This window comes from Natrix helvetica (genome assembly GCF_964273705.1).
Source record: "Natrix helvetica genome assembly, chromosome: 2".
Lineage (NCBI taxonomy): Eukaryota > Metazoa > Chordata > Lepidosauria > Squamata > Natricidae > Natrix > Natrix helvetica.
In genome coordinates, this window is record NC_138552.1 from 190,709,509 (window position 1) to 190,853,687 (window position 144,179).

At 39.4% G+C, this 144,179-nt stretch overlaps 1 protein-coding gene across 1 annotated transcript; it reads left to right on the plus strand.

Moving 5' to 3' along the window:
- Positions 1-35,508: 35,508 nt before the first annotated feature.
- RFX6 (regulatory factor X6) lies at positions 35,509-78,552 on the plus strand (the record flags this gene model as incomplete). Its single annotated transcript, XM_081945953.1, has 18 exons — positions 35,509-35,549; positions 37,431-37,554; positions 40,079-40,140; positions 45,253-45,330; positions 48,711-48,738; positions 54,134-54,241; positions 56,263-56,340; positions 56,434-56,547; positions 59,271-59,320; positions 60,857-61,016; positions 62,184-62,328; positions 65,366-65,460; positions 69,860-69,977; positions 71,902-72,024; positions 73,075-73,284; positions 73,416-73,928; positions 76,432-76,644; positions 78,340-78,552. The coding sequence occupies 18 exons, from the start codon at positions 35,509-35,511 to the stop codon at positions 78,513-78,515; spliced, it is 2,436 nt and encodes an 811-aa protein (XP_081802079.1). The 3' UTR covers positions 78,516-78,552.
- Between the last annotated feature and the right edge of the window lie 65,627 nt (positions 78,553-144,179).

Below are 144,179 nucleotides of genomic sequence, written 5' to 3' on the forward strand. Positions count from 1 at the left end.
TATCATTCCAGAACACAGAACTTCACTTTCACCTCCTTGCACATCTATGCAAATATACCAAACACGACAGCTTTCATGACACTGTGAAGTGTTACTTTTCTATATATTGTTTAAAATTGTGTGTCCCCCCTCTTGGTTTTAATATTTTGTAAGCCACTCAGAGTACGCAAGCTGTATTAATGGTACCAGTAGGTAAGTAAATGGTAGATGATAGATGGAAGGTAGATAGATAGGTAGATGAGGAGAGAGGGAGGGAGGGAAGGAGAGGGAGAGGGAGAGAGAGGGAGAGGGAGATTTTACATGGCCCTCCTTGGTGTGGCTGCAACAGATAAATCTACTACAAATGCAACAGATAAATTCTGCTCCAGGCTAACTTCACCCAAACAGACTTTCAAAGTCTCTGTTATGAGTAGGCACTAGATTAGTCCTTCACCTTTCCTTTACCTTTCCAAGGTAAAAATTTATGTAGCCTAAAACTCCTTAAAGCAGCAGTGTCTTTTCTCTGTTTTCGTAGCTACCTTTCACATCTGTATCTGCAGCAGGATTCTGAGAAAAGGACTTAAGGAATTGCAAAGGGTGGTGGGTCTGCCTGCCATGAACACCTTCCCTTCATATCTGAAATGGAGCCAGTAGGCAATGTAGCTTCTCTATCTGTACAAGCTTGAGGAATGACCCCAAGATGCTTTTTCAAGAGGCAATTGGAGTTTCTTGTTTTTCTTTGAAGATGTTTCACTTCTCATCCAAGAAGCTTCTTCAACAATAAAGCTCTAAAGCTGAGGTGAAGAAACTTCTTGGATGAGAAGTGAAACAACTTCAAAGAAAAACAAGAAAGTCTAGTTGCCTCTTGAAAAAGGACTTTTGGAACACCCATGACCTGGGTGACTGAGAATCTCCATAGACATTTAGCTTGAGGATAGACTTTGCTGTACTTAAATGTCAGTTTAAGATTTTCAGTAATTTGTCTGTTTTGACAAAATGCCAAGTCACCTGCAAAGAGCTCCGCTGTAAGTATTTTGAGGTGGTATAATTTTTTTCACAACAATTTGAATAGATGTCAGTTTTGTCCCATCTAAGATGTTGTGCCCCAAGTGTTATTCAAACATTCCAGAAGGAGGACCATATTAGTTTCTGATAGCTAAAAATCAGAAAAAGTCTGATTAGTCTTTTCAGATTAATATTTACATTTGAAAAAGGCATACTTTTTTGGGACCAACATCTGCCATTTAAGAACAATTGTTCGTATGACGAGATGCTACAAGACTGCTTCTGTTTTAGCCTACTCATGCCGAAAACTATAAGTATTTCCTTAAATGCTAAAATCCTCTGGCACGTAGCCAAAGTTCTCTTCAGGCTCCAGATACTTGGGGAATCCTTCATTAGAAAGATGAAAAATCTTTGTATTCTTTCCAACCCAAAGGAATATTGAAAAGAAATTGTATGAAGGGACTTAGACTCTGTCTTCTCCCTTAGCAGGATTCATCTTTGGAAAGTAAACAGAACTGAATCAGTTGGTGTATGTGGGGTGAAAATACAGACACACAGAGACCAACACATACATACAAAAGCATCACATCTGCACCAGGGGTGGGTTCTGGCAGTCACTCGTTAGCACGCCACATGCTGGATGCGTGCTGTGCATGCATGCACAGTGCAATACAAATTGTTCTGTGCAGCTCTGGGGTGTGGCAGGCCTGGGTCACTGCCCATTCCAGCGACTCAGGCCACCAAACCACTACCGGTCCGAATCAGTAGGAACCCACCATTGATCTGCATGTATCTTACTTATTGACCCATACAAACATAGAGACAACATGTATCCAGATTATTATTCATTATTTATTATATGACACATTCACATCACATTTTGATAAAAACAAGAGATAGGAATAAGAGATAATAATGCAAAATATGAAATCTAAAATCTTATAAAAGTATGTCTAGATTATAGATATAATTTTGTTTCATTTTCCCAGAAAGGAAATCAGCAAAGTTTCTATTATAGGTTCTATTTTGGCACTGTGGTATTAGATAGAGAGATAGCAATAGCATTTAGACTTATATAGCACTTCACAGTGCTTTACAGCCCTCTCTAAGCAGTTTACAGAGTCAGCATATTGAGGACAATCTGGGCCCTCATTTTACTAACCTCAGAAGGATGGAAGCTGGTCAGAATCAAAGGAATTGAACTCCTGGCAATGTGAAACAGATTACTTTATTACACAGAAAAAGAAGGGTCTCTTATGGCCACTGTGAAGAGTTCTCCATCCTTTTTCTGGTCTGGTTTACCTTATTATTCCTTGCATTCCATATGGACTGCCTCTCATTTCATCATCTTCCTTCTCTCTGCAGTCAGCATCCATTTTGAATCGAAAAAATCTTTTTTTGCATTTTGCTGTACCTGAATTAATCCCTTTAGCTTATCCTTGATGTAAAACAGTGCACCTATTTTGGATTGTACATTGGGCCGTAACGAGTTAAGATGCCTGTTATATTTAATTCAAATGCATTTATTTTCACCTCACCAGAAAAGAGCTTAAGGGCTGTAAACAGAGTGGGAAAGCTAGCAAATAGGGGTCAAGGTTTTCAAAGATACAGTGAAGAGGAATTAGTCCAAGGGCAAAATTATTTGGGAAATGTCACCAAGTATGCCAACATAAATTTGATAACCAGTCTCTATTTGGCTTATTTAAAAAAACTGGTAAAGAACTGGAGTGTTTTTCTAAGCCTCTACTGCAGGTTAAGGGGCAGCAACTAGTGGATTTCTCTGCGGACAAGAATATAATCTGTTAGTCATTCTCTGTAAAATAGATGAGGGTTGCAGGAGGAAGATAATTTTGACAGGTTAACAGATTAACAGAGCTGGAAGGGATCTTGCACTGTAAGTCATCTAGTCCAACCCTTCACCCAAGCAGGAGACCCCACTTTCTGACAGATGGTAGTCCAGTCTCTTCTTGAAAGCTTCCAGGAATGAAGCTCCCACAACTTCCGAAGGCAACTTCTGTTCCATTGGTTGATTGTTCTCACTGTCAGAAAATGTCTCTTTATTTCTAGGTTGAATCTCTCCTTGGTCAGTTTCCATCCATTATTCCTTGTCTGGCCTTCAGGTGCTTTGGAAAATAGGTTGAGCCTCTCTGTGGCAGCCCCTCAAACATCTATCTGTAATGGTTGCAGCATCCTGGGGTCAGGTAGTCGCCATTTGTGACCTTTGCAGGGAGCCTCTGATAAGCAGAGTCTACATCATTTATGACAAATGGCAGTCCAGTCTCTTTTTGAAAGCCAGTGATTAAGTTCCTACAACTTCCGAAGGCAAGCCATTGGTTGATTGTTCTCACTGTCAGAAAATTTCTTACAGGTTGTTGTTTTCCTACAGAAAATAACAACGAAACACACAGTTGGGGGAATGCCAACAAATACCCCACTTGCAGGAAACCTCCCTAACATTCTAGCCCTAATGCCTGCAGAAACAGTCAGATCTTCAATCTTAAGAGGGGCAGAGTCCATTCTTTCTGCTGAGTGAGTCCCTGCTTAACTCCCTCAAAGTCTTGTTTTTGACAGCAGCTCAGTAACTGAATATATCAAATTTCACTCAACTGTCTTTATATGAGTTTCTGAGATTTCATATATTTCTTCGATGTTGGCTGATGTTATTCTTTGGAGTTTTGGAAGTAGTTCATTGACAAGTGCTTCCTTCAAGGACGTGCATCAATTAGCACATGCTTGAAATAGATTTTAGAACCTTCAGAATCTGTGTGATTGCTTGGGATGATTTTCGACTCTATTCTTAGTAGCTGGGAGGATCTGGAAATCCTTTCATGGTTTCTGGCTACATACCAAGTTGTTTTAAATAGAATTACATGGATTACATTATATAAGAAAGCATTGAGGGCTTTCACATTAGGAATGGAAGTTTACAAAATAAACATGACATAATTGGTGCAAGATTTGATATTATTAATGGAAACACAAGATACTGATTATTAATCTTTTGTTTTTAGAATTGTTCATGTATGTATGTATGTATGTATGTATGTATGTATGTATGTATGTATGTATGCATGCATGTATTATATGAAACATTTTATCAAATAATTAAGAGATATATGTGTATTTCCAGGGCTGGGATTGAAATTTTTTTAGCAACCAGTTCTCTGCCTGATTGTTGGGTGGGTGTGGACATGGTGGACTTCCGGAACCTCTAGTAGGCCGTTTTTTGCCCTCTCCAGGCTCCAGAGGCTTTCTCTGAGCCTCAAGGAGGGCAAAAACAGCCACTCCCGGACTCTGGAGGCACTCCAGAGGCTGGAAACAGTCCCATTTGTCAGGGCAACCTCCATCAGTAACCAAGAAAGAAGCCACTCAACTCCATTTTTCAGAATTAAGAGTACTTTTACTGGTTATGAGTAGATAGCAGCTAGGCAAAGCAAGATCTGAGGCAAAAGCATGCGTAATCATAGATATCAATATGTGACCCAACTCTCTCCCCCTGGTAACCCCATCCCACAGTCCAATCCGCACACCCCACCGGTGTCATGTGGGTTGCATCTTCAAAAGGCATCATCAGGTTGGTATGCCGGACAGTTGGCTTTGGCGGCAAATCCACTATCTGCCACATGTGCAGTAGATGGTGAGAAAAACACTCCCTTCTTCATTCACTCCTGCACTGAAAACTTCCCCTTCCAAATACCATATCACCGCCCTCCCCGTTTCAATGGCAGCCGAAGCAAGCAGCAAAGCAGAGGCTGACACCATTTCTGAGACTGGGGGGGGGGGCATATTTTACCCTCCCAGAGCCTCTGTGTGTGCCCTTCATTTACCTGGCATCCAAAACATGGAGACTCCTGGGAGGGGCGGAGCAGGATGGGAGAGTCCAGTCAGTCCTTTCAACTACCGGTTCATGCTGATTTTACATCTGCTTCATCCAAACCATTCCGAACCGGCTGAATTCCACCCCTCTGTATTTCTGTCTGTCCATGTCTCATAAAGTATTACTTGACGTAAGATTGTTTCCCATGTTCTTAAGATAGCACTCTTAAGTCTTCTTCTCTTTCTTCTCCTTAGCATACATTTTCCCATGTCTATGGAGATTCTTAGTCATCCAGGTCATGGTTTTTCCAAAGGTACTTTTCCAAGAGGCAACTGGATTTACTGTGTTTTTTCCTGAAGATGTTTTGCTTTTCATCCAAGAAGCTTCTTCAGTTCTCTTCAGAACTGAAGAAGATCCAGTTCTTCAGAATCAAAGAAGCTTCTTGAATGAGAAGCAAAACGTTTTCAAGGAAAAATAAAGTAAACTTTATTCATTACTTTGTTTTTTTTTAAAAATGTTTTTAAAGAGTTGATTCAACCAGCTAAGGCACATGAAAGAGCATGTGAATTTTCCTCTACATTATATATTTTTTCTTTGTTTATAATTCTGTCATAAACTGTAATTCCAATGTTCCTTTCAAAATCTTGTGTAATACTATTTCCAGCTTACTTTTTTGATAACTCTTATATTTGTAGAACACAGTGATCTGATTCCAGTTTTATTATGGTTATGATGAGAATTGAAGATCAATACAGATGATATCCAGTATTTACTGGTTTAAATTCCTCACTATCTAGAGCATTCATCTGTTAAAGTCTACTCCTATAACCATTTTTTGTGTGTGAGTAAATTAAGCCTTGCAGGATGCAACATGAGTCAGTCACCAGGACCAGAAGTTTATTCTTTCAAACTTTGAGATTTGTGCTGAAGCCCATCCCCAGGGAACTTTTCTCTTTCCAGACATTTACTGGAAAGAGAGAGTTTCCCTGAGGATGGGCTCCAGCACGAATCTGAAAGTTTGGAAGACTAAACCTCTGGTCTTAGTGACTGATTCAGATTGGATCCTGAAATATTATCCTGGGAAACAAATATTTGTCTTCATTTGCAAGACATTTTTTAAACCTAAAAATGGAAGGAACGCCAAAAGTATAATGTATCAAAATTCTTGTATTCCAGTATGCTAGTTGTGGGCCCCCAGCAGCCAGAACCAGCAGAGCTGGCAGCAGATTCGGACAGTGAGGAGGTTGGGGAGGAACATTGGCCAGTCCTGGAGTCTGTGGAAAACTCTGATGAAGGCATTGTGTTGGAGGAAGACAGGGAACCAGAGCCGTATGCCAGTTATCAGCTGCCTTCAGAGTCAGACATCAGTGAGGCAGACAAACAGCTGGAGCCTGTTCCCAGTGTACACATGTGCAGAGTTGCCAGATGAAGGGAACAGCTAAAGAACAGGGGTTGACTTGGGAGTAAGACTACAGCTGGACGATGACTGGCCTTACCAGAGGAAATAAAAGAGGAGTGGAGTTTGGATGATTAGTTCGCTTAATTGGTTCATGACTCTCCAAGACTCCTTGCCAAGTTTTGCAGATATCAGCCTGTCAGCTCTCCAAGCCACATAAAGTCTGTGACTGTAAATCTTCCCTTGAAAGACTTTGCTGGATGTGAATGAGCAGAATTCACAGTAAATTACTAAAAGGTTTTTTTTGTCAGGACAAGGAGTTGCTTCATGCTTTTGAGAAGCCTAGGTCAGAACAATGCTTTGAATAAAAGCATGTTATCCTTCAGATGTTGTTGAATCAATTCCTAGCAATCTCTGAAAGCATGGCAGTAGTAAAGAATGCTAAGAACTGTTGTTCAGCAATATCTGGAAGTTCTCACAAGTTGCTCACTGCTGAAAAGTACCATGAATCACCATACCATGATTTTATTATTATTATTATTATTATTATTATTATTATTATTATTATTATTATTATTATTATTATTCTGTGATGGCTGCACAATCAATGACAAAATCAGATTTGCTGCTGAATAACTTGTAAAACAGAAATGTATGTTTGTGTTTGTGGGTGCTGCTTTATTTTCTAGATTTTAAATATGTTGCATTACTGTCAGCCCTTTGAAAGGACCAGATCAGGAAACAGACTCCAGAAGCTCAGCTAAAACTTTACTGTTGTAAACTACAATAACATGATCCTGAAAGCCTAACTTATGTGACTTACGCAGTATAAGCCTCTTATATGAAGTCAGTTTTTGCTTCTTTCTTATGCTTTCTGTGTTTTCTGTGTTCAGTGCATGTTTTTGTTTCCATAACCATTTCTGCATATTTTCTTCAAGGTCAACTCTGTAACTTTCCATAATTACCAATCTAATGAGTGCAATGTGTTTAAAATCTAAAAAATAAAACGAAATAATTGATTTATTAAATCAATACATTTATCAATCTTGAATAATATATTCCAGATTTATAAATAGAAATCAATTTATATAAATAAATTGATCAACCTGCAAGTATTTGAAAAATGGGGGGGGGACCCATGTGATGTGCTATATTCCAGTTGTTGATTGAGGAAATGCTGATAAATCGTGGACATACTTGTCAAATTAATTGATAACTTAGCCATGCAGTTTTGATAAACAAATTAGGCAAAGTTGGTTTTGGCAGCATGTTGGCTAGATGGTGCAACAGTTGGCTTGAAAATCCGAAGGGGGTTTCAAAGGTGCTTTTTCCAAAAGGCAATTGGACTTCTGTATTTTTTTCTTTGAAAATATTTCCCTTCTTATCCAAGAAGCTTCTTCAGAACTAAAACTTCTTGCATGAGAAGTGAAACATTTTCAAAGGAAAAAAAAAACCAAGAAAGTCCAGTAGCCTTTTGGAAAAAAAGCACCTTTGAGACAACCATGACTTGGATGATTAAGAACTTCAATAGACCTGAAGGGTGTTCAGAAAAAGCTCATTTTAATTAAAATGAGCTAATTTTTGGATCAACATCTATCAGTATTCTTGTTAAAGATGTGGGTAATGAATGGAAAGAACACTTACAAGTTTCTATATCACAAAATGAAACCAGGTGGAAAAAAGTTTGGAACACAGAAAAGGTTTTATCCAATTTATCAAATAATTTTCCAGATTCGAAACATGGATTGAAAATAACAGAGAACTCTTTATAATGGGAAGAGAAATCAAGCAAGCAAATGCAGGATGGATGATATTCTAGGTTGCCAGTAGTAGTTGAGAGAAACATATTGGAAGAGTAGTAGGTCATAATGTGAATGTGATTGGCACACAGTGTGGCTGCAGCATAAAGAAACATAAAGGTAAGCTGCATCAAGAGAAGTATAATTTTCCAATTGAGAAAGTAAAAAAAATCCATTTATTCTGTGTTGTCCAGACTCCATGTTGAATTCTTTGTCCAGTTTGCAGCTTATGTAATATACCATGTTTCCCTGAAAATAAGACAGGGTCTTATCCCCCCCCCCCCAAAAAAATAAGCACTTGGCCTTGTTTTCGGGGAGGTCTTAATATTTTTGAGGTGCAGGAGGTAGCGGGCATGGTCACCTCATTTCTGCTGCTGCATTGCAATATTTTCGTGGAGGACTTATTTTCGGGGGAGAGCTTATTTTTTTTTTTTTTTTTATAATAAAATTTTATTGGTTTTTCAAGATTTATAGGGAAAAGGGTAAATGGACAGGTATACAAATTTTGGCAGTTGCAAAGTGTGTGAGGCCCCCCTCCCTCCATACCCATAGTATACATTTAATATAATGCATTAGTATATAATTGATTACAGTCAGCATATTAGTTCTATTATTAAATTCAATCAAATTAAACATTACAGTATAAAATCCAAATATAATTCCATTTTCACTTTCGGTCAGTTTATAATAATATGATTTTCTTGTTTATTTTTGTGATCTGAGTCTTCTTGCTATTGCCCCATCTCCCTCCACTGGCAGAGCTCTGGCCCCTCCCGTGTCCTGCGTGTCCGTTGTGGTATCTGGTGGTTTCTCTAGGAATGTTTTATTTTTTTCCATAAAGGCCTGCGCCTCTATGGGTGAATTAATTCTAATTCTTGTCTCCTCCCAGAATATCAGCATACCTTCAGGCATCAACCATCTAAACCACACCCCTTTCTGGTATAATTTATTCGCTAATTGCGAATAATTTTTTCTTTTTTCTCTAATCTTCTTAGGGATCTGCTTCAGAATGGTTATCTCCATATCATGATATATCAATGCTTGCCCCCTTTGTACACCCAGGGGGAGAGCTTATTTTAGCGCATGCGCTCAAAAGCCCTATTGGGCTTATTTTTCCAGGGAGGTCTTATTTTTGGGGAAACAGGGTAGTGTGTTATTTCAAATGTATTGGGTTTTCATAGAAACTGATCACCTTCATACTGAGCCCTCCCAATGTAAAGTGAGAAAAAAATATCTAATTGAGACAGCAGCACGGATATATAATGCCTACACGCAAAGAAAAAATATTATATGTAAATTTGTTAACCACTTTTGAAAATCATGTCCTTTCTCAGAAAATTATAGTTTAAAAAACCTTTATTGGTATAAAATTCTCACTTTCTTAAATTTAAGTTGATTAACAAAAGCCAGTTAAATCAAAAACCACTTCAACTATCTAATACAGGGGTGTCAAACTCACAGCATCACTTGTCATCATGTGACATATTGTGACTTTTTTTCCCTTTTGCTAAAACAGGGGTGGGCGTGGCCAGTGCCTGATGCATCCGGCCTGCGGGCTGTGAGTTTTACACCCCTGATCTAGTATATTGTCAGGCACCAGGATATCCAAGCAGTTCAAATGTGTATGAAGATTTATTGTAAGCTGAAGCTCTCTAGAAGAACAGTCATGGAAAATTAGCAGGAATTAAGACTGGAAGGAATTCAAGGCGGGCTGGACTTAGATCTCTATTGGGCATGAAGGGAATCATGACTGATGATGTGTTTGACCCCTCAGCCTAGTCATCTCCTACATACAGACAATGATGACAAAACCTTTTAAGTTGCAAGCATGAAGAATAGAAATGAAAGACGTTTTAAGGAGCAAGTGAAAAGTCAGATGTAAAATTTTTGGAAGGAATTCTGTAGAGCTGGATGGGGTAGAGCTGAAAAGTCTCTGCTAACTCTATTGACCTTTCTGGCAGGCCACTGAAAAAATCTTGGAAGAGTACCTCAAAGCAAAGCAGGTTCATACTGGTTATTGATGGATCTGCACATTGCTAACATCCATTCTATATCTTCTGGCATAGATACACGGATACATGGATACAATAGACAAGAAGCATTGTAGCAAAACCACTGGAGATTTAAAAAACTGATTCACTTCCAGAGATTGAAGTCCTTATTTTGCAGCATGAGTAGGTTTCTTAGACCAAATTAGATTTGTATTTTCATTATATTCTAGTTTAGCCAGCATATTAAATTTCTCTTTAATTGAAATAAATTAAAGTACTTGAACTGGCCATCTTAGGTTCTGTGCATTTTTGCTGCCAAACATCCTTTTGCAATTGAGCTGGAAAAAAACATTTAATGGAAAAAGGACCATTTTCTACTTGTTTTCAAAGACTAAGGTGCCTGTTGCAGTTAGAAAGTCAATGAGCTGATTTTTAATTCAAGGAAAGGAGTCTCATTGAATTCATGCTGCATCATGAAGCTTTGCCATCTGTTAGGTTGATTGCATTATGGCTTTTGCCTTTTCACAATCCTGTATGTTTACATCGAATCCTAATGCTCTTACTGGGAATCTAATTTTGGATTCTAGACTTGAGAGAAAATAGCAAGAAAGGCCAGCCTGAGAATCTAGGCAATGTTCTAACTCAAGCATAGGCCATCTCAGACTTGGACATAATTGCCAAGAAGATGGAAATCTTTGTAATGGCTGTGAGATTGGTTCACTAAGAATTGTGTGGCACATTAATTGCACCTCATGCTTCAAAATCATGCTTTCCCAAAGGCCAAAACAGAGAACCTAAGGATAAAGACACAGATAGACAACTGTTTTTAGTGCTATCCACTTCAAGTAGTGGAAATCTAAACCTCTGCAGATTTTAAAGTACACGTAGTCCTCAACGTATGACCATAATTGAGCCAAAATATTCCATTGCTAAGTGAGATATATCCATCTTTTTGGCATCTAGAATCTGTATGTACTATTTTTATTTATATGTATTTTTAAAATAAGATGTAGATGGTAGCATCTTTATTGTTCATGCAATCTAAAAGATGCTTTTTCAACCTTCCCAAAACTTTGTAAAAGGAGTCATTTTTACAACAAACATAATAAAGAATATTGTTTGTTTTTAAAAGAGTAAGCATGTTTCTTCAGCTCTAGTTGATAGGGAAAACAATGTCTTGGGTTAATCAGTTCACAATGTTCTTGCATGTCACGCTGAGCACTTTTATGGCAGAAATCTTACAAGCTGCATTTCTTTGAACATCTTAAAAATTCATCCTAAAAAACACGAGCTGGACAAATTTGGGACTACTTTGTAAAAACTAAGTTCCAACACGAGATTGTTCCCATTCAGTTCAGTTGTTATCTTTTATAACTATTTCACCAGGAGAAGTTTATTTAGGGTAACCAAATATTAGATGAATGGGGTTTTTGATCTTTTAAAAAAATATAGTAAATGATATTTTCCCCCCTTGTTTCTGTAACAAATAAAATGTGTTCTACTCCTCATTCTGAAATATATAGAGCTGTAGCATTATTTCCATCTGTTCAACTGTTTAAAACATACACATATTTCTATTGCAAAGAATGATGGAACACAATCCTTTTTTAAAAAATGACTTGTTTAATATCAGAAGAGGGTTTTCTTTTTTCTTTTTTTTTAAAGATACCAAAGTATCTTTATAACGTACCTGAATTTTTAACATTAGTAGGTTGTTAAGAAAAATCAGTTGTCCAATGCAAGTATACCGCCTTACATAGTCTGTTGAATAGGAAAACACAGCAAAAGCTTTTCTGCTGTTTGCAAAACACTTTCCAGACTGGACAGATGGTGTTTTAGAAGGTTTTATGGAGTTCATATGAAATGCACAGACTAGGTGAAGCTGGTTCTTGCTAAGAAACTTGCACAACAAATCTAAGAGTACAGACGAAATGAGAAAAGGAAGGTTTGCCAATGATTCACTCCTTATACAGACAACACGTTACGTTTTTGCACACAAACACACATAAACAAATTGAGCTTTGATTGCTACCAACCCACATCTTACAAATTGCCAGAAACTATCGGAGATAGAATATTCCACACTGTTCCAAAGGTACTTTTTTCAAAAGGCAACTGAGCTTGTCTGGGTTTTTTTTTCTTTGAAAATGTTCCACTTCTTATCCATTCTGAAAAACTGGCAAAACATTTCCAAAGGGAAAAAAAAAAAACCAAGAAAGCTCAGTTGCCTTTTTGGAAAAAGAAACATCTTTGGGACAACCATGATCTGAACAATTGAGAATCTCCACAGATAATATTCTACAGTGCATTGCTGTATGGTTTACAGATTGTAGCGGCATTGAAGTAGCTCTAAGCAGTCTCCTAATCTGTATTTAAAACAGAATAACAAAGTTGGAAGGGACCTTCTAGGTCATCTAGTCCAACCCTCACCCCACCCTACACCATTTCTGACAGTCCAGTCTCTTCTTGAAAGCTTCCAGTGATGAAACTCCCACAACTTCCAAAGGCAACTTCTGTTCCATTGATTGATTGTTCTCACTGTCAGAAAATTTCTCCTTATTTCTAGGTTGAATCTCTCCTTGATCAGTTTCCATCCATTATTCCTTGTTTTACCTCCAAGGGTGCCTTGGAAAATAGGTTGACCCCCCTCGTCACTGTGGCAGCCCCTCAAATATTGGAACATCTATTCATAATGGTTGCAGCATCCTGAGGTCAGGTGGCCACCATTTGTGACCTACACAGGGAGCTTCTGACAAGCAGAGTCAATGGAGAAAGCCGGTTTTGCTTATTGCATGTATGATGTATTTCATAACTGCAGTGATTCCCTTAACACCCGTGGATAAAGTCATAAAATTGGGTGCAATTCGACAAGCGCCTTGCTCAGCAGTATAAATTCTAGTCCCATTTGTGGTAATGAATTGAGGACTAAATGCAAGTTATCATTGAGGCTTTGCTTTGAAAAGTGTTTCTCTGTCTTTGGCAGAGGAATGGGGTGCTTTTTGTTGTTGTGGGGGGATACAAGCAATAAGAGAGGAGGAGAAGGAATGAGAAGATGAAGTGGAGAGAACATTGATATTGATTGGGTGGTATAAGCAGGGACTTTTCTATCTCTATTCTCCCCCCCCACACACACACATTTTTTTAATGGGAGAAGTGGAATAAGCTTCTCTGAGCTTGCAATAGTTTTTACATGCATTTCCAACTGCACAAAGAGTTGGAAATGGCCTCTTGCTCAATGCCAGAAGTTAAAACTTCCCAGACAAATGGGTGTCTAGTTTTCACTTGAGGTCACCATCTCTGTAAGTAATTGTCAACTGATGTTAACTGTTAGAAAGTGCTTCCTAACATTCAGCTAGAATTTCTTTCCCGGAACATAAGTTCAATGCAATATTATGTATCCTGAATGCCAGAGAGGATAGGACTTAATTAGAATAGAATAGAACAGAATAAAATAGAATAGAATAGAAGTTAGAAGGGACCTTGGAGGTCTTCTAGTTCTGCTCAAGCAGGAGAACCTATACTATTTCAGATAAGTTGCTGTCCAGCCTCTTCTTAAAAACCTCCAGTGATGCGATGCCCATGATTTCTGAAGCTATTCCACTGGTTAATTGTCCTCACTGTTAGGAAGCTTCTCCTTAATTCCAGGCTTCTCTCTTTGATTACTTTCCAATCATTGTTTCTCGCCCTGCCCTCTGGTGCCTTGGAGAATAAATTAACCCCCTCTTCTTTGTGGCACCTGGGCTTTTCTCAGGACTCTCAGGTGCAGTTGGGCTTCTCCCTCTCTTAATTTCTTCAATCTCTCTCTCCTTTTCATTTCTCGAGTCTTTTTCCTTTTTCTATGACTTACCGGATCTTTCCCTCTCCATCTCTCCTCCTACGGGTGTATCTTAGTTTAATAGCAACTGCTCTCCCTGCAATGTAACCATGCTACAAAAATAACGTTATTTTTGTAATCTTAGGAATGCTATCATATCCTCCCTCCCCACCCTCAAAGCTATATATATCTGGCATCTTTAGTCTCTCTTCATAGTGTTTAATTTCCAGTCTACTGATCATTGTACTTGCCCTTTTCTGAACCTGTTCCAGTTTCTCTGAATCCTTCTTGAAGTGCGATGCTCAGCATTGGGTACAGTCCCTAAGGTAAGGGATAAATCATTTCTCACCAAAATAGAATAAAATTGAATTATTACATAAGGAAAGGGAAGGCGACTCTTACTCTTTTTTTTGCAAGTTACAAATATTTTATAAGTAATGTCCAACACATACAAATATACACATTAATATAATCAGGTACCAAGACTGAAGAGCTCTAATAAAATAAAATAACCATTTTTTAAAAATTAAGATGAAAGGGATGGATGTCCTTTTTTTTATAGTAATCTTTATTGGTTTTACATTTTCTTTTTAATAAGACATACAAATACAGCTTTAAACATACAACCCTCGCCCCGGGGGGACAGTCGTTCACAGCCCAACATTCATTTCTTCCTCATTGTTTAGTTTCTAACCAGCATCTTCTTGTTACAAAGTTCAGGGATCTATTACAATACCCACGTTCACTTTTAGTTCCCATTGTTAACAGCTGCTATTTAACTTTTCCAGTTTTAAGTCCCTGCTGTTCTCTTTGTCGCCCACATATACCATAAGTTCCAGCTAAGATAATGTTCCGTTTCTCCTTTGTCCCTCAGCCAACCCGTCATTCTGTCCATTTCTGCACATTCATAAATCTTTTTAATTATAACATCTTCCGATGGTAAGGTAGTAGATTTCCAAAATTGCGCATAGGTTATTCTTGCGGCCACAATTATATGTAGGCTCAAATGCCATATAGATTTACTCGTGTTTTCTGGTTTTATGCTTAGTAAAAAAGTCTCGGGTTTCCATTCCATACTTGCCCTGGCAACGTCTCTTAGCCAATTTTGAATCTTTCTCCAGTATTTTGTGGTCTCAATACAGGACCACCAAATGTGGTAGAATGTGCCATCCCTTCTTCCACATTTCCAGCACAGTGGGGATAACCCAGGAAACATTTTGGCTAACCTCATTGGGGGAAAGTGCCATCTATAAGCCATCTTATATATATTTTCTTTAAACGCTGTAGATATCACGAGTTTAATAGTCTTACTCCATAGATCCCACCATTTACCCATTTCAATCTCATTGCCAAAATTTCTCACTTTTGATGTAGACGCTGCCAACTCATATCCACTTTCAGACAAAACTGTTCTGAGATCATTTTCACATCTTCCGTGTTTTCGATTTTTAATTCCAAGTGAAGAACATTGCATATGCGTTAATTTGCGTTATATTAATTTCATCCCCTTCTCTAACCACTCCTTCTCAGCTGGGGTTCTGTGAAAGGTTGCTAGGGGTTCCACAAGAGATAGCAATTGAAAAACATTGTTTAATTTTTTTTTGACACACTGTATAATACTAGCACTTGCAATGATAATAATTTTATGTTCTGCAACTCAGCTGCTGGCCTGCTGCTTTGCTATTGTAAACATTAACATGGATTATATATACTAAAAGTGGATTGCACTTGCATTGTGCTCCAATTTTTGTGATTTTATGTAGTGATTCCCTGAGACTCGAAAGGGTAAAATGACTGAGGAAGGCTATTCTAACCAAAGATCATCTTGAATTTTACTTCTCTCTTAGCTCTCCCAGCAATGTTTTGTTGTAGAAAATCAGAAAAGTGTTGTCTTTAGCTCTTCACCCAAGGAATTAATAAATATGTTCATGAGAACAGGCCCAGGGGAAAAAAGTGTATCACTGTATCAATTTGATCAGGATTATTGACAAAAAGTGTTTAAGAATGAGCCCAATACGTATACACTTAATTGTTATGCTAATCAGTCCACACTTAACTAACCTATTAATCAGAATGTCACAGAATACTTTATTAAATGTTTTGATGAAATCCCACAATTTACAGGGAAGTGAACCACTAATTTTAATTTTGATTAAATTAGTTAAAATTTGTCTGGCAAGATGTGTTCTTGAGAAATCTATCTTTGCTTCTGGCAATTACTACATTGTTTTAAAGCAATAATCAATGACGTTGCTGCTCCCGTAGTACTTTTTACAATGTGATAATGAACTGCATACTTACTACATCTAAAACAACAGCCAAATAACTATTATAACACAATGGTAAAACATGCTGGGATTATCAGTAGTTATGCCACAGGAAGTCTATAATTGATTGGAAATAATAGATAAAATAAAATGGTATTTGAGCCACTTATTTATTTATGTAAGAAAATTTATATGGCCACCCAATTCACTTTCAGTGACTATGGGTGGCTTACAAAGATTTTTAAAAATCTCATATAAAAAACAATAAAAAGCAACACAATCCTCCCCACACACACACACCTCCAGTGACCACAATCAGTCAAATAAGGCACTTGGGCTCTATTACACTCTGGGTTCCTCAGGCCCATTGGCAAAACCAGGCCTTCAGGGTGTTAAATAAGAGTGTTAAAGTGGGGGCCACTTTTATTTCTGAAGGGATAATATTCCACAGGAGGGAGCTACTATGGAGAAGTCCCTTCTTCTTGGTTCCACTAAATGTACCTCCTCAGGAGAAGGTCCCCACAACATTACTTGCCTCCCCACTCTGGTAGGTTGGGTAAATGTGACCAGGAGAAGATGGACCCTCAAATAACCTGACACTTGTAACTCTAATACCACCAATTGATCAATAGCCAGTAATTTGATCAACATTTCCCATGTAAACAGTCATGATTGGTGAACCTCCTTATTCCTTTTCACAGATTGCTTTGTCTTCTGCTTTTTTGTCTACTTTGCTATTGTATCACCCCATTACTTTCTTCACTCCATCCATGTTTTGCAAGCTGTTTGTGGCAAGACTTAATTGCAGCAAACACAATTAACTGTAAATGAAGCCACAACTTCTTTCATCAAGGGCACAAAATCAAGGCAAGCTGTTTCCTTAGTAGGTAGTTCATAGAAGCATTTTAAAAAAAAATCAGTCTGTAGCAGTAGACAGCTCCCTTATGCCGACAGGAAAGAAATTGATCTCATTTTGGATAAGATTTTTTTTTTTAGTAACATAACATTACTTTGTCATGCTAATTATATTTCTAAAAACACTTTCATTTCAGTTCTGTTTTTCAGTATTTCAGATGAATGTCACTTCCCCAGCATACACCAAAGTGGGCATGAGTCATACTTGGAAGGCCTGGCCAAGGCAAGATTTTTTTTAAAAAATAAAGGAACATAGGAAGTAACGGCTTGAATTTATCATCTATGTTAGCAACTGGATCCTAGATCAAGCTTCCTTACAAATCAATCCTGGTCACAATCCTGCCAACTATTGTTGACATGGATTTTATTTTTCTTTAAATAATTGTTACCTTAGCACTTATATGCATAAATAACATAATTTACTTTTTTTCTTGTCCTCCTCCATTTTCCGGGGGGCGGGGGGGGGGGCGGGAGGCAATATTCAAGTGGCCAAAAGGTGAGTTTGAGGAAGGGTGATTCAAAGACTGGTTGCTTTAAACATATATTTTAAAAACAAAGACCAAAATCCACCCATGGGTTCCATCCTGGTGATTGATAACTTAATGTTTCAGAGGCACTGATTGTGGTTTGAGCAAGATGGTCATTCCTTTTTTCCCCCTGAGCTCTCTAAACCTGCAGGAGGCTGCTGTTTCGGAGTCTCCTTGTGAGGAGCAATTGTCTGGAGCCCTTATGGATGATCTCAACTCTTCTCCTTGTCCAGAGAGGAATTATGAAGAGCCAATCTACTCACGGTGTCTTTACTCCATCACAGTCATTAGCTCTGCTTCAGTTCACCATTTCTTCCCTAAAAGTGGTCTCTGCTAAGCTCAAAATCTTCTGATGATAATATAATGAACTGCATAATCCAACATTTCAATAATCTGATATTTGATCCCCTGCCAGCTAGGTCAATGTGTTTATTCTGAAAGGGCAGATATTTTTTAAAGATTTTTATGTCCTGCCTTTATTATTTTTATATATAATTCAAGGCAGTGAACATACCTCCTTCCCCCTCCTATTTTCCCCTCAACAACAATCCTGTGAGGTGAGGTGAGCTAAGAGACAATAACTGGTCCAAAGTCACCAAGCCAGCTTTCCTGGTTTCTAGCTTGATGCCTTAATCACTAGGCCAACTGGCTCTCAATTGATATAAATTCATTACCTCAATATTTGATATTAATGTTGGCTAATCATTTAAAGAATTTTCAATCTTAAGAGAGTCAAAAAATAGCATTTGGTCTCCTCTCATAATATTTTTTTTATTATTTCTCCCTCCCCTTAAAATTAAAGTTCAAGTCACATATCATAGTTGTCATCATAGTTCAAGTTACATATTGTTACATAAATGTACATATCACATAGTATTTGATATACCATCAGTGATGTGAATGACAATTTCAGGATGTTAACTATTAATGAAGATATAAATCAGAAATAAACTATTTGTGTTTCTTTCCCTGAGAAGTAAATATATCTGTATTTTTACAATTAAATGTAATGTAATTTAAGAAACTAAGGATATTTCTGTCTTTTAATAAAAGTAAATTAGGATGCAAGCACATCTGATTTTTATTGCATTGTCTAGAATTCCTTATAGCCAGTAAATATAATTCTTATTTGGATTACATAGGAAGTATTTTGAGTGGTAGAAGGTGTTAGATATCCACACAAGCTGCTGTGGTTTCCACTCCAGTCCTCCATTTAGGCGGGAGCCTAGGTTTAACCTGATTGGTTGAGAGGTCTGACAGCTCCCTATAAAAGACCTAACAGTTGCTGGATTGTACATACTTGTCTGTGAATAAAGAGCTGTTGTTGCCTTGAACCTGAGTCTGTTCTCTCATTGCCCTGATCTAACAGAAGGGACAAAAACATAAACTTATATAGCATTTATATAAGTATATCATTATAGACTTTGTGGACCCTGCAAAACCAAGTAGATTTCACAGAAATGTACATAAAGATCCCCCCCCCTTGGACAAGCGGCTTGTAAAAATTCTGCTCTCGCCCCCAGGGGAAGGAGGAGGGGGGAGAGCCAACTAATGATGCCTCACCCCAGTAAAAGTGTTTTTCATGGGACTTAGTTCCAGAACTTATTGATGACCTGAGAACTTTTTGAACTTTTAAAATTTTTCTTATGCCTCTGAGCCCAAAGCTGGCAGGGCAAGATGGCACACTTCCGTTGTCTTCATGAACTGTGAAACCTGACTCCACTTTTAAAATTCAGGCTTCCGGTCTTTGTCTCCGTGTCACCCAGAGGAATCTCATGTGGATTGTTATTTCCTGAACTCTTTGGAGAAAAAACTTTCATCTATTGCTAGAGTGACTAAAGAAACTCCCACCTGTTTGGATCCTCTGCCTTCTGGACTCATCTGCCTGCTCTACTTCTCCAGCTGCCCAGTTTCTACACTGACTGATCTTTTTGTTTTATAAACCATGTCTCCAAAAAGACCACCCCCGGGAAAACCTGGCTTTGCTACTTCTGCACCGACATCTGCAACATCCAGTCCTGCCACACAGTCAAAGATTACAGAACTGATGCAACCTAAGAGTACAGAGATGGATTTGCAACAAATGCTCCAGCAACTCATACAGGGCCAGGAAGAAATTAAGAAACAATTAAAAGAAATGAAGGAAGAAATTAAAGAGAACCAAGCCCAAATTTATAAGAACTCACAGAGACTGGACCTTGTGGAGGGTGGGGTGGCGGAGGCGAGAGGGGGGGTAGAGGCTTTACAGAAGGGAAACAAAGAACTTGATATCCAACAAATGAAAACAGAGTTTGAGAGAATGTCCTTTTATCTTAGATTTCAAAATGTAATAGAAGCAGATGGGGAAAATATAAGGGACATTATGACTAATATTCTAGCTGAATACATACACAAAGACAAACAGCAGATGGAATGGGAGATAGATTTGGTTTATAGAGTGAATTCAGCATATGCCAGAACACACAATGTACCCAGGGAGGTTCATATTAAATTCCTTAGGAAAAGCACAAGAGATGAAATTCTGGGTGTTCAAAGGGGGCAAACACTGACATATCATGACAGGGAGATAACCATTCTGAAGCAGATCCCCCAAAAAATTAGGGAGAAAAGGAAAAACTATTCGCAATTGGCGAATAAACTATACCAGAAGGGGGTGTGGTTTAGATGGTTGATGCCTGAAGGTATGCTGATATTCTGGGAGGAGACAAGAATCAGAATCAACACACCCATAGAGGCACAGGCCTTTATGGAAAAAAATAAAGCGAACCTAGAAAAAACAGAAGACACCACAATGGTCACACAGGACACGGGAGGGGCCGGAGCTCTGCCAGCGGGGGGTGAAGGGGCAACACTAAGAAAGCTCAGATCACAAAAATGAATAAGAAAACCACAATGTTATAAGCAGACCGAAAGTACTAATGAAATTATATCTAGACTATATATCATAACTATATAAACTGATTGAAAACTATTTTTTCTAGAATTAATATGCTGATTTTTTATGATTATGTATTAATGTTTTATATTTAGATGTATCCTATGAGTTTGGAGGGAGGGGGCGTCTGCCACACTTGCAACTGCCAAAATTTGTAACCATTCCACTTACCCTTTTCCTTATAAATGTTTTAAAAAACCAATAAAACTTTTTGGAAAAAAAGAAAAGAAATGTACATAAAGATATCACTTCCACATATAAATGCCTTTGTTGGTAAAACCTTAACGTTTATTTTGATTTACTGTAGAGACTTAAGATTAAAAGTTTCCTTTTAATTTTTTTTTTCTTTCAGGGAGAAAAATCATGCCAGTTATGACAAATGAAGACATACTTTATTAAACATTGCCATCTGCTGGCGGTATTTTCCTTCAAAAAGGAAGTCATACGTTCAATAATCTCACAAGATATGGTGGAGGAGATGGTCCTGAAGATACACCAAACTATGTAGAATTTTAAAGATCAGAAATAGCACTTTTCAAAAGTTTAAGTGAATAGTCCACCATGCCAGAGCCTGGAGCACTGTTGTCTGAATATTTATAATGGCAAGCACCTGTCAACAGTCAAGTTGCTGCATTCTGGATTAAGTGAATTCTCTGGGTAATCTCCAAAAAAGAGCATCATGTAGAACACACTGCCTTGATCCAAATGAGTAGTGACACCCATCTATCTACGATCCATCAGGACCTCCAAATTATGAATCTGTTTCCTTCAAAAGATATAACTGGGATTACAAGAAACCACAATGAACGAAGGGTAACTCCAACTTGCTAAGAGTCATAGAACATACATTCATAGGCTTGAAAGGAAATTTAGAGGTCATCATATTCAAGATAGGAGATCTTAATGCTTATACCATCCCAGTCAAATTGTTGTCCAGTCTATTCTTGAAAACCTCCAGCTATGGAGTACCCACAACTCCAGGAGGCAAGTTATCCCATTGATTAATTGCTGTCACTGTGAGGAAATTTCTCCTTTGTTCTTAGGTTAGATGTCTCTTTAACAAGCTTCCACCATTACATCTTGTCTTTAATCTCTGGTCCTTTGGAGAATAAGTTCTCAATAAGGTTGCCCTCCTCTCTCTGACTGCCCCTCAAATACTGGAAGATAGCTACCATGTCTTTCTTAATCCTTCTCTTCAATAGGTTAGACATACCTATTGGTAGCTCAGCACAGGATATTTCATCAGATCCCCACAGTTTCCAAACACTACCTAAAGAGCTTAGTTGTACTTCTCATTTTTATTTTTATTTCTTAGATTTTTTTTGTGGCTACATGTGGCTACAAATTCTGTACACAATTAGGTATCATTAGCATATGGAAGCCCAAACCCTCAGATGTCCTTTTTCCTTTTACTGTACATATTAAAGAACAGGGAAGAAAGGACTGATTCCTGCACAACCCCACAAAGGAGGAGTTGCTTTGCTGGTCCCTCCACTCACTGCTGGGATTAACTACTAAGGAAGGAGTGGGACTTTAGCAAAATAGCATCTCTAACTCCAGCTATCACAAGTGGTCCAAAAATAAATAAATTGAAAGCCACTGAGAAGTCCAAAAGAACTAGGATGAGCATGCTTAGGTCATTCAGATTATTTACATTTACATCCACATTATTTATATTATTTTCTTCCTTCCTACCTACCTACTACCTTTTCTCCAATGAATGCAACAGATGGGAAGCTGTCAGGCATGACTGTCATACAAAAAGTATATCAGTAAAAAACATATGTCCCCAATCCCCCACTTGGTGCTGCTTTTCTAGTACAGGTGGAAGGATTAAAAAAGCAGGGATTCTTGGGTTTTGCGGGACGGGGGTTGACCTCCAAAGAGTTCCATAACCACAGCAAGGATATCTTCAAATAGATTCTAAATGATATATTCCTGCAAATGTTCATGTAATAGAGTTGTTTAATATTCACATACGGATTAATAAAAGCTTTGCCCAGCCTGCCAGTTGGGCAAAATCTTTGTGGACATCAGATTTTATCATTGGTGGTGTAAAAATGGGAACAAGAGTTCAAGCAGGGAAATCCACCAATAAAAAGCTATGCTAAACAAAGCCTGGGAAGAAGAATCGACCATTATCATGGTCAAAGTGGAAGAAGTTAAAATCCAGAAAGCGATTTCTTCAGTTGGCCAAGCAGATGTAGGGTGAAATGCAGAGAACTCTGAAATCCACAAAACTCAAACTTCTATTCTTGTGTTTTTTTAATGTGATAGCCACCAGTTATGACCAGGGAAAACCAACCCTACCCTTCTCCACCACCCCACCCCCAATTCAGGCATCTTGTGACTTGAGAAGGAGTTTGTTGTCAATCATAATTATGGCTTCATTGATTGGTTATTCTAATAGAGGGAACCTCTCTTCCAAAGGCCACAAACGGAGCCTCGCTGAGCGATGTTGAGCTGGCCATGCCCCTTGGCCATGCCCCCCCCAAGGTCAAACACACCCTGATGTGGCCCTCAATGAAATCAAGTTTGATGGCAGGGGTGCCATCATACTAGACAAGTCTGAAAATCTAGCAAGAGAATGAACAGGGCAACAAATCCCTATGTGCATTCATAAAACAATCAGGATCCATCAGGCACTAGGCTTGGACCATATTAACTAGTCCTCCACCTCTCCAGATATTTCAAGGAGGCGCCAGGCTAAAACTGACTGAAGAGTGGCCCATTCCTTATACTGGAACTAGAAAAGACTAAAAAAAAGTTCTTTTCACAGGCTAGTTGAGGAAGAAAGGTAGCTGCAGAATGGCTTGAATAGTATACTAATAATATCCTTAACAACCCCAGAAGCTGCAGCAAACACCCAGAATTGGCAGATAATGGGATAGAATATCAGGGAGTGATAGGGGGTTCCTATGGAGTCCAGCCATACCACCTCACTATCTTCCAGTGCTAAGCTGATCACAGAGCATCTCAGCAGATAGAGGGAGGAGGGGTTGACTTCCTGTCCTCTCTTAGACAAATCTATAATACCTGCCAGATCAATATTTTCAACTAAACAAGAAAGCAAATAGAACCATTTCATCTCTCACAAACCAATTACTGTCATTTAATTGGCAGAGAATTCAAGGAAATTTAAAGGATGGATTTCATAATATCATTAACTTATATAATTCACTGTCACAACATAGGCAGTGGCAGTAGCTTTAATAAGAAGTAGTTATAATTCAGCATCTTTTAATACAGGGACTAGTCGTATTTGTGGAATTCAAGTTAGAAATTGCTAATTGCTAATTTGATAATGTAAGCTGGCAATTTATGACACATCAACGAAATTGTATGGATTTTGGAGAAAATTTTATAAATGTAATTAAGATGATATATTATAAACAAACAACTAAAGTAATTATAAATGGGGACTACAGAGAAAATTTCAATATAAAGAAAGAAACAAGACAAGATGTCCACCATTGCCCTTACTATTTATATTGACTTTTGAAGTGTTGATTTGGAATATTAGACAAGATCCAGAAATTAAAGGAATGGAGATAAGAGAGAAAAGATATAAATTACAAAGATTTGCAGATGATTTGGTATTTATTGTGGGAGAACCATTGGAGACAATCCCTAAATGATTAAAAAAGATAGAGGAGTTTGGAGAGGTAGCAAATTGAAAATAAATAGAGACAAAAGTAAAGTTATAGTCAAAAACCTTACACAAAAACAAAAAGAACAATTACCAGAAAAAGTGGACTTGCAAATGGTTAAGGAAGTTAAATATTTGGGAATATACCTAACAGCAAAATGTTCAACAATAAAAGAAGACAATCACATAAAATTATTCAAGCAAATAAAATTAGATTTGAAAAATGGAAAAATCTCCAACTATCAATGTTGGGGAGGATTGTAACTGTAAAAAGGAATATCCTACCAAAACTGCTTTTCCTGTTCCAAACAGCACTTATAAAAATTGAAAATAAATTCTTTGATGACTTGAGTAAACTGATCTTGAAATTTATCTAGCAACGAAAAAAAGTGAGCATTAAATTGAAATGCTACAAGAATCTAAAGAGAATGGAGGATTTGGATTACCAGATTGGCTTCTATATTACCAAGCATCTGTGATAAGATGGCTAAAAGAATGGATAACCTTCAAGCATAAGAGACTCTTACTGTATATTTAGTACATGATTTACAACTGGGATGGTACACCTTCTTATAATATCAGAAGAATAAAATTCACAGATACTTTCAAAATTATTATATAGGAAACTCACTATTATCTGTATGGGAAAAAATAAAACCCAAGATTTATTCAAAAATCCCAGAACGGCTCTCAACCAGAAGTGGGATCCTGCCGGTTTAATAACTGGTTCAGTAATTGCATGCTTTGTGAATGTCCTCTGTGCACAGTAACAGTTTTAACAAAATTTACCTTCCATGTGACTTCTGGGGAGTAACACAGCTATGGTGCAGCAATCCGCTCTGCTGCACGAATCAACTGAGAGTATATAGGTAAGTAAAGCACAAGAGTGGGTGGGCAGGGCAACCTGATTTTCGGAGCGAACCGGTTTGCTCCCCAGCTGATCGTCATAGTTACAGGTTCGCCTGTACCACTCCAAACCAGCTGAATTCCACCCCTGCTCTCAACAATGAAAGCCTTTACATACCCAAATCTGGTGAAGTTTCAAGAAATTATGACATAGAAACATATTTTGAACACTGAAGGGAAATTGAAATCTGAGCAAGAGCTTGAAAACCAGGGCATTATATTATTATGGTGGCCTCAATTGCAAAAACAAACTATATACGATGCAGTCCTTCTACGACTGCGAGGGTCCCCTCTCTCGCAGGCATGCCCCCCTGCCCTGGCTAGGGCCCACCTCGATGAAGGGTTTATTAACCCAGAGAGGTGGAGGAAGCGGGGGATTAGGGGTTTCTTAGTAAAATGTTTTTTAAAGGTTTTAAGGGTTCCAGGGTGGGGGGGAGGGTTACTCAGCCTAGGGGTGTGGATATAGCCAGGCCAACAGGTGGGGTCAGGAGGGAAGGGAGCGGAGTGGGGGAGGTGGGGGAAAACAGCATTCCTACAAGGGGCGCTGCAATAGCGACGGTCGTAGGAAGGGGCAGGCGCGAGGACATTAGAAGAACATGTAGTCGGTTGGGAGACCGTGGCTGCTGGACACGCCCGGTCACGTGCACCAACCCCCGCAGTCTAGGTGGACAGGATCGGCAGAGCCTGGGCCTTAGGCTGATGCTGTGTAACGCGAGGTCAGTGGTTAACAAGGCCCCCCTCATCAGTGACTTGATCACAGAGGGGGAGCCGGACCTCGCAGGAATAACGGAAACCTGGTTGGGCCCGGGGAAATGTGCCCTCCAGGTTACCATGTATTCCACCAGCCACGGGCCCAGGGTAGGGGTGGTGGGGTAGCGATAATTATTCGGGAAGATTTGGCACCGAGAGAATTCACTGTGTCGCAGATATCTGGGTGTGAGTCTCTGGGCGTGAGATGGGGCCCAGGGAGACAGTTGGGCCTGTTGATAGTATACTTGGCTCCCCGCCATACATCAACGGCCCTGCCCGGACTCCTCGAGCGGATCGCTGAGATGGCGGTTGAAACCCCCAAGCTATTAGTGATGGGGGATTTCAATCTGCCGTCGATGGGAGAAGCATCCGAGGTAGCTCGGGAATTCATGGCTTCCATGACAGCCATGGATCTGACTCAAGTAATTCGGGACCCCACACACGAGAGAGGCCACACAATGGACCTTGTGTTTGTCTCCGACCAGTGGACGAGTGATCTGGGAATAGGGGATTTAGCCATCACGCCCCTGTCATGGTCAGATCACTCACTTCTCCAGCTGGACTTCCCTGGTGCTACCCCCTGCCGCGGGGAGGCGGAGCCAGATTGTCCTAGATGGTTCCGCCCCAGGCGTCTGATGGAACCAGATAGGTTCCAGGTGGAGCTTGGGCTACCTCCTGCAGACCTGTCCCGCTCCCGGGCAGAGGACCTGGTAGCTGCATGGAATAATGCGGCTGCCGGAGCCTTAGACCGGGTTGCGCCTTTGCGGCCTCTCCGATGGCAACGATCGACCCGGGCTCCCTGGTTTAACGGGGAGCTAAGGGCGATGAAACGCCATAGGAGACGCCTAGAGAGCAAGTGGAGATCCTCCCGCTCCGAATCTGACCGAACACAGGTAAGAGCCTACTTAAGGACCTACCTTGTGGCAATAAGAGTGGCCAAACGCCGATATTGTGCCACCCTTATTGCATCCGCAGAGAACCGCCCTGCCGCCCTGTTTTGGGTGACCCGCTCCCTTCTGTCACAGGGGCAGCGGGATCCCCCATTGCAGGGCAGGGCAGAGGAATTCGGGGAATACCTGCAGGATAAAATCGATCAGATCCGGAGGGAATGGACCCCCTTCAGTGCTCCAGGGGGGGCGCGTCCGAGGCGAGTCTTGAGAGACCATGCTGGGAGGAGTTTGACCCTGTTGTCACCGAAGATTTGGACAGGTTGCGCGGGCGACTGTGAGCCACCACATGTTTACTGGACCCGTGTCCCTCCTGGCTTGTACTGGCTTCCTGGGAGGGTTCACGAGGCTGGCTACTGGGACTGGTGAACGCTTCGTTGAGTGAGGGCCTTTTACCAGCCACCTTGAAAGAGGCGGTGGTGAGGCCCCTGCTCAAGAAGCCTTCTCTGGACCCAAAGGATCTAGCAAATTATCGTCCTGTCTCCAACCTTCCTTTCTTAGTGAAGGTTGTTGAGAGTGTGGTGGCTCAGCAGTTCCCGCATCACCTGGAGGAATCTGATTATCTAGACCACGCCAGTCCGGCTTCCGACCCGGCCACAGCACGGAGACGGCCTTGGTCGCGTTGGTGGATGATCTCTGGAGGGCAAAGGATAGGGGTTGCTCCTCTATCCTTGTCCTATTAGACCTCTTGGAGGCTTTCGATACCATCGACCATGGTATCCTATTGCGCCGTCTGGAGGGGTTGGGGGTAGGAGGCACCATGTTGCGGTGGTTCCGCTCCTACCTCTCTGGCCGGACGCAATGCGTGTTGGCAGGGGAGCAGAGGTCGACCCCGAGGCCCCTTACTTGTGGGGTCCCACAGGGGTCGGTCCTCTCGCCTCTCCTGTTCAACACATATATGAAGCAGCTGGGCGAGATCATCCGTGGTTTTGGGGTGGGATACCATCTGTACGCTGACGACACGCAGCTGTACATTTCCACCCCAAACCACCCCAACGAGGCCGTCGAAGTGATGTCCCGGTGTCTGGAAGCCGTGCGGGTCTGGATGGGGGACAACAGGCTCAAGCTCAACCCCTCCAAGACAGAGTGCCTGTGGCTCCCAGCTTCCCGGTTCAACCAGTACACCCCATCTCTGGCCATCGGGGACGAACAATTAGCCCCGGTGGAACGGGCGCGCAATTTGGGCGTCCTCCTAGATGCCCGGCTGGCTATGGATGACCATGTGGCAGCTGTGGCGAGGGGGGCGTTCCACCAGGTTCGCCTGGTGCGCCAATTGCGACCCCTTTTGGACCGGGATGCCCTGCGCACAGTCACTCACGCGCTGGTGATGTCCCGCCTGGACTACTGCAATGCTCTCTACATGGGGCTCCCCTTGAGGTGCGCCCGGAGATTGCAGTTGGTCCAGAATGCAGCCGCGCGGGTAATTATGGGGAGAACGAGGTTCTCCCATACAACACCTCTCCTGCGCGAGCTGCACTGGCTTCCTGTGGCCTACCGGGTGCGCTTCAAGGTGTTAGTCACCATCTTTAAAGCGCTCCATGGCACAGGGCCTAGTTACCTGCGGGATTGCGTCCTGCCCCACACATCCCTGCGACCTATTCTCTCGCACAGAGAGGGACTTCTCCGGGTGCCGTCCTCCAGAGAGTGTCAGAGGGCGGCGCCCAGGAGTAGGGCCTTCTCTGTGATGGGCCCTACCCTTTGGAATGACCTCCCCCCAGACATTAGGACAACGACTGACCTCCGCTCCTTCCGCACGAAACTTAAGACCCACCTGTTCCGACTAGCCAGCCTGGCTTAAATTTAGAGCTTCTCCACCTCTTGGGCATTTTTAATTGTTAATTTTAATTTTTAAATTTTAACTGTCATTGGGGTTTTAATTGTCTTAAAGTACTGTAATTTATTTATTTATTTTCCACCTCCTCCATATTATATTGTTGTGACCGTTGCTATTGTACGTCGCCCCGAGTCCCTGGGGGGAGAGGGGGCGACTAAGAAGTCAAAATAAATAAATAAATAAATAAATAAATAAATAAATAAATAAATAAATAAATAAATAAATAAATAAATACATGAAAAATCATGGCTTTTATAAAGAACAAACATACTTTGATTAGATATTGTTAAACTGATGAAAAATTAATTAAGAAAATATATAATTTTTTACTAAACTGGAAAATGGAGGATGAACAGGTAAAAGATACAATGACACAGTGGGTAAAAAAACTTTGGTTATAACATAGAATTAGAGAAATGGCAAAACTTATGAGAAAGAAACTATAAATTGACAATAGCAACTTCTTATAAAGAAAATCTACCACTTACCACCAAACGTCTCCGTGGTCATGTGGCTGGCATGACTAAAACCTAAGTTGCACAAAACACTGTTACCTTCCCACCAAAGGTGGCACCTATTTTTCTGCTTGCACTTTTACATGCTTTCGAACTGCTAGGTTGGCAGAAGCTGGGACAAGTAACGGGAGCTCACTCCATTACTAGGGATTCGAACCACCAACTGCCAACCTTTCAGATTGACAAGCTCAGCATCTTAGCCACTAAGCCTCCGTGTCCCTACGATATTTATTAAGCACTAACAAAATATAAACAATAAAAAATCAATAAAATCCTAAAAAGTTAGAAATTGCTACTAATTGTGGTTAGGAATATACTCTCTGAGTTTGACTTGGAATCATTGAGTTTTGGCTCCTTATAGTTGGGCTCTGCTTTAATGCTGTGATTTCTGGGAAAAACAATCACTAAAAAAGGCAAAAATAAAGGCAGTTTCTGGGAGTTTTTTCCTTTTTTCTCACCATACTGGAATAGAAGGAGGGATAGGGCTAAAGCCTACAGCTAAAACAAAGATTACATTTCTTTACTTTCCCATCATACAAATTCTTATCGTTTTTCTTTTCTTTCCATCAAACTATTTCTTCTGCACCTGTATCGTGTTCTTCTTCCTTCAGCCACTTCTGATTGGATGAAATCTCCCAGTTTTCTCACTGTCCTTTCAAATAGCCTGCCTTCTTCTTGGATTCCTGATTCCCCATCAGATAAGGGCAGTTAGATTAGAAACAGGTTGCATCCATCCAGAAGATTATGTCATTTGGGATGGGATTGCTATGAGCGAAATGGGGAGATAAAAGATTCTGAAAGCAGGTGCATCTCAGAAGACCCCAGAGGATGTACCAGGTAATCATCAGGTGTTTTTTCATTCTCCCATTTCTCAAGAGTATTTTAACAAATGCATCCATTAGCACTGTGAAAATCAAAGTTAGACCTGAGCGGTTGGTCAGGTCTGAGGGATTGGGAATTGGTTAATTGTATCGTTTATTGGAATAAACCCCATTAATCAATAATGTAAACATTCCATTTACATCCTCTAGAGAGGAAGTATCTGGGTGCTAAGCCAGAGCTTTTTTTTTCTATACCTGCCTGTATCCAATTCCACTACAACTAGTGAAAAAATGGTAGAGGTTGAATTTAACATAATTTGAATGGCTTGTGGATATCTATTCAAAAGGGAACAACACTGGGATCTGTGTGCATATATGTATACAGGCACATGTATAATAGAAGAATAGAATTGGCCAAGTGTGATTGGACACACAAGGAATTTGACTTTGGTGCATATGCTATCCGTGTACATAAGGAAAAATGAAATAGAATGCATTCATCAAGAATCATAAGATACAACACTTAGTGATAGTCATAGGTTACTAATAAGCAATCAAATCATACTAGGAAACAGATAAAACAATATAAATTTTAAAGATACAAGCAACATGGTTATAGTCATAAGTGGGAAGAGATAGGTACTAGGAAGGAAGAGAAGAATAATAGAAATGCAATCTTAGTAGGTAATACGACAGTGTTGTGGGAATTAGTTGTTTAGCAGAATGATGGCAAAAATACCAAAAGGCAATTTTCCATTGATTTTATATGCCAGGGGAGATGTACCTGTTACATTCTTGTAGAACAACATTGTCTATCAATGAGTTTTTATAGTATGGAATAAATTATGAAGTTGAGCAGACACGAGTGTACTGTAAAATGTTACTTGAAATAAAGCAGTGCTTTCTGCATTGCCAGCCAAGTGAAGATAATAATCCTGATTGCAAAGATAATGGTAGACCGAAATGATACAGTCCAAGACAAGACTATAAAATATGGCCATTTCTTCCCCTTCTCCCACCGCAGGGGTAAAAAAAAAGAGGATATTTGGCTGGCAGCAGGTCAGAAAATGTCAGTAATAAAGACTGTTCCAAAAATCTCTTCTGTATGATCTAGGTCAGAGGTGCTTCAGCAAACACAGCTCGAAGACATGACTGGATGATGTCATGTTCAACCCACTCAGCCTGCCAAGAGGACAGCCTGAACTGCCTTTCTTGCTGCAGCAGTGGGATTTTTCCATCCAATCCTGAAACACATCATAATATGGATGGAGCCAGCAAAGCTACTATGGACCACCTGGAGCTGGTGTGGGCACTCATTCCCCTTTTCCTGGTCCCTCATTGCAGAGACCCCTTTCTTTTGCCAGTAGGAGGGTGAGGGCTTCCCACTGTGCCCCCCCCCAAAAAAACCATTTCTCTTCTTTCACTTCTCAATTCATGGGTAGAAGGAGAAGCAGGGAGAGATGGAGGGGAAGTAGTTTTTTGTTTGGTGCCAGCTGTCCTAAAGAGACACATTTTTCCTATGCTGTGATAGCTGAAGCCCTGCTTTCCCCACTTCCCTTCTCATGGGGCCGCTTTGCCTGTCGAGGTGTGCCTCCTCCACCCCATACATCTTCTTCCTGTGGCTTTAGCATTGTAGCACCTAAACTGGGCAGGTATTCTTGACATGTACCTGGTGGTCTTACTTATGAAGGGAACATTTTTAGCTGCCTCTCCTCAGTAAATGGATATGTGGTGGTGCAGTTAGAGTGCAGTACTGCAGGCTACTTCTGCTGATCAATGGCTGCCAGAAGTTTGGCAGGTCGAATCTCACCAGCCTCAAGGTTGACTCAGCTGTCCATCCTTGTGAAGTGGGTAAAATGAAGACCCAGATTGTTGGGGGCAATAGGCTGACTCTGTAAACCGCTTAGAGAGGGCTATAAAAGCACTGTGAAGTGGTATATAAGTCTAAGTGCTATTGCTATTGCTCTTCCCTTCCTCTCCTTTGCCCCAAGTCAAGAGCACAAGGAGAGAGAAGGGTTCCTCCGATACAGTTCACTGATCCTGTTGGAAATGAGAAAGGTCAGAAGACCTGCTTCCTTTTCTTCTGTGCCCACCTCCTTTTGTCTGCCATCCAGAAGAGAGAAACGAGGGGTTTCTTTCTTCTCTCTGTCCCTACTCCTGTCATGGGTGGCAAGCAGCATGGCAAGAAGAACCATGGAAGAGAATGGACAGGGCTATAAAAGCAATAAAGAATCGACCCCTTGGGGCCCATTTTCCCAATGCAAGGAGTGATCATTTCCTAGCATACAAAATCTGACAATAAAGATCTATTGCTGCCAGTTATGACACATAAAGCAGTATTCACCATCTCATCCCACTTTTTCCCTCCCCCCCTCTTGTATGCACAGTCGGCTTTGTTCCTGTAGCAGACTGGGGTTGAAAGCAGGGACCAGCACTTGTTTTAAGCCCACCACATATTTTTCTTCCCTCTCTGGCCTTTGAAGGCAAGCGGCTCAAAAGAAGCCTCGGACACACCTTCGCCTTGAGAGCCATCCACCACATTCGTCAGGCGGGTTCAGCGTGCTGCTGAGATTCTGCACGTGTTCAGAAGCACTCTTGTCATTGTTTTTCCTGCCTTCTACGGTTCCTGTTAAAGTCCCAAGGGAAATTGAAAGACCACCTCCAGAGAGCGGTCCATGGATGAGGGAGGCTGCGGGGGGTGGGGGGAGAATTGGGGTCGGAGTTTACTCTAGCAAACTTGAGGCGGGGCAGTCCGGGCTGAGCTCTTGACAAACGGTGGGCAGGGCTTGTTGCTGTGCCCGGCCCGGCTGCCCCAGTGATTGTGTCGCAGTGATCTAGCCACCGTCTTCCTCTTCCTCCTCCTCCTCGTCATCAACGACTGGAGCCCGAGCGCGTTTTAAAAACCGCCCGTCTCCATCCGTCGAGTCAACTCTCCGGCCCGGCCTCAGCCACCTGTCCGTCCGTCATCGCGCATCTTTACCCCGGACCTTTCTTTGCGCTTCCTTCTGCTTGGCTCCCGAGCGATCCTCCCCATCACCCGATCCCAACTCTTGGGTAACGCCCCCCTTCCCTGCGCCCCGGGCCCTTTCCCCGACCCTCCATGGACAGGGAAGGCTCCGAGTCCTGAAGAGGCGATGGCCAAGTACCCGGCCAGGGTCGACGGCGCCTTTGCGCACAGCCAACCCTTGGAGGACTCCTATGGCGAGCTGCTCTCCAGAGGGTTGCTTCAGGTCTCGCCCTCCGGAGAACCGCTGTGCGAGGTCGATTCGCTGCGCGGCAGACTGCAACGCCCCGACGGGGAGCTGGGCTTCCGCGAGGGGATCAAGGCAGGTGAGGGCGACTTTCGAACAGGCTCGGAGCTGGGCGGAGAAGCAACCGGGCGCCCCGATTGCCTTCAACGAGGTTAAGGTCTGCGCCACTTTCGGTCTGAGGGGAACCTGCTTCGCCTGGCTAGAGCTAGAGAGGTCTGGGTTCAGCCGCGTCTTCTGTGGCCACTTTCTCTTTCCCTTCCCTGATTCCTGTAAATAGGGTAGAAAAGCACCTTGCTGCCCTTGGGGAAATTCCATCTACTCTGGGCCTCCCCCGCCCCCTTGTTGAATCGAAGTCCTTTTCACTCATCTTCGTGGGGGCAGAACATCCTATGATGCAAGTGCAGTCTTGCTTCCAAGGTATTGGGGAACCAAAATTTTATCCACCAGGATGCTGCCTTTGGACAGTATAAAAATAAAAAGTGACACTTGAACAATTAAAGTGATTTAAGTCTGCCTTGCTCATTGGCCAGGGGAGGAAAAGAACATCATAGGGACAAAGTGGGAAAAGGATACTTCCAGGGCATGTTGCTGCTATGGGCAGATGCAAGATGGGAAAGGCTTGTTATGAATTATCAGTCAAATCTTGAAGGAGGATGCCAGGTTGAGCCGTGGACAGTCATGGGGAGGGGGAGGGGCTCCAGCATAAACACATTGTTGGCTTTCCCTGTCACTTATTTATTGGAAAAGTCACCTGGGAACAATTTTGGCCCAAAGAGACACAAGGGGGACCTATATGGTATTAGTGAAAACACACATTTGCACTGTGTCAGTCTTTGAGATGAAGAGGGGTTGGGTAAAGTTCCTCAAACAAAAAAAAAGTTTGTTTTTGAGGACAACAGATTCAAAGATGGAAATGTCATTATTTTCTAGATATACTGTATGTTTATGGAATGTTTGAAGCGAAAGTTTCCCCTTCAGTTATTTAAAATTCTTCATGTTATACAAAATGAGCTTTATCACTTTGCTTCTCATCTCTGATCATAAGAAGCAAGGACTTATTTCCATATCTCTATCTATCTATCTCTATCTATCTATCTCTATCTCTATCTATCTATCTATCTATCTATCTATCTATCTCTATCTCCATCTATCGTCTATCATCTATCATCTATCATCTATCATCTATCAATCATCTATCATCTATCATCTATCATCTATCATCTATCATCTATCATCTATCATCTATCTATCTATCTATCTATCTATCTATCTATCTATCACTCTATCACTCTATCACTCTATCACTCTATCATCTATTTATCTATCATCTGTCTATCTATCTCTCTGTTTATCTATCAGTCTATCTATGTATCTATGTATCCATCCATCCATCCATCCATCCATCCATCCATCCATCTATCTACCTACCTACCTACCTACCTACCCATCCATCTATCTATCTTCCTTCTGTGTGTCCATATGTCTTTCCATATATCTCCATATATACTCCAAGTGTGGAAATATCCAAAGTCTCTTTGATCTTGCAGAGGGCTTTTCTATTTATCTAACTGTTGATTTACCTACCTGCAGATATATGGTGCAATGTTTTATGATGCTGGAGTTTGTAATTTTCCAAGTGACACAGAATTTTTCATTCATCTAAATATCTAAAGGCTCAAAGCCATCAGGCAACAAACTGTTGGGTTTGGGTTTTGGCGTATAGAATTCTGTTGATGAGGGAGCAACATGGCATTTTACAATGGGTTCATATAGTCAAAATGTTAGTGTTCCTTGAAAGGACTTCCACTGCTTATACATGCCATTTTTGTTTACTTTCCTTCTCAATCTCTTACACTGCATTGGCCAAAGAGTCCTATATTGAATCAGATTTGCTCAGTAAAAATTTTTTGTTAGTGTAATATCAATAGCATTTTCCTGATTTTTATTTTTGGATGAGAAAAACAGACTTAAAAATACCCCCAAGTTATCAGACATATGGAACCTGAAAATTATGAGATTATCATTGTACAGTAGGCAAATGGAAAAAATAATAATTTCCTACCTCCTTCATTTCCATTTGCATCATCATAGAAATTTATAAATAAATTAAACATTTTCAGTGATTAATCTCTCAGCTGTTGTCCCAGATATATCATCCAATACTCAATGATTCATTTAAATATATTTAATTTTATCTACATAGCATTATTTAATGTAATCTACAAGATAGAGAGGTAGATAAACACATACATTCTCTTTTGTTTTGGCACACAGAAATTCATTTCAGGAGTGAACCTATTTCTTCAGAAGATGAGGATGGAGAGACTCAAGAAAGCAAGATAAAATCTCTGAGCAAATATTTGCCTCCAAAGAAAACAATCACTCAGATTATGAAGGACAAAAAGAAGCAGACACAACTCACATTGCAATGGTAGGCTAAACAACCAACGAAGCTTTAACGTATGGGAAATTATTTTCTACTATACAGTGTGTGCTAGTTAGCTTTTTCTGTATTGTCATGGGAAAAAAGAAATCTTGTCATCTGGTAGAAGTTACAATGATCTCAAAACGAGGTTGTATGTCACACAATGTCACACAATGTCATTTGCCCCCATTTCAGACTACTGTATAGTAACCATCCATTTTTAACATTGTACCTTGGCTGAGTTCAAAAAAGGCTAAACAGAATCAGGTTTAGCTGGTTGGCATTTGTATGGAAGGCTGCCACAAAACCCTAGGGCAGTAGACTTGGGAAGTAGGAAAAATATTCCAAAAAGCAATGATAAGCCTCTTTCATCGTAGGGCTGGGGGAAATTACCTTGTGACAGCCATCAGGATTGCCTTTTTTTTCTGCCAGTGAACACGTGTGACTAAAGTTTAAGATTGGAATGGGAGATATCCAGATTCAAGTCATCATTCAGCCCTGTAGCTCACTTGGTGATTCCAGGTCTGTCCTCCTATCACTATTGTCATACTGGGAAGGGGGCTCCCAGTTTACTGTTCCTTGGGCTTACAGAACAAAGGCAGGATATAAATGTACCATAATAACAATGGTAATCTCTGATAATAAAGTACTTAACAAGGGTATATATTTAGGAAATATACACAAGCATTCTGTAAAAGTTGAGCTAATAGATATCATATGTCATAGTAAACTAAGTCTAAACCAATCTGAGACCAATTCTCATCTTTCTACCTGCCTCTTTCTAGTTGCAGGAATTAGCAGTTAAGATGTTGACTCATAAATTCTTAGCACTTATCAAAGCCAATTGGAAAAATTAATTGTCAGCCACAGCTGAATGCTAATGTGGTTGTTCTGATGCTAATATATCTATTTAGCTACATGACTGCAGCTTTAATTCATCTGAAACTCATGTTTATATTTTTAGTAAAGGAACTAATAAAAAATACTACGTGGAGTAACCACTTTATGTTCAACAAAATAATTGTTTTTATAGATGTAGTGAAATTCCAGTCTAGTTTTTTCTCCGAGTCTGAACTTTATATTCAACCCAAAACAATATCCTGTGGATTTATTACATCATTTCCTTACTTGTATGTCTGCCATCCTGGGCATAGAAAGTGACAATTTCAAAGAAACATTTCTATATGTATGTGTAATATTACTGATCCCAATCAAAGTAAAGGATGGATTTTTTCACACAAAATGACCAAGCAACAGCTTTTCTTAATTTCAATTAATTATATACATTAGGAAGTCAACATTACCATTTGCAATGGGACCCATGAAGAATTTTATAGGACCACATCTTCAGTTACTGGAGAGTAATTTTATGTTTTTTTAATGGTTTTAATTGTGATATGGTTCACTGCCCAAACAATTAGAATAAGATACCGTGTTTCCCTGAAAATAAGACAGGGTCTTATTTTCTTTTGACCCCGCAAATAAGCACTTGGCCTTATTTTGGGGGAGATATTATTTTTGAGGTGCAGGAGGTGGTGAGCATGGTCACCTCATGGCTGCTGCTATGTTGCAATATTTTCAGGGAGAACTTATTTTTAGGGGAGGGCTTATTTTAGCTCATGTGCTCAAAAGCCCGATTGGGCTTATTATCCAGGGAGGTTTTATTTTCAGGGAAACAGGTTAGATAGCTATAGAAATTGAAAGAAGGAAAGAAGGAATGGAATGGAATGGATGAATGAATGAATGAATAGGTACTGGGGAAAATGGAAGTATTTTATACTTTGAAGGCAAAAGTTTTAAAAATATTATAAGCTTGGTAGCAGTGAAAAAATATGACAAAGCTGTTGGAGTCATTTTTAAAATCCTTGGCTTCTTTTTCATCTACAGGTTAGAAGAAAATTACATTGTCTGTGAAGGAGTTTGTTTGCCTCGATGCATCCTTTATACTCATTACCTGGACTTCTGTAGGAAGGAGAAACTTGAGCCTGCTTGTGCTGCAACATTTGGAAAGGTAATTAACCCATTTGATCTTCTTGCCTTATTAAATCTTATATTAGAAGAAATGTTCCACTATATTCCCTTGATCTTTGTATATAATCAAAAGCTCCGACTTGTTCTGCAAAAACAGGGTTGAGAAAACCTGCAATTGATGCATCTTAAGAGTAGTTTAAATCCTGCTGCTGGGGAGATGTTTGTGGCTCTTTTTATTTTCTAATACGGAAGCAAGAGCTTTGCAGGTCGCCTTAGGGCAGTGTTTCTCAAACTTAGCAACTTGAAGATGTGTGGACTTCAACTTGCAGAATTCTCCAGGCACACCTTCAAGTCACTAAGCTTGAGATACACTGCTTTAAAGAGTGTAGGATATTGGAAAGAAAATCATTAGCTTGGCAAAGTTGAAAGTAATGCAACTTTTGTGAAAAAAGAGTGCTGATCGTACATATTCTCCTCCCCACATCTACTCTACTTAAAAGCTGAAATCATTTAATCAACATGAGAGGTGGCCTTTCCAAATCAAATCCAAATTACTAGGAGCTGGTGAAACTAAATACCAAGACAGCTTCAGAGATCAGTCTTTTTAAAACACCCACAATCGCTTCCAATTGCTTTAAAAAACCGAAACACATTAGTTTAATGAAATTTGGGGTTCACATCGCCCTATGATATTAAATGACTCAGAACCAAGAGAACAGTTGGCTGTAAACATTTTTAGCTTTGGAAATAGCAGGATTATCTTTTTTTCTATTCGCTGCCTGTCTCCTTATTTGCCTTAGAGTTGATTGCTGGGTTATGATATCTGTTGACGCAGAGACTATTGTTTCATCTTCAAATGCTCACTGTGCAAGTAAATTTCAAAGCCAGGCTTTAGACTGCATCAGGTTAGATAAACCAAGGGGCCAAGGTGGGAGGCTTGATTGCGATCACATTTCCATTTAATGTCAGAGTTGCTTCTCTCAATTAGCTATTATATTGATAGGGACAGTTCCACCCACAGCTTTTGGGAAAGTTACTAATTGAAATGCAATTGTTTTATAGATGTATGGAGATTTGAAAGTATGTATTAAGATGTATGAAGGGATTGCCTTCTGATATTGAGGTTGCTCCATCACTCAGGCTTTTAAGAAGAGACTGGACAACCACTTATCTGGAATGTTATAGGGCAGGGGTGTCAAACTCATGTCATCATGGTGTCATCATGTGATGTATCTCAACTTTTCCCCCCTTTACTAAACTGGGCGTGGGCATGGCCAGCTTGTGACGCATCCAGGTCACGGGCTGCGAGTTTGACAGCCCTGATATAGGGTCTCCTGCTTGTGCAGAGGGTTGGATTAGAAGACTTTCAAAGTCCCTTCCAACTCTGTTATTTTGGTAGTTTCATCAATGATACTGAAAGGGCTACAAGCCTCACTTGTATTGATTGGGCAAACTTATTTGACCTCTTGTTCTTTGTGTAATAGAAAAAAAATGACAGCATTTTTAGAACTGAGCGGTACATTTTTAGATGTGCAGTGTGCAGGTTTTGCATTCGAATGACATAACAGTGAGAATTGCTACCTAGTTCATCTACAGAAAAAAAAATCCCTGAAATCTCACTGAAAATCTCTGTGATAACAATATCACTTGTTTCATGTAGACTAATAATCATTCTTTTTCCAGTTTTATCAAAGGGCATTTCCAAATCAAACTGTATTCCAAATTGCATTCCAAGATTCTTTGGGTGGAGCTACAGAGCATGTATATGAAGCTGTAATGTAGATGTGTTCTCTTATTAAATTTTTCATCAATTGAATTCTGATCCACAAGACTGGTCGCTATCCTTCGCCTCTACAATAGCATTGCAGAATGAAAGAAGTATAATTCAAAAAGCTATTTCTATCTATCCATCTGTCCACCTACCCTTTGGTACAAAAAGAAACATATCTCTAAAGGGATATATCTTGAATTCCTATATTAAACAAGTTTCTAAGCATCATTCTATTTTCATTCTTTTATTCCATCATTTATTTCTATTCAACATCCCAGTCTTCCAATAGTAGTTTACGACAGGATAATTCAATGTGAATACATTTTAATAAAGCCAAATTCCAATAAAACTGAGTTTTAAAATAATTTTGTGGGAAATTAAAAATTGTATCAGAAGGAATATATATATTTTTTTAGGAAGGGAATTTCAAAGAAGATATTTCTGTTTAATACGATGTACCTTTGATAAGCTTTTATGGTAACATGTCCTATTAATTTTATAGAGCAAATGGAATAGCACCTCCTTGGAATAGTATAACTGGTTGGATTATACTATTCCAAGGAGATGATATTCTATTTGCTCAGTAATATTGGGTGTCTTATACCTTTGATGGGAGCATGATCATATTTTGTTGCAATTTCCACTTTCTAAGTTTAATACTCTTTTGCCACTGATCATTGAAATGAATTTACATAATTAATTACTTATAGAAGGGCCAATTAGAACAGATATTGTAAGAAAACAAAAATAAATTTACTAATTTCAATTATTTAATATTTGACATTTTTTTTAGACAATTCGCCAGAAATTTCCTCTCCTCACCACCAGGCGGCTGGGTACAAGAGGCCATTCAAAGTAAGTTCTTAGGAGCTACACTTTTAAAATGCATGCTTATCTAAACAAAGCCATATATTCTAGATAGAGGTAGATGGAATCCAAATATATTATTAGCTAAAAACACTTCTTAGAGTAACCAATCCCAAGCTGACAATGGTCCATGTTTCATGAATTTCAATTCCCAGAATTCTCCAAGAAACGCAAACATCATGCTAACTAGTGGATTATAGGGATTGAAGGTCCACACATCTGAAAGACATATAAAGGGTATAGCATGATGTAGCAATTTCCATGTTTCTTGTCAAGTTGATTACTGAAAACCATAATTTCCCTTTTCCCACATGTTCCAGATCCTTATACTCTCTGAAAACCTTTTATAGAGAGTTGGGAGGTATATTTGGGTTACCATGGAACCCAAAGTGAAGGAAATATCACCCCAAATGGCATAGTACTGTAGAAAAGTTCTCATTATATGTTTGTTTGTTTATTGTGCACCTTCCAATCAGTGTTGACTTTAGCAACAGCTTGGATAACTCTTTGCAATTTCCTTGGCACGATTTCAGAAGAGATTTGCCATTGCTTCCTAGGGCAGAGAGACAGAGAGTGTGACTGGCTCAAGGTCACCCAGCTGGCTTTTTGCCTAAGGCACAATGAGAACTCAGAATCTCTCCATTTCTAGCCTAGTGCCTTAACCACTATACAAACTAGCTGAATATTTTTATTTAAAATATTGCCAATGTAGTTTTCCCTAACCCTATCCCTTTTTCCTATGAGAATAAAACAGGATGTGGAAAGAAGTTCATTTGCCAGCAAATGGGTAGTGAAAAAAATGAAAAGAGACAGACAGAGAGAGAGAGGGAGGGAGGGAGGGAGGGAGGGAGGGAGAGAAAACCTAGAACTATGCCACCCATGATCTGACCTAAGCATAGCACACAAAATTGTCTGCTACAATGTCCTACCTGTCAACGACTCCTTCAGCTTCAACGCTTCAAGAGCAATAATACATGGGCAAACAATAGGTACAAACTCAAAGTAAACTGCTCCAAACTCGATTGCAGAAAATATGACTTCAGCAACAGGGTGGTCAATGCCTGGAATGCACTACATGACTCTGGTGTTACATCCTCAGACCCCTAAAACTTTAACCTTAAACTGTATAACATGGACCTCACTCCATTCCTAAGAGGTCTGTAAGGAGGCGTGCATAAGTGCACCAGTGTGCCTACCGTCCCTGTCCTACTGTTCCCATCTATTTGTACTCATTTCGTATGTATATATGTATACCTGCTTATACTTATATGTTTATATGTCACATTCATACTTATACTTGTTTTCTCATACATGCTTGACAAACCAAATAAAATAAATAAATAAATAAATAAAATAGGAGAGAGAGAGAGCACTTCAGGGATAGTGTATGAATACTTTCCTGGGAAGGAAGGAATGTGTAATTTTCGCTCTGGTTCTTACCTCCCTATTATGCTCGATTATCCATCATTTCTTTATTGAATATTAGTGATTGCAATTGTAATAAGGCAATTTCATCATTTAAGAAACCAGCACTTTAGATACTGAGTGAGTGCAAGAATCTTAGCCTCTCACTATCTCGAACAAAAGGTTTGGAAAGACTAGTTGGATTAGGCCAAGCAGTGTACATACACTTTGGCTGATAGGGATTGGAGTCAAACAATACCCGCAGGAACTGAAGGTGCTCATTTCCTACCCACAGTAGAAGCCTTATAATGATAGAGGAATTTATTACATTGGTAGTGTGTTTAATGATTGCTAACTTGGAGGAATTCTCTTTTGAGCCAAAGGAAGAAGATGTGAGACTTGTGTTAAAACAGAATGAATGCCTGGCATTTCCTGTTTCTTTGAGAAGACAGGGCATTTCCCTGTTTTTTTCATTTGTATTCTGTAGCTGGCTATCTTTTGTGTACCAGGGACAGCCAATTCCCCCCCACCCCAAATTATCTTGGTTTTCTTTTTTGTTCAATTGTGTCTGATTCTCAGAGACTGCCTTGATTAGTCCCTGCAGTTTTCTGGGCAAGGTTTTTCAAAAGTAGCTTGCCATTGCATGCTTCCTGGAGTTGAGAGAGATTGACTGGCCCAAGGTCAACCAGATGACTTTATACCTAAAGTGAGACTAAAATTTATGGTTTTCCAGTTTCTAGCCTGATGCCCTAACCACCACACTAAACTGGCTTACATATTTACTCTTGGGGCAGCTAAAAGTTAGTTACCAATCTGATAGCACTTTTAACAATTTGTGTTAATTTTATTTGCTACATTTCATAACATTAATATTTAAAGTAACACACAAAATAATCATATCATAGTCTCCTGCTTTCTTGCCTTCTGCTTTAACTAGTACTGTACTACTACTAACTACTGTAAAAAAACTGGCTGTCATCTAACCTATAATTGTTACAAATTATTGTCAGGTGTTTTCTGGAGTTTCAGAGGAAATTCCTACGTAGAGATGACAGGTGACATTCAGTAGAGTGTGCCACTGCTATTAAATCCATTGCCTTTAGTTGCTACCGTAGTTCTTACTATCATAGCAGCAAACAAGGTGTGGTATGAGCAGAAAAATAAGGAACTTGGACAAGAGAAGAGTGAAGAAGAAAATAAAGAATTATAATGAATAGAGCAGTGATGCAAAAGCATTATAGATCAGCAGTAGAGAACAGCACACGGTGTTTTAGTCAAGTGTACCATTAAAATGGAACTGAAATGAAGGAAAAAGAGGAGTCAGCAAGGATCATATACAATGATTATGCCAATCCAGGGATAGTTGGATGCATATAAACGTAGTGGGAATTAATGAGCAAAATAAATTCAGCCTAGATTTAGTCTGAGTGTGGGCTAACTTCAGCAGTATTGCAGGGTCTTCCTTTGAAGGTAATATGTGTATGGGTCACAGAATACAAGTAGTTCTTGACTTACGACCATAATTGAACCCAAAATTTATGTTGCTAAGTGAAAATTTTGTTAAGTAAGTTTTGCCCATTTTACGATTTTTCTTTGTTAAGTGAATCACCACAGTTGTTAAATTAGCAACAAAGTTGTTAAGTGAATCTGGCCTTTCCGTTGACTTTGCTTGCCAGAAGGTTGCAAAAGGAGATCAAATGACCCAGGGATAGATTGTGCCCATCATAAGTATGAACCGGTTTTCAGGCATCAAGCATTGCAGCATAGGGATAAGTGTGAAAAAATGATAATAAGTCACTTTTTTCAAAATGTTGTAATTTTGAATGGTCACTAAACAAACTGTAGACCCCTTGGGACTGTGAGCTCCTGTTGCAGTTTAATTTTTTTTTGGGGGGGGTAGACTTTGATCAATGTTAAATCTTAACTTCCTTCCACCTTTTCTGAAAGGCATTATCTTATTTATTAAAAGTGATTTAGTGGGTTAATAAAACTGATATGGCAGCTGGCCTTGCGATAACGAGTTATTGCAAGTCCCTGAGCAGCTTAATCATATCATTGCCTTATCAGCTATCATTTGTGTTGGCATATGCTCTAGTCAGATTTGCTTGCAGCACAGGGACAGATGTTCGTGCACATGGAAAAGGAGGGTGAGAAAAATCAGCCTGGCTGGTTTCTTCCTGGAAGTTTTAATGAGAAAGCTAACAATGACCATCACTGCTCTTATTTCTTTCCAAGCTAATACCAATTAAACAGACCCAGCCTACCCTTTTCTGCCTCTAGCTCTGTTGCTTTTTCCAAACTCATCGTAAATCTGTTGCTGTATGCATGTGCATACATCTGTGTGTCTTTGATGTGATACTTGACATCTCTGCAGAATGCCATTGGCATGAAATGTGTGTGTGTGTGCGTGTGTATGTGTGTGTGTGTGTATTCATAGATACACACACACACACAAGCCAAGTACCACTCACTCATCAAGAAATCCCCAGAACTATAAAACCTACAACTTGAAATTTGTCACGTATGTTCCTCTTAGCTTCTAGGTGCTCGCTAAGAAAGGATTTTTTGAAATGACCATCAGATCATTAGTATTTTTTATACAGTAATTAACATACTAAGGAGTAAGACATTCTACTCCTCCTCCCCACCTGAAAAGAACTCTGTTCTGACTGTCAAGTTTCCTCACAGTCCGTTACCACAGTTCAAACTGGCAGACATTCCACTCCTTCACTCAGGAGCGGGTCTGGTGCTCCTTTCAGTACTAAACATCGGTACGTCACCAAAATGTCTACGCCTTCCCCCTATGGAACTGCTTCCAAACTCAAGGATTGTGGGAGCGATATTTCCTTATGTGTTTCAATCACCGACCACCACTGAGCTAATGGATTGTGAACTGAATATCTCCTGCAAAGCCCAATTACAGTTTCGTCACGAGGCACGGGTATCCAGCTAGTATATACATATAACTCACATGTATAATGTTAATGGGTAAAGACCTCTAACAAATTTCTTGGAGATTTGGTCAGTTATTTCTCCTTATTTTCAATGCACTAATTTGGGTCTGTTTTTTGAGTTAGTCTAATCTTTGGAAATTTTCGCATTGTGCAGGGAGCAGGAAAGAAACTCATAAGGAAATTGTTCATAAAAAATGTATACTGGCATGTATTGTGTGTGCTTGACTTACAACAGTTACAACAGACTTACTACAAGGTAGTACTTGACTTACAACAGTTCATTTAGTGATTGGTCAAAGTTTTGACGACCCTGAAAAAATGAATTATGACCATTTTTCACACTTACAATCATTGGAGCATCTCCATGGTCATATGATCAAAATTCAGATGCTTGGCAACTAGTTCATATTTATGATGGGCGAAGTCTATCCCTGGATCATTTGATTTCCTTTTGTGACCTTCTGACAAGCAAAGTCAACAGAGGGGCCAGATTCACTTAACAACTGTGGCAAAAAAGGAAATAAATTGGGGCAAAATTCGCTCAACAACTTTTAGCTTAAAAGAAATTTTGGGCTGAATTATGGTTGTAAATTGAGGACTATCTGTGTGTGTGTTTGAGGAAACAGAGCGAGACACACACAAATATAAACTCAGATAATAAAATGAAATAAAATGGCACCGTCCATCAGGCACATGATTTATGTATCTTTGTACCCTTTGCTCCCCCCCCCCGCCCCTACAGATATCACTATTATGGAATTGGCATCAAAGAAAGCAGCGCATATTATCATTCTGTGTATTCTGGCAAAGGTTTAACGAGGTATGTTTTTTTTAAAAAAAAGTTCTCAAAAATAAAATCAATAAAATGCTAGATGATGAACCAAGATGAATCAGTTACACCTTAATGTTTATCATTTGAATTTTCATCACATGAGCTGCCTGTTACTTGGTGATGTCTAAATGGTTCTGCTTTTTTGAAGTAGCATATGATTACATATAAAATGTTTTATGCAAAACAGCATACAGTATTGTAGGCAAGAAACTAGCACGTGAAGCAATTTCAAAAAATTGAATTGCTCATTTGGTCTGTGAACAAACCATTTGTATGCAGATTCTCAAATCTTTGTAAGATTGGGTTGTAGCAATGTTTTGCTTATTAAAGGGCTGATTCTTACCAGTGTGCACATTTTGTATAAAGAAAAATAGACATTTCCATACATCTTCTGCCTGATGAAAATGCCTTTACTTCTCATCACTTTTCCAACCAAATATCCTTGGGAAAAAAGCAGACCCTTGATATGTATGTATATTTTAAAAAATAAATATCATATCAATGCTTTGTTGTATGTACTGTAGTAAAACCATAACAAATTACAATTATGAAAGAGAAGACATAATTATTTCCTAGGATTGAATTAAATTGATTCTGCCACAAGTCTGCTAAAGCTGTAAGATTTTTTTGTCTAATAGTTCTAATTATGCCAACTTGCAAACAAAATAGATTTTATTAAAGGTTCAAAAATGAAAAAAAAAACCCTCATTGTCTAAAATTACCTATTTCTTTTTTCCTAAAGAATTGCATTAAAATTTTTAAAACAAAGGTAAAAACAAATACAAACTCATAAAGAATTAGGAGCCAGCAAGAGCCAAAAGTGCAGGAAAGAAATGAAAAAAAAGTATGAAAAAAGAAAAGATAAAAATTGAGAAGAAAGCAAAAGATACAATGAAGTGGCTTCCAATCTTCTTTACAATTGTTATAAGTGCAATTATAAATTGAGCTCTTTCTCTAAAGTCACACATGACTCTCTATAATCTATTCTATCCTGTCTAATCATCAAAACCATAAGTCATATTTTCCTCTTTCAAGCAAAATGTCCATAAAGGTTTTCAGTCAGCATGACCATTCTTGTTGATCAAATTTCCAACATAGATTTGAAGTGCCTTTATAGATTCTAGATTAACTAGAAAAAGTAACTATTCGTATAGATATTTGCAGAGATACTGCCTATCTAGCAGTTCAAAAGCATGCAAATGCAAGTAGATTAATTGGTACCACTTCAAGTGGGAAGATAATAGCATTCCGTGTGCTTTTAGCACATATGGTAGCTTTGTTGGCCACATGACCACAGAAATTGCCTTTGGCCAATGTTGGCTCCATCGGCCAAGAAATGGAGATAAGAACCACGCCCTGGAGATTGGGAGGAGCTGATGTCACAATGACACGATGTGCGATCTTGGAGCTCCATGGTCCTTTTTGCCGCTGGATGGTCCTTTTGGACCTAAACCATCCCGAAGAGATGATGACAGGGAAGAGTACATCCTGCTGATCTCAGGGACACTGCAAAGTCTCCTTTTGCCGGCGACAGAAGCGCCACCATTGAAGCTGCTGAAGTTGGGACAGCTCCAGAATGGGAGGAAAATGGAAAGAGAAAGTGTGTCCATCTGGTGAGGAAACCTTATTATTATAAAAGAGACTACCCCCAAAAAAATTAAAGTTAAATTAAATTTGAAAACAGAAGAGAAGAGGTGAAATTAAGCTGCATTAGACAGTATTTTCTTTTACGGATGGAACTTTTGCAAATGTTTCCTATTCTTTAAATTGAATGGATTAGGTTTCATTTGACCATTTGACTTTGCATTTCAAGGTTCCTCAGCTTCTTTACAGAGAGTGATAGTGGAAAGAGCATGGGTTGTTTATACAGGTGCTCTTCGGGAGCTTTATTGGAAGCTGGAGTGGAGTGAAAACAAAGCCTTGTCTTGAAAGATTATAAATGAACTTGCTTTAAATTTAATAAAAACTTTTGAATGCCAGAGTGGCAGTGTTTACAAGTTGGAAGAATGGCGCAACATGAAAAAGAAACCTTAACGTTGCAAAAGATTATGTTTGAAATTCAAAAATTATTAGAAGTAACAGAGAAAATTGAGAAGAGATTGGAGAACATAGATCGTAGAACAGTAAAATTTGATGGAAAAATTGAAGATGTTCATCAAATGAAGAAAGTGAAGGTCAGAGTTCTAAAATCTGAAGGAAAAAATAAACAAAGAAACAAGAAAATTGTTGATATTGACAGTGATCTGAGTGCGGTTGGAAATGGAAAGAGTGGAATATGGAAAGGGGAGATAGATGGACTGGAGCTCTACCCCAGATTTCAAAGTATAGAAGAAGAAAAGAGAGAAGAATTTATGAAACTAAGGAGAGAAATTTTGTCAGAAGCACTAGTGATAACCAAAGATAAGCTGATCGAAGAAGCATATGGAGGATTTCGAGCTTATACAAGATATGCAATAAGCAATATTGCGAAGAGAAGTCCATACAAAACTTACTAAGGAAATAACCAGAATACTAATGCCACAAATGGCAAGAGACATAAGACTGCACTATTACTGGAAAGACACAGATTGATGTAAGAAAACTTATAATAAAAAAATTAAGTCAAATTTAGTTAAATTTAGAGCATTATGTATAAAATGAAGTGATAATAGTTAAATAATCTGATTAATAATGATAATACTGCATATTTTGGTTTGATAAGAGGAAGTTTGATATAAATTGCAAATGGTGACTACGAAAGGAGGTTTAGAAACTCTGTTATTAAATATAACCAATTTTTATTTAGAACATGTTATAAAGATGTAAAGTTACTGGATGATATTGGGAAGAGATAATGGAATGCCATTATGTGGTTTTGGTTTAAATCTGGAATATTTTATATAAAAGGATGTAAAAACAATTATAGTCAAATAAAGTTGAGGTATGATGATAGTAATATATATATATATATATATATATATATATATATATATATATATATATATATATATATATATATATATATATATATATATATATATATATATATATGATTTAAAATATATGATTGATATGAATTGTAGGTGATGACTGTGGAAGGGATGCATGGAAGTTTTTTATAACCAATTGACACACTTTCTACAATTTGTAATAGAAGATGGTTTTGTATGGGTTTTTTTTTGTGTTTTGTCTGTTTGTGTTTATTCAAAAATAAAAAAAACTTTATATATAAAAAAGAACCATGCCCTGGAGTCGAACACTACTTGACAGGGAAACCTTCACCTTTTACCCTTACTATTGTTCCTTATAATGTGGTATTTGATGCTGTTCTATAATCATAGAAAATCATTCTTTTCTGAAATATAAGTAAAGCATTTTGATTTTCTAAGGTTTTCTGGAAGCAAGTTGAAGAATGAGGTGAGTAACTTTGTTATTTGATCTTTTAAATGTGCAATGATGAGGAAAAACTTGACAACACAATCCTCTGGTTATTCAATTGTAAAATTTCCACATACTTCAAAACAGGATAATTGAGGAAGCTTCCTGAGAGAAACCATTGGCTTATTTAGACAATTTCTTTCTCGCCCTGATTTGTGATGTATGGGATTGAATCGGTGTCCTTCCCCTTGCCAAACAATGCTTTGCCATTGTGTTTAGCTTTTTCCCACTTGCACAGTCCATATATCCTGACCACTTTTTAATATAGATGAAAAGGTTTTAAGCTCAAATAGAAACTCAGGCTGACTAGAAATAGGAATGGATAAATGCAACCTTCTCCAACTGGATACTTTCTGACTGGATTGGATTTCAACTCCCATAATCCAGCCACTATGTGTGAAAACCTAGAGTTTGAAAATTCTGAAAGAAGTGAAAGATTGAGACAATTTAAAGGAAAAGTACAGGATCAATATTTTTCTTCAATTGTTCACCTTTTTTGTGAAATATTGTTATGGTTCACAAGTACAGCTACTGTTCATGTTGGCACGTGCATTTAATAGAAATGATGGTTTCCTCTGAGCAGGAGTTACATTTATTTTCCAAAGAATTAAGAATTGTTCCCCATTTGCTGCCCTTTGCACCGTTCACAAAATGGCTCTGCAGTCTACATAGGACTTCTGGATCAAAAGATTTTAATCTAAAACAATGAAGCTAACATTACTGGTATTAATTAAATGTTTGAGCTTCTTTTAGAGCAGGGGTGTCAAACTATTTCATTGAGGGCTGCGTCAGGGTTGTGTTTGACCTCGGAGGCTGGGGGGGGGGGGTAGGCAGGGTGGGCATGGCCAGCTCAACGTCACTCATTGAGGCTCTGTTTTCAGCTGTGACAGCCTCCTGCAGCCCTCTGCCAGCAAAAACGGAGCTTGGGGAGGACGCTCACGGCCCTCTTGAGCTCCGTTTTCCTTTGCCCGTGTGCCAGATCTAAGCACCCCTTGGGCCAAATCCAGCCCCCAGGCCTTGAGTTTGAGTTTGTTTTAGAGACATATTTAATCAATAGACTAAGGATTAAAAGATATAGCACAACAATTCCCCTGTTTTTGAAAAATCCTATCCTGACAGACACCATCAAAAGAATGATGTCCTTAGTGTTCCAATTGGTACAATGTGAATAAGGGGGCTGACCATATTATCACCATTTAGTCTCACATTGACATGTTTTCAAAGGAAAAGTTACTTGTTAAAAGAATCAAATATGTAACTGAAACATGAGCTTCCATATATGTGAATGTATTAATTATAACTTTGCTGTCACAGTGCTCCTGCCCTTTCATTTTATTTTCCATCTCCTTAATTTCCCAGAGCGTATTTTATCATATACTTGGAAAATAATATTTTCAGATTGGTCTTATCTTTTTTTTTAAAAAAAAATCACCACATACTAATAGGTAATTGTTCAACTGAAGCCATATTGACTCATGACAGCTTTTAAATGACCTAATGTTTATGTCAACATACAATGGGAACTACACATCACTTCTTTCATTAGCTCCTTATCTGTGTTTGAGTAGCCTGATGTTCAGGCTAGTTATAGCTTGGATAATCTTGGCTTCTTTACTATAAAAAAGAAGTGTGCCTAAACTGTTAATTTGAAACATTTTCTGGATTGCGAGGCTGGTCACAATCCAAAAACAGAGTGCCAATCTTAAATGGATGTTAGGTGTGAGATTGCATATATGTAATAATGTTTAACTGAAATAAACCCAGAAGCTATATGTACAAGATACTGTATATACTTGTAAAGAATAATTTGATGAAACAAATTATGACTTTGTCTTACATTATTCATATTTTTATCTTCTTGGATTAATGATATAAAGTATGAGATCTAAAATTATGAGACCTGAAATAGGAAACCCCTTACTAAAGTTGTTCAGAAGAGATTTACTCAGTTTTATGATCTTTACCAAGGTCCATCAGTAATTTCAATTCCATTTCTTTGCTGATGTTTTTAAAGAAAAATATGAAAATATCCAGTTTTAGCCAAATGTATAAATTTTAAAAAAAGCCAGCTGTTTGCATTGTTTGGTTTAGCTAGAAAGCGGATCCCCTACCATGTGACTTGAAAGCAGTGGTGGGATTCAGCCAGTTCACACCACATCGGGAGAACTGGTTGTTAGCTTTCTGAGCAGTTTGGTGAACTGGTTGTTGGAAGAAATTATTAGGGCAGAGAACCGGTTGTTAAATTATTTGAATCCCACCACTGCTTGAAAGTACTTCTTAAGAATTCCAGGAACTAAAGACAGGCTGTCTCGGTCGCCATCTTTGTTGGGGGCAGGGAAAGATGCCTCCATATGTTAAAAACAAGAAAGCCAGAACTGAGTCAATCTTCAAAATAAATATCGTCAGTGGACAAAACAGGCCCAGTCTCCAGGCAGTCAATGAGGAGGACTGGCATCTCAGGGGTAGGGTCAGCAAGAATTTCAGGAGCGGGCAGCGGTTGAGAGCATCAGCGTGCCCCAAAGTGGAGCCTGGTGAGGTGGTAGGAGTAGGCAGCAAGGAAAATGATCCATCTGGTCATGCGGTGTGATAAAGACACTGGGGTAGGTTGGTCCCCAGCCAGTAAGCCCAACAACGGCTTGTGGTCTGTAATCAGTTTGAAGTCCTGTCCATAAAGGTACTCATGAAACCTTTTTACTCTGGACACTGCAGCCAAAGCCTCATGGTCCAGCTGGTTGTAGTTCCACTCTGTGGTGGACAAGGTCCTGGAGTAAAATGCAATAGGGGCTTCAGTTCCGTTGGGCATGCGGTGGCTGAGGACGGGGCCAATACCAAACAGTGAAGCGTTGCAGGTCAGCACCAATGGCAGGTTCTGGCTGTACTGAACAAGGAAAGAATCCGTTGACAGGAGTCATTTTACCATGGCAAATGTGGCAGCCTTGGCTTTTCCCCAGGACCACTTCATGTTCTTAGCCAGGAGACAGTGTAGGGGTTCAGCAATGGTGGCTTTTTGTTTTAGAAAGATGCTGTAGAAATTAAGGAGCCCGAGGAATGCCTGCAGCTCAGTTTGATTGCGAGGTGTGGGGGCATCCTGAATTGCTTTGATTTTTTGTGTGGCCAGGTGAATCCCAGAGCCGTTGATCAGGTACCCTAGGAATTCAACCCTTGGCACGTTAATTTGGCATTTCTCTTTTTTGAAATGGAGACCTTTGTCTCTAATGCAAGCCAAAATTGTTCATACAGGTTTTAAAAGTTGCGCCTCATTTTCAGCCGATACCAAGATGTCGTCGAAACAGGGGACGACTCCTGGAATCCCCTGCAAAAGCCATTCCATGATGCTTTGGAACAATCCAGGGGCGATACTAAGGCCGAATTGCAGGCGGTGACATTTGAATGCACCCCTGTGCATCACAATGGTTTGGGCCTCTGCCGTAGCACCATCTACAGGCAATTGTTGGTATGCCTGCACATGTCCAATTTAGCGAAAGATTTTCTGGGGCCTAACGAATGAAGGAGGTGGTGTACGATGGGTACAGGGTAGGTGCTTTGTTGTAGCGCTTTATTAATTGTGCACTTGTAGTCCACGCAGATGTGGACTGACCCGTCAGATTTGACAGGTGTCACTATAGGGGTCTCCCAGCGTGCGTGATCGACTGGGTCTAGGATTCCCTGGCCTATGAGCTTGTCAATTTCCCTGGTAATCGCGTAGGCGGATGTCAGGGGTGCGAAGATGCTGCTTCTTTAGGCTAGGGATAGCCTGTTTCAGGGTAGACCACGGTATGATGGTCAGTGATGACCCGTTGTTGATCTCTCTCTCGCATGGAGAGTCCTCAATGAGGACTGTGACCTTCAGCTTTTTTGGCCGCCGGGTGCGGACGTGGCCGATTGATGTGTGGTGGGTAACTCTGTCGTCGCCCTCTGAGCGCTGTGGTGGCTTCTGCCAGGCCCCTTGGCTGGGCCTCTGTTGGCGGTTTGGTGCTCTTCTAGGCTGTCAGGCATTGGCAGGGAAGTCACTCCGGCACACATTGGCGATGTGCCCCTTCTGCTCGCAGTGCTGGCAGGTTGCGTCACGGAAACAGCAACCCGATCTGGCATGGTCTCCTCCCCAGCTCATGCAAAGCGGGAGATGCTGTTTGAATCTGTGTGCTGGCTGGGCACGGCTACTGCGCATGCAGCAGCTGTCATCTTCTTCTCCTTCTGAACTCTCGGGCTCTGTGCCTCGCGATGTCTGTGTGTGCTTTTCCGTGTGTCTTGCAGCACACTTTGGCGCTGCAGAGTCTCAGTCGATTTGACAGCTGATTCTGACACCCTGGCTTCAGCCAAGGCAATCTGCAGAGTGAGGTTAGATTTAGCAAGTAACCTCCTTTGTAAGTTAATGTCCTGTATGCCACAAATTATGCGGTCCAGAATCAGCTCGTCTAGGTCTCGGAATTCGCAGTACGCTGCGGCCTTGCAGAGTGCAGCAACATATTTGTTAATTGACTCACCCTCCTGATTTCTGATGTTGAATTCATGCCGGCGAACGTGCTTGGATGGCTTGGGCGCATAATGAGTCCCAAGCATCTGCTGGAGCACGGACCAGGCAACTGATGGGAGCTGTGTCGGCTCAGAGAGGTCTTTCGCCATCTTGAACACTTCCCGGCCACAGTACCTGAGAAACATGTTCTTCTTGCGGCCTTCAGAAATGCCCATGAGGTTGTTTGCCTCAAGGAAACAGTCAAATAGTAGCATGTACGAGTCCCATTGCTCGGTGACTGGGTCATACGGAGTTGGTGGGGTGTGCATGGCCATTTTGTGTTCAGAGGGCGTTTTCAGTTTGCCACTCAAAAATGGCTGCTGAGCTCCGGGCTGGATGTACTTGCTGGATTTCTTCGCTCTTTTCGGTTCACCTAGTTGCCTTCCAATCCCACCTTCGTCACCAGTGTTAGATTGGGTAATGGATAGGCACACACAGGCTTAACGGTAACAACAGCTCTTTATTAATTACAACAAGTGAGAACAATCCAGCGAAGGTTGAGTCTTACAGCAGCCCTTTTATAGGGAGCTGTCAAACCCTTCGACCAATAGGATTAAACCTCTGTTTCCGCCGGAACAGAGGACCTTGGTGGAAATCACTGTAGTTAGTACAAGTATCTAACAATATATATACCTGGCATATCTGCTGAAATTCCTGATGCATTCTTGTTCTGATGAACATCTTCGGATGAATACAGGAGAAGGCCTGATATTCTTACAGAGGGAATAATAATAGTAGGGAGTTCAACTGCATGAACAGAAGTCTGTGCACCTGTGAGCAATCTGATTATTTGTAAACAGTTCAATAAGATTATCATTATACTATGACCATGCATTTGTAAAGTTATTTCATATATTTTAGGGTGGTTTTACACGGAAGTATTCTTTAAGCTCCAAAACTGGGACTCTTCTTCCAGAATTCCCCAGTGCTCAGCACCTTGTATTGGACCAATGTATCTCTAAAGACAAGGTAAAGCACGAAGTGTTTGCACACCAAACTGACTTCTAAATTTGCACTTTTTATTTCACCTTTGCTCTCAAATGATTCACACTAGTGATATGAAACTGCTACAAATGTTTGTAATCAAACAGACTTGACTGATTTATAGAGGGAGCAAAACTTTACTATCGCCCTTAAAGGGTTTTCCATTGGAACAGTGGTTGAATTATTTACATATTAACTTGCCTAATATTTTACAAACAGAGGGATTCGTACTGACAAAGGCAAAACAAAGAAATAGTTGAGAGTCCTGTCCATTCGAAATACCAATGGACTAATTTAACACTGATAAGGCAGAAGCAAATTATTTGAGGCAAATTACGAAGTGGGTTTTTCTACTTTTTTTTTCTTTTTGGTCAATGAACACAAGTTAGCACTTCTTTATTTTATTTCTTAATCATTTGACAATGATGTATATGTCACTGTGACTCTTAAATAGTGCTCTTAGTGTGGCTGATTTCTTATATTTCTTTGTGGAAAAAATGTAGATGACTGTTAAATCAATTTTAAATAATAATATGTTATAATTATTGAACCAAATAAGAGTCAAAATGTCTATAATGCTATGATTATGAACATACAGGAGGGTTTACACACACACACACACACACACACACACACACAGAGAGAGAGAGAGAGAGAGAGAGAGAGAGAACTATACATATATAGATATTGTGTTAAATCAATATTATTTCAGTCTTGACCAGTATAAAATATAGAAGAATACAAAGGTCAGTAAATTGATAACTTTAAGTATATACATGAAATATATTTAGTATAAAATACTCATTTTATTGTATTACATATAAATAAATAAGTATTATTCAAAAGTATATACATATGCATTTATGTATGTATATGTATGTGCATGTTATATATACTCACTCACACACAAACACCTATAAACATAACATATAAAAGAATGAAATTTGTATTGAAGGTCTAATATCTGTAAAACACTAAAAAAAAAACCCTCTACAAACCTAACTTAAAACAATCTGACAGTCCTAACCTTAACCATAAAATAATACATAACCAGTTAAATTATTAATAAAATGTTTCATTCCAAAAATTAATAAAATCATAATATAGTCTTTAAATAGGAAACCCAAATATGTAGGAACTATTCTGAAAATAGAAATATTGAATAAGCTGAATCAGTGCTTACTGGCAATCTCATCCTACCCTATTTTATGCGTCACCACACACTGCTTGTAAATAATGAAAGAATTAATGTGTAGAAATAATAAGTGGGTAGCAGAACAGTCTGGTAGCCTTTTGATGAGTGGCTTGAGGAATAAGAGCACTTCAATCATCTCTATAATATGTACTGTGGAGGAAAACATGCTCATTAGTAAACTTGGTCACCTTTTCTCCCTCGGGTGTCAAAAGCGTGTGTGCATGCGTGTGTGACCACACCCGTAATTAAATGCCCCTCCGCATTGTGCTCACCTGCATATGCTTGCACGACCCCCCTTCTGCCCCCATGAGCATGCATGCATGGCTTTCTTGGAGCCTGGGGAGGGCAAAAATGCCCCAGGACCTCCAGAGGCCAGAAACAGTATATTTCCCGACTTCCGTTTTTCTCCTTCCCCAGGTTCCAGGGGCTTTCCTGAAGCCTGGGGAGGGCGAAAACGACCTCCCCACGCCATTCAAAAGGCCGAAAATCAGCTAGCCAGCGGGCACACATGTGCTGAAGCTAACATATGGCAACACCTCGTGTGCCCTCAGATATGGTTCTACGTGCCACCTATAGCACGCATGCCATAGGTTCGCCATCATGATCCTATCCTATCAAAGTGGCAAAGCATCATAACTAGAAATATATTAATGGTCTTTCTATGACTAAATTAATCATTACTCTTTTAATTTTCAATCATCTGCAATCTATCCTTCCTTCCAAATGCAAAATGTTACAGAAGAAATTCCTGAAGGAGACATAAATATTTTGTTTAATGTTACATTGTTTTAATTTTTAATTCCTAAAATAGGTGGATACCCTTATCATGATGTACAAAACTCACTGTCAATGTGTCCTTGACAATGCCATTAATGGAAACTTTGAAGAGGTAAGTTCTATAGAAGTATGCTAATCTGTTCCTAACATGAGGAGCGTGGGCAGAGGTCTCACTCATATTTGCTCTCTTATGTCTCCTTCCTAGATCCAACATTTCCTACTACACTTCTGGCAAGGAATGCCAGAGCATCTTCTTCCCCTGCTTGAAAGTGCAATTATCCTTGACATCTTCTGTGTTTGCGACTCAATACTCTACAAGGTCTGTTGCCTTCTGTCACAATGACAAGTGTTTCTTTGCAAACCAGGTTCTTACGGATATGGAAAAGTTAGCCTCGACTGCTTTAATGAGTTAGGCCCCTGGTGACGAACCATGTAGAGCCATTCCGTGCGGGGACATGTGGCCTTGCTGGCTCCTCTTCTGTATTCCTGTGTACACACACACATGCTGGCCAGCTGGCCTTCATGCACGCAGCAGCACCAAAACCCAGAAGAACAGCTTTCCGACACACATGCGCGCGCTGGTACCCCAATTTCCTGATTTCTATCGCACACATGCGTGATGGCCAGTTGTTTGTTGGGTACGCACTAGGAGTGGGTTCCTGCCAGTTCTAACCTCTTCTATAGAAGAGGTTCCACAAATCTATAGTGCCGTTTAGAACCAATTCCAGCTCCCTCCCCCTGCCCGTCCGCACATCATCAAGATGAAGAGCGAGAGGAGGAATTCTGGGAGTTGAAGTCCACAAGTCTTAAAGCTGTCAAGTTTGAACACCCCTGGGTTTTTTTCCTAAAGGGTTAGGGGTACAAGGTCTTGTAACTTGACAGCTTTAAGACTTGCACACTTCAATGCCAGAGTTCCTGAGCCAACATGACTGGAGGAGGAATTCTGGGAGTTGAAGTCCACAAGTCTTAAAGCTGCCAAGTTTGAACATCCCTGGGGGTTTTTTTCTAAAGGGAAGAGGTGCAAGGCTCTTGTAACTTGACAGCTTTAAGATTTGCATGCTTCAAATGCCAGAATTTCTGAGCCAACATTTTGGTTGCTAAGCAAAAGCGATGTTAAGTGAGTTTCACCACATTTTACAAGTTGGCCACACCCACCCAGTCACATGGCTGGCAAGCCACTCCCACATGGTCACATGGCTGGCAAGCCACTCCCACAAAGCAGGCCACACCTACAGAAGAGGTTCTAAAATTTTTTGAAACCCACCACTGGCATACGCGCATGCCAGAAACCAGAAATTTGAGTGCCAGTGTATGTATGTGCGCTGGAACACTGCTCTTCCGAGTTTCAGCACTCCTGTGTGTGCAAAGGCCAGTGAGGCCACACGGTCCAGACAGGATGATTTTATGTGCCATTTCTGGCACCGCAGGTCGGCACGCAGTGACGTAAAAGGTTAGCTATCACTGGGTTAGGCAATGGGTTAAGCAAGAAGATCAGGCGGGAAAATATGCAACCTTCTTTAATTGTGTAATCATGATTTGCTGCAGACACCCCTGATTGCTTCAGACAGCAGGAATGGGTGACCAAACAGAATCAAACAAATAAAGAAACAGACAAGTTCCTATATATAGGAAACAGGCACATTGTTAGGGATGTTTAGGTCAGTGTCTGGACCTGGTACATTCAGTGGTAGATCCTTCACACATTAACCCGTAAAATGTCCTATGCTAGTTTTTCAAAAGCAAAAAGGAAGTAGATTTATTTTTATATGGAACTTTTTCTAACATGTGCTGGTTTTAATATGCTATTTACAAGCCACCTTAACAAAAATATGTACATTTTTGTATGGCAGCGCATACGTTATAATAATGTCACTGCTAAATTGTATGATTTAGTGTAGCTGTGGGAGGAATTATTAAATAACGAGAAAATAATCATACTGAAAAAAATAAAATAAAGCCTGCAGTGTTTTTATCAAATCCAGTTTTGTTTTTGCCCTGGCCTCATGTACTTTCTCCAGGAAAGTGATGAAAACTGCCCGAGATGCATTTGAAGCCACCTCTGGTTTAATAAGTAGTTGACAAGGAAAGTATTCCCAACACTTTGTTGTGTTGATAATTTTCCCCAAGTTCCTTGAAATGATTCAGGGAGACAATTGATTCTTTAAACTGTACCCATTTGGATGCATCCTTTATTTCATGTTGATTATCCTGACAGGAGGAGCCTCATGCAATAGATAACTGAAGCCATTTTTAACTTTAGGCTAGTAGATGGCCTCCTAATAGGTTGCAACATACCTTACTATTTCCAGCAGTTCAAGACCAATTTAGAATTTACATCTGACAGTTTGCTATTCTATCTTATAAATGCACATATATGCACTTCTAACAAGGGCCCCATGCAGGGGTGAAATGCTCTGAAGTCTGCTACCGGTTCACTTTGCTACCAGTTCATTTTGTGCGCACATGCACGCCCAACACGCACTTTGCATGCATGCACACTGCAGGCACTACCATGCAGCGCTGAAAAAGGAGGATTAAGAAGCCTTTTCTGAGTCTGCAAAGGTAAGTAGAACAGTGGGGGGGGGAACAGCTGTGCAGCGCGATTTAGATTTGCTAGGAAGCAGGATTTTCTGCTTTCTAGCAAATACAAATCATGCAGCACAGCTGATTGTTGCACAGCTGATCGTCAGAACTACTGGTTCTCCGAAACCAGTAGCATTTTTTTACTACCGGTTCAGGCGAACTGGTCCGACTGGTAGCATTTCACCCTTGGCCTCATGTTATTGAGGGAACACGATGCAGTCTACCATCTATGAGCCAATATGAGCAGGGAATTCAGCTAAATACTGTATCTTTGCCAGATCCTGTACTGAGCAAAAAGTCATGTGCATGATAACACAAGAAGAGTCATCAATTAATACATTCTTATTTGCAATGCAGTGATTTTTTTTATTTACAACAAAGTAATAACAGGGCCTGTTAGCCTGATTCATTGCATTTATAGATTATAGAGATCTTAATTTTCCTCCTTCTGTATTCAAGGTCCTTATAGATGTACTCATCCCTGCAACTATGCAAGAAATGCCAGAAGGGTAGGTAGCGCTGTAGGTGAAGTTATTGAAAACATAAGAATTCCTTTTAAGAATGCCACTCACTGGAGAAAAGGGCTTCATTTTCCAAAATGTGTATTTTTGTTTTGTAGAGCTAAGATTGGTTTTTTATTTCTTGACTTTTAGAAAATAAATTAAGGTACATCTCTTATTCTTGCATGTAGCACTGATGATGTTACTTAATTTGGTCATGAAATGTCTGCAAGAACAGGTTCATTATTTAATTTGACAATAGTGTTTTGACCATTATGTGTAGTAGAGAAATATTTATTGGCAAGTTTGTGTGAGATGGGCACTTATATGATGACAATTCAAAATCATCAATGTTCAAAGTGGACTAGCAAAGAATTAATAGTTGTACTTAATAAACCCCTTATCTTCATTTATATTTCAGTTCCCCAGAAGTTCGTGTTAATTTATGAAACTTGAGTCTATTTTTCTTTATTAAAAACTATTCTAAATGAGCACCTATAAAGGCCATCTGTTGTTGAAATTCCACCATTGACATGTCAGATTTTCTTCAAAATTTCCCTTGCTTCTCTGCATACGTTGCATTTACCGGTAGCAGCAGATAGATAAGTAACAGTTCTGTTGTGTAGGGAGTGCCAATCTACTTCTCATCCTGAGATAGCTACAGTCGTCCAATAATTTACCCTCATTTGAACCCTGTTTTATTAGGAAGAGGATATTTTTTGCCTCTATTCTTTTAAGTTCTGTTGTAGAATTGAGTATTATAAAATACTTCAAAAGTTTAGATTGGAAGGGATTGAAGTGTAATAGCCTATTTATTCAGTCAAAATCTGTTGTTGTAATTCTGGGGTAAATCAAAAAATTAAAAATTAAATTAAAGTGGAAATTGAAGTTGGTACAATGGCATTGGCACAACTTGTTATAATGAGGTATGCCAGTGAGGATGAACCTATGGCACAAGTGCCAGAAGCGGCACACATAGCCATTTCTCTGGGCAAGCTAGCCATCACCCATTGCTCTCCCAGGTTCCAGTGCGCGCATCCGCGCCAGTTAGCTGGTCTTCACATGCAGGAGTGCCGGAAACCGGAAGACCAGCTCCCTGGTGCGCATGTGCACACCGGGAAGCCGACCTTCCAGTTTCCGGCACACCATATGCACTGGCCAGCTGCAAGACCAGGTGACTGGCACGCATGCGCATACCAGAAGCTCAGCTTCCTGGCGCCCACATGCAAGCAGGGGAACTGCTCTTCTTGTTTCTGGTGCTCCCCCCCCCCACATACGCACATGCTCCCGTTTTGGCACTCGGTGCCAAAAAGGTTTGCCAACACTGATATATGCCATAAGTGGAAATCCTTGTTCCCAGTCTTACTGTACATCTAGTTTTTCTGGTTCTGGCCATGTAGTTTTCCTATTAAATTCACACTGTAAAGTCTGTTTTGTGTTGAGCCATCATTTTTCTGGATGAAGCATATTTTTTAATCATATAACATGAACCTGCCCCATGTCATTCTGTAGGGATGGATCCCAAACTCTTTATTTTTGTTTCAGAATATTGGCTGATATAAGAAATTTTGCTAAAAACTGGGAATACTGGATTATTTCTGCACTAGAAAATCTACCAGAAGAACTTGCAGCAAAGAAATTACCAATTGGGCGGAGATTTGTTTCTTCCCTGAAGCGTCAGACCTCCTTTTTGCACTTAGCCCAGGTAGAGCATTTATGGTATTTTGTAAATTTACAGTATTTTGTAAATTCAGGATGTACTGTATGTACTCAAGTATGTGCAGAAAATCCTAGTAGAAATGCAATGAAATTATGCTGCATATGTACTGCAAAGTAGCCTCTTTTGAAATAAGAGGAGAGATACATGTCCCTGAATCAGAATCAGAATAAAACTGGAATGGACTTTGGAGATCATCTAGTCCAAACACCTGCTCGAGCAGGAGATCCCATCCAGTGGTGAGATTCAAATTTTTTACCAACCTCAGAAGGATGGAAGGCTGAGTCAACCTTGAGCCTGGTGAGATTTGAACTGCCAAATTGCAGGCAGCTGACAGTCAGCAGAAGTAGCCTGCAGTACTGTGCCACCACAGCCTTAACTATGACACCAGAGGTGGAATTCAGCCAGTTCTGACAGGTTCTGGAGAACCAGTAGTGGAAATTTTGAGAGTGGGGAGGGAATGGGGATTTTGCAGTGTCCTTCCCCTGCCATCACACAAAGCCACATCCACAGAACTGGTAGTAAAAAAAAAAATTATTCCCACCACTGTATTACACCAAACTGGCTCTCATACGGATAGTCCTCGACTTACAACAGTTCGTTTAGTGACCGTTCAAAATTACAGTGGCACTGAAAACACTCTTTCACACTTATGACCATTGTAGTATCCCCATGGTCATGTGATCAAAATTCAGATGCTTGGCAACTGACTTATATTTACGACAGTCACAGGATCCTGGTTACCTTTTGCAAACTTTATGATGAGCAAAATCAATGGTGAAGTTAGATTCACTTAACAACTGGGTCACTAACTTAACAATTGCAGTGATTCACATAACAACCATGGCAGGAAAGGTCATAAAATGGTGCAAAATTCACACAACTCACTTAGCAACAGAAATTTTGGGCTCAATTGTGTTTGTAAGTCGAGGGCTATCCTTATTTACTGTTGAGGCAGCTAAAATTTAGTTACCAATCTGATAGCAATTTTAGCAAGGCATTAATTTCCTTAAATGACATTACATAATATTAATATATAAGTAGCAAAATAATCATATTTGACCAAGAATAATGTTGAAAACGGAGCTATGCTACGCCACTGCTACACCATCAACAGAAATTTAGGATTTTTCTTCTGTTTTGTCTTCTTCATAGATTGCGCGACCCGCTCTCTTTGATCAACATATAGTGAATGCCATGGTGACTGATATTGAAAAGGTTGATCTGTATGGCATTGGATCTCAGGCACTTCTCACTGTTTCAGGGAGCCTGGACTCTGAGGCAGAGGGCTACACTGAATGTAAGCTTCTGCTTACAACTGAAAGGATTGTGTTTCTCAACCTGTCCTAGGACTTTCATTCTATTCCAGGGGTGTCAAACTCAAGGCCTGGGGGCTGGATCCGGCCCATGGGGTGCTTAGATCTGGCCCGCCTGGAATCAGTGAGGGACTAGCCTGCGGTGCCTCTGCCTGCAAAAATGGAGCTCTGTTTTCCCTGGCAGACGATTGCAGGAGACCATCACAGCCGAAAATGGAGCTTGGGAGCCCATTTTTGCTGGCAGAATGCTTGGGCCATCACAAGTGTCCCCAACAGGAGTGATGTTGAGCTGGCCACACCCACCCTTGCCACACCCACCCCAGACCCCCAAGATTAAACGCAACCCTGATGCGGCCCTCAATGAAATCGAGTTTCACACCCCTGTTCTATTCTGTAAAACTGAAATGCATGCTTGAACTTACCTTACGCTCTCTATATACGCTATGATTCTGTTTTGCATTAAAGCCAATTTAAAACAAAGCTCGCTTCACACATACCAACATGGACTTCTCTACAGAAATATCCAATAGTCTGCAGAGAGCTGAAATTCCCTGATCACAGGAGATTCCCAATTCAATTCAACAGCATAAGCAGCTTTAGATCAACTTTCCCACTGCCTGCAGCAAACTCTCTTTGACCCTAAAATTTTTCCCAATTTAACATATGGATTAAAAAGTATCCCAAAAGTGTTGAAATATCAAAATTCATACAACAGGACATATCCTTTGGAAAGTATATACAGGTAGTCCTCAACTTACGACTGCAATTGAGCCCAAAAATTTCCATTGCTAAGTGAGACATTTGTTAAGTTGTTAAGTGAATCTTTGCTGGTGTTAAATTAATAACACAGTTGTTAAGTGAATCTGGCTTCCCCACTGATTTTGCTTGTCAGAAGGTCACAAAATGGCCCCGGGGGACACTGTAACTGTCATAAATATGAGTCAGTTGCCAAGCGTCTGAATTTTGATCATATGGACCATGAAGATGCTGCAATGGATGTAAGTTTGAAAAACAGTCCTAAGTCACTTTTTTCACTGTCATTGTAACTTTGAACGGTCACTAAATGGATTGTTGTAAGTCGAGGACTGCCTGTAACCAATTCTTGTGTAAGTTATTTGAAATGTTAGTCCCTTCTTTTCCTTCCTCTTCTGCATAGCTACTTCATACATCAGTGGTGGGTTGCTAATTTTTTTATTACCGGTTCGGGTGCGTTCCATGCTCCCTCTTGTCACTTCTGCGCATGCCATGCAAAGCCTCCGACCGCTGCTACTACCAGTTTGCCTGATCCGGGCCGAACCAGCAGCAACCCACCTCTGTCATACATATATCATGAAATAATTTATCAATGTGAGATAATCCAGTGATTATTTCTTTATACTTTTTATTAATATCTTTGTGTCTGTCTGTACTCTTTCATTTTGTGTGTGACATGAAAATTATTCATCACATAAAGAAGACTCCAGATGTTTTTGTTGGATTCCTTTTTTTCTTTAATTGACCAAGATTACTTTTTTTGTTCTTCCTTTTTTAAAATTCTGATTAAATAAATTTCTCACTGCCGTGAGATAGTCAAAGTTAATTAATACATAGAGGTTCAAACATTGCTTAATCCCACTAGGTCAAGACAGGTATAATTATATTGCTACTGGCTTGCATGAACTGAAGGGCAGGCAAATGTAAGCTTTTTTGCACAATAAGGCTTTTTGCTCCTCTATGTCAGTTTCAAATGCGCTGAAAAATCTGCCAATCTTTAGACCCGATTTTAAGAAGGTTCGCCATGGGGAACCATAGATTGAAGGAGGAATTGTGCTTTCTGGAATGATGATTAAAGCATAGGGTTTTTTTTTTTGTTAAAATGTTTTAAGTATACAAAAGTACAGTAGTTATAAAACATCATTGACTCAGGACATTAAACTTACACTGATTTCAATAATTTATGTAGATATTCGCTTAGGTAATTCTCACTGAAATTAAGGAGAAATATTTAATGTGGCTTGATTTTTCTTAAATAAGTGTAACTTCTAAAACATTATATTAAAAACTAGTAAAACAAAATTCAGATTACAAATACTTTCCAATTTTTGTACACAGTGTGGTGTTCTTTGTTTTCTTGACTGTTTAGTAAAGAAAGATTGTTGGCATTTTGGATTCTCTAAATTCCCTCTCTTATCTTTATAGATAGTGATGGTTGATGGTTGATAATGTGACATCAACGTTTCTGTATCCATCCCATAACAGCATACCCTGCAAGTTCTTGAATTAGTTCTTTATTAGTCATAACAATATTAAATGGCAAATATAATTGTAATGATAATATAGGCACCCATATTCCTAAAGGCTTAGCTACACATTATATCCAAATCCTTATAAATAAATCTTAGTAGTTCTTTTTCTCCACAAAAAACCTCTGATGGGATGAGTAAGCATAACACTGGAAGGGTAAAAGAGAGCTCTTCTACTCTGTCATCTCTCTGCTATAATTTCCCCCAGTCATTGGCTTTTTGGCTTGGTTAACATGAATCGCTGTACAATAGGCAGCTAGGATCTAAATTTTGGTATCTGCAATAGAGACAATAAAATCCCATTAACTGAGAACTCAGTCTTTAATGCATGAGTTCTCTAAAGAAGAATGCCATGAGTATGTATAGTGGGACAAAATGTTTTTGGAAAAAGGAAATGCTCACAGTAACCTGAACAACAATTTCTATGATACAAAATTTGAATGTACAACAGAACTGGGCAGCTTGATTGATTGATAGATCTCTCAATTTGAATAAATGCAAAACCTTACTAATCACATAACATTTTCCTGGGAAATAAGTCCAGCAGTTAGCTTGAGGAACTCAAGAAATCTCCCCTATTTTCTCTCTTCTGGTTTTTCCTTCATTGCTCTAATTCTCCCTTTTTCTTTCCTTCACATGCTACGAAACTAATAATGATGGGTGAGTGGCTTCCTCTCCTGTTCAGAGTAGAACACAATCACACATTTTCCTTTTTACATGGTAGATGACTCTATTACAGTGTTTCAAGAATTGAAGGACCTCTTGAAGAAGAATGCTACTGTGGAATCGTTTATTGAATGGCTGGATACTGTCATTGAGCAAAGAGTTATTAAGGTAAGACTAAAATCGAAAATAAATGGATTTCAGTGGTGCCTGTTTATAATCTGATTTTCTAGGTCTTGCCTTTTTGATCAGCATCCTTTCTTCTTATGAAATCTTTTTTTTTTAGCCAATTGTGAATAGTTGCAATTTTCAGGCCTCCATAAAATCCTCCAAAGCCTGATTTCAGAACATCTCCCAAAATTTCCACCACATTGTAATTTTTACAGAATGGGGAAAAAATTAAGTACATCATATTAGCAGTATTTGGATTAGTTTAATATTAATTTTACATTTAAAGTCATTTAAATCAAGCCTAGGGGTTTTGGACTGGGCCTCATGTAATATTTTTCCTTGTTCTGTCCAGGTGCCACCCACTATATAAAGATTAGCCCTAAGAATTCTACCTAAAGATGAAAAGCATCATTGGTCCCCAAATTAAACATGAAAGTTCAGATTTGCTTTATTGCTGTGATAGCCAGGGTTAATTTCCATAGCACTCCAGATACATATCAATTCATCTAGCATTATATATATATATATATATATATATATATATATATATATATATATATATATATATATATATATATATATATATATATATATATATATATATATATATATATATATATATATATATATATATATATATATATATTCAAACTATTTATGCATAATATAAGAGTTGGAGAAAAAAGAGAAGAAATCTAAATTAATCTTGCATTTATGTTACTTACAAAGGAACTACAGGTGCCTATGCTTTCTCCTTTAGCAATTTTCCATGTATCAGTGGGGTGAATATTTAATTCTTCTCATGAAACCTTTTCTTATAAAGCATATAGAGAGGTTAAAGGATGATGGGCATAGGTTTAACAGTGCATGAAGAAGAGGCACTGTCATATCCCACTTATAAAATAATTGCTACTTTCACACAACTTCCATCACTCTACCCCCCCCCCCAAATCAGATAATAAAATTATGTTTCCAGATTTGCTTAATTAATCTTTAGATATTCATTATTTTAAAAAGCAGTGGAGGGAAATTGTCCATCAATTAATATCTGTTATGGAACATTGTTCTAGAATAAACATGTACAATATTCAGTGTTTTCCAGCCACATCTGGAAAAAAGTACTGAACAATTTACTATATGAATCAAGATTAGAGAGTAAGGGGTAATGATTTACAGAGCACATAATCCTTCCATTGCCCTCGGCCTTCTGTTTGGTGAAAAAGAATAGGGCCTCTCCATCATACCAAATGGCTTCTTTTGTTTGCTGTTTGCGAAAGTGGCACTTTATAACTTCACCACAAACAACTAAAGTCTGATGTCTTACTCAGTGCTAGAGGATTATCCAAAATGAGCATGTGAACATTGTTTGATCCTATTTAACCACACAAAATGGGTATATACCACTTTTCAGGGTAAAACCCAGTCATAAATGGCTTATAAACTATTTTTACGAAGGGTTTTGGGTGACACACAAAGCATATTTACAAGTTCAAAATTTTTTTTATAAGCCAGTAGTTTGAAGGAGTTTAAAACTCAACACTTTAATCAAATAAAGATTTAAGATCCATTTAGGTCCCCTAAATGGGGTAGAGACTTTGGGGTAGAGAAGATGAGCCTACAATTGGAAATGTCTGTCTTTAGTCTTACCAGATTGATTGGAGATCTAAAAGAGATTCTCTACTACATGCACTCTGTCAGATAAATCAATGGAAGTCTTGTTACGATCACTGCTATTTTTTAATATATCTGCAATCAGACTATTCACTTATTTGATTTTCAGCTGTATGATACTTGATTAAATGTTTATATTTCGTACCAAGCCATACTGAATAACTTAAACCTATTGGATCTCCCATCCAATTTTGAGTTTCTATTTAATGTTAAATCAAGGAAAATAATAGAAGGAGTAGAAGAGTAAAATGTAACAAGTAGATATAGCATATTCACAATGCAATTATTCTAAGAACTAAAGTATATGCTTCTATGGATGACAATTCAGGCTTTCATCCTTTGTTAATAGCAATAATTGGTGGGTAATTTTCAAAGGATTAAAGTGTATAGAGCAATCATTTGAAAAACCTCACACCCACTTATGTCCTGATCCAGATCAGGCCTTTCTCTAAAGGTTGTTAATGAAATAATCAATATGTGCATTTTATATAATGAGGTGTAATGTGTTGCATTGCAAACCTGAGGTGCAGAATCATACAACTGGTAGATGCACCTGTTGAGACAGAAGCTTGGCTTCAGAAGGGAAAAATCCAGCCTTTCCTTTCTACCTTCTTGTCAACTAGCTGATTCCAAGTCAGGGTTTTCAATGATGGAAGCCTCAGAATGTCCTTCCTTTACCTGGTATTTTCCAGATGGGCTGGCTTACTATGTGACTGAGAATTCTGGGAGCTTTTCTCTGACACAGCTAAAGGGCATCAGGTTAGGAAAAGTTAGTCTAGAAGATGTGTGAGGTTCCAGATGAGAAAAAAGAGGAGGGAGTTTGGCCTGTTGGAAGCCTACAATCACAAGAGGGAAACTAAAAATATACTGGGTACGGATACGTACAAATGTTGATTTCTTGCATCTAAGGCATTCAGAGCGTGTGAGATTTTCAGGAGATACAGAGCTAAAGCACATTTTGTTCCCAATACATTGTGGTAAAGCCTTGCCTTCCTGCAGAGTAACAATTCTATTTTTTGACCTGCAAACTTAGTATTATTTTATTGCAATAGTTGTGACTCTGTACTAGGTTCTTTGCTTGTTTTCTTCCTATAAGCAAGCTTTAACATCGCCTCCTTCTCACGGTATTATTCACTGCAAGATTTTTATTTTCTTCCCACAAAAGATTTTGAACTTCCATTGTTTAATTAAATGCCAACTCCCTATTCTTTCCCCAACAAGTTCTCAACAAATTCATAGTTGAGAATGCAGTATCTGACTCCTGAGCTTTTATCCTTGAACTCCATGCCAGTAAATTCCATGTTTTTTCCCTCCTTGTCAGAGAGTATGAAAGATCATAATAGAAATTTTCTAGCCAGAGAAGATGGATTCTACACATATTGAATCCAAAAAAATCAAATGCAAAGCCCCATTTATTAATGGAGAGAAAAATGAGTTTGCTTACTTTTGGATAATTCATGATATTTCATTTTGAGGCAACCACTCTCATTTCTTGTTCCACATTTTTTTATTAGCATTTGCTTTTTATAACAAGTAGACTGCCAACCTTTATCAATACTTCTTGTTGTACCATTTTAAGCTTTTTTTTCTTACCATTCATTGCAAAGGGTTTGAAATGCAAAATACCAGATTAAAATATTGAATTTCTTGAGCACATATAGACATTCCAAACAGTCGTGGGTTTTCATTATTTTTACTACTGATTCGCACGTGCTCGCATGTGTAATGCTTCTGCGCATGCGCAGAAGTGTATGGGCAGGTGGCCGGAGCCTCCTGTCACCACCACTACCAGTTTGCCCAATTCGGGCCGAACCAGAGCAGCCCATCTCTGATTCTAAATATTCTAAATATGCTATCATGTATCCTATGACCCAGCTGCTGGGGACACACAAATATTTACAAGAGGTATTAAACCAAATAAAGTTATATAACAGAAATAATAACTCTACTGTTTAAGTCATTAAGTTGTTGTTCCACTGCTAACAAAAGGAAGCAGGCAGAAAGCTAATCCATTTATTTAACATTACTCAAAAAGTCACAGCTCTATTATTATGCCTGAGGCAAAGTGTTTCAAAACCAACTCCTCTAAATTGCTTATGAACTCTCAATAAAATCCCAACCCATGTTTTGAAAATTCCTTTTGGGTAGGAAATTTATTTCAAATTCCTATTGCTTAATACATTATAGAGGTATCTATTGGTGTGAAGTCTCAGGGCTTCTCTGTACCGCCTAGTCATCACTACTATTTTTCTTTCCCTGAGCTATTTACTTTTCTCTGAGCGTTTGGTTTTTTACATAAGTCCAGTGGCACACTGTTTTTGCATCACTGTGATAAAAATATTTCACTCCCATTCCTAAACAGCCCAGTGGATATTCATGGAGGGAGGTGGGTATGAATGTGGTGTGAATATCTCTTTAACTTTAACTTTTATTTGATTTCTAGACCGCACCCTCTCCCAGAAGGGACTCGGGGCGGTGTACAGTCATATTAAAAACAATAAATATACATAATATAAATATAAAATAGATATAGATGTGGCTGGAGGAGGCAGCATATAGTTTATGCAAATGTACTATTCTTCATTAGTCAATATGTGGTTTTCTAGGGAGGCCATCATAGGAAAGACAAGTGAACTGATCTCAGAAAATGTTAACGCAATGACAGGAATGTGGGATCTGCTCTGTTCTAAAATATAAAAGATTCAAAAACAATATTTTCTCTTTTTAGGCAAGCAAGCAGAATGGTCGGTCTCTAAAGAAGAGAGCCCAAGACTTCCTTCTCAAGTGGAGCTTCTTTGGAGCTCGAGTAATGCATAATCTCACTTTGAACAATGCCTCCAGTTTTGGTATTTGACTCTTCTCCAATTCTTTTGTTTGTTTAAGGAATATTCCAGATGATGATTCTATTCTTATTAAGTTCAGAGGACAGGCTCTCTTCTGATAAGTTAGTAGTATCACTTTTCAGTTTCAACGAAGTTCTGGTAAACCTCTTTTTCCCCCGCCAGGAAAAACAAAAAAATAAAGATAGTTTTAAAGCAGTGCATGCCACTTCCAGAACAGTAAAATAAATCTGTCTTTCATTCAATGTGATCTCTGTTGCATTCAAAGGAAATTATTTCACACCATGTCTCAGTTCCTGTGTTTCTGATACAGTGGCATGATCAGATAAAGTATCATAAATGTCAAATGGCCATCATGTTAGCGTCAGTAGTTTAATTAGAGGCAGCCATAGTGTCAAGCACAGAATCATCTAGAAGTTATTCTTGTTATTCTTTCCAAACAGAATGTTGGAAAGAAATCCTATAAACAGGATCAGGACTGTGTGAGCAGTAAACTGTCAAGAAGCTGGCAAAAAAAAAAGAAGAAGAAAAAGAATTAAGTTTAAAATGGACTGAGTCTGATGGGGTCTGTAGAGAAAACGTTTTGGAAAATCTTCCTCCTGCATCCAAATGGGGGAGGAAGTTGGGCAGCTCTCAAATGTTTGGGAATACTTCCATTCTAAGCTCCTTTCCCACCTCCCTTTGCATCATATGACCTTGTAGGCCAGTGTATCTCAATCTTAGCAATTTTAAGATTGCCTAGATTTCAAATGGTTGGAATCTGGGAACCGAAGTCAAAACATCTTAAAGCTGCTAAGACTGAGAAACACTCACATGCAACTTACCCTCTGTTCCCCAGTGCACATATCTAAACAAAAATATACTGGTGCACAAGAAGAGAGAGCTGAAAAACAAAACATTGGTTTGTTAACCAGAAAAAAGAATGCAGCCTTTCCTATGGTTGCTGATGGTAAAGGAGTTGGAAGCCACATGGCTTGCTTCCCCTACCTATTAAAACCTTTATTCTTTAAAATAGGTGTATAAACTTATTTGAAGTCTTAAGACACCATTTTCCTGTAAATCCCTTCCTCAAGCCCTACACAATTAAAAAGTCCAATGACATCAACAACTATGCGACCTCCAGCTCCTAAAAGAAAAATAATAGGGAGCTCAACCAATCTCATTGTACCTATGCTGTGCACTGACAATAAAGAATTATTATTACATTATATAATAATAATAAATGTGCAGCCCCTGTAAAAATAGCTATTGATCCCCATGCACATCTATTTTCTTCTTTCTTTGAATCACACACTTTCTTGTCACATCTTCATTCAGAAAACTGGTTTATCATGTGACAGGGATAAGTATGACTTGTCTGTCATAAACAGAACATGACTTCATCCCCAAGCCATCCAAATCTTCATTTTTTATGAAAAGGGGAGAGACCTGATTCTCACAACAGATATGATCGTTGGGTGGGAGAGTTATGCAAACACTAAATGTTTAAAAGAGAGGACGATATTTTGCTATATGTATAACAACATTATTCCTTTAGAGTTCCTTAAACATACAAATTTACAAATAGGCCATCAAGATTTTGTCAGCTTCTTTTGTAAAATGCAGCAAATCCATATTTCTGCATGGATTCCATGTTATCATGTTCTAAAGTAAGTCTGTTCAAGTATAAAGCATGTCTCACTTTCATCAGTGTTGTACTTTGATGTCATCGGTGGTCAAATAACTTGCAGGACAGTAAATATATTGAGTGAGGTGGGCCAGCATCAAGCAAGATTAGGGTAAGGAGTTAAGCACCGTGCTTTGTTGGTCTTAGTAGGTCACTGAAAGTCCAGCAATTATTTGTTTGTTTCACTTGCTCCTTGTGCAGTGTTGAGAGATGGTCAGCAAGATAAGGTTATGCACCATCTCTTCACTTTTCTTCCTGTGGCAGGTTCATTTCATCTCATCCGCATGCTTTTAGATGAATATATTCTGCTTGCAATGGAGACCCAGTTCCACAATGATAAAGAACAAGAACTTCAGAATTTATTGGACAAATATATGAAGAATCTAGGTAACTGGAATTGGCAGTTTGCAATCTTTAGGGATCTGAAGCCCAATGGGGTGTGCCTATTTGTCTAATGTTAGCTGGACAGATGCATAAATTGAATGGATATTTGTGTACACTTACATGTTGGTCTATAGAGGAATAATGGTCTCATACGTAACACTGTTACGCTTATTTCTTTAAATTTCTAGAGAATGCATTCTAAATTCATGTGAACAATAATATTTAATAATTTAATAATATTCAAAATATTTTTTTACAAAGCAAGTCTGTCTAAATTCAATGGCAGGCACTGTTGAATCAATATTTTTGGATTGTACTCTTATTATTTAGATGTAATTAAAATGTTAAAATCCAAATTATCCAAACTCCAATGAATTTCTCCTCTTCAATAAATTGCTACAAAAAGCTTTTATTATACCTTCAAATGAAGTTTTGAGTTTGTTTCATGTAAGGGAGGAAAATTTATTTTTCATATAATACGCTAAAGAAAATGCTTTCAAATTCTGTATGTTTTAGTATTTGGCCCAAATTACTATATATTTAATAGGCCAGAATCAGCATTTTGCATATCAATGTGATTGAAGCTAATAAATGTCCAATGCGGGAAGGTTGAGAACCACTGCTTTAGGTGAAAGTCACTGTCACTACCTTTCTAAATTACAAAAGAATTAATACAGTACAATCTCCTAAAACAGCCTTCACTAAATTAGTGCTGCCCAGGATACCAGAGATCAGCTTCCCTGGAGGGCTGAAGGTTAAGGAAGATTGCCTAATCCATCCAGTATTATTGATGCCAAATATCTACCTGTGTGGGTGTCCCTTATTTAAGCAAAGGAAAGTACACGACAACATCACTCTGCAAATTGCATGCAACATGCAATTGCAAGTTGCATGTAATATGTCAAAATGCAAGTATGTAATGGCAGCGTTTGCACTGTGATCGCTATGCACAAACCAGCCTTTTGGCGTGATGTGCTGCAGATGCAGATGATGGAATTCTGTCTTGTTTCCTGGTCTAAGTTTCATATTATCAAACCTTTGTTATTTTCTCAGATGCCAGTAAAGCCACCTTTACAGCATCCCCCAGTTCTTGTTTCCTAGCAAACCGCAACAAAGCTGCTCCAATGGCTAGTGATGCCTCAGTGAAAAACGAATGTCTGATGGAGCAAACCTATTTCTCTTTATCATCCGGTCATCATAGTAGCATATCGTCCGGTCTGAACCCGTGCCCTGCAGGAGACAGTGAGAATATGCAAACCACAGGTAGGAAACAAAGGAGATGCTTGCTTTTGATCAGTTCTTTTCTAAGTTGCCAAAAGGCATCGCAGATGAACACCTATGACTATTGCTTATTGCCTGGGTGTAGAAGAAAAAAAATCTGTTTGTTTTCCCAGGTCAGACCGACCTCTCTCAGAGCACTGCCCACCTTATCACTCCACCCATTTCTCCAGCCATGGTCAGCCGAGGAAGTGTTATCAACCAGGGACCGATGGCCAGACCATCCAGTGTAGGCACATCATTATCTTCACACTCGCATTGCTCTTCTTATTCTGAGTACCTCTACCAGACGGTGCCACAAACAAACCAGAATTTCTATGGAGCCAGCGCCAGTTACCCAGCCATGTTCAGGACCCAGACTCATCCACCTTCGGGATCCTGTCTCCAGAGGGCAGAATCGAGCCTTTGTCCAGCAGCCAATGAGCAGCAACGTTTCTCCCGGGACTATTTCAATAGCAGCTGTGCTGTGTCTTCATACAGCACCCGTTCCCTTCCTCTCTACGGAGCCTCTTCAGCTGCACAGGACACACATTGTATGCAATTTGTGAACAATGGGAGTTGCAGCTTTGTGAACAACACCACAACAGGTTCTTGTCAAGGATCATCATATTCCACAGCTGCCTCTAATGGTATTAACCCTTTTCAGAATTTTACTTTATTCTCTTTGTTCTACAGCTTAGTCTAGTGTCCTTGTAGTCCTTGGACTAGTTCACGTGTGGATTTTAACTTTGTGTCAGCATGTGCAGCTATTTTTAAACTCACCCATTTAGTGAGCAACTAATGCAGAGATACGATAAAAGTTGAGAAAAGAATGAGAGTTAATGGATCCATCTCATGGGTTCATGTGAAAATCTAGCCAACAGACACATATATGGATAGTTCTGCATTATATCACAACAACACAACTATGAAATTAAGTCCCCGTCAATCAGCACCATGACAATGTCAAATGGTTGCTGAATGAGTAGTTATTAAACAAGGATTACTTGCACTAGAGTATGTACTCACCACATTTGATACTGAATATTTGAGTTTATTGTTTGTAATAATCACATTTGCGATACTTTGCCAGTTTGTAGTTGATCATTCCAATTTTTTTAAAAAAAGATAAAGGTTCCCCTCACATATGTGCTAGTCATTCCTGACTAGTCGTTCCCAACTCTAGGCCGCGGTGTTCATCTCCGTTTCAAAGCCAAAGAGCCAGCATTGTCCGAAGATGTCTCTGTGGTCATGTGGCCAGCATGACCAAATGCCAAAAATGCACGGAATGTTATTATTTAGTTGTACACATAATTAAGCCAGAAAGGCAGTTTCATGAGAGCATCTAAAGTAGTCTCCCCATCCTGGGTCTCCCTGAGGGATTGCATCTCTGTAATCCACAATCAGCGTCCATCAGTGTGGTTGGTTTTTGTATCTTCTGTTTCCCAACTTTACATCCATGTACAGCAGGAAGTGGATTAAAAGCTTGATTTTTGTTAGCTATGACTTTAATATTTAAGGTTTAAATTGTTGCCAAATATCTCCTGGTTGATACGATGGACGCTGTAATTAAGATCTTTCCAAAATGAGACATCATGACAATTCCTTTCTGCTAGAAAGTCTAATTATCTATATTCTGTAAATCCTCATTTCTTCTGATATCAAAATATAAGAATATTATCTGTTATATTATATTATATATAATATATTAATATATGATATTCAATAAGATATATTTGTTCAGTGGTCTTGGTCTTGTTGTATTCGGCTCATTTCCCATGTAAGATTGAGATTGTCTTGGCAACGTTTCAGCGAGGTCTCACTCGCCATCTTCAGGCATATATATATTTTGTTTTCGTAGATTTTCACAGGTGTAGGTATGCTGGTCTTGTTGTATTTGGGTCTTTTCCCATGTAAGATTGTTTATATATTTTATAATATATATCAGTGACGTGCAGTCAGGTGAGGCAAGTGAGGCACAGCCTCACCACTCTCATCATGAAAAAAAAAAGTAAAAGGAAAAAGCTGAGCTAGTTGCTGCCTCACCGTGGATGACTCTGCTTAACCTCACTGGTGCTCTCCCTCCCCAAGTGTAGTGACTTCCTCCCCAGGCCCCCATTCATTTCTCTCTCACACACACACAGCTGGATAAAACTATATAAAAATCTAGCCCAGCTTCACTGATTACAAGTTTGAAAAGGCAACGTGGCTCCACCTGCAATCAAACTACACTTGGGGAGGGAGAGCACAAGCGAGCACCGAGGAGACCACAGGAGGAGGCAGGAAGCCAGGCAAAGAGCCATGCTGTAGTACACACACTTCCCCCCAGCCTCTTTCTTTTGGAAGGCTCGGCTCGGCTCCCCTCCGGCTTCTCTGCCTCTCCTCTCACCCCAGCCTGCCAGCAGGAGGTGAGTGGGTGGGCTTTATTGTGTTCCAGGCATTTCCCACCCAGACAGCAGGCTGCATTTGCAATGGTGGAGGTGTTTGGGAAAGGCAGCAGGGGAATGGGGGGGGATGGCAGAGGAGCTGCTTTCAAGCCACTGGAAAAGATATCCAATCCAACTTTTGTGTGTGGGGGGGGGGGTTGTTTGAGAGGGAGTGAGAGAGGGACGGGGAAGGAGAGATAGTCCAATCCAACTTCTGTGTGTGTGTGTGTGTGTGTTTGAGAGAGGGGGAGGAAGGGAGAGAGGGAGGAAGGAGGGGAAGAAGAAAAAGAAAGAAGGAGCAAAGGAGGAAAACAAATGCTGTCGCTTTAAATTGGAACTGAGCATGCCTGGCTGTGGAATTCTGGGAGTTGAAGTCCACAAGTCTAAAAATATTTGAAACCCAGCACTGTGTCAGTGCCTCACCAGTCATAAACCTCACCGCACGTCACTGATATATATATAATCTATAAATGTAAGAAACATAAGTATTATATAAATATAAGAATGATTACATCTTTAGCTGGAAGAGCATATTTGTCCCATATTTATAGCAATACAAAGGCGCATGCAACATGAAAGTTTAACTTCTTTATTTTAAAAAAGTTAAATGAATTTAATAATTTAAGCTTTATTTTTTAAAAAAAACTTAAGATTTACAGTGCATGTGCTTATACAATATTGTCTGTTCTAGATGTTTACTCACTGATTGTCAACCTCCTGTTAACAGGGTTCTATGGAAATAATACAAACTATTCAGATTCCCATAGATTTGAGTCATTGGTAGATCAGCACGTTTCTGTCATCAGCAGTGTAAGCAGCATTCGCCCATTGCCTCCATACAGTGACATTCATGATTCACTCTGCATCCTAGAAGATACAGGAAGGAAACAGGGAGCATCTTATTATCCAGATGCCTCAATTGCTGGCCAGAACTCTATAAGTAAGTAACTAAAAAGGTTTGGTGTGACATGGATGCTCTCTTCTTTTGAATCCATGCCTACAATGAATGTGAAAGGGAGAGGAAATGTGCTGGTTAACCACGTTCACAATCTCCACACAGTAGCCAAAGAAGCTAAGTAACTCCTTAACTATTAAGCTGAAGAATGAATAGCTAAGGGTATCCAGAACTGATTAGTATTGAAACGGAAGAATAAATTATGCTGCAGATTGGTATTGGCAGGATATACAATAAAAGTATGTGAATCTGCTTAAAATGCCCACCTTAAAAATGATATTCAATAAGATATATTTGTTCAGTTTTAATCAAGTCCCTTTGCTATGCTAAATCTACTCTATGTTTCACCCAGTAGAAGACTTTAATGACCTAAAGAATTTGTAAAGCCAAAAAAGAGTTTAGTGGTGGCTGCAGAACCAAAAAACAATACTTTAATACACAGACTCACACCAGTGAGGGGTTTCAGTGGTGGATTTCAAATAATTCCACCACTGGTTCGCTGAAAATGTGAGCACGCATGCAGCTTCTGCATGTGCATGCGTGGCTTCAACGCATGCGTGGCTTCTATGCAGGCATGTGTGGCTTCTGTACATGCACGTTTTCTGCCCACACAGTGAGGCTCGACCGAGCAGCCTTTTGGGGCTTGCTCCCCACTATCACTGCTCTCCAGGGAAGCGGCTGCTTCTCTCCGCACTGCCTGGAAAGCGTCTTGCGCATCTTGTGCATCCGAGCATCTAGATCAGGGGTGTCCAAACTTGGGAACTTTAAGACTTGTGGACTTCAACTCCCAGAATTCCCCAGCCAGCATGGCTGGCTGGGGAATTCTGAGAGTTGAAGTCCACAAGTCTTAAAGTTCCCAAGTTTGGACATGCCTGGTCTAGAGGCAAGCTGCCGCTTCCCTCTAAGCCCTATCCAGAAAGTGCTGTGGCACAGAGAAGCACCGGTAGTGCTTTGCACCAGTGGTATGATTTGTCGGTTCTCCAAACTGCTCAGAATCATTACTATCAATTCAGTAGAACCGTCCCGAACCAGCTGAATGCCACCTCTGATCCCTTTGCTTATTTGTACTTTCTGAGATTATTACCCACAAACACACTTTCCTGTTTCAAAAAAAAAAATTAAAGCAGCTGACTTGGGAAATACTAAAACTGTTACAGGTAGTCCTCAACTTACAACAGTTCATTTAGTGACCGTTCAAAATTACAACGGCACTGAAAAGAGGCACATGACCATTTTTCACAATTGCAGCCTTTGTAGTATCCCCACGGATATGTGTATTCAGATGCTTGGCAATGGACTCATGCTTATGACCTTTGCATTGTGTCCCAAAGTCATGTGGGCACCTTTTGCAATCTTTTGAGAAGCAAAGTCAACGGGTAAGCCAGATTCAATAAACCCTGGCTAGAAAGGTTGTAAAATGGGGCAAAACTCACTTAACAAATGTCTCATTTAACAGAAAGTTTCAGCTCAATTGTGGTTGTAAGTTGTGGACTATCTGTGTTAGATTACATTCCTCAATTCAGTGCATAATTAATGTAAATCTTGACATATCAAGTTTAAGAAATGAAATCCAGATTGGAGGGTGATTTTAGTAGAATGTATTTAAAGCTCTGGAATCTTTTCCTTTTTTTTTCTTTTTAGAAGCACCACCAAGAATAACTCTTCTCATTTTCTTTGTAGCTTCAGAAATGCTGCCTGATCTGCCCACAAGTTCCTCTGAATGCATGTACGGCCATTCTCGTCAGTGCCCTTCTCAGGAACCAATGGACTCTTCTGGACAAGCTAACAATGAGATGGTGCCATCCTTACCACCGATTAATATTGTCTTCATGGGAACTGCTGCTGGAGGCACCTGAGTTTTAGTTCTCACTTACTTCCTCCACTTAACAACTTTTTGTTTTCACCAGAAAAGTTTTACAGATTTGTTTTTGAAGAACATCCTGGAAGATTTTACAGTTAAATAATATTGGATTACTTCTGAGTCCAAGTGCAAATTATTTCTTATATGTAAATGAGAATATACTTGCAAAGTGGTTTTTTTTTAATGTGTCTCTTCTTATTGCTGACTAGGTTTAAATGCACATTTAGAGAATGTCTATCTTTCCTCGTTCTCCTCATTGCAGTTTAAAACAGTGTGTCATTCATCCAGCAAAACCAATAATTCCTCTTTTTCTCATCACAATTTTGCTGTATTCTCTCTTTGATATGCAACCTACATTCTGCAAACTCATTGGATGGCAGAGGTGCACCTGACAATGGTATCTACTCCAGACTTAGAAATATAGATACATTTGGTGAGCTTTTCCCAGCACCCTCCTGATGGACAGGAATATAAAATCAATTTTAGATGGACAGGAATATTAAACAACTTTAACCTGCCTGGAAAGGATTAAGGATGTTGTTTGCATATGTGGCATTCAGCAGGTTCTGACCAGTTCTGGAGAACCAGTAGCAGAAATTTTTAGTTTGGAGAACCGGTAAATGCCACCTCTGGCTGGCCCCACCCCCATCTATTCTCTTCCTCCCGAGTCCCAGCTGATCGGGAGGAAATGGGGATTTTGCAGTAACCTTCCCCTGGAGTAGGGAGGGAATGGAGATTTTACAGTATCATTCCCCTGCCACGCCCACCAAGCTATGCCCACCAAGCCATAACCACACCCACCAAGCCACGCCTACAGAACCGGTAGTAAAAAAAAATGAATCCTACCACTGGTTGTTTGGCAGATTTTGAAGCCACCAAATTAAGAAAGCCTATCCTAAATCATTTCATAATTCTAAGACAAAGCATATTTTGTGATTTTCCTCCCAAGCAACAACCAATGCCCTTCTTCCCATCCTATCAATTAGACCTGAATTACCCTGTTTCATTGAATAGTTATCAGTTCTTCAAATGTCATACCTTAAGGAAGGGGCATGGCAAACCACTTCCAAAAAATATTGCTAAGAAAACTATAGTAATCATTAATTACAAATAGGCAAAATAATAGTAATAACAATAATGATGATGTATGATGATGATGATGTGATGATGTGATGATGTAAGAATCCTGGGTAACTACCTATGTATACTTTATTTTATGTTACATTATTCTAATATTTTGTAATTTATGGTTGTTATGGAGATGGCAACCGTAGTTCTCCCAATCTGCTAATTTTTAGAACTTTCCTTGTTAGATAGACCTTCTAATCAAAATATGTGTGGTTCACTGTGATTTAATGATTTCATGTTATTGTTACCCAATATATAATGCACATTTTTCCCCTTTTCACTTCCTCTCTTAGCCAGGATACCTTTGTCAAAAAGATTAAAAACAGATTAAATTTCTCTCTGGATACTTCACAGGGCATTGCTTTGAATAGACTTTAGAATAGAAGATACAGTTTTGATATCAACAGCTCTCCACTATTATTTGCCCAACACTCTTATTGTTGTAAAGACATACATTTTTTTAAAATGCCAAAATTTCGGTTTAGCAGCTTCATTAATTTGACATTAGCAGTACAACCTATTCTTACCTAATAGTAGAACCCAAGTTTGTACAATAAAGTCATATTATTATTACTTAACACACCACGAAATTATCATTATGAATATTTATCTGTGGAAGGTTTCACGTGTGTCTTTTTGTTTATAGATGTGTTTTTAATGCGTTTCAGTCTTCTTGTAGAACTGCCATGATTTCAGTAGAGCCTTAAAAATTCAATATTCAAATGGGTCAATTTGCACCTCTCTCTCTCCCTCCCTCCCACCCACCCACCTTCTCTCTGCATTATGAGTGAATTTGACAATCAAACTCAGTTTTTGAATTGAACTTTTGTTTCTGTGTATATAAAATAGTTTTATGGCAGAATTTAGGAGTTTATCAGATTTCTATGAAGGTTTAGGGTTATTCTACTATTTCTAAGCACGCTACAGGAAGATTGTATGCCAATGGACTTACATTACTGTTGATATTGTCCTAAATAATATTCAATGGCAAGTTGTCTTTTTTTCCCCAGAATTTAAAATCTCATGAGTCTTATTAGCTTTAGTACCCAATCCATATTCCCCAACCTTTGAACAAGTAAAATGAATATACTTGTGAATTGTTTTTTTAAAAGCCACTTCTCTCTATTTATTAAAAGCAGTGCTTTTTTGTCTTGTATATACTTTCAATTTTGTAAACTCAAAAAAGCATTAGTTAATAGACATGTGTTCTTTTTATTTATTTGAGTTGCAGAATTTGTGATTCTATTTTCCAGGTTGTCAAATCTATGTGTTCTACCTCCTACAGAAATGTTTACAAGGCCAGTTTTTCAAACCCCCATAAATGAACTTTTATATTGTCTAAATTTATGCATTAAAAATCTCATTTCAAGTATTAATTGAGTCACAACCTCCTTTGTCCTTTTGCCATTCTCTGATTGGTTCAGTCTCTCTTTTACATGATAAAGGAAATAACAACTTTGTATACTGCGCTTGCTTGTACATGTGATACATTTATCACATCTTAGAAATTACAAAATTGCAAAGATGCACAAAATATATTAGAAACACATCATTCTTAGCTGCATATTAATACACTTCAGTTTCCACAACGTTCTCAACATCCATATATGAGATGAGATATTTACCAGTTATCAAATATACGGTAGAACTGACACAACAAAGGTTAAATCTCAGAAGAAGCATAGTGCAAAATATAGTTCCTATTTAATTCAAAATAAAGACATTAGGATATATAATATTATTTTATAAACTGCTGTATATTAAGCATATAAAATGCAGGGTATTTCACAAATACAATTCTATTTCAGAATAACCTTGCAAGAGACAACTGAATATGCCAGAATGACTTATTCTACTAAACTATTGGCACAAGGAGATCTGCTTCCTGTCCTCACAGCTTAGTTGATTATTATCCTTGATCAAATAAAAGGCCACATGTTCAGACTGCCCTGGTGCTCTGGTTGCTATAGAAAAGACAGATACATAGTTAAATTCTGCTTTTAAAAAGAGATTGATTTTGAGAGCTTTTTTGTATTCATTGTGTGCTGTAGATCTTTGCACGAGAAACAAGTTAATAGAGAATTTCTCCCATTGTATCAGGGTTTTAGCTTACCTCCTCATTGGATCAGAAGGTAAAAAAGGAAAAAGGAACACAACACTTATAGGTGTAGAACAGTGGCCAAGCAACTGCATAGAAATAAATACCTATGAAATTGAAATGCAAAATGTGCATTGATTCTATTTCATGTAAATATCGTTTTCACGCCTTCCAACCCAACGTAAATTTGGGCCCTTATCAGCAGGATAACTCTCTGAAAACTGAACTGAAACAAATTTCAAAAGATTACGTTGGAAAAGACTGAATTTAAAATTAGTTGATCTAGCTAGGGGATGTCCTCTCCCATAGAGAATCCAGAAAAGAATTCCTCAGTGGATTTTTCTTGTTTAAAAAAATATATTCATTTTATTTCTAAAGCCACCCAATCACTAAGCAATTCAGGACAGTGTACAAAAGTGTACTGCCAATTACCCCATCAAAATTTTGGAGTGGCTTGTATGAACAATGTTTCCTAGAGACACTTTTCACCCTTTACAAAAGCAATTTCATGGTGCATATTCCTACACCAGTTTCAAAATAAAGTTTTTCCTGCTTCAAAAGTTGCTGTCCTATTTCACTTGCAATGAGTTATTTTGTTCTAGAGTCCAACCTCTGCAGTTTGTTTGGCTGCTTCACAGATTCAGGGATGCTCCTGTAACTGAATCAATGGGTTGTCATTCTACAACCTCTACAACTAAACTAAGCAATGGTATTGCAAATTTATGTATGTTTTATATTTTTATTCTGCCTTTATTACTGTATATGTCAGTCAAGGCAGGGGATGTATCAATGCTCCTTCTTTCTCCTATTTTCCCCACAACAACAATTCAGTGAGATGAGCTGAAAGAGAGTGACCAATCAGCTGGGTTTTTTTTTTTCATGCCTAAGGTGAAACTAGAATTCACAGTGTCCCAGTTTCTGGGCCAACATCTTAACCACTATACCAAACTGGCTCTTAACATGTAGTGATTATAACATTTGCTTAGCATATAGAATATCATTGATATATTAAATATATCTGCCATTAGATATATTTGGTTATAATTAGATAAGAATATTTATGTATGGATTTTAGAAGATCATTTTAAAAAAGTTTAAAATCTCAGAACTCAGATGCAATTCTCCCTGTCTGCTGGCATACAAATATGATACTTGCTAGTAAGGCTGGAACATAGAAAAACAGGGGGGAAAGACAGCAAAAGCATTATATCTGTGCAAATTTAGGAAAAAAAAAACATTTGCCGAACTGCAAAAAGTTTATACAGAAAAACAATAGGCCATTCTTTTTTTCCCCTTTTAAATGAAACTTACATAGAAGTTCCCTTAATTTCTGCTCATGCTACTATAAAGCAATGATGAGACTGGAAATTGTAAGAAGCAAATGCCATGTATAGTAGTAGCATGGTGGCACAGTAGTTAAGAGTGCAGTACTGGAGACTACTTCTACTGATTGCTGGCTGCCAGCTGTTCGGCAGTTCGAGTTTCACTGGCTCAGGGTTGACTCGGCCTTCCATCCCTTCCGAGGTCAGTAAAATGAGGATCCAGATTGTTGGGGGCAATATGTTGACTCTGTAAACCTCTTAGAGAGGGCTGTAAAAGCACTGTGAAGCGGTATATAAGTCTAAGTGGTCTTGCTATTGCTATAGAAAGAGAGTAAAGAGAAACAGGAGGGAGAGCTACAACCAAGACAATAGTTAGATTTTTTTTTTAAAAAAAGTAAGTCCAAAGTAGAAATGTAATTTGAGAAAACATCTCATATTTGACCCTCCCTTGTTTTCATTAAGAAAAAGAGATGGAGAGGGAAAGAGTATTCAGATTTGCAAGATCCTGTTACTGTAACAATATAATAAAAATAGCGTTAGTATTCGTTCCTTCAGTTTTTAGTCTAGTCTATCTTGAAGGACTGACAGCTATGAATGAAGCCTTTCCTTTCCTCAGTCAGCCTGCAGCTACCAAGTTAGGTACAGTGTAAATGCCATCACGCTTTTGCCCAGCTACACTTCTACAGTGGAAGGCTTTGTAAGATTTTTCCTGATTCTTCCACTAACTCTCAGTAATTGGGAAAAAAAACTACCTGCCATTATCTTCATAATAAATGGAATTTCTCCTGATGTTGAAGAAGGACTGAAAGGCTTGAGCACAAAATTTATTTATTTGTTCTTAAAAAAAAGGATAAATTGCTCAAGACACTTTTATGAGACTAAACTATTACAATATCTATGGAGATAATCAAGCCAAAAATATACCTGCTGTGGAAAAACAGAAAGACTTCCCCCATCCATTTTTGAATTTCAATGTTGCTCATATTAATGTATTAGTAGCATTTATCATCCACTCATTCGCAATGACTCTGGCTGCACAAGACCAATTTCTAAAAGCGCCTATACAGATCTTGAGCTATACATAAGCAGCCACTAGAAATCCTCTTAAAATATGCTGGGCTTTGTGGTTTTTAGACAAAGCAGGTGTAAGAATTTGCTAACTACTTCCCTCCCCTCTTCTTACAGAAATCCAAACTGGCAGTCCCATGGTGACAAAGGATTTATCAGGAACTATGGAATTTATTCAAGTGACAAATTGTTTGTTAGAAACACCACTCCTCGCCTTTCCTCTAACTGAAAAATATTGTCAGTTTGTCTGCATTTCTGAAGTGGCTAAAAGCATGAAGCAGCCAGGTGATAATCAGTTCTGTATGTCTCCCTGAACAAGCACAGCCCCCCCCCCCTGAATGTCTGGTTAAAACACGTGTTTCTGCTCATGCAAATCCTGTCTGTCTTAAGCCCTATGTTTTTATCTGATCTTGTCCAAAAAAGCTCCTGGACCTCAAAAGCCAAACAAGAGGCGGAGGAGGAGATCAAAGCCAAAATGTCTGCATTGTGCATGGCTGCTTGGACATCAGTGGGAAGAGCAATTGGGTTATCACCCATATGCCAGCATCCTTAGTCTTATCTGATTTGCCCAGGTTATATCTGATCAGTACTAAAGAAGCTGTTTTGGTGCCTGACAATGGAGCACGATAAAGAGAAAACTTTGCTAGCTGTGCAATCTATATCACCTATGGAGATTCCCCATCATACAGGTAGGTCATGGTTATCCTAAAGGTTTTTTTTCCAGAAAGTCCAGTTGCCTTCGAAAAAGCACTTTTGGGCTGTCAAACTCGCAGCCTGCGGGCCGGATGCATCACACCCTCGCCCTGCCCACGGCCAGTTTAGTTAAGGGGGGGGAAGTCCCAATACATCACATGATGCCACCATGATGCTACGAGTTTGACACCCCTAATCTATATCATCATTCCCTCAGTATTTTGGGGAGGGGAAAAGTATTTAGGGGAAAAAGCAGATCTTCAGTTATATGCTGCAGGCAGGCCCTTGTATCTTTCTTCTGAGGTTTAAAAAGAAAGCAATATTGATGTTTAAAGTTCATCTCTTTGTAGGGTTTTATTTTCTACCTTGCTAATGGCAGCTGTCAAAGAGACTTGGATCAGAACAACTGACAGAAATGCAACACCAAAGCAGCCCACATCTATGTTCATTATTCTTTCATGAACGTTTGGATCTTTGGCAACTTAATTCAGTGAGGGGAAAAAAGGACTGGAGGAATCGAGCAATTTACGGCTGTGTTGCCAAAAGCACTCCTGCCTTATTCTTTTTTTTATTTATTTACTGACAGCTTCCATTCTCTTTAGTGGAAGAATATTTGTTTGTGAAGGTTTCTGAAGGAGAAGAGAATTTGAGTGAAAAGCTCACAGGTGAGGGTTGACTTAGTTCTGAGACAGCCAATAGATGTAGATCAAAGTCTTCTCTTCAATTGTATCATGACTTTTCCAGTGTGTCCTTTGCTACTCAAATTGTCTGTAAAGCCGATAAATAGAAAAATCAGGAAGAATTCTTTGTATTTTCCCCACTGATTGGAAAGAGTTGACAGTGGTGGGATGCTGCCAGTTTAGCAATCGGTTCACACCTAAAGCACTTGCGCACAGCGCTGAAAATGGAGCGTTTGGAAGCTCAGCTGCTTACCTTCCAAGTCAGCAATGGTAAGTAGGACAGCGAGGGGGGTGGAATCGGCTGTGCTGCGCAATTGAGATGAGCTAGAAAGCAGGAAATAAAAGACAGGACAGGGCAGGGGCAGGTGGGCGGGGCCATCTGATCGTCAGAGCTACCAGTTCACCTGAACTGGTCCGAATTGGCTGAATACTACCTCTGGCTGGGGGTGGTGGTGGTTGTTGTAGGGTGGTGAGAAGTTGAGCAATTAAAAATAAAAAAGTAGAAGTAGTCACCCATGGCTTTCCCAACCATAAAAAGTAAGTTTTTAAAAAAAAAAAACTCATTAAAAGAAGTTTGGGAGATGATCTCAAGCAATCTGCAACTGAAGTAGAAAATCAGACCCCCTTTTTAAGGCAATAAAACTTTGCAGACATTACAATGGACTGCTTTTAAAACACACACACACACACAAGAAGAGATATAATGCATAAATAGGAAGCAATGAGATCTTCTGAGAAAAATGCTATCTGAGAAGATAGTCTTTCTGTACAATAACTGAATACTGTCCTCAGAAGGTGTTTTAGGTCACACACACTTCATTTGTGTTAACCATGATAATTAGAATCTTTTAGATGGTTAACAAAGAGAATTTGTGGGGGGGGAACGTGGATCTTCAGAAAAACTCTCTTGGACTAGCTAATGTAAAGTTCTGGTTAAAGATTGCCTGACCATTTGCACTAGCCCGTCTGTTGTTTTTATGCTAAAGGCTTAGGACTGTATTGACTTTGTAATTAAACTATTTTAACTTCAGGATTTTGTAATCACCATATTTAAACCATCTGTTATATTCAAGGTGTGCCTTTCTCCTTTCAAAGAATTTTTTTTTAATTTTTTTTATTTTTATTTTTTTTAAAAAGGACATTTTAACCTGCAGTTCTGGATAATTGGATAATGCAGAGTATTGATTTGATTTGATTTTATTAGATTTATAAACCGCTCCCTCTCCCCGAAGGGACTCGGGGCGGTGTACAGTCAAAAGTTAAAACACCATATATATACATAGAGGAGGCATCAAAAACCCGTAAAACGGGTTACATAAAAAACTGTACAATCATAATAAAATTAAAGCCACATTAAAACTACCCCAGAATTTAAAATAACTGCCAGGAGGATTGAAGAATAAAACTATAATTGGGCCAGGCCGGCTAGTCGGAACAGGTGGGTCTTGAGTTTCTTGCGGAAGGAGCAGAGATCGGTGGTGGTTCTAATATCGGCGGGGAGGTCATTCCAGAGGGTTGGGCCCATCACAGAGAAGGCCCTACTCCTGGGTGTCGCCCGCTGGCATTGCTTAGTGGACAGCACCCGGAGGAGTCCCTCTCTGTGAGAGCGAATTGGTCGTAGGGATGTATGGGGTAGGAGTATCTCTTCTTAGGAATACAGGTAGTCCTTGACTTACGACAGTTCCCTTAGTGACCATTCAAAGTTACAACAGCACTGAAAAAAGTGACGTATGCCCATTTCTCACACTTTCAACCTTTGTAGCATCCCAAAGATGATGTGATCAAAGTTCAGATGCTTGGCAACTGGTTCATACTTATGACCGTTGCTGTGTCTAAAGGTCCTGTGATCCCTTTTTGCAATTTTCTGATAAGCAAAATCAATGGAGCAGCTGGGTTCACTTAAGAACTGTGAAACTACCTTAGCAACTGTAGTGATTCACTTAACAACTGTAGCAACAAAGGTCGTAAAATGGAGCAAAATTCACTTAATATGTCAGCAACAGAAATTTTGGGCTCAATTGTGGTCGTAATTCAATAACTACCTGTAAAGGAATAATGAGGAGTTATTCCCAATTAGGACAAATAAGTAGCCTCCATGTACAACAGGCCTTCTTCAAATTATGATTGAAATGATCAGATGGATTGGCACATGCCATTTAGGCAGAGGTGGGCATCATATAATGTAACAATCAGTTCGCCCAGAACTGAAAATGTGAACATGCGTGCCTTCCGGGAATGCACAGGGCAACAAAAACACGGCCATTAAAAAGGATGGGATAACGCTGGTGCGGGTGAGCAGGCCCAGCTGCTGCTCGGAACTACTGGTTCGCCTGATCCGATCTGAAATGACAGCAGCCCACCTCGGTTTTTAGGATAGAAAAACTAATCAAGAATATAATCTAAAGAATGACTTTGGGTTTGCCCGTATAATCCTTTTTAGAGTACTTTAGCCCAACAAAACGGAACAGAATTAAACAAAAAAGTATATTTGATTTTTTTTAATGCAAGGCATTCAAGCTGAAATTATAATTCTGTAGGCTAAGTGAAACTTACCGTATTTTTTAGAGTACAAGACTCACCTGTTTCCCCAAAAAAGAGAGTGAAAATCTGGGTGCATCTTATACACTGAATACAGCATTTTTGGCCTTCCGAAACCCCACCTCTTTCACAAAAATGGATGCGCAGAGGGTTTGGGAGGCCTGCAAAGGGCTCCTGGGGGCTGGGGAGGGCAAAAACGAGCAAAGAATGGGCCATTTTTTGCTCATTCTCCCCCAGTTTTTCACAAAAAATGAGGCGTGCAGAGGGCTTGGGAGGTCTGCAGAGTGCAAAACCTTTTTTTAAAAAAAACTGTCTTGGTGCGTCTTATACTCTGAAAAATACGGTATTAATATAAGCTGGGCAGCTATAAATTAATATCTTCTTAGATTGGTTCATTCAGGAGTTGGCAGCTCATAAAACCTGGATTAGATCATATAGGACTCCTGGAAGATCTTGGGAACAGTCTTGAGAATCTATTTCTATGATACTGAAGTTTCTTTCTGACTTTGCCCAACTAAATGTTTCCTGCTAAGTGTTCCTCTTTGTATTTAACATTAAATACTTAATAAAAATTCTTTCAGACACCCACATACTGCCTTGAATACTTTAACATTTCCAGCAAAATACAATCTGGCCACACTGAAGTGTGAGTCACACTACAGAAGTAATGTATCAGTGGTGGAGACGGCACTTCTAAAAGCAGGAGGAGGCAACTGAATATTAGTAGTACAAAACTAGGTTTAATTTAGTTTAACATCCATGAAAGTGCAATACTAGTATGATTATTCTCTCTTTATTAATAGTTTTACCCTCCTGTCACATTTAAAAACTATAATTCAGTGGCAACTTTTCAGTGAATTTTGGGAATCATATTGAAATCGTGGGATGTGACAGGTATCATGGAAAGACAGGTTGGAGTTATTTGCATTTGATCATGACAAAGACGTATCTTTGACATCCCCAAGGCAAATAATAATAATTTTTACTTTTGGGGGAAAAACAATTAGGACCGGAGGAAAAGGGAGGTCATTGAACTTCTGCATAAATTCTGGAAAATCACTGAAGAAAATGGTGATTTGTTGTCACATTTCTGTAGAGAGTTTGGGGAATGCAAAATGGGTGCTCAGGCTGCATGTGATTTATGGGATGGCAATTTACATAACATCAGAAAATTATACTAGAGTACAATATGTCTTGATGGAGTACTGTCGTTGTAAGCCAACAGATATTTACTTCAAAGTAAACCATGGCCCGCTGACATATTTAAACTATTAAAATTGTCTAAATGCAGTGAGACATGATAGTAAAGAGTCCATAACTTTGAGGACTTCCGGTTCCGGCGGCTACGGCGACAGGCAGATCGCTGCCTGCTCCAGCTCTCCCGGTGGGCTTCCCCCGCTTCTGGGGGGGCACAAGACGCCTTGGAGGGGCGCCTTGCCGAAGGAACGGCTTGCGGAGGGTCCTGGCGTCGGCGGCGGCTGGCGGGGGCTCCTCCGCTTCGTTCTAGGCATCGGGGAGCAGTTTTGGAGGACGTGCGTGCGCACGCGTCTCGCCCCATGCCGATCGGAGAACACACTTCCGAACGAAGCAGCGGCAGTATGGTGAGAGGCTTCCTTTCTGCATTCCTTCGCTTTTGAATTGATGAACTTTTCAGCACTTTTAAAAAGTTAAACTTTCGGATCCCTGCTAGAGGTGCGGCTAGAGGGAGGGGGATTTCCCCCCCTCCCTTGGACAAGCGGCTTGAAAAGACTTTCCTTCCATCCCCAGAGAGGAGGAGGGGGGAGAGCCAACTAATGATGCCTCACCCCTATAAAAGTGATTTTCATTCGACCTAGCTCCAGAACTAATGGATGAACTGAGAACTTTTTGAACTTTTAAAAATTTTACTATGCCTCTGAGCCCAAAGCTGGCAGGGCAAGATGGCACACTTCCGTTGTCTTCATGAATTGTGAAACCTGACTCCACCTTTAAAATTCAGGCTTCCGGTCTTTGTCTCCGAGTCACCCAGAGGAATTTCTTGTGGATTGCTACTTTCTGAACTCTTTGGAGAAAAAAACTTTCATCTACTGCTAGAGTGACTAAAGAAATCCCCATCTGTTTGGATCCTCTGCCTTCTGAATTCGCCTGCCTGCTCTACCTCTCCAGCTGCCCAGTCTCTACTTTGACTGATTTCCTTGCTTCATAAACCATGTCTCCAAAAAGACCACCTCCTGGAAAGCCTGGCTTTGCTACTTCTGCTCCAACGTCTGCAACGTCTAGTCCAGCTACACAGTCAAAGATATCAGAACTGATGCAACCCAAGACTACAGAGATAGACTTCCAACAAATGCTTCAACAAATTTTACAAGGCCAGGAGGAAATTAAGAAACAGTTAAGGGAAATGAAAGATGAAATTAAACAGAATCAAGCCCAAATCTTTAAGAACTCACAGAGACTGGACCTTGTGGAGGGTGGGGTGGCGGAGGCGAGGGGGGGGGTAGAGGCCTTACAGAAGGGGAACAAAGAACTTGACATCCAACAAATGAAAGCAGAGTTTGAAAGAATGTCCTTTTATCTTAGATTTCAAAATGTAATAGAAGCAGATGGGGAAAATATAAGGGACATTATGACTAACATTTTAGCTGAATACATACACAAAGATAAACAGCAGATGGAATGGGAGATAGATCTAGCTTACAGAGTGAATTCAGCATATGCCAGAACACATAATGTACCCAGGGAGGTTCATATTAAATTTCTTAGGAAAACCACAAGAGATGAAATTCTGGGTGTACAAAGGGGGCAAACACTGACATACCACGATAGGGAGATAACCATTCTAAAGCAGATTCCCAAAAAAATTAGGGAAAAAAGGAAAAGCTATTCGCAATTGGCGAATAAATTATACCAGAAGGGGGTGTGGTTTAGATGGTTGATGCCTGAAGGTATGCTGATATTCTGGGAGGAGACAAGAATCAGAATCAACACACCCATAGAGGCACAGGCCTTTATGGAAAAAAACAAAGCGAACCTAGAAAAAACAGACGACACTACAACGGTTATGCAGGACACGGGAGGGGCCGGAGCTCTGCCAGCGGGGGGTGAAGGGGCAACACCAAGAAAGCTCAGATCACAAAAATAAATAAGAAAACCACAATGTTATAAACAGACCGAAAGTATTAATGAATCTACAACTAGACTATATATTATAATTATATAAACTGATTGAAAAGTATTTTTTCTAGAATTAATATGCTGATTTTTTTTATGACTATGTAATAAGGTTTGATATTTTGATGTAACCTAGGAGTCTGGAGGGAGGGGGCGTCTGCCATACTTGCAACTGCCAAAATTTGTAACTATTCCACTTACCCTTTTCCGCATAAATGTTTTTAAAAAAACCAATAAAACTTCTTGAAAAAAAAAAAAAGAGTCCATAACTTTATTTTAAAAGCCTCAGCTTTACCAAGTTTTCCACTAATGCTGGCAACAAAAATATTGAAGCCTGCAATAAAGCATTATTTTCACAAATGCCCTTTCTTATAGCCAATATGCAAGAGAGGATCTGCTTTTAAATTAAACATGTTGGGCTCTTTAATGTTTCCTTTCCTCTCCAAATGTCTTTGTTGAGAAGATTGAGAAGAGCCGCTGGGGAAAATGTACTAGCAACAGTAGGATGTGGGGAATTGTTTGGAGGACATTAAGCAGATGTCAATTGGGCCATTATCACTCCCTCTCTCTCTTTTTTAAAAAGAGAGATATTGCCAGCTGTCCTGTGAACTTTTACATTAGTGCTTTAAACCATCACAGAGTAGAAGTATTAGTTTTCTATTTAATCTTTATTATCACATGAGAAAAAAATTCTTCACTGGTGACAAAAAAGAGCCAGGTATGAAAATGTTCTTTCTAAGACTAATAATACTGTTCTGAAGTTAGTTCGTGATTAGGTTCTACTGGCTAAGGTTCCTTAAAGGAATTAAAACAATACAGCTTACTCCAAATTGACTCCTTCTACGCTAGCTATTGCCTTTTCTGGGGCAATTAATGTAACGAGGTGTCCTGCCTCCTGAAACTTGGCTCAAGAAGCCCCTCTCTTTTCTATTTCCTGTCTAGTCTTCTGAACCAAATTGTTCTTTGGTCCTGACTTCCTGTTCCTGGCTCTGGATTGCTGTCAATAACTAGTTGATGATTTCCCACATATGAAAGACAGTGAGAGTCAGCTCTGCCATTTTAGGCTTTGTGCCTCACTGGCATCCTGCCATCGGCTTTAGGGAGAGGAGGAGAGCTAGTGGGCAATTAACATTTATGGGGCATAGGTGGGAAATAGGGAGGAGGAGGTGACAGCTTGACAGACACATGAGGTGCAAGAAACCAGCCTGTGGCAGTCTTCAAAGTCATGAAGCCTGAGAATGGAAGCTTGAGACATTTGAGAGTGGATTGCTCCAAACATCCAGAAGTTCTCAAAATAACCATACCACTCACCATTGGTTGAAGACAAACTGGTCAAGGGGAGAGAGCTGGCACAAAGAGGGAAAGTTTGCAATCTTTTGCATGGGAACCTTAGTTCTAGTCTGCCTTTACTGCAGCAAGCCATCTTTAGTAAAAAGAATCTATCATTTCAACAAAATGGAATTGAGGGTCTTTCTTTCCTAGGGAGCCTGCTGGAACAGGTCTGACAGTGAGGCATCCAAGGGTTATTATTATTACATACTCTAGAATTGTACCATAGAATGGAAAGGACAGAAGAAACCATGGAGATGATCTAATCTCATCTCTTATCCAGTACAGGAATCCTCCAACAGCATCCATGACAGATGGCCATCCAGCCTCAATTTAATCACCAGCAGCAAAGTCTATTGCCTCCCAAGAAAGCCAATCCATAGTTGATTACCTCTTCCTATTAGGGATCTTTTATCTCTTTATGTCCAACTGAAACCTGGATCCTTACTCATTGTTCCTTGTCTTGTTTTCTGGAACAACTTGAATTAAATCTGTCTTATCTTCTACATGCTAATTTGGTTTACTGTAGCTAAGGCGTGGTTAGAAACTGGGAAACCATGAGTGTAGTCTCGCCTTAGGCACAAAGCCAGCTGGATGATCTTGGACCAGTCACTTGGTATAAGCCCTGAGAGGCAGTCAATGGAAAACCATTCCTAAAATCTTGCCAAGAAAATTGCAGGGATTAGTCCAGGCACTCTCCAGGTGTCAAGAATGAAATGAAGGCATAAAAAAGCCCTTCTGCATGATTTTATGCAGTGACATGCAGTCAGGGGAGGCAGGGGAGGCAGGGGAGGCAGAGCCTCACCGCTCCCATTATGAAAATAAAAATAAAATTACTCCGGGAAGCCGCAAAAGTGGCTGGGAGAGGCGTGTGGCTTGGTTTAGCCTCCCTGGACATCGCAGCAGCAGGCCCAAGTGCACAGATCTCGCCATTTTTTGCATCGGGTGAGCCCGGGATCCTTACAAGGGGAATGGGACCATGTGTGCAGGAGGCTCCTCAGCACCAGCCTCAGATCAGTGCAGCCGCGGTCCCCTTCATGTTGGCTCGGGAAGGAGGGGAATAGGACCACGTGTGGAAGGGGAAGGGGATCACGGCTCGCGCTGATCTGAGGCTGGCACTGAGGAGCCTCCTGCACATGTGGTCCCATTCCCCTTGCAAGGATCCTGGGCTCGCCCAATGCAAAAAATGCCTAGGCAACATCATTAGTGCTAGAACGGAGTGGGGGGGGAGGAGAAAGGAGAAGTTTCTCTTCTCAGAAATGTCTTCTCAGTGGAGCTGTGACAGCCTGCCTGTCCCTTTCTGACATTTCTGAGAAGAGAAACTTCTCCAGTCGGGCTGTGCCCGTGCGATCGGAGCAACCATGTGGTTTGATGATGTCATCAGACTCACCAGCTATAAACCTCACCGCACGTCACTGATTTTATGTGACTTTAGAAACTTGAAGAGAACTACTACATCTCTTCTGTTGATCCAGTTTAAGATTGCTTTTGCTTGTCTTAAAAAAAAAAGTAGTTGCAACGTAATGCTGACACGTATTTAGTCGGTGATTTACCAAGACCCCCAGTATGTCCCCCCTATCTGTTTTTATGTTTAATTTTTTTTCTGACCAGATGTGATGATGATGAGCCCTTCCTTGATGTCCAAAAGAGAATACATATGGTCCAGGGTTCAAATGTGGAGTCCTTGGTGCTCTTTAAGCTTGCTTGCATGCATGCAGATGTTTCATTATCCAGCTAGGTAACATCATCAACATGAGTCATATACAACACAAAGCATAATGACTGTAACACCCATGTGGGAGACCAGCACTAACAAGCAATCAAAAGATACGAGGAAAACTCCTAAATTTCACATGGACTTGGACATGGACAGACTCAACTATAGTTTCAACTGAGAAATTCTGAGCATTTTAGGCTAAATCCAAAAACCCTTGGGAATTCCTGGAAGTTTGGCAAATTCAGACAAATCAGTCTTCAGTAGACATCATATTGAAATGGTGCAGGGGTGTCAAACTGGCAGCCCGGGGGCTGAATGCATCATGCGCAGGCCACGGCCACCCGACTTCCGCAAAGGCAAAAAACGTTGCAATATGTCATGTGACGTCACATGACACAATTGAGTTTGACACCTGTGAAATAGTGGATAGAAATAAATCAGATTTACATATCATTCAAAATAAAAAAGGCTAAGGAAATTTTTAAAAAAACCGAACAGATTTTCTCCAGTACCACCAGCCAGATTGATTGTTAATACCAGAAAAATAATCATGCAGAAAACATTACCCTAATCAAGGAACTAACAAAACCACACCCCCACCAAAACTGATGAGGATTATATGACTCACAATAATGATGTTACCTAGTTGGGTAATTAAATGTCTGAAAACAAACAACAACAAATCTTAGAGAGCAGCACTAATTCCAGGTTATTTTACAATTATTGTGTCATCTGAATATTCTTCCAATCATCCTACAAAGCAGGTTTCTCCTTGTTCTTGTGGCATCCTAATGGAGTTATTGTACTATATGATGATGAGCGCTTTTTCAAATGCCCACGAGTCAACTTGTCCTAAGCTACCAAATTTGTACTAAAAAAAATTAGACAACCACTGGGTGGTAGCAAAGAGAAGATCATCTGTGCCATCTAGTGATAATCAAAATTCTTGCAACTTATCTTCAGCAATTCTACACTTGAGCCCTTATTTCTGCAACTAATATTAATACCACTATTAGCATTAAAAATCCCAATAATTGAACAACATGAAACCCAATGAACAATCATTAATATTTTTAATCCAACAAATAAAACATAGATGATGCAGGAAAGCAAAAGAAGGCTGAAATGGAATTATTAAGTAAAATCTTTGGAATAAATAAAAATTATCTTTAATATACTATAAAGTAAAATGTGTTGTCAACATCTTTAGATAATTCTAAACTGCTAAAGTAATAATATTAGAATATGAAATATGTAACTATAGTTGTCATAAAGTATGTTTTCTGCTCACGGTAATTAAAAGACAATAATTTATAATTTAAAATTGTTGTATAAAGAAAAGATGAATAGTTATATTAATATCTGATAAACATTTGGGTGAAACCAATGGAATGTTCAAAAGGAAACTTTTACAGATCATCTTGAGTTTGGTGGAAACTCATTTGTTTTTGCTTGTGAACCATTATGGTATTTCGTGCCTGAATACATGGGCTATAGTGGTTAGAATGTGTTACCACAACTACTTCAGTTGACTGCCTACTGCCTGCAATTTGACAGTTCGAATCTCATCAGGCTCAAGCTTGACTCATCCTTCCATCCTTCCGAGGTCGGTAAAAATGAGGACTCAGATTGTTGGGGGCCAATATGTTGACTCTGTAAACAGCTTAGTGCCATGAAGTGGTATAAAAGTCTAAGTGTTATTGCTATTGTTATAAGATTATTCACTTGTGCGAGGAAAGTAGATTTTTTTCCTTAGGGATTAATGAATCTATGGGTGAGTTTTACTTCAAGCAGCACTCTATCATTCTTCGACTTAATAGATGTTATGATGCCATCCATTATTTTCTTTTCAAGTCCAAGTTAGTAATGAGTACAAAAGCCCATTACATTCACATTTTAATGATAATTGACCTAAGTCCCCCATCATAGCATTTAGTGAAATACCTTTCAATGTTGCACTGTTTACCGATCGGTAAAATATTTATTAAGAGCTGAGGAAAAGTGGGCTGAGACTGATTGAGAGGGAACTATTTATGTATTCCAGTGAAAAACTGTAAATATTCTTCCAAACAAGGAAAACTATTAAGTTAACTCAGTTTTTCTCAACTTCAGCAAATTTAAGATGTGTGGACCTCAACTCCCAAAATTCTGGCATGCCACCTAGGGAATTGTGGGACTTGAAATCTACACAACTTAAAGATGCTAAAGTTGAGAAATACTGACCTAAATCATATTATTCCAAAGCAGTGGTTCTTAACATTTTCCTCCCAGGACTGTTTTACTTTCTTAAATCGGATCGGGGATCCCAAGAGCTGCAGTATATCTATCCATATTTACTGAGAAATTAAAACTGAGAATTTTAAAAATATTTATTTAGTTGACTTCCTCCCCACCACCACCAAGGGTCTTGTCCAGGTGTCCCCAGATCATACTTCAAGAACCACTACTCTAAAACACAGATGCTCCTTTTTTAGGAATTAGAAGTCATAGGCTAGTTTAGTGATGAAGCTAATAAAGCAATGCCTTGAGCACCCTCTAGTGACCAGAGGCAAGCCACCCATCTGCCTGGAAATTCTTGGAATGGCCCATGTTGTTTCTCTCAACCAAAGAACATCAAAGAAGAAGACATATAGCTTGTTGCTTTCACAGACTAGCTAACAATAAATATTCTCTTTTGACATTGTCATGTTCTGGCTGATTCAAAGTGTGCGGAAGTCAGGAGCAGCAGAAGCAGGACTTGTAATAGGACTCAAAAATCAGAGAAAGCATTTGAATGCTCACCTATGGTTGCATTTGTGTGTCCCTCTAAGCCAGGGGTGTTAAACTCGATTTCATTGAGGGGTGCATCAGGGTTGGGTTTGACCACAGGGGACGGGATGGGCATGGCCATGATGGGCGTGGCCAGCTTGACATCACTTATGTCAGAGGCATTTGTGGTGGCCCGAGTGCTCTGCCAGTGAAAGTGGAGCTCAGGGGGGCTGTACATGGTCCCCCAAGCTCTGGATTTGCTGGCAGAAGGTAGCAGGAAGCCATCACAGCCAAAATCAAAGCTAGGAGGGTCGCACGTGGCCCTCCCGAGCTCCTTTTTTGGTGGCAGAGGCACTGCAGGTCAGTCTTTTGCTGTTTCCAGGACAGCCCCATGGGCCAGTTCTAAGCATCCTGCAGGTTGAATATGGGCCCCAGACCTTGAGTTTGAGACCCCTGCTGTAAGCCAAGTTTAATTTTACCATGATTATGGCTAAATTACAATTGCCTGGATTTGCAGCCCTTGTCAATGTATCATCATTGATATAAATATTCTGAAAGCAGTTTCTAAAAGAAAAAAAAAACAGTGAACCTACTTTTCATTGTTCTAACACCAATACCCAAGAGGTTCAAAACCTAGAATAGTTGTCAAAGGCACACCAAGCCACACTGTACATAGACGCTTAGCACAATATTCAAAGCCAAAAATCTCTGTGTGCCACAGCCCTTTCTGACTGCTTTGAACGTTTTCTGTTAAAAGGAATTACATTCACCAAAAAGCAACATTATTCCAAAATCCCCCCCCCCAAAAAAAAATTCTCAAAACTCTAAACACACTATTAACGGAACCCAAATTGTTCCAACAAAATGTAGTTAGGTTGATTCTGCATACTGAATTGACTACAACAGAAATGGGGAATTATGTTATTCTGCAAAGCCTTTCACCTTTTGAGTGGAAACAGGTGGTTGGTTTTATCTGGGATCCAGAGTGTAACCAACAACAGGTTTGGTTGATATTCAGATGGAAGATCAAGAGAAAATGCCAACTGGCTAAACTAGGAAATTAAAAAGAAACAACTGGAAGAAGGCAATGGGATAATCACTGATGAACCATACCCCAAAATGTCTAATGGAAATTCTCAGTCATCCAGATCATGTTGTCCCAAAGGTGCTTTTTCAAGAGGCAACTGTACTTTCTGGTTTTTCTTTGAAGACGTTTTGCTTCTCATCCAAGAAGGTTCTTCAGCAATGACTGGATGGTGGGGAATGGAAGGATTTATACTCCTTGCAGACAGCTGGTCATTTGCATTCTTTTATCGAGTACTTACGGTCACCTGGAGATTTATCTGTGTCATCAGGATCATCTGAGTGGTGAGAAGGCAGCTGACATCATGGTGAAAACAGTGCAGACAAGCAGTAGCTTCAAGATTTCTGATTTCTACAGAGTCGATTTCCACAGATTTCTGAGGCTCTACAGGGCCAAGGGTCACCCTGTAGGAGTGATGAAGACAGAGGGATGCTTCGGTGGTCATGAGGAGAGCTCAGCATCCTTGTTTGACCCAAATAAAGCCCCTTTAACCAGAGGATGAGAAGGCAGCCATAATGGTTGAACCAAAGCAGTGATAGCTGAAATAGAAGAGAAGAAAGAAAAGATCCTGTAACAGTGTGCTCAGTCTAGGTAAGAACTTTCTAACTTTTGCAATGGAATTTCCCCTTTGGAAATCAGGACTCAACTGAGGTGAATAGTAGCAATTAAGACCTGGAGCTACTGTCAGATTTGGAAAAGAAAAAAAAATGTAGACAGAAGTAACCTTAAAGAGAAAGGATAGAGTGAATTGGCTAATTTTCAGCAACTTAAATAGTTTTAAAATATTGGATTATACTTTTATTGTCACCTTGATTTAAAGGACTTTGGAAAACTATTGAAAAACATTTTGGAGACATTTTATTTGCAGCAAAATGGAGAAAAAGTGTAACAGTGACACCTACTGGCTGGAGAAGACTTTTATTCATATTTATAGACATCATAGAACTGAAAAAAGTGAAAGAAGGGAAAGTTGTTTTGACTATAGATAAACTGGAATACACTAAACAAACCTGCAGATTGATTATACTTGGTATTTGGAGATAAAATGTGAAAACATCCAACTTTTAGAACCTTGAGGATTACAAATATGCCGGATAGTGTAAGAGTGTGAAATAGTTTGGATCTGTTTTGAAATTAAGTGGTGGAATGATTTTGTGAAATGTTCTGATATTGGCTTTCTTGGTATGATGAATAACTGGGACATTGGGATTGTGATAGATCACTGAGTAATCTTTTTAATTCATTAAAATGAGACAAAATGGCACAGCAGGGGAAAATAAGAGTATTATTAAAAGAAATATTATTGATGCTCCAAGGTACGCAGGAAATGATGACAAAGAAGAGAGAGATAAAGACAGGGGTGAAATGCTACTGGTTCAGACCAGTTCACCAGAACCAGTAGTAAAAAAATGCTACTAGTTTGGGCAAACCCGTATTTCCGATGATCAGCTGTGATGCGTGATTCATATTAGCTAGAATCATTGCATTTTGTCCTTTCTCGTTAATCTAAATCGCATGGCACAGCAGATTTCCCCCCCTTGCAGTTCCACTTACATTTTCGAGACTCAGAATGCTTCAAAATGTTCCTTTTTTAGTGCTGCATGGGCATACCTCGGGCGTGCACGCACACAAAGCATGTGCTCAGTAGCAGACTCACCTAACTGGCAGCAGACTTTGGAGGATTTCACCACTGGATAAAGGAATTGATACATGACATAGCTGTGAGACCAGAAAACTATGAGCAAATGACACTGAATAATGAACATGAAATTCAGGAAGTAGAGGAGAAAATCTAAAGAACAGAAAAAAGGACAGGGGAGGAAAAATGACAAATGATACAAAAAGATAAAAGATAAGGAAGATAGTAAAAGCTTATGAAATAGTGAAGGTAAATTATACTTTAAGAGACCCAAAAACAGAAGAAGAAACACAGAAAGACACCCCTGAAGTGAAGAAAGGATAATTAAAAGGTGCACTGAAGGTTCAACAGAGTGAAGAAGCCATAGAGACAGATGAAATACTTAGATCAAACGATATAATACAAGATCCCAAGGGAGGAGTATGGGAGATGGGCCAAGAAATCAGTAAGAATTAAGATACAAAAATGGGAGATCAGGAATAGATGCAGCAATAGGAGTTGTTCTATTAAGAATTAGTAAAGAGGTTGAAACTAGAAATGGGGAAACGTTAGTTCTTTAATTTGGGATCTATTTTACCAATGGTTAGAAAATAGAAGCAGAAGTTGGAAATTTAGAATCAAGGAGGATATGTAAACAAAGATGAAATAAGTGTGTAACTAAATAATGAATATTGAATAATTAAGATAAGTAAACATGATTAATGGACTTGGAGAATAATGGTTATAAATGTTATAGTTATATGAAGTTTGCCATGTTTGTTATTATTAATTGATTATAGCAGTGGTGAGTTGCAGGAGGTACGTCCTGGTACGGGCATATCGATGCCTGCCCGGAGCACTAGATACCGTTCCGGTACTGTGCTCCAGAGGGTCCACCTGCCCGCCCAAGCTCCTTACCTGTATTTGAGCTCTTCGGCGCTTCCGCACACATGCACGGAGCACAAGTGCCTGCACGACACTCCGTCGAGCAGCTGGAGCATCGCGGAGGCGTCGCAAGAGGTCAGGACGCATGAAGTGGGCTTTCATGTAGTGGATGCTGGATCCCATTGCTGGATTATAGACAAAACTGAACAGAGCTTAAATAATGGAAAACGTTTAATAAGGATGAATGAAGACAATGGCGAATAGATTTTGAGAATAATAGTTAAAATTATTGTGTGTATAAGATTTATTATTTGTATCTAAGAGAGATTGTATCCAGACAGTATAGCACTATTATGAACATGGAAATATTTATATATAACCAAAAAAAATTATAATAAAAAATAACAATATAAAGGATCATCTGAGTGGTGCAAATGGAGTGGAGCCTTCTTGAAACTGTTGAAAGGACTGTGTTGGAAATATATCCCCAAATCTTCTATGGGTGAAGTCCTATGAGCTCAACTTTAAAGACACTTTATTGTTTTAACCTCTATCATCCTTCGGAGTTATTTAAACAAGCAAAAAAAGAGGAAAGCCCTTTCACTGTGTCACAAGATGGCAGTACTGCCTCAGTATAAAATTCATTACAACTATTGTCAAAAACAGAAGATCCCCTTTCTTTTTAGCACCATGAAATTAGTTTTTTTCCCTTTGAGAATGTTTGTGTGAATGAGGAACGATGGCCATGTGTTGTGCTGAGCTACTGTATATGCGCTCTTATCTTCAGCTCAGTTATTATCCACACTGTAGTTACATTCAGGTTAGATTAAGTGCAATGTGATTTATATAAGACGCCTTTGAAAAGTGTTTAGAAATTCAAGTTGGTACAAAAAGTTGATACCAAAGTAGATATAAGAGAAGTTGATAAATACTTGTCTTATTTTTTTTTTAAATGGCACTGTTGTCTACTTCATTTCTGCTCCCAGTGAATGTTACTTACATAAGGGCTCTAAATGAGTTGTTATATACGGAACTCTCTTTTCCCCAGCAATAAATACTTCTGCAAATTACTACTGTCTCCACGGAGCCTGCTCTGTCCTTTCCAACATAATTCATCTGGATGAAGTATAATGTCCCAATACTAATTTTCACAGTTCCCTAAACTAGTGCATAAACTTGAATAAACTCTACATTAGCTCTATTTTAGGGGGGAAACTGTTTTCCTATGTACTTGCAACATGGACTTTTACCTATTTTTTTCTTTTGCATTTTTTCTTTCCTTTTAAGGAAATCGGAAAGAGCAGCCTCAGTAGAGACTCAAATAAAACTAGAACACTTTGGTCTCTAGCCAAATATATATTAGACTCCAGCTAAAAGAGATGTACAGACACAAAGCAACCTATATAAATGCCAGCAATTTTAAAAATAAGGTATGGGGGGGAATAACATAAAACTTCATAAATGAGAACGTGTTAGAACAGAACAAAACAGAACAGAACAGAACAGAATAGAATAGAATAGAATAGAATTCTTTATTGGCCAAGTGTGATTGAACACATAAGGAATGTGTCTTAGTGCATATGCTCTCAGGGTACACAAGAAAATATACATTTGTCAAGAATCATAAGGTACAATACTTAGTGATAGTCATAGGGTACAAATAAGCAATCAAATCATATTAGGAAACAATCAATATAAATCATAAGGATACAAGCAACAAAGTTGCAGTCATAAGTGAGAGGAGATGGGTGATAGGAATGATGAGAAAATTAATAGTAATGCAGACTTAGTAAATAGTTTGACAGTGTTGAGGGAATCATTTGTTTAGCAGAGTGATAGCATTTGGGGAAAAACTTGTGTCCTTGTGTCTTGTTGTTCTGGTGTGCAGAGCCCTATAGCATCATTTTGAGGGTAGAAATTGAAACAATTTATGTCGAGGATGCAGGGGGTCTGTAAATATTTTCACGGCCCTCTTTTTGACTCGTGCAGCGTACAGATCCTCAATGGAAGGCAGGTTGATAGTAATTGTTTTTTTCTGCAGTTCTAATTATCCTTTGAAGTCTGTATGTGTCTTGTTGGGTTGCAGAGCCAAACCAGACAGTTATAGAGGTGCAGATGACAGACTCAACAATTCGTCTGTAGAACAGAATCAGCAGCTCCTTGGGCAGTTTGAGCTTTCTCAGTTGGCGCAGAAAGAACATTCTTTGTTGTGCTTTTTTGATGACCTTTTTGATATTAGGTGTCCATTTTAGGTCTTGAGATATGATAGAACCTAGAAATTTGAAATGTAATGTAGCATCCATATTCTCTGCTCTGATTTCTGAAAGACTGTAGATGGATTGTATACACTGTTCTTTTTTTAAAAAGTTTTTTTTCATTTTCATAACAAATAACCACATGTATACTATTACATAATCAACATTATATTATATTGTTAAATGTTTACATTGATACACTGTTCTGAAAGGTAGACTCTATACATCTCTTCCTGTCACACTAATGAATGTCAGGACCTGGAGAGCTCCTGAAGCTAATGCATTGTACTGTATACACCATCTAACGTGCAATGGTTCATGAGTTCAATTCCTGACATCTAATGGAAAATATCTGTGGCTCTGTACATCTGAATAGCAAGAGCACTTAGACTTATAGATTACACTTCACAGTGCTTTACAGCTGTCTCTAAGCAGTTTACAGAGTTGGCATATTGCCCCCAACAATCTGGGTTCTCATTTTACCACCTTTGCAAGGACTTCAGTAAGGCTTTTGATAAGGTAGACCATAACCTACTACTAGATAAAGTAGAAGAATGTGAGTTAGACAGCATCACCACCAGATGGATTCGTAACTGGCTGACCAACCGCACTCAACGTGTAGTCCTCAATGGAACTGCATCTACATGGAGGGAAGTATGCAGTGGAGTACCCCAAGGCTCTGTTTTAGGCCCAGTACTCTTCAACATCTTCATCAATGATTTGGATGAGGGAATAAATGGGGAACTCATCAAATTTGCAGATGACACCAAGCTGGCAAGAATAGCCAACACTCCAGAAGATAGGCTTAAGATACAGGAGGATCTTGACAAACTTGAACATTGGGCACTATCTAATAAAATGAAATTCAATGGTGAAAAGAGTAAGGTTCTACATTTAGGCAACAAAAACGGAATGCACAGGTACAGTATAGATGATACCTTGCTCAGTAGTAGTAACTGTGAAAGGGATCTTGGAGTCCTAGTGGACAACCATTTAAATATGAGCCAGCATATTTTTTGGCAGCTGCAGTTCTAGGCTGCATAAATAGAGGGATAGAATCAAGATCACATGAAGTGTTAATACCACTTTATAATGCCTTGGTAAGGCCACACTTGGAATACTGCATTCAGTTCTGGTCGCCACGATGTAAAAAAGATGTGGAGACTCTAGAAAGAGTGCAGAGAAGAGCAACAAAGATGATTAGGGACCTGGAGACTAAAACATATGAAGAACGGTTGCAGGAACTGGGTATGTTTAGCTTAAGAGAAAGAAGGACTAGGGGAGACATGATAGCATTGTTCCAATATCTCAGGGGTTGCCACAAAGAAGAGGGAGTCAAACTATTCTCCAAGGCACCTGAGGGTAGAACAAGAAGCAATGGGTGGAAACTAATCAAGGAGAGAAGCAACTTAGAACTGAGGAGAAATTTCCTGACAGTTAGAACAATTAATCAGTGAAACAGCTTGTCTCCAGAAGTTGTGAATGCCCCAACACTGGAAGTTTTTAAGAAGATGTTGGATAGCCATTTGTCTGGAACGGTATAGGGTTTCTTGCCTAGGCAGGGGGTTGGGCTAGAAGACCTCCAAGGTCCCTTCCAACTCTATTATTGTATTGTATTGTATTGTATTGTATTGTATTGTATTGTATTGTATTGATGGAAGGCTGAGTCAACCTTGTGCCGGTAAGAATCAAACTCCTGGCAGTCGGCAGAGTTAGCCTGCAATACTGCATTCTAACCATGCCAACACCGCACACCACACCACCATCCTAAAGAGGAGGAAACTAGTTATGTATTGTTTCTTAGCGGTCAGTACAGATAGTCCTTAACTTATGAACACATTTTGGGATCAGAATCTCAATTGCTAAGTGATGTGGTTGTTAAGTGAACCTTCACATGATCAGATCTGATTTTACAATTATTTTTACCACAGTTATTAAGCAAATCCAGTTTCCCTCTATTGTTTTTTTAAAAATCAGATGTTAGCTGAGAGGATTGCACATTGTGATAACTGCAATGGTTGAATATGTGAGCTGGTTGCCAAGCACTCAAATTGCAATCACATGATGCAATGGTTATAACTTTGAGGACAGGTCATAATAATTCCCTTTTTCCAAGACTGTCATAACTTTGAACCATTGTTAAAGATATGTTCGTAAATCGAGGACTACCTGTATAGATGGAAACATTGCCCTGATATAGGAATTTACAATACTTCTGGAATAGTTTCTGTACAAGCAGGAAAAAAAACCCCACGTGATCTATACTTATTCCCCTGACACTTAGAATACTGTGTCTTGATATATGGTACCAAATGGTTGGGTGTTTCAAAAGGGCACTTCCTGTCACTCAAGAGTCAACTGAAGCATTCCTTTGAAGTGCTTTGAGGAAGATAATTGCTCCTACTTCTAAGAAGTAGAAGACAGCAGCTGCCCTCTTTTATTTTGCTTGGGAAAAATGGCTTCTGTCCATGTGCAGACCCTACTTTTCTAGAAGTGAGGCAGCCTATTAAGGCAGATTGGCTCACCCCCATGTTTCTCACAGAAGTATAATATTGAGACACAGTACAATATATCTTCAGCATGAAGCCCTGTTTAAATCAGGCATATTCAACGCACAGTCCCTGGGCTGCAGGTGGCTCTGGACAGCTAGCCATGTGACCCCATAAGGTTGTAAACTTTCAATGTTACATGACTGTTTAGCAATATTTATATACATTAACTATATTATATGTTAGCTATATTGCAGACAGCCCAAGACAATTCCTCTTTACTCAATGTGGCCCAGGCAAGCCAAAAAGAGGAACAACCAAAGTCTAAATGTAGATCCCATTTTCTTCACACAGCACCATTTTTTAAATTTAATTGTAGGGCTGTTCAGATCTTTGGAAAAGGACATTCTGAAACAGATAGGAATCTGTACTAAGTGCCTGTTTTGGAATCATGAAAGCAGCCACATCTTTCACAAGGTTCATGTCTCCTGGCAGCTTAAGAAGTTGTGTTCACACCATTTTTTTCTACACTGTCTATGTGCCTTTGCACGTCTAGGAAAAAAAATGAGTACAAGTAGTTGTGCAAGCATGTGTGAGGTGATAAGGAATGGAAAATGGAGGCGCGGTGGCTCAGTGGCTAAGATGCTGAGCTTGTTGATCAGAAAGGTCAGCCGTTTGGCAGTTCGAATCCCTAGTGCCGTGTAAAGGTGTGAGTTCCCGTTACTTGTCCCAGCTTCCACCAACCTAGCAGTTCAAAAGCATATAAAAATGCAAGTAGCAAAAATAGGGTCCACCTTTGGTGGGAAGGTAACAGTGTTCTGTGTGCCTTCGGTGTTTAGTCATGCTGGTCACATGACCCCGCAGACATCTTCAGGCAGCACTGGTTCTTCGGCTTTGAAACGGAGATGAGCACCATCCCCTAGAGTTGGGAACCACTAGCAAATATGTGCAAGGGGAACCTTTACCTTTAAGGAATGAAAAGCTGCATCTGCCTTAGCTTTTAAAGAGGAGCTTAAGGGCTGCTTCATTCTAAAGATTTGCACATCCTTACAAGATTGTATCACAAAATCAGGAGTTACTCTACTGCCTGCACTATAGGATGTCCAACAAGTGGTGGTTGCATTTGGAACAAATAGAATTCCTTAAACAAAAGGGCTTCTGTGTAGATTGGTTCATCTGTTTGTCTTGGTTTAGAGAGCTTTTTCAATCATCTATACTGCTCTTATTTTATTGCTATAAACTGCAGAGGTAGAGTTTTTGCTTTTTGTGATGTAATTATACTAATACATTTGATTGGCTGAATACTTCTGCTAACGTGACATTATGGTTCCCAAAAGGTTAAGATCATGCAGCTGTTTAGAGGGGTAATATAAACAGATAACAAAATGTTTGATATGGCCCACAGTATTTGTCCATTAAAAATGTACTTCAATCAGAAAATGTATTTCTGATCCCCCCCCCTTGCATTTTCCCCTCCTTGGGATCATGCCAGTGTTTGGCAGGCCCATTTTAGCTAGTCCATAGTATTAATTCAGTGTTGCATTTCTCTCTTTCTTCCTTAAAGTACTGTGACTTTCTATTGCACATTGTTAAACAGGTAGCACAGTTCATGGCAGGTGGTTAATATTTCAGTGACAAGTTGTGATTTGTAACATAGATGCACATTTTCTCCTACAGTTATATGGTGTATAAGTACATTTTCTCCTTGAAGTACATAGGCTCTCTTTAATCAAGGTATTATATAGGGACAGAGAGACTTTCGGACAGGGATTATTTTATTTTCCATTCAAAACACTATTTGCCTAAATACAAAACAAACCTTAAATGATATTCTTTTTCCTAAAATTGTGTCTGCAGGTTGATTCTTCTTTAGAACGACAAGTTCTCATCACACAGTAAGGGTATTGGAAATTGGAACAACAAGAGCACCAGCTTTAATCCATCAATAGCTATAACGATGAAGAATTAAAAGAATGCAAGGGCATCCAAACTTCTGCAGATTGAGAACAGTGAATTGAGATCTATTTTATTTGTTTGTTTCTTTGTTTACTTATTTATTTATTTTATATGCCTCTATTCAAAGCAACCCTGCATGGTTAACGCACATTTTGACATGCAGAACATGTATGGTAATCTGAGCTATATAAAAATTGTTGTATGCATTGGTTCTTGGAATATAAATTGGGGATTGCCTGTGATTTAATTTAAATCATAATAAAATTAATGTAATTTCCTCCTGGCTTCTCCACTTCTTTATTTTCCCTCCATCTACTCTTGAGAGTGTTCGCTCTGCATGCCATTCCAGAACTGTGTGCAGTCCCTGAAAGATATGAAGTCTTTTTTCTTGAAGGTGGCGAACGCATACATTCAAGAGATTCAATAGCAATAGCACTTAGATTTATATACTGCTCCATAGTCTCATAAAGCACTCTCTGTGTGGTTTGCAATGTCAGCATATTGCCTCCTTTTGGGGGCAGTCTGGCTCCTCATTTTACCAATCTTGGAAGGATGGAAGGATGGGTCAACCTCAAGCCCCGTCAGGATCAGACTCCAGACTGTGGGCAGAGGATTGCCTGCTATACTGCATTTTAACCACTGTGCCACCAGGGCTCTTAAAGCTCTTTCATAGCCTTTGCATATGGGATGTGCAGCACAGGAAGCCAATTTCAAGCAAGAGGAGAGTTCGAGGAAAGAGAAGAATCAGAGGAAACTCTAACTGTCTGTATATGGCCCGGTCTTTTGATACCTGATTGTGTATGGAGGAGATTCCAAACCATTGGTGTGCTCCAGAGGTGGGTTGCTCCTGGTTCGGCCCGGATAGAGTGAACTGGTAGTGGCAGCAGTGGTAGGCTCCGCCCACCCACACGGATGCTTCTGCACATGCGCACATGTGCGTGTGAGCACAAGCACACGAGGATAAGTGAACCGATAGTAAAAATAATGGAAACCAGCCACTAGTGTGCTCCATTATGCAATGGCCCAGGAATCTGGCCTCTTCCTGCTCCCTCTCCAACCTTTAATTGGCCCTGCTAATAAAAACTGTGGGACCAGTTTAGATCATCCAGTTCATCTGCTTTAAAAGCAAACGCTCGGACATCCCAAAAGGGAGTGGAACACAAAGAGCTGTTAATAGCTTTTATCTTCATCCTTTCCCAGGTTACTCGTCATCACCTGCTACATCCTCCTGCTAACTTTATTTGATCATGGAACCAATTGGTCATTTCAAATGGTCGCACCAAGGGGAGAGAGCGGGAATGAGGCACAGTCCTTTGAGCCACAGGCATGTAAGCTTGGGGACAGAAACAATTTTTGACATTCCCATTCTGGAATCTTGCCCTTAGCAAACACATCTGATGATCATACATGGACTTTTGGCAGGCTCTCTTTGTGACCAGCTGTCAGGGATGGCCTTGAGCCGGCTAAGAAGGGGGCCTGCCAGATTCAACAGGACATTCAGTAGATGCCAAGCAAAACTTAACCAGGCTCAGCCTTGTCTTATTTCAGGGGTGTCCAAACTTGGCAACTTTAAGACTTGTGGACTTCAACTCCCAGAATTCCCCAGCCAGCAGAGCTGGCTAGGGAATTCTGGGAGTTGAAGTCCACAAGTCTTAAAGTTGCCAAGTTTGGACACCCCTGTCTTATTTAAATTATAGATGACACTCTGATGTTTATCTCCATCTTAATATGGCTTCTTTTGAAAAGAATTAACAATTCGTTTGAGCTGGGCATTTTGTATACCTTAGTGGAAAACAGGAACTAAGAGAAATTAGATCTAGTCAGTGAATGGAGGAGAAATAATCCAAGCAAAAACAAAAATTTGGATATACCCGGAATAGTAAAAAAAAGAAAAACAGTCTTTATAGAGATGCTATCCTTGAATACGTTAATTTCTCATGATATTCTGCAATGGCATTAAATGTACAGTATATTTACACAGTACTATACAGGTAGTCCTCGTCTTACAACAGTTCATTGAGTGACCATTCAAGGTTTCAACAGCACCGAAAAATGTGATTTATGACCAGCTTTCACAGTTACATTCACAGTTTGATTGCTTATTTGTACCCTATGACTATCATTAAGTGTTGTACCTTATGAATTGTGATGAATGTATCTTTTCTTTTAGGTACACTGAGAGCATATACACCTGACAAATTCCTTGTCTGGCCAAAAAAGAATTCTGTTCTATTCTATTCTACTCTATTTTATTCTATTCTATTATATCACCAAGTACATGTGATCAAAATCCAGATGCTTGGCAACTGGTTCCTATTTATGACCATTCCAAGGTCACATGATCAACTTTTGCGAACTTCTGAGATGCAAAGTCAGTGGGGAAGCCAGGTTCACTTAACAACCGTGTTACTAACTTATCAACTGCAGTGATTCACTTACCAACTGTGGCAAGAAAGGTGGCAAAATTCATTTAAATGTCTCACTTAACCACAGAAACTTTGGGTTCAGTTGTGGTCATAAGTCAAAGACTGCCTGTTCAGTACATGAGGTTAAAAGGTTGTGGTTAAAGTGCTGAAGTGCTTCTAGGAACATGCAATTAAAAATGGAATATGCAGTGTTATATTCAGCCAGCCTCTCCAGCCAGATGATCTCCAGGTGCCTTGGAGCTCAACTCCTACCCTGAGGTTCTGCCCTCAGAACCTTATTTAAGGATAAAAGTAAATGGGGTTTAATGTAACCCTTTGAAAGTGATAAGCAACATGAAGTATCTGTATTGGTTTCTACTAAACTCTGTCATTTGCCTGTTCGCCTTTAATGCCCCTTCCTTATCTATGACAAGAGGTTCTGGTAATTCTGATCCTCCTGGATATTGCTAACACTGGAATCTGTGTGCTTCCTATCTTTTCGTCATTTGCATTTTGTAGAGAAGGTGGGTATTTTTTTAAAGAAAAAATAATAATCTACATTATATTGAATAGCAATTGAATGTGTCATATATCACGTCCAAAATGGAGATGGATGTTAAGTTTTAGAGTGCCAAAAATGCAGACAGATTTCCCAGATATTTACCACTGATGAGAGAAATGCCAGCAATGCCTGTAGGGGGACTTCACATGTAGAATTAGTGACCTGTTGCATATTTCAGGTTAAGAACCCTACACTTGTGGAATTTCAGGCCTCCGCCATCGTCAAGGCCCATAAAATGATGGACAGGGAGCTCTTTTTGCCAATGGTGATGCCTACTCTTTGCCTTTCCGAAATGTTCAGGATTAAGGAAGCAAGGAAGTAACCAACATAAGAAAATAACCAATGAAAGCAAGATGGGTTTCATTGATACTGTAAATTGTTATCAGAAGCTAGGGTATATTAAACTTATCACTGGTGTAAATATAGGTCAAATCCCCTTTCCTTTTAAGCTCCACTGCACTCTTGAATCACCCTATTGAGAAATTCAATTTTTAAATTAGAGTTTAAAAATTGCTTTGGTTTTTTTTTACCTGTGTATACAGCAATACTTATCCAAATAGGCATAGCAGTGCAATGTATAATTTTGTCTGGGCATGCATATTCTTTTCTTTTTAATTGTCTTTTCCTCCTTTTAACTACATAAACCACCAAGATCATTTGGGAATTGAGAAGCCTTCCAAATCCAATGAAGGTAAGTAAAATAAATATATAAAAATGAATGAATAAAAGTAAATAAAAGGAAGTGAAAGAATACCCTAGCAAGCCTTCAATAGTGTGAATTTTGCAGAATCTTTCTCTACTTCATACACGTGTGCATATACCCCCTCCCCCCCACACACTAATTACTCAAAACTTGCAGCTGACAATAAACTCTCATCCACTCCCCATATCAGTGCATTGCCTGCATGCAAACTCTGGTCCTTTGTGGCAAAAAAACAAGAAAAAAACCCTTGGGGAAATAGAACTCTAGTCGCCAAAAGATTGTGCTTGTCGATTGTACCAGGGCATCGGTATGAAAGTTTCATGCGGTGGAATTTTGGAAATTAAATGCTAAAAGTGAGAAAAAGGTGCAGGACTTCCTAAAAGCAGGCACATCTGATAGAATCCCTAGACAACAGACAAATGTCAAACATCTGATACTGCTGAACATTTTCATAAGGAAGCTATGGAATGGAATTTCTCCCAGAAGGGGATGTATTAATTTCATAACCATTCTCAGAAGGTTTTATCTTATTCCCTGACATGGAAAGACTTTGCCTGAGATATGCTAGCAAGTACTTTTCTCTCTAGGATTTGGACTTTATAGTTTGACCTATAACTCTGAGGTGGTTTCTCCCATCCAAATAATATCCGGCTGCGACTGTGTTTTTTAAGATCTGCCAAAATTTGAAAGATGTTTTGGATGGAAACTGACCAAGGAGAGATTCAACCTAGAAATAAGGAGGAATTTTCTGACAGTGAGAACAATCAACCAATGGAACAGCTTGGAACAATGGAAGTTGTGGGAGCTTCATCACTTGAGACTTTCAAGAAGAGATTGGACTGCCATTTATCAGAAATGGTGTAGGGTCTCCTGCTTGAATGGGGGGGTTGGACTAGATGACCTATAAGGTACTTCAAACTCTGTTAATCTGTGTTTTCATCTGGCTAGTCAGATTTTAATAAAATAAAGCAATTTATTCACCTTGTTGCATTTTGTTCATTGTATATCAATATTATCTATAATTTAATATTTAAAAAATAATATTGCATCAAGGGCTCCAAATAAATTATTTCAGTGGTTCATTGGATTATCATAATATAGGGAAAGTTTAGTAAAAAGGCAGCACTTCAGCCTACCTGAAGGAATAGAAGTTGTCTAAGACAAAGAAGGTTCAATTCTTCAACTGAAATCCATTGGATTTTTAAAAATTAAATTGAATTGTTTCATGCAGAATATTGTTGGTGAAGTCAGTTTAAATGAATTGTTCTGTGTTCACTTATTTGGGTTGCAGAAGTGATTCTACCAATTTTTTCTCCAACTTCAGGGATTAAAGTGAAATAGAAGGGTTTGAATGGGATGAATAGAGAGCTACATCTGAGTACAGAATCAATATATGTACAAATGAATAAAGCTATAGGTGTGTAATTGACTAAAAAGGAACAGGAAGAATCAGTTTGATAAAAAGTAGCAGTGCCAGAGAACTAGGTAAGAGATAATAAAGACACTTCTACAACTTGTGATTCCTGACATTTTTCCCACCTGTCTTGGAGTCCAATTCCAGGCCTGGAAGGAAAACCAGAATGATGGGAAGACTGGCCAAGTTCCAAGAAGCTGGGGGTGCAATGCATTGTTCTGTTGAAGTTTGTCCTAGTTAGTAGATGCAGATGTTAGAACTTTGCTTGAAGAAAGTATCACAGGACTGATGATGATCTAGAGGGAATTTGAAGAAGCTTTGTGGTTGGGATGGATGCATGATGTATAAGAGTGGAACCGAGGAGAAAGTAATAGTGGGATAAAACTGGAAAATATATCTATTATTCTTTTGATTGTATACAAATCAGAAATTCTAATTAACTGGAATTGAGCTTTGTTGGAAAAGGGGGAGAAGGTGATCAAGCAAATGAAAGTATATGAGAGCCAGAGAATTAAGGGAATCAAAACTGATCAGGAGTAGACGTGTCTATGTGGTATCCTCCAAGGGTGTGGAACCAAACTTTGATGGTTTTCAATGGCTACAGTATGTGTTCAATATCCCTGTAAAGCATCAGGTTGGGAAAACTGGCTTAGACTTAAGCAGTTTATAAGGTCTTGTAGCATTGGTGGCATGGTTGCGCAGTGGTTGGAATGTAGTACTGCAGGCTACTTCTGTTGACTGCTGGCTGCCAACAGTTTGGCAGTTCAAGTCTCATCACCTCAAGATTGACTCAGCCTTCCATCTTCCTGAGGTCGGTAAAATGAAAACCTGGATAGTTGGAGGCAATATGTTGGTTCTGTAAAAACCACTTAGACTCTAAGTGGTTTTTACAGAACCAACATATTGCCTCCAATATGTCTTAGAGTGAGCAGTAGAGCGCTGTGAAGTAGTATATAAGTCTAAATGCTATTTCTATTAGAAAATAGGAAGGAAAGCAACTAAGAAAACCTCCCCTCAATTTGCGAGGAAGTCAGCTATATGGACTTGAACAACCAATCAATTAATGGGTAGGTTTTTAACAGTCAGGGCTATTTTTCTCTATTTTTCTTCTGTGGCACACATCTTTATAGAATACATTGGAATTTCTCCCTACCGGTGTTTTCTTACAATAAAGAGTGAATTGCAGCATTAAGTTTATCTCAATAACAGGCTGAAAATATAAATGCTCTGCCTTCCTTTGAATAGCAGCATCACTGTAATAAGTCTTTCTTCCTCTGAAACTCATAAAAGAAAATTATGTACTTACATCGAAAGTGCAAAGAAATTCTCCCACCCCCCTTTGGGCATAACACCCTCATTTTTGTTTTGATAATGATAGTGGAAATATAACACAAATGCCTTTGTCTGGATTATCTTTCTTGTCACAAAACCCATAGTAATTAATTAAGTGAAGAGGCCGTCAATTATACACGGATCCTAATCTGGACATTAAAATCTCTCTAAAGAAGGGCAGCGTTAGAATATATATTTACAGCAACACTGAGCTTACTTTCATTCAATTGGTTTCCCAAACAATTGAATGCTTCAGATAGTAAATGCCATCCAAGCTTCTGGGAGTTAAGCTTGCTATAGATACAGATCCTGAAAAGAATGCTTGGAGAATAAAATGCCCATTGTGTAAGCAAGGCTTAATGGATTTTTTTTAAAAAAAAAATGACAGTACAACGTTAATTAATGTCAGTATTTATACTGAAAAGATTGCCAAGGACAATAAAGAAAATGATTTTAAGTGTCCTTGGAAACTAGAATGCAGTTCTAATTTTAGTTTTACTTTTATTAAGTGTAGTTTAAAGGTCAGTTTCATTGAAGTGTGAAGATTTGAGCATTATTGGTATAGAGTCTTTCTACATCATCTTTAGCTGAAGAGAAAACAGGTTCTTATTTATTTATTTACACTTCAAGACCAAATCACAGAATTTAAAACACAGCATACCATTTAATACATCCATAAGTAACAGTAAGTGCATGTTGTATATATAAAAGTTACATCCATAAGTAACAGTGAACACGTGCATATAAAAGTTAACATTTCATTGAAGGCACCAAACAGTTTCTAAAAGCTAAGGTTATAAATGAAAACTGTAGCAAAATACCTCAGTCTACTCTTCATGAGGGGAAACTGGTGGACTCAAGACTGGGTATGTGAGGTCTGATCCCCTGTGTGAGTACTGTGGGCATTTTCATAGACTGCACAATTAGGATAGTAAACCAGGTTTCAAAACAGTACCAACACTTCTTAATTTGGGCTATTAATTTTTTGGTCGAAAATAGACATTTACCAGAAGAAATTTAGCTGAATTAGACTAGAGACTGCTATCACAGGAAGAGAGATTTCATATCTGAAGACGGACACTTGAATGTGCAAGGAATCAGATAATAGGACATAAATGTCCCCTAAAGATGATCCTATCTTTAGACTTGGGTGGGCCAATAATGAATGAGATGAGATACCTCTGCATTGTAAGGGCTAAATAACCTATGCCTCTTCTAAAAATAGTATTTAAAATTGCCTATGGAATTTCTCAGTCATCTAGGTCATGGTTGTCTCAAATGTGCTTTTTCAAAAGGCAGTCAGGATACATTTTTTTTCCTTGTGGAACATATTTTGTTTCTCATCCAAGAAACTTCATCAGTTCTGACTTGATGAAAATGAAAATGAAAACAGGCCAAAACAGACCAACAAGCTAGCCTCTGCTGCATCCCAGTTCTTTAAAGTCCCCCACTCTTCCAAATTTTCCTCTGAAGAATTAGTTTAAATAGAAATATAGAGCACACCCTAAGGCCTTCCCCTCTGGGAGCAAGACATTTCCTCTGACTTTGTATTTGAGGAAAATGTTGCCTTTCTCAACCTCACTGCCAGGTACCACATTTCATTCCCTCTTGTTTTTACTTTGGCCTAGTGATGCTCAGTCATGCATTCAAGAAAGCCAGGAAGAGATTCTTTCTTTTTGTTTATCCAACAAAAGATTTTGTGGTCTGCCCCAGAGTAATGGTGTGCTGCCATTTGGAAAATAGCTTATATTTACAAAAAAATAAATACAAATGCAAAGGGCTGTAAAAAGGGGTGGGGGTCAGTTTAAATAAACAACTTGGGGTCTCTCATATTTGGAATAATAGGCTGTCATTCACACATTGTGATGACAGGGACTGAATTCTCCAGATCTAACAAAGTTCTTTTCCAGGAGTCTCAGTTTGGAGGCACTGCAAACTTCCCACATTGCTTAATGTTGCACTGAATCTGCAAGAAGAAACATCTATATCCAGGATTATACTATATCAACACCTTAAATATATAGAGCTAGTTCGGCATAGTGATTACAGTGCTGAACTAGAAACTGGGGACTAGGAGTTCTAATTCTCCATTAGGCATGGAACAAAGAGTGACTAAGTGGCTTTGAAACAGTCACTCTCCCTCAGCCAACCCATTTTACAGGGTTGTTAATTGGAGGAAATTAAATGTTATGCATGTTGCTTTGAGTTGAACAAAAATAAAGGGAACGTATGCATCTAACCTTTGGTGGCAGACAATCTACCACTTTTCTTTTGCATCACTTTGCAACTGCAAACCATCATTTCAGAATATGTGGGCTGAGTGAGATATAGTTCCTTTGTCCTCAGCCAATCCTATATGTGCAGGCTAGGTATGTATGTGCTGGGGGGGAGGCACTATGATTTGACATATTATGTCTGCTCATACATTCCAGAAACAGGGACATTAATTCTTGGCTTAGATCTACATTCAGTGGCTAAGGGAGATAACATGTGGAACAGGGAGTTTTTAAGTTTTTGCCCTTTCTAAGTATTGATGGTTTTAACCTGGTGAATCCACATGGATCTGGATTTTTATTGTCAGATTGGAAAACTGCTGAGAAGATAGCCAGGGTGAAAAGGATGTGTGTGTGTGTGTGTTTTCTCAAATTCTCTTCACCTTTGGCAAAACAAGTCCCACTTCTTCCACTTTCAAGAGGATCTCCTAATTTTACAGGACAGGGGAATACAGAGGCAAGTGTTCAAAGAAATTGCAAATTTGTTACATGTCCCACTCAAATTAATGGGCATTCCAGTAGGCTTTGAGGAAAAAAGATGGAGACTTCTATTCTATTTGCTAGTGGGGGAATTACTGCTGTTTACCTGGATGTAGTTTTTCTTTTTTTGTGAAATCCAGTAGTTATGCCAAGTGTTTTCTACTTCATAGGTCCAAGGATAACTGTGGCATATTTATTCAGTGTGTTTGTTTGCATTTATTTAAAACTAGCTGAATACTCGTGCTCTGCTATGAAACTATGTGATCGGGCTTCATAAATCAACACTTACAGCTTGAAAATTAATGAGTAGTTACCATCGACCTCTCCTCTCCCCGTCCCTCCCTCAGGCTTGCCCCACAGAAGCCTCCCCTATCCTAACCCATTCTCTGCTTCTGGTTTTCCTCACAGAAGCCTCACCTTCTCTCCCTCAGGTTTGCCCCACAGAAGTCCCACCAGACTTATCACCTTCTCTCCCTCAGGTTCCTCTCCAAACTCCCAAACGGCAGGCCAGATGAGTCATGCGCTGGCCATGCCCACATCCAAGTTTTCAGGTTGGGAGGGGGAAGTAGAACATCTAATTCCTTAGCATCAGAGCATGTTAATAATAATATACAAAATACTAATGCTCTGATGGTCATTTCAAAAAATCCTTTGTTACCGAACACCTAGAAGGCAAGAGGACAATGCGTGCCAAATTTCAAGTTTGTAGGCTTTACAGTTCTGGAGATTCTGTGATTCCTGCATGATTGTTTTCACATTTATATATATAGATTAAGTGCTTTGTTCAAAACAACAATAACATCAATGCAGTTTACCCTATGATAGGGAAGATTATATTAATAATAAATGTGGTGTAGACCCTATCAATTTTAAATAATGAAAAAAAAGTCAAAGTGGATAAATTATTTTTTTTTGCCAGGAGACTTTTCAAAACTACAATACCCAAGTTTTTTTGGCACAATGATAGCTTTGTTGCTTGGTAGTTTTTTGTAGGGGTGGTGGTGGAATGCCTTTGAGTCAGTTTTGACTCCTAGCAACTGTCTGAACAAACCCTGCAGCCAGTAGTGGGATTCAAATAATTTAACAACCGGTTCTCTGCCCTAATGATTTCTTCCAACAACCAGTTCACCAAACTGCTCAGAAAGTTAACAATCGGATCTCCTGAAGTGGTGCGAACTGGCTGAATCCCACCACTGCCTGCAGTTTTCTTGACAAAATTTTCAGAAGTAATTTGCCTTTGCCTCCTTCCTAGGTCTGAGAGAGGGTAATTAGCCCAAGACGTCCCAGCTGGCTTTGTGCCTATAGTCGGACTAGAACTCCCAGTCTTCTGATTTCTAGCCTGGTGCCTTAACCCCTACACCAAGCACTACAGAGAGTTTATTTCAAGAAAAGCCTAGACAGCAACCTCTTGAGGATGATTTAATAGGTTCTCACGCACATTGCAAAAAGTTAAAATCGCTGATCTTTGTGGTCTCTTCTAGCTCTACAATTCTGTTATTCTTTATTCTTGACATGGCCTGTTGTCTGCATTTTGATTGAAATTTACCAGCTTTTTAAAAGCTTTCTGAGAAAGATTACACTTAGAAACACAATCAGCATGCTTCTACTGATTTTATAGTGCTGAACATAACACATAAAACAGTAAAGAAGCAGTGCTTCACACAGTAATTTCACGGAGACCGGCTTGGGGTTTAGCACTACACTCTTCTGATGTTGACAGATTCCATCCATTCTCCTTTAATTAACATAAAATATGTAAACCATCTAACACATAGAACATGGTATTTCAAGGGATTAAGAAACTGAAAACAGCTCTTTGCAAATACGCATTATATTGCATTTTGATCTTAATGAAAATCTCATTAGGCTACAGACCGGACACCCAAAACATAGAGCCAAAAAGCACCCAAATATGCGTGTTAGCAGTTCTAAATGTTTATATAACATGCAAATCGTACACCCTGGAGCTGGTAGGATTAGGTGAACAGGCACTGAGGAAATGCCCTGTTGCTGCCATTTATATACAAATGATGCCCCAAAATAGAATTATAAGAAAACATCAGTGATATGTACTTTATATTTCTGTTGTATGATGCAGAAGATTCTTCTTCTAGTTAGGTAATCAACACCTAGGGCTTTTCTGCATTGCAGGCTTAAGCTGCTTGTCTCCTGTGAATAAACTAGTTGGAAATGAAATCTCTTTCCAGAGTTCATTCCCTTCCTGTTTTAGCCACACCAATGGGCTGATGTTATGATGGTCCCTGGATTTCCCTGTTTCTTCAGCTCTCCTGAAGGGAAGGGAAGGGAAGGGCAGAACAAATCAGAATTTTAGCTGATGTTCTTGCCATTCAGGCTAGAAAAGGAAAGTGGCAGAACTATTGTCAATTTCACCATTAAAAAAAGGAGAGAGAAAGAGAGAGTTAGAGAGGCTTTATTATGAAGGTGAAGGTTCATTCTCTGAACTTGTGGGCTGGTTTCTGAATGTTTTGTTACCAGGCAAGGTAACATCTTCAGTGGAGTTTAGGGGATGTCAGTGTTCGTGTTTATAAGGGCTTTGCGTATGGGTGTGTCAAGTGAGGGTCTAGTGATGGGTCAGCTGTGAGTCAGCTGTGAGTCTTGTGATCGGTCTTGTGATGGATAAGGAGATTACATCAGGTCAGGCTCATTGGGAGGTGAACTTCTGATGTGGACGTTTCATGGGTTTGCTGAGAGTCGGTGTTGTCTTTGTACGGCTGTGCGGTTTGGATTCCGAGGGGTTCATAGGCTGGTTGTAGGTCAATGTGTCTGTTGATGGAGTTTCTTGTGGAATGGCATGCTTTGATGAACTCACGAGTGTGGCAAAGGTAGTGCGGCCAATGACTTTTCTGCTGCGCCAATCGAACTGGTGCTGTTTGGTGTTTGGTGCGATTCACCACCTTTGCAAAGCCAAAGTTCTGTCAATCAAGTTGGAAGAAGAAGAAGAAGAAGAAGAAGAAGAAGAAGAAGAAGAAGAAGAAGAAGAAGAAGAAGAAGAAGAAGAAGAAGAAGAAGAAGAAGAAGAAGAAGAAGAAGAAACCACAATAACCAGATGGAAAGGACTGTTCCCTCTACAATGAAAAGAAGTGGAACGGGTGAACCAGCAGCACTACCTAAGCTGGCACAGATTAGAAACCATTGAGAGGCAGAATGTCAAGCCTCAGACATCTGGCCAAGCTCAAGGAAGCAAGAATTGTGCAGACATCCGTAAGGTATGTTAATGCTAGACATGGGGTAAAAACCTTGAAAATTCCCATGTTCCTTGGAGTGATTTCAAACAATTTTTCTTAGGTTTCTTACTACCTGGACTGAGTTTCCCTTCATAAGATAAATATACTACCTTCTATTTCTTGTTTGTGTCCACTGTCCCTTTCACTCCTTGCCTAGTTTCCCACTATTTCTCACACAGAAATTGCCCTCCCTGTGAGCTGTTGGAAGTAGAGACCAATGCTGAGCATTTCCTGTGCTCAAGAAATGTACCGATTGTATTCACACTAAGGCAAACTGATCATGAGGATCGGCCTTGGGTTATAGTTCATGTGGGTGCCCAAGCATCTGTTCTGACCCAGAAGCAAGAAACAGACTCCTTGTCACTAAAAACCCCTCTTTATTCACCTCTTGTGAATTAATTGCATTCATCCACTGAAAAGTCCAGGCAATAATCCTTCAAGAAGTTCTGCAGTAACAGACCTTATCAGTTCCTTGCGATAATTGCAAGGCTGTGAGCTCCCAGCCGAAAGGCTGCAAAAGAAGTTCTGGCAAGCAAGAAACTTTATGGCATGAAACACAATGAACAAAATCTTCAGAAATATGAACTGTTGTCTCCTACGACAACCACTCCACTTTCCTTCTATTTATTCTCCAGCCAGGGAAGGGCCATTCAGCATCCACATGTGCTTTGCTTCCTTTGCTCCTTTTCCTCCATTGTTCACCTCTCCTAACTGCTCTGCACATACATGCATCTGGAACAGGCCCCAGCTGTTCTTCCTTCTCACTCATATCAGGCAGCTATCTCTCCGGGGGCTAGGAAATGTCAGACGGCCCTGGCTCTATCTCAGTGTCCAATGCAGAGCATCCATCAGAGTCTTCTCCAGACTCCAGAACTGGCCCAAGTTCCTCTCCAACCTCCTCATCGTCTGAATCTGCCACCAGCTCTGCTGGCAGCTGACAGTCCACAACAACTACAGAGAATTGCAAACTGTTATTTTCTTCAGGAAATTATGAAATTACAGCATTATTTTAAGCATGTCACAAATGGAGGTAGGTGCACTAAAAACATACATAACTTGCCCTTTGTTCCACCAAACAGATTCAAGAAAGTCAAGATGGGAGGTGACTAGGGCACGAGTGATTGTGAGTATGGATTGTTGGTCTAATAATGGGCATAACTGGAGCACAATCATCAGTTGCGCAACCTGCTTGACTGCAACCTGCCCTTTGAGTTGAAGTAATACAAAGACAATAAGACCTCCTTGCAACTTGAACAGCCATACTTTGTGCAAAAGGTTGGGCTACAACTTTCTTCCTGGAATTGCTTTGTCGTTATTATTATTTTCTACATACTATAAGAGCATGTTTTAGTTAAATATTGCAGTAGGATAGCATTTTTTCTAAATCTGTGGACAGATTGGGGGGAGCCTCTGGCTTTCTAGAGTCATGCGCTATTTGGCACCTTCCATAAAATTTAGGATTTTGGCTTCAATGTGTTTTTCAAATTATACTGGTGAAGGGAGGGGAAATGGGTTGATTGGAACTGTGGCAGGATAGCCATTTAGCCAAATGAAGATGTCAGAAGGAAGAGATAATATACTCATCTGCGCTATAGCAGCTGATGTAAGAGGCATGAAATTTATGTGGCTCAGAACCTGGGACTGCTATCTTTCATGCCCAACGAGGTTGCATGAAAGGTCAAGGCCACTATGTCTTTCTGTGAACATCTGAGCAGAAAGTGGCATTTAGAGAGTCTCATCCGCACGTATATATAGCAAGCTAGATTAAACTTATACGGAACAGCTGTGATGGGACTTACAATGCTTAGTCAAAGGGCAGGAAGATTAGTAACTATGTTAATAAGACACTGGAACCTACTGGCAATGAGGAAAAGTGAAAGAAGGGTCTCATCAATAGCACAGCAATTACCAAAGGGGACTTTTAGAAAGATTGGGAATGAGAGAACTTGGAAAAAAGGTGTATGCTTTAATACGTTTTTTTTCAGAATGTAGATAACAGGGATTTTTGTCCTCCTGCTATTTCTCCCAAACATTATTTAAAATTGCATCAGTTGTTGCACTTTTGATCGCTCAACCATTTGGAATTCCATTGCTGTAAAATACATTCCACTGGAATTTCTGGGCCCTACAGATTAAGCTGGTCTCCATAACAGAGGAATAACAATAGCTTCTTCTTTTTCTTCGTCTTCTGGCCACTATATAGCTTAGTACAGGATCTCCACCACCTAATTTAAATATATATTTCAGTCCAAGTATTCTCAGGCCTCTTTTGATACGTGTATTTAAAGTTAATTGGGACTGAGGAAAATAAAAGAGCTTATGAAATGCTATTTTATTACTCCTTGTTAAGAAGAAATGATTCCTTCACAGCATTTATAACAGAATAATATAGCAAGGGACTAATTTGCCCATACACACTTAGAAATATAAAACCATGCCCAAACAAAGTGTAGATCTAATGAAAGATCTATACATGCAAGTTAAGAATACAAGGGATGCAGTAGCTCATTGGCTAAGGCGCTGAGCTTGATGATCAGAAAGGTCAGCAGTTCGGTGGTTCACATCCCTAGCACCACATAATGGACCGAGCTCCCGTTACTTTTCCCAGTGTCTGCCAACCTAGCAGTTCAAAAGCACATAAAAAATGCAAGTAGAAAATATAGACCACCTTTGGTGGGAAGGTAACAGAATCCTGTGCGCCTTTGGCTTTTTAGTCATGCTGGCCACATGACTACGGAGACGACTTCAGACAGCACTGGCTCTTTGGCTTTGAAATGGAGATGAGCACTGCCCCCTAGAGTCGGGAACGACTAGCACATATCTGCGAGGGAACTTTTACCTTAAGAATATAAGTTTAGAGCTTATGGGGACAATGAGTTCCTCAGTTTGACTACAACAATTATACCACTACTTGTGGATAGAGCGACGGAAGTAAGACATTTGAGTCTTTAAATTATATGCCAGAGCTCAGACCTAGAGGACAAGATTGTTGCTAGGGGTGGTGGACAAGAAGGTACTTGGGATACCAGCTAAGAATTGTTCTCACATCATGCATTAGAATCCAGGAATTTCCCAGGAATGAATTTCTTAGTGGAATGGCCCATCACCACTACCCACCACCAAAAAACATGGTTGCCCCAGCCAAGTTGAGACAAGGGATAGAGGTATTATATATTTGGCTTATATGTATGTACCAGATACACTCAGAACTAGTCCAAATCCCTCAGAGTTTATTCCAGCCACAAATACAAAAAAATAAAAATAAACTACAGGGGTTTTTGTTTTGCTTTTCATTTTTATTTTTTTAGCTGAGAAACATAGGAAAATGATATCATCAATTAGCCTAAAGTAGGCTAATAGTTTTAAAAACAGAAAACTTTCAAAACTCTCCACTTGCATAGACAAAAAAAAAACCTCTAGAAACGAAAACAACTTGTGGCCTCATTTTTATGATAGAGCCTCCATACAATGAAAGGTAACTCGCTACTCAAGATGTAAAATACTTTAGGCTGCCCGCCCATCAAAGTAGCACTCAGGAGCACAAATATATGCATGGATACCTTTCATGGCATCTCCAGGCACTTGTCCCACTTTAGCTTTTTTTTTTTAATGAATATATGGGATCCAAATGGGCCATAGAAAAATTCTTAGAAGCAAGAAGAGGGATGCAGGGAACTGAATGCTTTGTATGAAAATATGTAAAGAAAAATGCACATGCATAAAAAAAGAATATAGGAACATCCAATGAGGCAAAAGCTAGTGGGTGGCATGATGATAAATATGTGTTTTCGAAAATCATATTTAAGAGACCAATTGTGTGGTTGGTCACTATGTAAGCTAGGATATATTGATAATGTATTGAGCTCAATTGTCAAGGAGATTCTATTTTGATTCTCCTTTAACAACCATCTGGAATAACTGAGAAGATGATTAGACCTTAAAGAGTGCAAGGCTACAAATGTTCTAAACTGGACTGGCTATAATTCTTTTTGGGAATGGTATGAGTTTAGGAAATGATCTCCTGACAAATTATTTTATTCCAGTTTTAACTTCCCATTATCGATGTTGGGAATATGATCTCACTAACAGGACTATGGTATTATAGAAATGTCTATATGAATAATGTTCTGAACTCTCACAGAGAGCTACAGAATACTTTAGGTATTTTTTTTAAATGCCAGTAAATGTATATGTGAATTTGAAAAACTGTGAGAATTGCTATTGCGAAAACATGGTGGTTTTCATCTTTATGCTTGAGAGATTGAGAGATACAATCGTACATAGAATGTCCTGTGCATGGGTCCCCTTTGGACATTCACACAGATGTCATCCAAGAGAGACAAGCCTCCACAAGCCCAGCATAGTTTTCTTCCTCCAGTTGACAATATGCATGTTTAGGTTTCCAACTCACATGGAAGCTTTTTTTTTCTCCACATCAAGGCTTCCTGTTGCAGATATTTGTAGTATTCTGTGTTAGTTTTTGTTCTCCAAGACTATAGACTTGCTTCCAATTGCTCCTCAGGGACTGAAGTATAGATGGAAAAGTTTTTCCCTGCCCAGGACATATATGTGCCTTTCCTTCCAGTTCCTTCTGCTATGGTATACACCTTAGTCTCAAACCTTCAATCTTTTGAACCCTCTTATGTGGATATCTGTCTTTCTTACTTTGACAGCGACAAATACACATAGAAGACTAATAAGACAAGCCAGTCTAATTGTTGCTCAATAGCTTTATTACTTCTGAAAAATAAAGCAGCAGCAACAATGACAACAACAAACCCCGTTAAACTCATCCAGATATTACTAGGTCTGTTGCTTGATTCTGGCAGTGAGCTGTGATTTGGTCTACATGTCTCCCCACCCCATCCCATCTTCTTCAAAAGATACTTTCTCTTCAACAATTCTGTGATTCTAAGTTCAACACCATCTAGTGATTCATCTATACAATAATACTGTCCATGTGCACAGTATAGTGAATTGGACTATTGAGTTTGATAATAATTAAATACACAAGGACAGATCAGGTTCATGGCTCCCCTGTCTTCTAGAAATTGTGGTCCTTGCCACAAAGAGTTGTGCAGATCTTATTCTGTGCTTTCCCACAGAACATGCTGAATACCTCCAACTGGAGCGCTTGCTATGAATACACTTAAACATGAATAGCATCTCTTTTTCAATGGAAGGAATTAATTAAACCATGACAGTAGAGATCTAGCTACTAATAAAGCTCACTCTGACCTTTACCTTGGCTCTGAATCACTCTATATTTTGCTCAAAATGCATTGTCCAAAACATGCATCTTGTGTTGTTATACAAGAGAAAAGGTTCCCAAGAACACCATTACAAATCCGAGCCTTTCCATGTAGCAAGCACACTCTCACATTTACTTGCCTTTTTCCCTATTATTTGAATTGATCTTTCTTTCATACATAAAATTAACTGCTTCCTATAAAATTTAAAGATATTCCATAAACAATTGCGGGCTTAAGAATGGCATTGAGGGAGACACAAAACAGAGTAAAAAGATCTGGGGGGAAAAAATCAGAGATGCTGTTTACATACCAGCCTGCTGTATCCTTGCATCTGTACCTCTCTTGTGAAGAAAGGAAAGAGGATTTTCTACATAATTTAAACCAGTGGCCAGGTTTTCTAAAAAAAAAAATCACCTGGAGTGAAGGTGAGAGTGCTCTTTGGAAGGGGCAAATGAGCACACATGCTTTTATGGATGGAACTGCTGGGCTAACTGAATGCTGCAATAATATAATACCACTTTCTATTGCACATTTTAGCATTTATTTACTCATTCATTCATTTCTCTATTTAAAATATGTATATGGCCACCCAACTTATATCAAACTCTGGGTGACTCCCAATAAAGAATTAAAACAATGTAAAAGCCAGATAAAAATGGCTGAAATCCTAAGCATTAAAAACAAAAACCTGGCACCAAGTTAAGTTCCAACGTGGAGTCACTTCATCCTATCCCATGGATACAAGTCAAATTATCCTATAGGCCTTCTGCCTGATTTGGTTTTCTTGCCTTGAGTGTTTACTGGAATGGGTTCATTAATCAGAATAACTAAGATACTATGTTGTTGTTAGCTGCAAAATCGTTTCCGACCATCAAGACCCCATGGACAACATTCCTCCAGGCCCTCCTGTCCTCTACCATCCTCTGGGGTCAATTTAAACTCATGCCTACTGCTTCAGTGACTCCATCCAGCCACCACATTCTCTGTCATCCCATTCTCCTTTTGCCCTCAATCTTTCCCAGCATTAGGCTATACTAATAAGCATTTTCTCATTTGAGAATGTAGTAGAATGTCTTGATACAGCAGTAGTGGAATGTCTTTGTACTTATTTGATGCATATATACTCCAGCCATTGTGGAGTACAATTATAAATTACATCTTACAGGTGCCCTGATTCTATAATAAAAAAAGTACCACAACCCAACTAAATACAGAGAGATTGCTAATAACTCATTAGAATGTGTAGATGGAATTGTATAGCTGCTATACTCTGCTGCAAAAATTCTAAGCTTAAAAAAACCCCACCCTTCCTTTAAGAAACATTAATATTTCCACTAATGGAAGCATTGTTCAAAATAATTTCAGTCCATTCAGTAGTGCTTTGAGATATTTTTTATAAACCAGCTTTTCACAAAAGGAAAATGTGATAGCATGAAATAAACCAATGTTGTGTTATACGTTTGAGAATCAATATTAAAATAATTTTATTCTCTCCTTACAGTAAGAATACTTTAAGGCAGTCTGCTCCAAGGATAAAACACCCAGATACAAACTGAGTAACGTGGTATGTGTAGTACAATGCAGTGAGCTATGTGCAGATCTGTACATTGGGGAAACAAAACAACCACTTCATAAACGCATGGCATAACATAGGAGAATAAACCCATCAGGGCTAGATCCAGCAGTCCATCTGCATTTTAAAAAGACAAAGGCCACTCTTTTGAAGACAGCAAAGGCCACAGTTTGGACAGAGACAACTGCTGGTTTGAAAGAAGGGTGAAAGAAGCCATATACCAGGGGTGTCCAAACTTGGGAACTTTAAGACTTGTGGACTTCAACTCCCAGAATTCCCCAGCCAGGAATTCGGGGAGTTGAAGTCCACAAGTCTTAAAGTTCCCAAGTTTGGACACCCCTGCCATATACTATATATCAAAATTGAACAGCCCTCTCTTAACAGAAGGGGAGGGATACAACATCATCTATCTCCTGTCTACAACACAATCCTTTCAACAGTTCCAGGAAGGCTCCACCACCATTTGCATCACTCAGGTGAACTTGATGATAGAGATAAACCTCCAGGTGGTGTCCGTGACTCGCTAAAAGAATGCAAATGACCAATTGTCTGCAAGGAGTATAAATCCTGCCATTGCCTACCATCCAGTCAGAGCTGAAGAAGCTTCTTGAATGAGAAGCGAAATGTCTTCAAAGAAAAACAAGAAAGTCTAGTTGCCTCTTGAAAAAAAAAGCATAGCTAAGGATGACTTTGTTTATTTATTTATTTAATGCCTCTCTTTTGGAGCGGTGTGGTGGCCTAGAGGTGGAGCTCTTGCCTCACAATCAGGAGGTTGTGAGTTCGATCCTAGGCAGCGGCAGAAGTTACTCTCTCTGGCTACAATGAATACTTGTCTGCTGTGAACTCTGCATAGGTGTCAGGAAGGGCATCCAGCCAGTAAACGCTCAAGGTCCATTCAATCACCCTGACTCCACCCCGATGCAGGTCATTTAAAAAAAAGACCCATCTTTATTATTTTTACTCAAGGCAGCAAACATACCTAACTCGCTTTCCTCCTCCTATTTTCCTCACAGCAGCCCTGTGAGGTCAATTGGGCTGGGAGAGAGTGACTAGCCCAAATTACCCATTCAGTTTTCATGCCTCCTATTTCAGGTATGGATTGAGAGTGAGATGAAGCCAATGTTGTAAGGAGATAGGAAAAAAAGATTTACTGCAGCATCTTTAAAACAAGCAAAAAAAGGCTCAAAAGTTAAAAACAGAGTGAATACCATGTTTTCAAATATTATTATGTGAATGAAGGTACATAGTAAACCCCCATACATTTTGAAATACAGCAATGCTCCAGGTTTAGAATGAGTTTCGTTCCAAAAACTGCATTTAAGCTGATTTTTTATCTAAATTGGAGCAAGTTATTTAATCAAACATTTATCTGAACATAGCTGGTGTGCATGCTGACACAAAAGAGAGATGCCATTGAGCTTCCCTTCTTGCTAGCATACACCTGTCTTTGCCCACCATTTTGAGTACTGCAATCAGTCCATTTGTATCTAGCAGTTGTTCATAAGCCAGAAGTTCGTAACTTGGGGACTTCATGTACTGCAAACGTAAAGCATTGACCTGAAACATTTCTCTGCCAATGTGAACAATAAGTTAGGGATAGTGGAATTATAACATCCATTTTATCACTTATGTGAGTGTACTTAATGGAACAGACTGAAAAGTCTACATCCAATTATGCCTGCGTCATACTTAAGAGTAATACCAGGCCAAATATTTGCCAAACACTGACCCAGTTATAATTTTTCATACAAAGGAAATGTTTAAGATGTTGGGGGAAATGATGTTCATTTAGTCTAAGTTACTGGATATAAGTCTGAGCAGTGGAAAAAATGTAAACAAAATATGAGAAGTTATGTTTGAACAGTTTGTGTACAAATGAAATTATTTAAAAAAAATAATAGCCAAGATGTAAGGCAGTCTGTAAATTGTAACCACAAACCTGAAGCAGCGTAACTCTTCTCACTCATTGCAAGCTGTCTACCTACTTCATTAAAAAGGGTTTCTGGTGAAATGGCCAAGTATGCTATGCTGTAAAATACCATGTACATCAGGAGCTCAGCAACACAGGAAAATTACAGACTCTTGATTTTCTACTGTACTGGTATGCCTTTTATCATGAATGCCACCACGGAATATTAAGAAATTACAAAAACAAGTTTTGCAAAAAAAAAAAAACCCATTCTTGTTTATACACTTCTTACTTCCCTGCCATAAAAATATAGGATTTTGTTATTGTTGCTGTTGGCAAAATTTTGGAAGGATAATCTCTATTTTAACCATGGTCATCCTGGCCAAATCAAGATAATTGGCAAGTATGCATTTATTGCTCTGGTCTTAATACATCCAAGACAACTGCTTTGTGCTTAGTAAGTCTTCGTTAAACACTGCAGAAATATTTTGTTAGATGCCACTGTGAATTCCGCTACTTTGCTGTGAAATTCTTTTTTTCTCCCTAAACTACATCCTCTGACATGGATGCCAAGATATGTGTTTGTTTTCCCTGCTCTTTTTTTTCCATCCCTGTTCCTAATTTTATGGAATAATTATTCATTTTTAATTTCAGTTTCATTAAAAAAAATGGAATTACTCATTTAAGTCCAATAGTGAATTAAATCTGTTCTCAAAAGATAACTGAACTGAGGTATAAGGGCAGCAGAAGGCCTTAGTTTATCTTTAATTTATTGGAGACACAATGGCTGAGCAGTTGGAGACAAAGACCTTATGACAGCCTGGGTTTGAGACCTGAACACTGTGTGACGGGGTGAGTTACTTATCCTAGAAGTTCAAGACCATGCAAATGTAAGTAGATAAATACAGTACATACCACACTTCATTGGGAAGATAGCAGTGTTCTATGCACCTCAGTATATAGTCATGCTGACACATGACCATGGAAATGTCTTCAGACAACACTGGCTCCCATGGCTAAGAACAGAGATGAGCATCACCTCCTAGAGTCAGACATGACTGGAAAGGAGAAAAGCTTTACCTTTTCCTTTTATTTGCTGGACTATTAAGTTTCATCTTATATGGATAAAATCAAGTTGGACAAACTCCTGCCTGAAATTTGGAAAGCCAGTGGTAATGCAGGTTGAAAATGCCATGCTAAATTAAGCCGATAGCATATTTATGACATTTTTTAGCAATTCCTCATGTTTAGCTTTTAGCCTCTCATGTTATACAAGAAAAATTATGAAGATAGATCAAATCAAATCACATCAATTTGGCATTCTCAAAGTATAATAATATACACCTTTATTTTGGGAATTTTGAGCAGCAGTCCCCAACATTTGGCTTGGCGGCCTGGGAGGAGGAGAAAGAAAGGAACCGGGCCGTGTGAGTGGTGGACTGGTGCACCTGCGCGCACATGCGCATGCAGCTCAACTTGCATGAGCAGCGAGCAGGCTCACCTACGCATGTGTGCGCAGTTCAACTTGTGGAAGTTGAGTTGTGTGCATGCGTACCTGCCTGCTGCGAGTGCAAGTTTGTGCTGCATGCGAGTGCATATGCACTGGCCCACTGTTTGCATGGTCCAGTTGCAAATAGGCCATGGCCTGGTTATGAGCCTCAGCCCGGAGGTTGGGGACCCTTGGTTTTGAGCACATTAATCTGCACAATCCTGACAAGGGTTTCTTGGTTAAGAAGTAAGAACTAAATGTACAAGTATGTAAAATTTACCAGTGGTATAGCTAGATTAAATTACATTTAATCCAATGTAATTGTTTAGTAATTGTAGTAATGCCATTAGCTAAATTGCTTAGCTGTGTAAATTCCTGGGCCTTTGTCCTGAAATCTGTCTGGTTATCAAATTGATTGTTTTTCCCAATGGTGTTTGTGACAAGGGGAAAGATCAGAAAAAGGCAAGATGGGAGGCAGAGCAGGCTTTCAATGCAACAGTGCATCCACCAACTTGAGCAATTGAGTGGCCAGCTGTTTTCTCTTGCCAGCTGTTTTCTTGTCCCCACTCTTCCAAATGCTTTCCTCTTCAAGAAATAACAGAACAGACAGCCGAGTTTTATACTAAAAACTGTTGCAAAGTATTTAGAACTAGTGTGCTTTTAATGCTTAATTTTTAGAAGAATTCAAGCATGCATCATTGTCTTCTACTCTCGGTTCTCTTGTAATGGGCCGTGAGATACTTTGTGCTCAAGATTTGTTTTATAACAATAATAAGGCACGATTGCAAAATCTGGTGCCAATTATCCGAATCAATCTGGATCAAATCTGGGACCAATTATTTGGTCACAAAATCTGAAAATGTACCTATCAGGACAGAACTTGTTTGTGAAAGGTTGATTTGGGCAGGGAGGGAGGGAGAGAGAGAAAGAGAATGTGTGTGTGTGTCCATCAAAGAAATAAAAATTATCAGAGTGAAATTGTAATTCAACTAATTAATACAAAAAGGAGACAATACTTTATAAACAATAGTAAGGAAGAGACGTAGGAGTTAGATGGAAAAGACATGTTATCTATATTAGGCCACAACCAGTTCCCATAATTTGTTAGCCTATTCCTGTTCTGAATCTTTCCCCCAGTGCTTATTCCCCCTCCCCAACCTTCCATGCTAAAATACTTTTTTATTTCTCCTACAAAAAAGAAGAGGTGCAGGAGTTTGGGTTACTTGGAAGAGACATGCAACGATAACATCAAAACCCGCATGACACCTCTGCAAATAACAAAAGTAATGATAGGTTCACAGGAACTGAGCTGAACTGAACTGAACTCCCTTGGTGGGAATGAGCCTTCCACTAGGAAAATTCAGAGTGAAGACTAAATTCCTTATATAATGTTCAGCTGAAAGTCTCAAGCTGGTTTATAAAGAGCAAACAAGTTGACATATTTTTCTAATACCTTCCTATATGAATCCAATCCATTTTGAGAAAACTGTGCAAGAATTCTTTCCCAGCATTTCATATCACATGTGTTTGCACCCAATCCAACAAGAAAACTCTATGGACTGAAACACTGTTCTGTTTGTGACACATGGTTTTAAAAACCAGCTGCTGGAGGAAGACAGTTTCATAACCAGCAGTCAGGAGCCTCTCCTTCACACAGCCTCTAGGTATGGCAATGTTCTCTGGAGGACTGCTTCAGATTTGGGGTCTGTTTTAACTCTACAAGTAATCCATAATGATGGTTCAAGCTACCACGAATAAATATATATATATCTAGAGCTCATCAGTCTTTCAGTTTAGTAATGCATTCCTTATATTATGGAATAGCATTGCCCTACAGGATGTATTAATATTACAACATTTGTCAAGTTCCATAAACAGCATTTCAGCTAGGCTACTGTTCACTGTGGAAGCATATTATTCATTGTTCTCTTCCAGAAACGTGGCTGTCATTCATCTAAAAGGGGCAAATATTTGGTATGCTTTTTATTAAAAATGCATGCAGAGGTGTATTTAGATTTCCTGATTGGAGTCACAACAGGCAATAAAGCAAAATTATCTTTACCCAGCACTGTTATGTCCATAAGAAACTTACGTTCCATCTGTTAGGGATGCATGCTTTGTGGGACCATGAAAAAGGGCCTTCTCAGTGGTGGTGGTACTTTCATTGAAGCTAATGGGGGATTTTCTTCCAATATGCAGACAGGGCCCTTTGTGAAGCAATGAATTAGTTTACAGATTGTCGTTATCTATCTCCTTCCCCTTCAGGATCATCAAGTTGTTTCATTTCATGTCCTGTGTCTAATATATATTCATAACCATAAGGAAAGGGTAGGGTATTATTTTCCCCAAACAAGTGTTCATAATGTGAAATTCTCTCACCCAGACAAAGTCATATAACCCTCAGATATGCATATATTAGAATATCTCTGAACCTTCCCTCCCTCCAACATTTTGGGCCAATAATGGAATATGGTGAGCCTTAAATAAATATAAATAAGTGAGAAATGATGGTGAAAAGAGCAGTATAAAATTGAAACAATTTCCCCCAAATAAGGGGAAATTGTAAGATTTACTAATTTGCCAAAAGTTTAATTTATAATCAAAACTAATGGGCATACACTGGAGGATTGAATGAAGAAATAAGTGTATGCGTTATAATTATTTCACGGCAGATAGCCCCTTCCATTTATTTATATTTGAAACAAATTAGAGTTCCTTGCCATGTTTTTTTTAAAGAGCATTACAGTTGAAAATTTTCAATAAATTTCAAGCCCTCCTAAACCAGAAATAATTTTTAAAACAGTCTTGTGTTTTTGACATGTTACAAAAAAAACTGTTTTGGGGAGATAGGCATGAAATGCCATATATTAGGAATAATTGCTGCCTATATGGTCCAGAACAATTCCAATTAGCTTAAATTGGTGGGGAGTGGGCAGAGGCATCTGTTGCTAACTTGTTTCACACCTTATTCAGCCATAAATCTGGATTTGCTACCAAGGGTTCACTTTTACAGGAAATGCCAGTTAATCCTGGAATCAGATTCCCAGGACAGAATATACCTATCTGACCAGTGTTTTAAAAACATCTGCTTGCAACAATCACACCCACCTTTTGACATACATTAAATCTTATACCTCAAGCCTAAACAATGAACTGTTTTAATCCCACTGTTTATCTCAGAGTTTGACTTCAGTTACAACTTGCTGTCCAGATAATAGTTGCTCCCTGATTTTAAAAAAGCCTATACAATATTACATATTAACAAACTACAATTTACAATCCACATTTTCTTGTGTTTAAATCCATTGGGTGGGAAATGTCAGTGAAGCAGGGAATATCTCAAATGTGAGTGAAAGTTAAGCCAACAGGAGTGCATTAAACATCTTTCTCTGCATTCTTCCTAAAATAAGCATTTTTTTCAGGATATTTATTTGTACGGAGCCCACCTACTTCTTTGAGTGAAGGATTAGAAAGCACAAAAACTAAGGGAGGCAAAAGCTTGAAAGATTTCCGTCTCCAGGTGTCAATTGCTCTTTGTGACTTACAAGGCCATTCTGTAACTCTGCTGGAGAGATGTCAAACTAAATCCTAGCCAAAAGAGAAAGATGGTTTTTGAATGTCATCTTTGCCCCCTCCATGAAGGAGCAACAAAATGATAACTATCAGTGCATCTTTCACTCTTGGGGGCGGGGGGGGGGGAGAAGAAAGGCTAAACTATTTGAGAAGGAAGCAAGATTAGCTTTCTCTTTTATCTACTGATAGCTCTTAATTACCTACGCTTTAAAGAAAATTGAAGCATATACACAAAACGTCACCTAAAATTTCAGATGTTTTCCAACTTAATCTCTGGATGACGAGTTAAACCATTAAACACTTTAAATAAACCATTTTACATTTGAGGTTTTTGCCTATATTATAAAAATTTACTCATATGCTGTACATCACTTATGTATGCACCAGTATGTTAAGCCCAAATATTTTTCCTGGAAGTGTTGATTTAAAAACAAAACAAAAAACCTTTTCGGACGAAGAGAATATATGGCTGTTAATGGCTGGTGCTTTTCTTTTCTTTTCTTTTCTTTTCTTTTCTTTTCTTTTCTTTTCTTTGCTTTGCTTTGCTTTGCTTTGCTTTGCTTTGCTTTGCTTTGCTTTGCTGAAAGATAGTTTGGTGTGGTGGTTAAGGCATTGAACTAGAAGCTGGGAGATCCTAAATTCTAGTCTCATCTTAGGCAGAAGGCCATCTGGATGACTTTGGACAGTCAACCCTCTCTCAACCCTAGAAGGAGACAATAGCAAACTACTTCTGAAAAATCTTGTCAGGGAAATTTGGAGTCAATTCAAAAGGCTAAAAAAATGTTTGAGCTACCTGGAATTAATACCAAATTAGCTGACTGAACATAAGCAATTATACATTTTGCCACACATTTTTATCTCATTGATGGTTTGGTCAGGTATTATACAGCTCAGAGTTCCCTAACCTTTCCAGCTTTCAGGCGGGGAGAGGGGATGGCTCTGTGCGAGTGGTGGACACATGTGCATGTGCAGCTCCATTTCCACAAGAAGGGATGCCCGCGCATCAGTGGTGGGATTCAAAATTTTTTACTACTGGTTCTGTGGCTGTGGCTTGGTAGGAGTGGCTTGCTGGGCATGACAGGGGAAGGATACTGTAAAATCTCCATTCCCTCCCCACTCCTTGGGAAGGTTACCATAAAATCCCCATTCCCTCCCGACCAGCTGGGAGTCCCGAGAATAGATGGGGGCAGGGCCAGTCAGAGGTGGTATTTACTGGTTCCCGAACTACTCAAAATTTCCACTACCAATTCTCCAGAACTGATCAGAACCTGCTGAATACCACCTCTGCCGTGCATGTTCACCCACCACTTCTGAGGCCCGATTCCGAATGGCTCAAGGCCCGGTAGTGGACCACAGTCCAGAGATTGGGGACCTCTAATACAGGTAATGAAACTCTGCTGGAGTGATCATTAAGGGAACCCCAGAGATTCTTTCAGGTTCTGGCTGGGAAATCATGCAGGGCAGAATTGGTTTTCAATGAAATCCATGATTAACAAGAATGTCAGTAAGTCCATAGTTCTGGTGGATTTGTTTTTTAAATGTTGCTCTATGCATAAGGTCTTTACCTTAATTGGATCGCTGCTGAAAAGTGATTGCTTCTCTTTAAGATACATGATGAATTTCTCTAGAGGGCCCAGGAGCCAATTCTTCCTATCCTAATCGTCATAATCCACCAGAAACAATTCATTATTCCGATTAACTGCACGGCTGTCTCACAGATGGATGGGGATAACATATCTCCTCCTGCCCCCATCACTGCCACCACTTTTTCTCCCATTCTTTGGCAACCTCTGTGATTGTTCCTTTGTAAGGCAGATTCCAGCAGTTGAGCATGGAGAGTTAACATTTGCATGGCTGTTTTGCACTGTCAATGATGTGTCCTGTCTTGTGTCGCAAACAGGCGAGTCTTTATACCAAAAAGGCTGCTTATTTTCACACCCCTCTCTTACTCGGGAACAGTTGTCCAGTTAATTTTTTTAAAAAAAACACCAGCCCTTATGCTAATCCAACAACTGCTGGCCTTAAACAGGTGCAGGGATCAAACAGGCTCAATAAACTAAAACATCTGGCTTTGGAAATGATAATAGATCCATTTACTCTGCAACTCGGAAGAGGAATGTGAAATTTACAAAAGTTAAAGCATGCAATTAGGCTGCCTAGCAGTGTTTTAAAAATTCTGTATTATAGCATTTGAATAAGGTACGGGCATTTATTTACATTTTCCTGACAAACAGAAGTATCTGCAAAGTGTGGTCAAAAAAGCTAAGATGGTTGCCACAGTGGTGTAATCAAAGCTCCACCCATCTTGGTAAATATTGTGTGTGTGTGTGTGTGTTTGTTTTGTAGGAAGGTATCACCCAGCCCTCTCCCAGAAAAATGAAATATCCTAGGAAATATTGAAAAGGCAGAATATTATATTTCCCTGGATGTGAAAAGGAAGAAACATGTTTTAAATTGAGAGTTCACTGCAGCTTCCTGCCCATCCCTCTTTGTCAATGGGCCATTGCCCAAGCCGGTCCCTTTACATAATAAAGAGTTCTCCCCTTCAGCTCCAGGGGGATGGCATTAAGGCAGGAACAGCCTTTACTCACTCACCACATGGCATCTGAGAACTCAACCAAACCTGGATTCAAAACCAGCCTAGAGAGTTGCCCCTGCATGGCCCCATGGGAGTCTGACAACCAATTAGAAGACAATCAAAGGCCAGAGAGAGCATAAAACCAGAGACTCAGCATCTCAGTCCTTCCTTCTCTTCTCTTCTCCATCAACATTGAAGCATGTGATCACCTTTTCTGTTCAGGACTCAAGCCATGTGGTCCTCTCCACCATTAAAACCATCTTTCCAAGCAGCCTCCATGTCTCCAGTGTCTTTTTCCCCACTTGGAGCCGAACCCAGAAGGACATTTCATCCAACAGTTTGTTTGTTTGTTTTTTAAATTATGCCCTGCACACATCCCTGATAAGGAAAACGTCTGAGGTTATATTGTAAGATTTAAAACATCTACTAATTAGGAAAGGAGAGAGAAAGAAAGGGATAATATGAGGAATGTAATAAAAGGTAGACAAGATTAAGAAATAATTTTTGGGATAAAATAGCATCATGCTGAAGAATGGGATGTATGTTTTGTTCATGTAGCTCTACCTTGGGCAGTTATGTATCTCTCAGAACTGCACAAATACACAATGATTGCTGCTATCCCCTGTTCCTCAGAGATTTTGAGAAACATGGCAAAATATGAAATACTAAAATATGAAGAAACATTATGTAGGACAACAGGGATCTAATGAATCTCATCCAGCAATCTTGAGTAAATAAAAACAGCATGCATTTCTCCTGCCAAATCTACCTCTCTGATTACTATGTTCCATTGTTACACACAGATTAATGTGATATCAGATATAGCAATAACAATAGCACTTAAACTTATATATCTCTTCACAGTGCTTTACAGCCCTCTCTAAGCCGTTTACAGCATCAGCCTATTGCCTCCAACAATCTGGGTCCTCATTTTACCGACCTCGGAAGGATGGAGGGCTGAGTCAACCTTGAGCCAGTAAGACTCGAACTGCCAAACTGCAGGCAGCCAGCAATCAGCAGAAATAGCCTGCAGTACTGGATTCTAACCATTGCACCACCACAGCTCGTATATAACAGAACAGAAGTAATGCAAGTAATGAGGATGGATTTGCATGCCTGCATAGATATATAGTATTTAAAAATTAATGAAAAATAGAAGCATTGTAAGCCAATCACATCCAGCTTTTCTCTCCAAAATGACATTTGTATAGACAAAAAGAATTAATTAGGTAAAAGAATTAATAAAATAGCTAATAAACATCTGACTGAATTTATCCTTCATTGTAATATTTTCCAAAGATTTCTTGTTGCTTTTATTTTCTGTCCAAAGCAACTTCCTACCTTTGAAGCATCATTCAATGAAAGATAACACTTTGTTTTCTGATATTTCTCAATAACAAACCTACCAGCTAACAATAAGAACTGAAACAGTTTCTTAAATTGCATCCATCCAGATGTACAAGAAAACACAGATGGCAAACCAACTACAAAATTTATCATGAGTGATGATTGGATAATTTTCTCATTTCTTAAAAGACATTAGCCCAAAGCCCTACTACTTTATATCATCACCTTAGACAGTTGTATACCAATTTGTTTACTTCCCCTGCCAACCTGATCTAGAAAGGCAGCAGTTGACACTGGGTAATTTTAGCAGACTGTAATGCCAACGAATTATCTTCATATTCAATTCTTCATGGTCAAATCCCTGTTCCGAACAAGAATTAAATGGAATTACATGCCATAAAGAATTCAAATGACAGCCATCAAGTTCAGTGCCCAATTCATTATTCCAAATTTTAAAGACTTGTAAGAGAATCTGAGTGTTAGTTTTCATTTCATGTATTGATTTGTTTGTTTTTATATCGTCAGCAGCCTCTAAAGCAACTTCTGGTGATTGATATGTATTTTGCCCCCCCTAAAATCCAACAGTATAATTTTCTTTCTCTACTAGAATCAGATTTTTAAAATCAGGTCTTCCTGCATTTTTAGCAGAAAAAGAACCATCTGAAGGCCTTCCTTACAAAGCATTCAGATATATCGGTATTTTACTATTATATGACTATATTGTGAATGGAAAACTACCCAGTCAAGGGATTTAAAAAGGAAAAAAACAAAACCAAAAAAACTCAGCAATGTTCTCTGATTGCCTAACAGCTGGCTGAGAGTGTATGGTAATAAATTCTTCCATTAATATGCAATGTAATCTAATGCCAAGGTTACCATCTGACACTGTGCTTCTAGCATTAATTGTCTCTACCGTTGCATGACAGTAAAAGTTTAACAGGTGTGGCTCTCTGTTAATACAACAGAGGGGGGTGATTGGAAGCACAACTAAAGGACTACTCACAGGCCAGAATGGATAATATCATCTGTTGATGATTCCTAATTACCTCCTTCTGAAAAATGAATTAAGTGATAACAGGATATATAAGTTTTACTACGGCTTGCTTACTCCTTGATGTTTTCCTATCACTTCTTTCCCATTTATACAACGAACAAACAAAAAATGAGGAAAAGAACAGGATGGTTTAAAAACCTCTCCAGTGGTAGCAGCTAGGAGCACAGGGTCTGACAACACCTTCACAAAATGAGAAAAACAACAGAGCAGAAACTTTCCTTTGTTCAGAAATCTTTTGTGCAAAACATTATAATGTAAAGAGTATTTGCAAAATTATTTGAACTTCTAGTTATAAGCAGAAAGGGTGAATTTTAGTTATCTGAACAATATTCAGGACTGATGGCATTTTACACATTTTATCTATGTAACCATTGGTAAAGACCGCGGAGTTAAATCCTGAGCTAGTAACTCTATGTTAGATTGCAGTCATGCTTGTTTCATTATTAGGTTTTATGCGTTTGTTTGCATTTTAGTGGTTCTTTATTAGGTTTAAGCAGAATCTGACTTCCTTTAAAGATAAAAGCAACATCATGTATTGGTCTGTGGGAGACAGGAGAAAGAACCATAGATTTGATGACTATCATGGAAAAGGTATCTTAACCCACAGAAGCAATGGGACATGGAAGTGTCTCAGAAACAACCTTCCTTAGTTTTCTGGAAAGTACAACAGAAGAGAAATGGACTTGGAAGATTCTTTTACTGTAACCTTACAATAAAGTGTTTGTAGTGTCCATACTCATGGTTGGTGCCTTTTGACTGCCTTGGAAGATTGACAGGTTTGTAGAAGGGATCCCTGGATTACCCTGGGAAACAGCTATGGAACAATGATGAAGTGCCCCTGCACTTATGTAGAATGAAATTTGCTACTCCATTATAGACTGTGGTCTCATCCCACCACATTGTTAATAAAGATTTGGTCCCCAGTTTTAGATTAGAATAGTTACTAAGCCTATTGATGAATATGGAATGTATGGGCATCTTCTTTTCCACATCTTCTTTCTTGTGTCTCCAAGTCTCTCATTGCTTTGCTCTGGGATCTTTATATTGCTTGTTGTCTAAGATTTTCCAGATAAATTTTAGGACCTGAACCTCCACAATGTAAATGAAGGGTATCCCATAGTCTGCTTTCTGTCTGATTAGTCTGTCAGTTGTCTTATACCACTTTTCAATAGAGCTTTATAGGACATAGATATTCCTCAAGGGGAAATAAAGCAAACCGAAAACAAGTGACGGACTTAAAATTTGCCAAGATCAGAGTAGGACTATTGGTTTAATTTTCATTCTATAACATTCCAGATCTGGTTTGACTAAATAAATTTTGCTGCTCAGAACATCTTGTAATATGTAAACGTTCATGAGAAAGCAGTAGGTGATTAGAGGTGAAAAACTCTAGCCAGCTTCTATGTCTCCTTTAATCCTTGGATGAATCTAATATTTAATTAAGAACAAACTAATTTCCTAAGTGATCAGACACTGGGTATTTTTACAGCTGCTATGAAAACAATCCATTTTAGATTCAAAATTCTCTTCTTAATTCCTGGTGGAGGAAATTAGGACTATGCACCTAAGTTTTAAAGTTGTTTTAACACACACATATTAGAATATTGGTGAATCTACAGTGGCAGTCACTGGTTTTAAAATTGGCAGATGTAACTGGATGATTTCATCTGCGTGCCCATAAAAACAGGTGGGACTTCTTTTGCCATTTTGAATCCCATTGACTGTCACTGCTGTATCCCCTGTAAAAGCATTTTAAGGATACCAGGGTAGAGTTCTGTCAGGTATTTTACATTCAGATGAGAAACCTTTATATAGGCATCATGATTCTGGTTTGTCTTCTTACACATTTCCACTGTACAGAAAAAAATGCTTCTCTCTTTAGTGAAAGCAAGGCAGCCGGCACCGGTTGTTTTGAAAATGACTACGAAACTTCTTATCAATATGAGAACCATCTCTCTCTCTCTCTCTCTCTCTCTCTCTCTCTCTCTCTCTCTCTCTCTCTCTCTCTCTCTCTCTCTCTCTCTCTCTCTCTCTCACACACACACACACACACACACACACACACACACACTCCAACACACAGACACACAATGCATTGAAGCTATATTCCATATTTATTGACATAAACAGGAAGCCTGAATGTAAAATGTGCTTATTATGTTTTTGTATTATTCATTCCCTTCCTCTCTGCTCTCCAAGGAGCTCAAGGCCACTCTTCTTCTTCTTCTTCTTCTTCTTTTGCATACAAGTTCAACTTTATAACATACCCTGTTTCCCTGAAAATAAGACCTCCCTGGATAATAAGCCCAATTGGGCTTTTGAGCACATGCGCTAAAATAAGCCCTTCCCCCAAAATAAGCCCTCCCCTAAAATATTGCAACACAGTAGCAGCCATGGGGTGACCATGCTCACCACCTCCTGCACCTCAAAAATAATAAGACCTCCCAAAAATATTGCAACACAGCAGCAGCCATGAGGTGACCACACTCGCCGCCTCCTGCACCTCAAAAAAATAAGACCCCTCTGAAAATAAGGCCAAGTTCTTATTTTGGGGGGTCAAAAGAAAATAAGCCCCTGTCTTTTGGGGGGGAAACAGGGTACATTAAATTGGAAAATACTGACTATTCCAAAGATCCCCCAATAGGCTTGATAGCCGAATATGCCGGCCTGTGTCAGGGGTTACATAGGACATACAGGATTTGAAGCAAACACCCATGCTTTATTTGGAAGTGTCCAGTAAATAGCACAAATAAATTTGAACAGAAATATACAGGACAGAACTAGAGTGGACGGAGAAAAGCATCCTTATCTGTCTTATTATAATATTGCTGTTGCTGTCATCCATGTCCACCAAAACAACTCTTTTACAAAACGATATTTCATGCCATGGCAGCTACTGAGTGCTGGTCTCCAGGATATGTTCTCAGAATTCTGAATGTGACTTTTAGCCAAAACATGTGGACTAATGAATTCCAATTCATTAGTATAATTCCACTCACACTGTATGCTGCCTGTTATTTAGTGATGCTTCTACTCATTACAGGCCCTCTGTCTCTTAAAGAGATGGTTTGATGTAGTGGCCAAGGCACTAGGCTAAAAGCCGATAAACACTGAATTCTAATCCTATCTTAGGCAGTTGGGTGACCTTGGCTATTCACGCCTTGCTAAGAAATTTGCAGGGACTTGTCTGGGCAGTTACTGGAAGTAAAAATACACACACACACACACACACACACACAGAGAGAGAGAGAGAGAGAGAGAGAGAGAGAGAGCGCTACTCATTAGAATGGACAGATCCTAGAAAATAGTGTGAGATAGGGTACAGAATGATATTGGAATAAATATAGCTCCCTTTTTTGTATTCAGAATCAGTGGCATGCCCCCAGGTGTAATCTGAAGGCACAACTCTTATGCAGAAGGAAAACAGTTTTGACTCAGACGACACCTCCCCCTGCCCCGATGCAAACCTATCTATTTGGAGCTCCATGGGGGAAATGAGATTAAATAATTATTATAATATTGAAATGAAATCTGGGCTGCTGCTTCATTTTATTGTGAGTTCATACAGTAAATGGTAAGATGGATGGTTTATAAACCTCAATAATGTATTGAATTTATATGGGAATAAAAGAGCTTAAATCATAGATAAATCATTGTATTGGTAACTGTACATTGATTGCATGATTTAAAAAATAATAATTTAATCTGTGTGGGTATTTCTTACAAGCTGCTGATTCAGTATAGTGAACACAATAGCCACTGGTAACTACATGCTATTAATTTATCTTTCTCACCCTGTGAAATAATCAGATAGCAAATCTATAAGATACGGGGAAAAGCGATTAAGAACAATCTAGATTACTGGCTGATATTTAGTAAAAGCTCCTGTCACTGAATGGCTACGCACATGTATTGTTAGAATTAACATGCTCGCTCAAATTTGATTTGTCTCTTACAGAAGGAATTTTCATTGGTATTCACAGAAATACATAAGTAAGTGCTTATGCTAGTCAGTCTATATCCCAGTAACTGGAGCATTCAGAGTCATTTTATTGTCAAAAATAATGTCTTGCTTCCACCTCCTTTTATCTTGTTTTTGGCTGGCCTTCCATTAAAGTTGCTTGGAAACTGCTTAGAGAATAGTCGGCTGGTTCTCCCAATTGAGATTCTCCTTTTGTGTCCTACTTGCCATGTTCCCTTCTATTTCATTCCTTTGCCGAAACCTTTTACATGAAAAGAAGATGAAAAGCAGCTTCTCCACAATGGCTGCTGTTTGTGCTGCATTAAAAGAAAGACAAAATTGGCCTTCACTGATCTCCACATCTGGCAGAATAAAAGAAAGAAGAGATTCTCTAATAACAGATTAATTCGTTTTTTAAAAACATGCATACATGTATGTGTACAGAAGACCACCACTAAAAATTATTCTATTATGCAAACTATTCCATTAGGCATTAACCTTCATGCAGCATCTTGACACATTTGGCTATCCTGACTGGGAATTGTGGAAACTAGAGTTCAAATCTTCAGCAGGACACCAGGCTGGAGAACGCTGCTATACTCAACAGTCGATAGGCAAATATAGATGACTGTGATAGATAATGTATTTAATCCATACATTAAATTTGAATAATCTACAAGCATAATGTAGGGGAGTACCAGGCTGAGCCTGAGGGAGGGGTCAAACATGTCATAAGTCATGAGTCCCTGTGTGCCCACAAAAGATCTAAGTCCAGCCAACCTTGAAAGCCTTCTGATTCCTGTTCATTTCCCTTGACCGTTAGTACCTCAGATTTTTGTTGAGAGCTTTTCGCTTGAAATAAATCTTTATACTTTATACTCATTTGAACTTCCTGAATCTCCTGATTTCCTTGGCACGTGACATATAGACTACATTTTGTCTCCCTCTTCATTTGCTACCATTTCAGTGACATAACCACTTGAGAATGTATTTATTTATTTATTTATTTATTCAAATCAGGCCCATGGCTCTCAGGATGACTATGTACTGCTGAGCCACTCAGATTGCATTCCCAGAGAAGATGAAATTCTCCAGGCCCAGAAGCATGAGGCTTTCAGTCCCAAGCCTGACAGCATCAAGAGCTCAATCAGGGAGGTTGCTACGCAGCAGAGAAAATGGTACAATAGCAATAGTCCCAACGGAACCATAGAACCCAATTTAACAGCAACTGGTGGAGCAGCGCCCCTGAAAGCCATAAGAGATTTCTAAATGACAATGCCACATCCCTATCCCTGGAGTCTTAGCTGATGCCACAACCTAAAACCAGGTGGACATATTTCTGAGATGAGGACCTAGTCCTCCCTTCAGACCTAGTCAATGGATGACCATGTGGCAGCCGTGGTGAGGGGGGCGTTCCACCAGGTTCGCCTGGTGCGCCAATTGCGCCCCCTACTGGACCGGGATGCCCTACGCACGGTCACTCATGCGCTGGTGATGTCCCGCCTGGATTACTGCAACGCTCTCTACATGGGGCTGCCCTTGGGACGCGCCCAGAGACTGCAGTTAGTTCAGAACGCAGCCGCGCGGGCTGTGATGGGGAGTACGAGGTACTCCCACGTAACACCTCTCCTGCGCGAGCTGCACTGGCTACCTGTGTTTTTTCGGGTGCGTTTCAAGGTGCTGATTACCATCTTTAAAGCGCTCCATGGCACGGGACCTAGTTACTTGCGGGATCGCATCCTCCCACATAC